A 144,179-nucleotide genomic window follows, 5' to 3' on the forward strand; every position below is an offset into this window, starting at 1 on the left:
TCGCGCTTTGCTCGACGCAACGTCAAACAAACCGCCCTCGCGCGGCGCAAGCCATTGAAATGAATGGGTTTCATAGCGCAGCGCACACCGCGTCCTAGCTTTAAAATGCCGCTTTACCATAATCACGTCGTAATGCTGTTAACGGTCTATAGCCACACTTCACATTTAAGCTTACGTAATTTAAAACAACGCTAACTTACCTTTAAAATAGCTGAAGACGGCGTGTACGAAAATTAAACTTCCCTAAAACAGTGTCCTGTAGATTTGTAAATTCCACCTCGACCTCTAATCTCTGAGTTTGAGCCAGTCTGTGTTTGCATGAAGTCAGATGAAGCAGGCAGTGCTGGTTCGTTCTAAATGTTCTAACATCCATATTTTACACAATCCATAAAATGCCGCGAAAAAACATGTTGCTAGTATCAAGTCACAAATATGCTAAAGACGTAAGACGGGTGAGATGCGGCAATACATCCAATCAGAGAAACTGGTCTGTTTTAATTAAAGAAAACATATATCAACTATATTTTCCTCATTTGATTACATTAAAAGTCATGAAACATTCAATGTTAAATTTATTTTAATTATTCTTGATATATATTAAATTAATAAAAAACTTTGTAGGGGGGGCACAACAACCTGTTTGGGGGGCACTGCCCGCGAATGCCCCCCCTTGACGCCGGCCCTGCCCATTTGGTCAATTGAAACCCTCCTGTTAAGCAAACCGCTGTGAGATCTTTGATCATCAAAATGGCCTCTTCCTCTGAAGCTACACTTTTCAGACAATCATCCATATAGAAGTTGGCGTGAATTGTGCCAATGACCCTGTCTGGAAAGTTGGTCTTATTGTCTTCAGCTGTCCTGTGTAGTGCAAAACAAGCACAACTTGGGGATGACACAGCTCCAAACAAATGCACGTTCATTCGGTATTCCACAGGTTCTAATTATAAATTATAATGAACTTAAACTTCACATATGTAATCTGGAGACACCAAAGATTTATTTTACATTTTTAAAAAAGTCATTTTAATGTACCCTTTAAAATTGGGTACATTTACAAGGTACAGGGGGAAAATTTAGTTAGATGGTTATTTGATTGGTGATATTAAAAATAACAATACACCTCAATATAAAATACCAAATATTATGTGGAAAAAGTATTTAAATAATGTATTTTATAAAAAAAATACTCCAAATAAATGTGAACCTACTGATAAAGTGGTTGGGATTAAAGGAACACACCACTTTTTTATTTAAAAAATCAGAATAATTTATTCACCCCCACGTCATCCAAAATGTTGATGTCTTTCTTTGTTCAGTGGAGAAGAAATTCATTTTTTTAAGAAAAACATTCCAGGTAATTTAATAGACTTTATTGGACCTCATCAGTTTACAGTTTCGATGCAGTTTAAAATTGCAGTTTCAACGCAGCGTAAGGGTCTTATTTAGCAAAATGATTGTTATTTTCGGCAAGAAAAATAAAAAATAAGCACTTTTAAACCACAACTTCTCGTTTTGCACAAGCCGTGTGACGCACCAGGGGGACAATAAGTATTACGTAATCACGTTGAAAGGTCACACATGATGTATGCTTTTTTGAAGTGAGCATGGAAATGTCATGTAGCGTGAAATGTCATGGAAAACCACTACACTGCAGTCTCTCGATCTCATTTCCAACAGTTTTTTCAAACTCTATTAAACACAATGGAAAACATGTTTCCTGATAAGGAACTATAAGGATGAATGTTTGTTGGCAATTGTGCCCATGTTCCATTGATTTTGAGATTCTTATGCGAGATGATGTTTAAAGTCCTGGACAATGTCTGTCCCATGTCGCAACTGCCTTTTTTAAGACACGTAAATCTTTAAAAATGACAAGTGAAGATGTTACTGGTGTGATTTATGTCATAGAAAAAAACAAGATCTTATTTAAGGCAATTAACCAAAACCCTATTCAAAAAATCTGCTGACTTCAGGACGATGTAAGCGGAAGTGCTAATATGTTAACTCTGTTCTGGGTTTTCCCAACAAAAATACGTAATCCCTCCAGCACTATATTATAAATGACCAGGGCCAGACCGTGGCATAAGCGAAATAGGCAGTTGCGGAGTGATTTGCACAACTCTGACCGAGCTCTCTGCTCCTCACCAGGGGCTTCTCGGCTGCTGCGAGCAAATCACTCCGCCCCAGTAGCAGTGCTTCGTCTTCAGAGAATATAGTTCCCGGTAGTATACTGTTTAAAGATGGCTGTGTCTCATATGAACTTGTTATTTGTACACGGTGTGACTATACAAATCACAACATATAAATACGAAAATGTTCGCGTTATTTTTTCACTTATTGGGAGAAGTTTGCTAGCTGGAGCCATTCACTTCCAGTCTTTGTGCTAAGCTAAGCGGGGGCTGCGTCAGACAGAGTTACAGCATGCACAGAGATGAGAAACGTATGTATGGACTTATCTAACTCTGGGGGATACATTGAATAAGCTAAATTCCCAAACTCTGGGCGTGTTCCTTTAAGATTGACAACATGTCATTTTGGACTAATATACTCTCTGCATCTTGATGTGATTATAATGCATCACCTTAATTATGCATGACTGTGTTTAATAGGATCTTTTTCATATTAAAATAATGTATGAAAATAGAAAATTACTGTATAAGGTGTTAAACACATCAAACAGAAATATACAGGTAATAATGAAGAGGACTGTTCTTGTCAGTCATTAAAGTTTATTTACTATTTTAAAAATAGCTTTGCAGATTTTAAGATTTTACAGTGTATTAAAATTAGACTTTACATTAGAATCTACAGTGTCCTAATATTCAAATACAGTTATACAGTTTTATTCCGAAAAAGTTAGTTCAAACTGTTAATATAGTTTTTAAACAATCAGAAGGTAATTAGAAACCTGTTTTGTAGTGGTGTTAATTTATTATTTTTTTATTATGTTTGTAATATTGATTACTTCCATTTTCTTATTATTTCTTATGGTTCGATTTTTTGTTAGTTTGTAAGGGGTAAGCAGCGCGACGGCCAATTTTTTGTTGACTGTATTGCATTGATATATTGATATGTTATGTATATCTGCATGTGCCTTATTGAATAAATGCAATGAAATTATATTAACAGTCTTTTTCTTGATGATTATGTTACGATTGCTGACGAGTAACATTTTCACGAAAGTATGTTTGACATTTCTTAATTGTTAGTGATTTACTTTACATTTATGTTAATGTTTTTCATTATTTATGTTATAGTATAAAACTTATAACAACAATTTCATAAATAGAGCAACACCCTCTGTCTTATCTGGTTGTCACTGTGGAGTGTCATATGTTTGATAATGCCTGTATTTCTCAGCAAATTTAAGACGTCAACATAATAACACGAAGCCCTCTAGATACATATTTGTTATTTCTTAGTTGTTATTGATTCATTCATTTTTGCTAAAGTTTAAAACTTTTTGCTTATAAAATTAGCATTTTCAGCAAACTGGATTTTACAATGCAGACACGAGCACTGGTTTATACCGCATCATTCCGGATTAAAGAAAGAAGACGACAAACGTTTAAAGTAACGCTATGTCACTTTTTAATCAGTTTTCTGTACTTATCATGGGTCTCACAAGTCGAGGGTAAGAATTTAAGCATTATTATTATTATTGTCATTATTGTTATAATTATGCCAAGTACACGATGAGAATATTTATATATATATATATATATATATATATATATATATATATATATATATATATATATATATATATATATATATATATATAAACTTTCAGAGAACAAAATGCATCAGAGGTATCAGTAAACTATTATCCCCTTGTTAAGTCATGACATAAGGAATAATGTTTCCCGATCCAAGCCTCCACCGATTCAATAAAGCAGTGGTTCTCAAACTGGGGTCCGCAAAATGATGCCAGGGGCCCCCAGTATGACATTTTATAAAAATACATTTATTTATTATACATTTTGTGTAAATAAACCTCAGCATACTAAGGCTACTAGCCAACAGCACTACATTGTATAATTTCATATGTTTTGTTAATTCAAAAGTTTTTGAATGTTTTATGTCATAAATTTTCTATGGGGGGGCACAAAGGAATGCACTGTACACAAAGGGAGGCGCATGCCGAAAAGTTTGAGAACCACTGCGATAGAGGATACTATTTAAACAGCCGTTATTCATATTACACTATTATTCAAATTACACATTTACATTGCAGTCTCCATGCTAATGACATCACAAACAACATATTAATAATTAGTAAAAAATATATGTCCATGAGTCCATGTCTGCTCATCTCGGATTTTGTTTTAAAAATTAGGATCTGGTATTTTTAGTGGTTTTGGATTTTGAAATGAGTGTATAAGTAGCATAATTTTTTTATTATTTCCCTATGGCATTTGAGATCGGTTGGACCCAGAAGCGTTGCAGCGTCAGACTTAACAAGCAAATAGAAAGCTTATTAATACACATTTGAGTGATTTTGAGAATGTAAAGTTGTTGAAAAATTATGAAAATATTTTTTTTATAGTTTATAACCTCCAATAAACTGTAAATGCTTTGAAGCTCTTGTCACCTCTTTACTGCAATATTGACCCATTTCCTGTTTGATAAAGCTTCAAGTATATTCTTTGGTTTTCACGTTACCTACCACTGCTTTCATTAAAGTCCACAAAATCTGAAGAACCAATGACTGATCCCTAAACCAAGTTTTAGTAGATTTAGATGTATACTTTATGATGGAAAGTCAATTGATCATCAAGCTTCAGTGTACCGAAATTACTTCATATAACATCCTTCCAGAACTCAACAGGTTTATATAAATAAATTTTAACATGTTCAAGTCAGTCTTTATGTTCTTCTTAGCCAAGAGTGGCATTTTGCAAGATGCCCCGGCCTGAAGGCCTGTTTGCGTATTTCTTCTACCCTCACTGTAAACAAATTCTGTATTCTGAATTACAGTATTACTGGTTATTACTGGCAACTAGCCGCCAGTAACTTACTGTAAATTTTACATTTAAGTTATTTACTGGCAACAGTTTGTTTAAAGTTAAATGAACATGAAACATTTTCAGTCTTTATCTTCTACAGTAAGTTACTGGCAACCAGCTGCATAATTACAGCAAATTGTTTACAGTGCTGCATTAAAATGTATTCCTCTTTTCAGCAGGTCATCTTGTATGTCTTTGGCAGTAAATTAAAGGCTTTTCTCAATTTCTCTGATTAAACATGAATTCCCCCTAATAATATTGTGCTTTGGTCAACATTCTTTACAGGTTTTCTACTGTAACAAATAAAAAACTTATAAATAAAGCAGCCAGTTGTGTCCCTAAAAACTCATAGTGTGAGGAACCTTTGTGTCTTTCTGTAGACATAATTAAAAAAAAATTGAGCTTTTTTGACCATTTTTGCTATCACGTGTATGGACTAAATGTATGTATGTGTGTAACAGAACAAGCTCATTAAATTGTGAGTGTTTTCAAAGGCTTAATTCTGTTTTAACACAATTTTTTTACCACACCATACAAATAGGGGTTAAATACTCTTCCTGTAATGCTTCCTTCAAAAAACGCACATTACAAATATATATATAATTTTTTTTACTGTAACTTAAAAAAGTGTACACTGTGAAATAATACATTATTACTATCTCTGGGGTGTTGAATAATTTTGATGATAATGTCTTAAGTGTAGTATTTGAGTACCGTTATTCTGTTGCCTTTGTGATGTAAGTTTTTTGAAGGAACATTATGAAGACGCATGTTAATACCAGATAAGGGTGCTGTAAGTAAGCAATAAGGTACGAGAGGATGTGCTTTATCGTGAATAAGTTACGACTGAAGGGCGTTGTTAGGCACCACCCGACGCGGAGTGCCTGCAACCCCTTCAGCTGTTACTAATACACGATACAGCACTTGCCTCGATTATCTTATTGCTTTTATAAAACGGTTACATTAGTGCAACTTTCATGAATTTAAATCAATAAAAGCATTCCTTCTCAAACCATTCTCAAACTGATTCGTGTGGTTGCTAAGGGTGTTGCTAAGGGCGCAGTGATTCGGACCATTGGGTGAAGCAGTCATAGCTGTGTTTTATCATGAATAAAGCACAGCTATTGACCAATCAGAATCAAGGATTGGAACTAACTGTTTTATAAAGTTATATACTGTATCATGACTACTTTATTTAACAGGTTTTGGCTGTCCTCTCAAGCTTAACCCATTGAAGGTTGTTGTGGAGTACGGCAGCTCTGTTTCAGTGGAATGTAGCACTAATGAAACACATAATGGGATTGGCTGGGAAGCCCCTGAAGGAAGAGTACCCATGACCAAAGCCAGACTGATCACCTGGAGAGTGTCCAACCTGAGACGATGGGACATACGGCCATTGTGCAATATAACCTACAATAGGGATCAATGTTCAACTTCACTCTCAGTCACAGTTTACAGTGAGTTTTCATGTGAGTTTTATCTGAAATACAGAATATAATATCTACAATCATTAATGTAATTTCAGGTTTTTTAAATCTTCTTTCACAGAGACTCCAGATAGTGTCTCCATCAGCACAGTGGATCATGCAGGACCAATGACTAACAGCACACAGTATGAGCTCCAGTGTGATATTGTGAATGTGGCTCCTGTTAAGAGTCTCGCTGTGAAATGGTTTAAAGGAGAGAAAGAGGTGAAAACTGAGACCTTCAATGACACCACCAAGGACACCATCAAGACCCCAGTGAATAAAACATCTACACTTCAGATCATTGCAAACAGAGATAATGATGGAGTTCAGTACAGATGTGAAGCAGAACTAAAACTGGGAGTATATGGACCTCAACCTCCTCCTAAAGTGACATCAGAACCTCTCAGCATCACCATAGGTGAGCGTGATTTCACCAAGTAAGATATGATCCTGGATCAACACAGTTGTTGCAGGATTAGAATTAGGGTATATGTTAGATTTAGGTTTACGATTGAAAAAAGCTAACAGAAAAAAGTTCTAAGAACGTTCCCTTAAAGTTCCCAGCGTTCCCAAAAACGTCCTGCCAACATAAAAAGTGTATATAAAAGCAGTGATTCAGCATTAAAGAATTAATCCATGTATAAAATCATTAATGCTTTTTTCTTCCACAGGTGGGCGCAATATATTCTGGGTTATTCTTATATTTGTCCTGGTGATACTTGTAATATGGTTTACATCTTGTGTAGTATACAGGAAATATAACTTAACCCAGAATTCTGTTTACTTGCTGACCTGAAACTGGAATCTTCTCATCAGGGAGTTCACATCAACACCAAATTACTTACAGCCATGTCCTAGTAAATGACATTTCTTAGTTTTAAAACCCCTTAAGTGGCACCGTCCTGTGAGCGGGACACCTGTGTTTGTTTACTTTAACATTTTGCATGTTAATTTTTATATATCATGAAAAACCATGTATCATTGGAAAGGTCTAAGCCTCTAGAATACTTTAACAGTGTTTTATAAAATAAATATGTAGGGAGAGTAATTGATTCGTTTATGAAGAGACTGTGCCTCAAAACATTTATATCCTGCTAAATGTCACTGTCCCGCCAAGTTTTGCATGTGAATTCTTATCCAATCATGACAAACTATAAAAACTTTCATTTTCACTTTCAATTTTCATTTGTCATCACCATTTTGGTAAAGGAATGTCATAGTGAAAGACATTTTCTAAAATGCCACGGGTCCACAGGTGGGCCCACTTTGTTATTATTATTATGTTTGTAACACTAATACCCGATCTTAAACCTAAAAATCCTGACAAACTATATCAATAATATATCCTATTATAAATCCTCAAAAATGTTGACAAATTATGTATAATATATCTCAGTTTCATATTTCAAAACCTTTTTGCATTAATAATAATGCAGTTACAGTAATTTATTAATTTGTGACAAGACCGTGGACACCTAGTGGCCATTGTTGGTAAAACCGCTAAAACTGTGACGCAAACTTTTTTGTGATGTTAACTTGATATTTGGAACTACTTTAGACTTATGGCTTCATGTTTGCATATTTACATTTTTTATAATTTTATTTATACAATTATTATGTTATTGAAATATTTTTTTTCTTAAAATAAATTTAAACTGCTATAACCATTTTTTTTATTTAAGATTTTATTAAAAATGTTTCTAGTCTGCAGTGTTTATTAGACCTGAAAGATGTTAAACGTTAGATGTCAACCAGCTTTCTTAAGTTAAAGAAAGCAAAAACTCAAGTTTTAATTTTAGGCCCCTGTGCTTCCACAGAGGTTGTTGCCATTAAACTTGGCTTGCTTATCTCCTTGGATTCCCTGTGGAACAAAGGGCCTCAATAAACTTGGACCTCTTCACACACATATTAAACTTGCTTTGACTTTTGATAAACACGTGGTTTTATTAGTAAAAGAATATAGCTAAAATGAAGTATTTAATTATTTAAAGATATGGAGTCTGTAATTCATGCTTTTATTTTATCCAGATTAGACTATTGTATTGTTTTGTACTTGTTTCTCCAACCCTGTTCCCGAACCTTTCTACATCCTTTAATACCAACCCTGCTCCAACACAACTGCCTGTTATTTTTAAGTAGCCCTTAACAATTTGATGATCTTGTATAGCTGTGTTTGATTGGGGCTGGTGCTTGTAGCTCTCCAGGAACAGGGTTGGAGACCTCTGATCTTATCTACGCTGACTGTCTGTGTTAATTTACTGGATGTGTTCATAAATGTTGCAATGCAAAGAAATTAATTAAATTAAACATTAATTAAACTTTTACTTCATGCTGACTGTGTTTGTGATCTTAATATAAAACTACCTACAATTGTTTTAAATTTAGCAAATGAAAATATTGTATTTCTCTTTTGGTTTTTGTACTATTTTGTAAGGGCTATGTTCAGAATAACACATTTTTGCTGAATGAGCTAAAAAAATGTAGTCATAGTTTTCTCCTTTTGGCTCACTGTTTAATTAATATAACTGAACAGCCAAACTGTAAAAAATCTAATTCAAATTCATGAGGCACAGTTTAGGTTATAGTTTCGGGCACGTTTGTAATATTTGCATAATGTCTGTCTAAACAAGAGGCTGTGCATCTGGATTACTAACATTACTAAAATATGCTTAAAAAACCCGCAATGTATTATTTGTGTCTTTTGTGCTCCACAGAGCTGTAATGTTGCTTTACAGAAGTCTATTTAAGCCATAAGCAATGCAACAATTTCAAACAAAAAATTGTAAGGAAGTGTGCAGTATTGCCATTGTGTATATACAGTCACGTTCCATGGTGTTTAATGATAAATGAATGAAAACTGCGACCCCAGCTGGTCAAGTAAGGTACTTCTTACATAATACATAAACAGAAAAGTACAATTAAAAAGCATACGACTGTAATATATGTTGTAATATATTGCAAGACTTCTCGAGCCATATGTTAGTGTGTGTAAGAAACAAACAAACAAATGTGTTTATGCGTGCCCAGTTGCACGTCCGTTCGATTTTACAGGATACCGAGTCAATGGTTTCTCAATTACAATTTCGTCGGTATGAACACATCATGTGAAATGTTCAAAGAAGTGACCACAAGAGGCCACTAACACACTTTTTTTTTTTTTACCTCAATTATCCACAACATTTGAGGCCCCCCACTCAAAATTTCAAGTAACAAATAAAATATAATAAATAAACATTACTTTTTAACTGTTTATCTTATTTTAGTTTATCTCATTTAAAATAATTTAAAATCATATTGAGGTCCTCAAGATGGCACTAGACCCCTGGCTTAGATGGATTTTAATAAATTTTTGTGAATTATATATATAACGTTCAAATACACAAACCTTTATTGCCAAGATTGGTATGAAGACAACATTAAGCTACCTCATATTTACAAACTATACCTTCTAGTTAACATTGCTTGCTCAAGTTAGTGATTATCTAAAACATCCATATCAGGAACCAAATGCAAAACCTGATACCAAGGTTAGATATATGCTGTGACTCAAATTAAACTAATCATCTCTTGGTTAAAACAACCACAAGAAAACTTTTTTCCAATATATATACAATATTTATTATAAACACATCAATTAGGAAATGATAAACCATGACATAATCCACAAATATTGTGGAGGCAGTATAAAGACAGTTAAACAGGGAGATGATCTGTGAGAAACAAGCAAAAAACATTGTTTCTGTATAATAAAATAGGGATTCATGATAAAACAAACAAATGTTTAAGTGCTGCTGACCATGTCTGAAACAAAATTCAGTATTCAGAGGTAAAGGCCACATGTAGAAATACTTCTGGACATAAAAATTCTTTCTGATCCTTAGCCAATTCATTTTTGGGCACTACTGAGACCAGTAAGAAATCAATCATTACAAAAATAGCCAGAAAATCATTGTAGTAATTCTCTCCATTAAGTTACTGTAGTATACGGTGCAACATGTTGTAAAAGATTAGCCATTAATCGACTGCTGAAAATATGATTCAGTAACACATTCTTTGGTCTGAGGTTATCCTTGAATATGCTACATAATTACATATCATCTTGCGCCCATGTTTTTGGTAATCTGCAGAAAATATAACCGTAAGAGTCTCTGATCTCCCGTATCTTCAGAAGAGCGAGCGTAAGCTGCTCCATCATCAGTGCTGCCATGAATCTCCCATTTTCACCCTGTGCTCTCAGCACAGCGTTTTACATCAACTGCCCAAAATCATCAAGAGGAAGGACCGTCCTTCCTGTTCCTGTAAGCTGTGATGGTTAGCAAACAGTTTTTATCTTTCGGCCTCCATGACAATGCTGGCATGCTCGGCGGAGGCTTGTTGAGTTACAGCTGCTGGCCAGCCGGGTGATGCCGTCTGTGCTGGGAGCTGACCTGAGGTCCACCGTCCCTGGTGTCCAGGCATCGCTGGAGGGCTCATAGCCCAGCTGACGTGAGGAGCCGGTGACGTGGCCATTGAAGCAATAGGACTACCGTTGCTGAAGCTTTCGGAGGCTTTTAGGCGGGAAAACATGGCTAAGGCGTCTGGGAAGTTGGGAGGCGTCGCCGGTGTGTTGGCTGGAGTGCACATCTGGAGTTGAAACAAAGAGGATCAAATGTAAACATTTGTTGGAATGCAAAAAGGTTGCAAAAACAGACGGTGCCTCCCAGAATTGAAAACTGTCTGAGGGGCTGTTTACACAACATGTTTAAAGGAATAGTCTACCCTTTTGCCATATTAAACTATGTTATTACCTCAACTTAGACGAATTAATACATACCCATCTTTTTTCAATGCGTGCACTGTACAGCGCGTTGTGAATGTGTTAGCATTTAGCCTAGCCCCATTCATTCCTATGTATATATATTGAGTGATTTGACCCGCCACTTTTGTCACTACTGTCGAGCTAGGCAGGCGTGGTTTCAGCAACCAGGCACCTCAGCTCCAACCACATCCCACCTCTTTTCCCCTTTTTTTTTGGTTATCCGTGAGCGATGCACAGTGACATGCTGCCAAGATGGCGCCGTCACGGACACTACGTCTCTATGTCATTTTTCACAGTCTATGGGTAAATCATTGTCATCGCTTGTCATTAATTGGACTAAAGTGTGTTTTGTGCCATTCACCACAACATTAAAGCAACATGCAACCCACTTTATCCCACTGTGCAATCCAAAAGTAGGTCCCTACCCACAGTTTGAAAACCACTGGTTTAAACAAACAAGCCATGCGTGTTGGTAGTGTCAAAGAGCCATTATTTATAGACCATTTCAAAAGATGTAAACAACACTGGTCCAGAAACACTTCCTGTTACAGTTTGTGACAGTATTTTTTTATTTCACATATATCATTATCTTTAAGATGTTTGTTTAACTTCAGTTAATTCAGTTCTATATGTTCTGTTGGTTTATTTTATCCCAACGTTTATCTAGGGTTAAAAAACTGAAACAAGAAGTGCTTCTGGACCAGTGTTGTTTACATCGTTTGAAATGGTAGTCTCAATGTAGTCTCTGCATATTCATAATGTAAATCTCCTACTCATCATGTTACATCCCCAAATAAGTAATACTGTCAAGTAAACACCAAAACAAGACACTGAGGAAGTAGCTGGAATGTTGATGGTGATAACTGTAGTTGTAGACCTTTGGACACACAGGATTGGCTACAATAATGATTGGCTACTTCTGCTGAATAAACTTCAGACCTGATGCACCGACATTAATGTTGCTATAGCAACGTTTAGCCTCTCAGAGTCTAGTGTCAAAAGATAGTCAGGGGAAAAACAACACCCTTGACGTCACGTTGTGCTTTTGTGCTCGTGTTAAAAACAAACTAGAATGTGAATGTTGCGTTTCTCTTATAACCAAAAAAATTTGTAATTTTGTACAAATAAGATGAAATAAGTATATATGTCATAAACTCAAATTATTATTATTGGGCTACACATTTATTTATTTGGAATGCAAAATAAAGTATACCTTAGAGCAGTGGTTCTCAAACTGGGGTCCGGGGCCCCCAGGGGGGCCGCGAGATGGTGCCAGGGGGGGCCCAGTTTTATGACATTTTTATAAAATACATTAATTTATTTAAAAAAAAAATTAGGCAGCACTACTGTGTATAATTTAATGTTTTGTTTAATTAAAATGTGAAGTTTTAGAACAGTTTTTTGTCATAAATTTTCTTTGGGGGGCCGTGAAGGAATGCACCGTACACAAAGTGGGCCGCATGCTGAAAAAGTTTGAGAAGCACTGCCTTAAAGTACTTAAATATACCAATTAAAGGTTTAGTTAACTTCTTAATCAGTTCTTCAGTGCACTTGAAAAAAAATGAAATACCAGTAATACACTAACACAGATTTTTAGTGTATTAAAATAAATAATGTCTCAAAATAGCACAAGACTAATTTGTTGTATATCAAGTATAAAATTAGTGCATAAAATATTACATATAAATAAAGTACATTTTAGTACACTTTTCACCTGGGTAATGTTACGTTATTCCTACAAACTGTTCAGTCAACAAATACTTTGGTAATCAAGTGTGTACTCAACTCCTTCCGGTAAGTTTTACACTAATTTACTTAAGTCAAATTCAAGGGTGCTTTCCACGGGTTAACAAAACTCACTTTGCACGTGACCGGTAGTTTTACTATTTCTAAGTAACCTCTTTAACTTTGGATATTATTTACGTAACCAAAATGTTTAAAAAAAACAACCAACTTAAAAGCATCGAGTATTTCTATTGGCTACACTGTGTTAAACTTGTGAATGTAAGGCAGTGTAATGTTTTAAGAGTCCGGTAAACAGCTCCGTGTCAAACTCGTGTTTCTCTTTTTCCTGGAATCACCCTCCCCCACAACTTTGGACACGTTTGCAAAAACGCAACTCTATGAGTCCAGTTTATACACGTATTAAAAATAAAAACATTTATTGAACCCCTAACGGGAGACCATATCCGCTTTATACTATAAAGTTGAGAATCTTAAAATACATAAATGTAGCACTCGCGATAAACATGACAGGCTGTGTTTATTTTTGTCTGACTCGTGGTTTCAACATGGCGGAAGTCATCATAACAGACATTGAAACTATTAATAAAACAATTAAAAAACAGGATTTAAAAAAATATACTCACCATCTGATGGCTGTAAGGAATATTGGCTTCTTGGAAAAATGTACTGAGCGCAGTCTGCAACATTATAAAAAAAGCCATCAGTTGTTTGATTAAAGATTAAATATGCAAGTATTTTTGAAGGGCATTAATCATTACTTAATAACCGTAATATTTTACTGAAAATATTGAAACCAACATTTTAAATCATAATATTTGGATGTTTCATTAAAACATTATGTTAAGGTTCCTGCCTTGCATGATTGTAAAGTAAGTTACACAATAGGTATCATCTAAACTAACAGTTAATTGTAATGATTTGTGTTTTTTCCCTCTTATTCTGCATCTAAATACTGAATTTTAGTTGTGTATGAATGAACGTGCTTTAACAAACATAACTTACCTCAAACTGCCAATGTGAAGCTTGTAAAAGTTGCTTTGCTTGATCTGCCGCACATCCGGCTGTAAGAACAAACTGATTTATCATAACCTGATGTCTTAATTCCTCCATAATCCGTCTAGAAAACAAAATAATTGCGTGAGTTCAAAGTTTCAGCTATCAGCCCTTAAACACGACGATCCAAACATCAACTTGTCGATTGAAACCCAAATAATGTTGTGGCTGAGTGAACTCGTTGACTTCTTCTTGGCGCCCCCTGTTGGACGACAATAGTGAGGACGAATCAGAATTCTCAGAATTCTGGGATTTGTAGGCATGTATGAGAGCATACTACCTCCTAGATAAAAAAATGCTGGTGTTTAAAATAGAGATTACTATTGCAAAACCTTAGACCTTAGATACTTCTGTATTTATTTATTTATTGCATTGTTCCAAACAGTTCCGTTTTTTGTCTTAATTTATTTACTCATTTATCTATTTTATTTATCTATTATTAGTGTAAATATTCTTATTCTGTATATATATATTTGCATTTGTTCTGTGAATTGTGTCACTTCATAAATATTAGGCTTGTTCGGCTTCATTTGGCGCTGCAAGAACCGACAGCCGGATGACGTCAAAGTACCGCGAGAATGATTCGAGAAATCATAAGATGTCTAATTTCTTCTAGCTCTCGCGGTACTTCGACGTCATGCGGCTGTCAATTCTTGCGGCGCAGCAAAGCGTGTTTGACTGGACCTGTCACGGCCGACTTAGCCAATGGCAAAAAGCTTGCGTTCACCTGATTGGATGAGAGCACGGCGAGCTTAGCCAATCGCGTCGCAATATTTTGCAACCATTAGGGGTCGCCTCGTAACAATAATTTACTTGTGTGTTTTGTTTTCATATTCATAAAGGGACTGTTGTTATTATTGTCGTTTTGTTGACGCGGAACGATACCATTGATCACGTGACGCCGAATACATGTTCTGCCCATCAGAATTTAGATTATGTGTTGATGTAACCGTTCACATTTTGTGTTATTTACTGGACGACATAACCATCTAGCAATTTGCTGCTAGCTAGCTAGCTAGCCAGTTAGGCAGCGATCGAGCTAAACGTCAAACAAGACGGGTGGACTGTAAAAATCTCATCTGAACTGACTCCGAAGGAAAGTCGGTAAAAGTAAACGCATGTCATGTTAAATTGAATAATCTATCGGATCGGGATCGTTGCTGTTGTGAAGCGGCGCGAGTTAGCTGACTTGGGACAGCCGCCGCCGCAGCTGGCCGTGTTGTCAGGTGTCATTTTCTAACAATTAGTTTGTTGTGATCGATCTGATTTTGAGAAAATGGGTTCAATACTTAGTCGAAGGATCGCAGGTGTTGAGGACATCGACATCCAGGCCAATTCTGCTTATAGATATCCTCCGAAATCAGGTATGATACAAGTGTGGTTAATTATCTTCCTGTATGGTGGTTTATGTTACTTTGACGTTTGGTTACAATGTACATCAATCATATTTCAAGTTAATTAATTTCATAGGCTTAAACGTACGTCCTGGTAAATGACACCAGACAGCCCACATGAAAAAATACTGTAGTAGGCTTTAGTATTATTTGCTGTAGTAAATTGTGAAACTCTTTAATACTGTATTGTTTGTAAATTATAAGTTACTACACTATAGTGTGCTCATTCACTTAATGGGCTAATGATGTATACATCAACAGTGTAGTAGTTACTATAATGTACAGCAGAGTGTAGTAAATATTAAAGTATACTACTAAAGTACCCATCTTATAAGGTAAACTAATGCCTTACAGTCAGTCTATTACAGGAAATATGTAGGCAACATGCAACTGTCTATTTTATGACAGATGTAGTTTCTAAATGAAAGATGATCAGTCTCTGAGATGATCGGTTTACTATCAAATTATAATGAATATAAGGTTTGATATAAGAGTCATTAATCAATGCAATGCATTTGTTTAAATTAGATATTTTCTTTTCCAAAGGAAACTATTTCGCCAGCCACTTTTTCATGGGGGGAGAGAAGTTTGACACCCCTCATCCAGAGGGATATCTCTTTGGGGAGAACATGGATCTCAACTTCCTTGGCAACCGTCCAGTGCAGGTATTTACAAGTACACCAATATATCTCTATCTGTATTTTATTCTATTGTCAGCTTTGGACTGCTGTATTGCAGCTCTTTTAATGTTAATGTTACCTTATGATACATGTGTCTGTTTATTTTGTACCTGCTGTAGTTTCCATATGTTACTCCAGCACCCCATGAGCCAGTCAAGACATTGAGAAGTCTTGTCAACATCAGAAAAGACTCATTACGACTGGTCAGGTACCGAATGCACACCTATCAAAATGCAGCATTAAACCAAATCACGTAGCACTCGATAACTTTAGTTTGGTTGTTGCTACATTCAGTCACTTGTTTTACATGATTCATTAATTCTTATTCATTTGAATATCGTGTGATTTTCTGTTTTTTTTAATTGTGTGATATGTAGATACAAAGATGACGCTGATAGTCCCACTGATGAAGGAGCAAAACCGAGGGCCATGTATGGAGTAGAGTTCACATTCGATTCAGATGCTCGAGTGGCCATAACCATCTACTGTCAGGCTTTTGAGGAGTTCTCTAATGGGATGGCAATGTAAGGATGTGTAACAATATTCTGTAGTTCTGTAAAATAGAAATCAATTAGTAGTGATAGCCTGATATTAGGGGTGGAACGGTACATGTATTCGTTTCGAACCGAATCGGTACGGGGGTCACGGTTCAGTGCGTGAATTTAAACGTAGAATACACGGTATGAAAATAAAAAAAACTTGCGTGCAAAATAATTAATGTAATGCGGAACTACTGTTAGATCCGCGGATTCTTTATGGACAGCTAATCTGTTGCCCCGCTTTAGCTATGAAGCTCTGATTGGCGCCGATGCAGCCGAGCTCCGCCTATGTATGTGCTCTATCAGAGCCCGTCTACATTCTGGCACTCTGCAGTTTTTTGTAGGGTCCGCCGGTCCAGTCAGTTAGTGAGCAGCGATAGCGAGGATGGCAAGTGGTGTTCCACAAGAGTTAGACACCAGGGGTGTGATTCTTCCGGATAAATCCGGAACTCCGGCTTTTCCGACCTGAAAATGAGGCTTTCGTGAATCATGCAAATCCAATTTTTTGTGTGTGTGTGTGTGGGTGGGGGGTTGCAAGGCACCGTTATAAATAACCGCATATCACTTCGCATTAGTCTATTTATTTGTCACGATGGAACTTCATTCAAAGCAGAACTCACCAAAGAGCTTGCAGTCAGATCTCCGGCATGTGTTGTTGGCTGCGAATTAAAAAAAAAACATGCGTTTGCCAACAAATAGTATGAGAGAAACACATCTTTCACTCTCAACCAAACTAACAAACTAGCCAATCAGAAGTAGAATAAGGAGGGGTCTTTGAGGTGCGGCTGAGGTCCAGCTACAGATGCCGCGCGGCCGGGGTGAAGTCGTAACAAGTTAACGTTGTCAGCAGGATGAAGAGTAAGTTTATGAAGCCTAGGTAAGACAACCTAATCGATAAAGGACCTAAATCAGTGGCGCTGGGCATGGATAGAAGGAATAGGCAGAGACAAACAGCATTTCAGTAGTAAGAAAATTAAGAGAACCCGCCAGGTGTTTGCTGCTTTGACAAAACTGTCCGTTTCAAATCAGGCTATGCCAGTAATGTAAATATCAGATTTCTCGTCGAGGTGAAATGCTGTCTCGCAATATCAATATAAAGTTGCGTTTGTGTCAAAACGTTTGCTTGCATGCATTATTATTTTGTAATCACTTACGTTAACGCATATAAGTTACGCGAATCAGATCCAACGTCATCCTGATGAACACACGCATACGTTTGCTCCTCTTAATGGTTTGTGAATCTGGCAGTAATGCTTGTGATTACAGAATAATATAATGACAAACACACACATTCATGGATCTGGTTTGCCTGTGTGTGTGCGTGTGCGTGTGCGTGCGTGCGTGTGTGTGTGCGTGCGTGTGTGTGTGTGTGTGTGAAACGCGTAGCTCGACTGTGCCAAAAGAACTATGCAAAAGACAAATGCACTTGACTGCCTTTCCAGAAAGTCATAACATTTGAATTAAGTAACAAATGTTGTAATCAATAATTAATCTGTATTAAATGCCCCCACTAATTATTCTATAAACATTAAACATGTTTTGACCAATAGCGAATCCCATTTATCAAATTGTGTATGTGGCTTTTGTGCCTTATTATTACCATATGCAACCAAAGATTTTACTAAAAGGGCATACATTTGCTTAGAAGAACATAAAAATCCTCATAGATCTAGTCACTTATTTTTACTCCCAAAATGCACCACATTGATGTATTTACTTTTAAATGCACAAAATGATTTTGTTCAGTCTGATGCAGTGGCAAGGCTACATAATGGTCAGGGTGGCACGTGAGTGCATGTGTGCATATGTATGTCGCCACGTCATGGTATGTGTGCCGTATATTTTCCTGCTTTTTTTGTCCTTTGCCAATCACACCTATGAGACACTCCGCCAGCCTCTTTAAGATCGCAAGTTTGGCAAAACTTCAGTTTTCCAGTCAGTTACAATAGTACAGGCGAGAGAGTGGTGGAAAAGACGCGGCGTTGTTCAGCAGTTGTTAGGTATGTGAGTGAAAATACATCTAATCAGGGCTCTCAAGTCTCACGCATTCACCTTGACACACACGCATTTCAGTCAGTTCACACGACTTTGTATTTCTCACACTGAGAAGTAGGAGATAAATTGTCCTGCTAATATACAATTAATGGACGAGGCGCAGTTCTGTCGAGTTCAGCTGCTTTTTTAAAGTGTGCTGTGCTCAACTTTACGCAGCGCCATCAGCGTCAGAGTACCGCAAGAAATCTTGCGGAAGAGGCTGATTTCAAATCGCTCTCGCGTTACTCTGACGTCATCCACTTGTCGTTTCTTGCAGCGCCTTGTGAAGTCGTACACACCTATTAATTCATCCTACAAGCCTATTTTTTTTTTGTTCTTTAGTACATTGATATGAAATAAGGCCAAAATGTAATTTTAAAATGTATTTAGGTAACACTTGTAATACATTTGAACCCATATTTGTATGAAAGATGAGTACAAGATTACTTAAAGTGGTATACATTTTTGAAATACAAGATAGTATGTTAAATGCATTTCAGTTCATATTCATGACATCTCAAAATAACACTGATAAGGACACCTATGTTTTTAAGATTATCTTAAGTACTAAAAAAATGCCTTCTTAATTTTTGTTTTGCTTTTCCCTCCATTGTACCGAAAGTGAATCGAACCGTGGCGCCTGAACCGAGGTACGAACCGAACCGGGACTTCTGTGTACCGTTCCACCCCTACCTGATATACAGTATAGGACGGTTTTTTATTATTGCTTTCTGTTCCTAAAATTAGCTTTTGCTAATTACAATGACACTCAGATGTAATGCCGACATCTGACAGACTGTAAAATGACCAATCATTATTCATAGTGCTGTTAGATTCATGTTTTATTTAAGCAGTACTGTGTGGTGTCAGATCTGCATTACATATGTACTTAAAACAGTATATTCATAAATATTCTGCACAACAAATAAACCAATATTTTTCCTATTTACTCTAATTACATTTGTGTTATATCAATATTGGTATCCACACTATTCCTGACGCAAATGCGGGCGACGCCATCTTGAGCTCAGATGGGTAAAAGTTCCGGTGAGCTACTACAGCTAATAGTAGTCCTATTGCGAGGGATACGAGTCTCTCGTTTTGACTGGCATTTTAATGCTTATTATGAAATCCAGGAAGACCGGCATAATTTGTGCAGTTAGGGGTTGCCATAATAGATTATACAAACGCAGTAAATCTCTACAAAACAGTTGTTTTAACTATAATACACGCACAAGAACTGAATGTTTATGTGGCGCATGTGCATCTATTAACTGTATCCACACATCCATCCAGTAAAACCTTTCATACAAACTGACAGTGAACAATAAATACAATAATTATTCCAAAACAACATATGCTGATAAAAATATGCTGATTTATTCTGCTACTATATATTATTACAAAAATGAGATTACAGTGCATAATATATAGCGTACGACATAAACTGCTTATTAATTAATGTTTATAATAGTTCGTGAAGTGTTTACGCATACAGTTACTTTTGTTATGTTTTAAATGATTTTAAGCAAATAATTTCATAAGCTCATGTCTTATTTAGGCTACTGTATAATATTTTCATAAAACGGAAACAATACTGAAAACATGTAATAGGAGTTTAATATGTTTATTATGGTTTGTTTAAATAACTTACATTGTGTTGAATGAGAAGCATAAGTTACTGCTGCTGTCGGATCGCATGAAGCTTGATGTGCAGCCATAAAAACTCGATAGCCTAAGTCGATTAAAAATTGTCGTTTAAAAAAACTCACACCAGGGACAGTTGTGACATTTTAAACCATCACCTGAAAAGGTTAAAAACAAGAAGTCTCTGTATATTCCATGTATTAAACACTCGACTGACTCTCCCATTGTAGAGATACGGCATGTCTCTGTGCTTTTATATTTGCACATTGAAGACTCGTCATCCCCGAGGAACAACATGAAACGATTGAATATATCTTGATGTATCAGGACACTTTTTAATTTCATCCTTACACTGGTTCATACATGAAATTATGACCGTAATCATCATGGAAATCGCCGGCTCTGGTTCAGTGACAGTACGCGCCAGAAGTCGCACCCATAATTCGCGCAAAGCGTCATGGGGCGTAGGAATAGTGTGGATAGGCTATTAAAAAAACAATATCTGTCGACCACTATCAAGTAGTTGTGTTATTTTATATCTTATTTGTGAAAACATTTGAGACTTAAACCAGATAAGCAAGTTTTTATGTAGACTAACAGTTGATATTTCATCTTAAGATACAGCCCTAAAAGCTCTGCATTGGTCTCTGAGACTGTATATTACAAGAGAGGAGTTAGCCAGCAGTTTACCCTCCCATCCTTCAAGATTGATTTCTCTGAATGGAAGGAAGAAGACGTGAGTATCATCAATCTAGTTTACTGCCATCACTCTTCCTCTCCCTGCAGGCTTCTAATGAATTATTGTATTGATTGATGTAGTGCTGCCTCACGATTAGTCGTGACTAATCGTTTGCAGAATAAAAGTTTTTCTTTACATAATATATGTGTGTACTGTGTATAATAATTATGTATATATAAATACACACACATACATGTATAATTTTAAGAAAAAATATATTTATATAATAAATATTTATATTTACATATAATATAATTTATATATAACTATAAACATGTATATACACATGCATATGTTTTAAATTATATACATTTGTGTATTTATGTATATGTGTAAACAAAAACTTTTATTCTGCAAATGTTTAGTTACGACTAATCGTGAGGCAGCACTAGAATCATGAAGGTGACTTCATGCAAAATATAAAAAATAAATACAGTCTGGCTTTGGTGTATGTAAATGATTCATGTGGCATGTTTTTTTTTTTTTGTTAGCTTAACTTTGATTTGGACAGAGGTGTTTTTCCTATGGTGATTCAGGCTGTAGTTGATGAAGGAGATGGTATGTATGTGTAATACATTCATTAAAAGAAAGTCACACATTTACACAGCATGTAAGACAAGATTTATTTTGCTGCCCATATTAAATATAAATGCATTCTGTGAGTGAATGTTATGACCCCAGTATCCCAAATGAGAAGCACCACATTTATAATTGTTATTGGTTTTTCAGATTGTTTGGGTCATGCACACGTGCTGTTGGCAGCGTTTGAAAGAGTAAGTTTAATTTGCTAAAATATATAGAAAGCGATTATTATATATTCAGATGTGTTAATGTGTAGAAATCGTTTGGATGCTTTGTAAATTTAATTTGATGTTTTCTTTTACAGCATGTTGATGGCAGTTTTTCTGTGAAACCTTTGAAACAGAAACAAATAGTAAGAGGATTTACGTGCTGTCTTGTTTCATTTTTAGCATTCCAAATGAATTTCAATATTATACATATATTTTTTTAAACATTTGCATTTATATTACAGGTGGATCGTGTTAGCTACTTGTTACAGGAGATTTATGGAATTGAGAACAAGAACAATCAGGAAACAAAGGTGAAGAGATGATTTTTGGTTTTATCAGATACTTCAGCTTAGGGGTGGGAGATAAAAACCAAAAGCTTAAAGGAAAACACCACCGTTTTTCAATATTTTACTATGTTCTTACGTAGTAGCTAAATGAATACATATCTATCTTTTTTCAATGCGTGCACTTAATCTTTGTACAGTGCGTCGTGAATGTGGTAGCATTTAGCCTAGCCCCATTCATTCCTTAGGATCCAAACAGGGATGAATTAAGAAGCAACCAAACACTTCCATGTTTTCACTATTTAAAGACTGTTACATGAGTAGTTACACGAGTAAGCATGGTGGCACAAAATAAAACGTGGCGATTTTTTATATGGATAAAAAATGAGAACTATATTGTATGGTGGAAGTGCACTTAGTTAGCAGTGGAAGTGTTTGGTGGCTTCTAAATTCATCCCTGTTTTGATCCTAAGGAATGAATGGAGCTAGGCTAAATGCTAACACATTCACGCCGCACTGTGCAAAGATAAAGTGCACACATTAAAATGTATGTATTAATTTGTCTAAGTTGAGGTAAGAACATAGTAAAATATTGAAAAACGGTGGTGTTTTCCTTTCATTTAAGTCCAAGAATTTTTTTTTTTTTTTTTAAATTTAACACCAAACTGTTTTATATATATTAAAGGGCACTTATGCAAAATCTTTTACAAGTTGTTTGGACATAAATGTGTGTTGGCATTGTATGAACACAACAACTCACCACCCACTCCTTTTATAATCCCCATTGAATCAAAAGTAGTCTCATTAGACATGCAGTTTTGATTCTCTTGTTAATGTGATTTCACACAAACAAAGCCCTGCCCATGCCATGGCCACTGACTGACAGTCCTGCATTACCATTGTTTCCACCATCAGCAAATTGTACACTTTCTACCATATCTAAATAGTGAGACACTATTGTCCTAGACTGTATTCACAAGAAACAGATCTATTTTAACTTAAAGCACTCATTGTCTTTTTTGCTAAAAAATAGGGGCATTTGGGGCATGCTATAATAAATGATCTGTGGGGTATTTTGAGCTGAAACTTCACAGACACATTCTGCACTCCTTCGCCATATATTACATGGGTGCACTTTAAAGGTGCAGTGTGTAATTTTTAGAATGATTTCTTGACAGAAATGCAAAATAATATACAAAACTATATTATCAGGGGTGTATAAATGTGTTTATTACCTTAGAATGAGATGTTTTTATCTACATACACAGAGGGTCCCCTTACATGGAAGCCGCCATTTTGTGGCGCCATGTTTCTACAGAAGGCCTTAACGGACAAACTTTTTTACTAAGTTGTCTCTGGCGATGACATGTTTGTCTGGTGCGGCTACAGTAGCTTCTCTATGTGTCAAAAGCGAGGGGTGAGCAGTGGATTGAGCCGTTGGTTGCAATTCACAACCTCACCACTAGATGCCGCTAAAATTTACACACTGCATTTTTAAGTAATAATGTAGTAAGGCTTAAATTTGATAATGCGGCTTAAATATTTGACTATTGGAAGTTACTTGTGACAATGCTTGGCAGTCGTAAACATGTTTACAGCTTTTACGCTTTTAATATTAGACATAACCTGATCGTTCTTAAAATAAACAATGCAGCTGTCTATACTGTAGTTACAATAAAAGTATCTAATAGTTATTTTCTCCACAGCCAGCCGATGATGAAAACAGCGACAACAGCAATGAGTGTGTAGTGTGTCTGTCAGATCTACGAGACACCCTGATTTTGCCCTGTAGGCACTTGTGTCTGTGTAACTCCTGTGCTGACACCTTACGCTACCAGGCTAACAACTGCCCGATTTGCCGACTACGTACGTTACGGTCTGATAATTTCAATGAGACTTGGAATTAAAAAACAAATGTAAAAATGACTTTTCTTTGTCTCCAGCGTTTCGGGCCCTTCTTCAGATCCGAGCTGTAAGGAAGAAACCCGGAGCACTTACCCCTGTTTCCTTCAGCCCAGTTTTGGCTCAGAGCATGGACCACGATGAGCATTCAGTACGTCACATCTGTCTGCTTTTCACACGAGACATTTTCCTGCTCTACACTGATTCACTATCTTCTTATTTTTTTTAGAGTACAGACTCCGTTCCCCCCGGCTATGAGCCAATCTCCCTTCTGGAGGCTCTGAACGGGCTCGGCGCAGTGTCCCCTGGCATCCCGTCCGCCCCCCTGTACGATGAGATCAACTTCTCTGGGAGTCTAAGTGGAGAGAGCAGACAGCTCAGTTCACCCGAGCACTCTGGAGACAGCGCTGGACAGAAGAGTAAAGTCAGCAAATCACCAGACAGGTAAATACCAATCAGTCTATTTAACAGCACCCCTAGTGGTGTACTGCAGAAGCTCTGCAAAAAATGAAACTTTTCATTTAAATAACTCATGTCTACTAAAATCCATCTTGTCGACTCCTGCAGCCTGTCAGACTCGTATCTCAGGATGTGGGCTTGCATTGAGTCATACTTCAGTTTCCTGTTTTGACAGTCTCTCTTCTGATTGCAGCACACTGCGCTCTCCATCGTCTCCCATTCAGGAAGAAGATGAAGAAAAACTGTCCGAGATGTCTGACGCACAGGCTCACATGCTGTTGTCTAGCAGTCCCGCCCCCACCGAGGTCAACATCTTTCACATCATGTAACAGTGTCTACCTGTTTGACTGCATCTTTCTGACATTTCTCTGTTTAGGGCACTGCAGGGGATTATGGCCCTTACTCACTTTCTCCTGAAGATGGTGAGTACAACCTCCACAATCATCACTGTGTGTTCCCATGTGTCTTATTGGAGGCCTATTATGAATTATTCATTACATTATAAAGGGACAAAAACTACTGGTTATTCAACAAGGTGGGAACACATTTTTTGAGTTATTAAAACCTTCAGCTGTTGTCGTTGTCATTTGCAGAAGATCCACTGGATGAAGAAGCCATGAACGACTGCAGCAGCGAGCACAGCAGCTTTACCAAAACTGAAAGTGAACTTCCTGGTGATCTGTCCCTCCCGGGTGAGCATGTTACACACAAGAGCCCTCTGTGCATGGTTTCATTGTTGTTTACAAAGGTGCTATTGTCTTGATCGTGCTTGCGTCTTTCTCCTTCACCAGTTTCTACACTGGTGCAGTTTAACGCGTGTGTTTCTAACAAACGCTCTGTTTCTGGCTCCTGGTAATTGAGCTTCTCTAACCTGTGTGCCATTTTATTCTTCAACTTCCTTCTCCTGGCTTCCTGTCTTCTCTCATGGTCTTGCTCTGGGCAGCTCTAGGTCCTGATTCCTGCTCTATTGGTTTGGAAGAGTAACTGGTACGTAGGCATCTGTGTCCCCCTCTCTGCTTTTCTCGTCTGTTTTTGTTCTCAGTGCCATGCAGACGTGTGCGACAGGTGTGTTTGCCAAATTCAAGGTCAGACAGATCAGATCTGATATATATATATAACTATGTAGTTGATAGTTTATACAGCGTGGAAGATAAGTGTTTGACACGTTAGCATTTTTGTCGGTGAGGGGATTTCTGGGTGGGCTGTTGACACGGGATTTCCACCAGATGTAGCCATCAATCCAAGTGTTGAATTCATACAGAGAAATCGGAGAGTTTGGGTATACAAGTTGAGTCATAATGGATTAAGTGAAATGACATGGTATGAACACACTTAATTTAATATTTTGTAAAAAAGCCTTTGTTGGTGATTACAACTTCTAGACGCCTCTTGTATGGAGAGACCAGTCGTCTGCATTGCTCATGAGCGATTCTGGCCCGTTCTTCCACACAAATGGTCTTTAAATCTTGAAGGTTCCTTGGGCCTCTTTTATGAACTTTGATCTTCAGTTCTCCATAGATTTTCTATGGTATTTAGGTCAGGTGATTGACTGGGCCATTCAAGCAACTTATTTTCTATCTTTGAAACCACTTCATTGTTTCCTTGGCCTTGTGTTTTCATTTTCACAGGGTTCTCACGGGTCCTTGAAAATGTTTGAATCTGGGGTAAATTCCAGGCCCTGGGAAGTTTTGAAAATATACATACTTAGATACAGGTCATTGAATCTATTTTATGCAAGAAGTTTTTTGGAAAAAAATTCCATATTATTCCCTGTGTACTGTAGGATAATATCATAAAAATTCTAGACTTTTTAAGCACACGTTCTTAACTGTTCGCTTTACATGCTTAATCTTCTGTATGCGAATGTTGATTCATACCAAAATGCTTTTTTGCATAGTTGTGTTTGACACTTGAAAACGTCTCAGGTTACGTATGTAACTGTTGTTCCCTGAGAAAGGAATGAGATGCTGCGTCTACCTTACCATACTTCCTGCTTCCCTGTAATGCCATCTTTGGCAATATTTCAGATAGCAATATACTTCCTGGCTCCCGCGTCACCCTGTCCTTGTTGTTAAGCCTCATCATTGGTTGAATTTGATATACACATTCAGAAGCACTTACCCCTAGAGGGTCCACAAAGTGTCACTGCAGTGAGGCAGCGCGAGTTCCCTCGAAAGGGAACTGTAACAATGTATCTTGAAAGGTAACACGATGTAATCTTGCTCTCACTTAAAATGTGTCCCCCCACTTAGTCGTTGAATTTGAGGGTATTGGACCTGGAAAGTCCTTGAATTTCAAGTTAACTAAGGTGTGGAAACCCTGCTTTCAGCTTTCTGGTAGATGGCAGCAGATTTTTATCCAGAATGTACATTTCTCCATTCATCCTGCCTTTAATAATATGAAGTCTGCCTTGCTGAAAAGCAGCCCCAAACAATAATTCTTCCACCCCCAAACTTAACTGTTGGTATGGTGTTCTTGGTGGGGTGGTGGGCAGTGCCATTTCTTCTCCAAACATGCTGTGTAAAATGACTGCCAAAAAGTTCAATTTTGCTTTCATTTGACCATACTAATAGTCTCCCAATAATCCACAGGCTTCTCCAAATGCTCGCGCAAACTTTAACTGAGCATCAACATGCTCTCTCAATACTGACAGATTTCATATGACATGTGTTCAATACTTATTTCCTGTGTCATTTCACTTTATTTATTGTGACTCAACTTGTATACTTGAGTGTTCTGATTTCTTTTTATGAATTCGGTGTTTGCCTTGATGGCTGCATCTGGTGGAAGTTTTGTGTCAGTGGCCCACTTGGAAAATCCCCTTGCTGATAGAAATGCTGATGTGACGAAGACGTATTTTCCCCGCTGTATTACATCACCATATACATATCTAGGTACTATGTAAGACACACTTAATATAAAGTGGAACCCCTTTACTCCCAGTATGTTTCAGTGGTTTTGTGAGAATGACCCATAAAAAATTTAAGGAACTACTGAATTTGATTACATACACCAATCAGCCATAACATTATGACCACCTGCCTAATATTGTGTAGTTCCCACTTTTGCCACCAAAAAGGCCCTGACCCGTAGAGGCACTAGACCTTTCTGTCAGAACCAGCATTCACTTTTTCAGCAATTGATTGAATGATATGCGGCTTGTTTTTAACTGGAGTATGTGTCACGTCCTCAGGATTGTCTGGCTCGAGAGAAAGCCTGAACACTCAGAGCACCTGCTGCTCCAGTCAACCGCTTCTGGGTGCTTCAAGCCATTTGCACATTGAGGACGAAGAACTGGATCTTTAACCAACTGCTTCTTTGAAGCATCTGTAAACCGCTCAACATCAACCTCCCCTCCTCTGTATCAGACGTTGGACATAACCTATTCTAATCCCAATCATTTCACTTAACCTAACGTGTGGCTTGGGCTTTTGTTCTTGTATGACTTTTTTTCTGATGATCTATCATATTTATTAGACTTGTTTATACATGATTTTAGTGATTTGTTTCATCAGGTTGCCCAGTTAAAGGGACCGTTCACCCAAAAGCGAACCTTTTGTTCACCCTCATATCATTCAAAACCTGTATTGTTGATGTTACACTAACTGGCAAGTAAAAGTACCATTAAACTTCACTATTTGTGGCTATAACGCTGTTTAAGAGTTTGGAACAGCACAGTGACGATTTTCATTTTTGGGTGAACTATTGAAGCGAGAAGTGGTTTGTGTGATTGTTGTGTTTGAAAGCAGGTTCATTTTTAAATGTATTATGAGGCTAAGCTGTAATATAAAGCTTTGATCGTGCAGCAATATACAACCAGCTGAGGTTAATAGACAAAGCACATTCAAAAAAGTGAAATGATAATTTATTTAATAAGTAAACTGCAAATGTTTGTAATAAGTGATGCTTTCAGATAAACAGTCAGTATATATTAATTATTTGAAATGTATTAATAGTTCTCAAATACTGTTGGTTGACTTCTTGTCAGTTTTATGACCAAATATCGTGTGGTCGGTCTAACAGTGCTTTAAACGTGCCCGCCTGTCCAGCTATTTATGCTCTTTAGTCCTCAAAGTCCTGAAAAGCCATGGTGGATTCTTTTTACCTCTTTATTGCGTATATATGTATATTGTAATAACTACGAGTGAAGGCATTTATGCGTCAGTTCAGGTATTATTTAATAACTTCAGTGTAAGTAAGACTTTGTGAACACTTGACAGAGGTTGAGTGTTGCTTTGCAGCAGGACTCTGGATACGAGAAAGCAAAGATCAGCTTACCAAGTCACAATATGCATGAAAGTTGTCTTTAAACATGCAGTGTATTGTAGCATTATGCATAGAGGTTTATGTGCCTTTAAAGAACAAAGCAAGTGATGCTACAGCTTTCGCTTATAGCTGTGCTGTTCATTGGCTGTTTATCCTTAAACCTGTAACCTTTGGCCTTGACCACACATAGGCATCGGGTGTGAGATTAATGTTTCTTAATTGTAATGCCCATTTTGAGTGTAAATCATTTTAATGTAACACCAAGTAGCTCACAATTCTGCTGCTTCTATTGAACGTTAATATAAATAAACTTTGTAATGCTATTTCACATGATTTAAGTAAAACATTGAATTTTTCTCTTTTTTTCCAATAATTTATCTCTGTTTATACTTATGCTGCTTTCTAAATGTGTAGTAAAAATATGTACCGGTATTACTGGTGGTTTGTTCATAGTTTGGTAAAAGCTTGCATGATCAAATGTAATACTTACAATGTGCATATTATTTCATATAGGTGACCCTGTTTGTGAAATCCAGGCTGAATTCAAATTGATTTCAATCTTGCACATGACCTTTATCAGTCAATATAAGGATAACCAAGGTTATATTTTCACAGAATGTTCTTTGTAGGAAGAACTTATAAAAAGTGAATCACACAAAAATGACATTTGTGACCCAGTTTGTAAAAACAGAAAATGTATCTTATTTTTTTCTTAATGTTAAAAATTATTAATTATGTCTGGTTGATGTACATTGTGTGCTATAAGCCAGTGTTTCCCAACCAGGGGGTCGGGGCCCACGGGGGGCCTCAAGATGACTTAAAATTATAAAAAAATTTGACAAAACAAGCAAAAATCTAAATGTTTCTTTTTTTTGACATTTTTTAGGGCAACTATACATCTATCTAGTCATTCCAAGTTCATTTTAAATTTATGTGGAAAAAATTGAGTGAGTGGGGGGGGGGGGCCTAGGGGGCCTTGAAGTGAAAAAGTTTGGGAACCACTGCTATAGGCTATATCAAAACCAGTCATAAGGGTACATTTTTTGAAGTGAGATCTATACATTATCTAAAAGCTGAATAATACGCTTTCCATTGATGTCTGCAGGATAGGGGATTATTTGGCCGAGATAAAACTATTTCAAAAGCTGGAATCTGAGGGTGCAAAAAACGAAATATTGAGCAAAATCGCCTTTAAATTTCTCCAAATTAAGTCCTTACAAGAATAAAGTTTTGATATATTTACGGTAGAAAATTTACAAAATATCTTCATAGAACTTTACTTAATATTCAAATGATTTTTGGCACGAAAGAAAAATCGTTAATTTTGACCCATACAATGTATTGTTGGCTATTGCTACAAATATACCCGTGCTATTTTAAGACTGGTTTTGTGGTCCTGGGTCACATATAGGCTACACTGTAAAAAAAAATCTGTAGAAATTACAGTGTTATTGCAGCTGGGTTGCTGGTATCTTACCGTAGATTAAAATTTATGTTATTTACTGGCCACATTTTGTTCAAAGTTAAATGAACATTAAACATTTACAAGTCTTTGTCTTTACAGAGTAAAACAGCATCACACAAAACATTCTGGGAAACAAAATCTAAAGCAAAAAACAGAAAAAGGTTGATGATGAAGAATGCTTTGCATGAGGCTGTTATTGTATAGTTTTATTCTGTAAAGATAAAGACTTGTTAATATTTAAAATTTATTTAACTTTGAACAAACTCTTGCCAGTAAATAACATAAATTTAAATCTACGGTAAATTACCGGCAACCCAGCTGCAATAACATTGTAATATCTACGGATTTTTTTTACAGTGTAAGTATAAGTAAAAAAAGATGATGGGCTGTTGAATTGTCCAAAATAAAATTCACAATCAAGTTGCTAATGCGGCCGTGAAGCGAAGTGAAAAACACTCTGAAATAAAAAAAGTTATTTCTAAAAAAAAATATTTTTTCTGTTATAAATCTGTTATGATTAAAATAAATCCCTTATTTTAGTTAAATTTGGCATATTGATATGAAACTGTAATGCAGTCAACAGACCTTAAGCGACTTCATAAGTGTGCAAGTGTGAAAAATAATGCACACCCTTACAATGTTTGTCAACCAATCAGAATCAACAGTCCTGTATAAATGGACTCTTAAGTAGTTAAGATGCACTGCCAAGTAACTTAACTCAGGACATTGAGATGCTGTTAAAGCTGAAGTCATCTTCATCAAAAGACACATTATGGAGGTCCATCAACACAGAGCTTTTCCTCATAGAGCTTCAAGAGCTAGACTCAACAGGATAATGACAGAACAAAAAGCCACTAGGCTAGATATATTAAGGTTGTCTGACGTCAATTTTAAAACCTTAATGCCTGACACTACGACATCTGAAAAACCATTTAACCTATTTAATCTCCACCACCTTCCACCTGTAATTATTTTTCGTACAGTAAGATAAAGAGCTCTTGAACACTTCTGGATAATGTGTCATGTGGTAATGATTCATTCCTGCTGGGTGGTTCTCAAAAATCCACCTGACAACTTCAGTGATTGGTGGACAACACACATTGTGTCACATCTTTGCGTTTCGTTTTGCATAGAGTTATGTGCTTACTGGTAACCAAAGATGCACAATAATACAAAGAGATAAAGACTAAATCACAATAATGATCAATTTGTTTCCAAAATAAGCACTTGATATTGTAAAAAACACAAATCCACACTTTCTATGGTAAATGTTAAGAGGTTTGTTAAGGACAAAAGTCAAGTCCCAAAGCATTTCTCATTTAATTAAATGTCTGGTTAACTCTCTTTTTGGTGTGAAAATCTACTTTAGAGCTGCACACACACAAATCTTTGCCAACCTACTTCTCCATTTCACATTTTAACATCCATTTAACAACAAAAACACTCAAAATGTCAAAAAATGTCATAATTTTTTATCTAATTTCTGAACTTAGCATTGCATAATTACACAAGAAATAGTTAGATAGTGTTTAATACTATAAAATCTGATACCATGAGGGCTAATGTTGATACAAAGAACAATAAAACTTTTTATCATAGCAAGTAGATTAACACAAAATGTATTTATTTAAGTTTATTTGTATAGGGACAGATACAATAAACATAGACAAACCGAAGAGACAGTCATCCAATGCGTGCATCATAGTGCTTGTAGCTTAAGCTAATTTGCAACACTTGTCCCTAGAAGGGCTTTTTAACTATATTAATAATAATGATGATACAACAATTAAGAGTAATTTAAAAAGAACAAGAAAAGAAAAATAGTTTAATTAAACATGAAGTTTGTTGCTGGATTAACCATAATCTGGTTGCTTTTTTTAAAATATATATATATTAATATATCTATTTTAAAAAATAGATTAGATGAATATACAAAAATTTCAATACCAATTATTACACCAAGATTTGAATATTGATTTTATTTTTAATGTCAAATCAGCACTAAACACTATGGCAAAATGAGTATCATTACACCATAGTACAAAACTTGAAAAACCAAAATCCTTACACAATAATTCATATTGATGACATTTATAAAAGTTAATTCATTTTAATACTTGATAAAAAGCTAAGATCCTGCATGGAGAAGTCTGAGTCTGAAAAATGTCTGTTAACCCTTTGTAGGTCACACAAAGAAAATTGTATTTAAAAATCATTTTTGCCTTGGCCCTCTTATAGGTGGCCTCCAAGGTGTTACAGGGGCCCCATTACATTTTATAAAATATTTGAATTAATCATAATTTTTTTGTAATCAAACTTAAGAAAAAATAGATTATTACATTTTTTTATAAAAACAAATTCTATGTTTGTTTTGATTGTTTTACCTTTTAAAGGGGACATATGAAAATCAGACTTTTCCATGTTTAAGTGCTATAATTGGGTCCCCAGTGCTATCAACCTAGAAAATGTGAAAAAGATCAACACTGAAAAAAATGATTCATTGAATTTAATCAATTTTTTTAAGGTAAGTGGTTGCAATCAATTTCTTTAAGCTACATTTAAACAAAAGTTTTATATTTTATTTTAGGTTACTAATCTTTTTTGTTTAAATGTAGCTTAAATAAATTGATTGCAACCACTTACCTTAAAATTTTTTATTAAATTCAATGAATACTTTTTTTCAGTGAACCCAGTAACTTAGTTTACTCTGCAAGTATGTGAACAAATAGGTAATTGAAATTTGACTCCCCTTGTGATGTCAGAAGGAGATAATACTCTGAAAAAAATGATTCATTGAATTTAATCAATTTTTTAAGGTAAGTGGTTGCAATCAATTTATTTAAGATACATTTAAAGAAAAAATATTAGTAAAGTAAAATAAAATATAAAAATTTTGTTTAAATGTAGCATAATTAAATTGATTGCAACCACTTACCATAAAAAATTTTATTAAATTCAATGAATAATTTTTTTCAGTGTACCGCTCCTTAATCTGCACTATCCATTTTAAAGGACACACCCAAAACGGCACATTTTTGCTCACACCTACAAAGTGTCAATTTTAACATGTTATAATAAATTATCTATATGGTATTTTGAGCTAAAACTTAAAAATATGTACTCTGGGGATACCAAAGATTTATTTGACATCTTAAAAAAGTTTTGTGAAATGTCCCCTTTAAATTTTCTATTGTGGGGCACAAAGATGATAGACATCTTATTAGTCATACAGATGGCCCAAAAGGTTTTCACCATAAATCTGCTTGCTTAAAACTAGCTCTACCAAATGGTTACGCAGACCTTTATTAAATCTCTAAAGTAAAAAAACTCATCTAAAGCAGGACATATAAATGCATTATTAATTTCCCAAGATAGCAATAGTCTAAAGATTTTCGTGGCTGTTATGTGTGTGATATATCATTGTTGATGTTGAGATAGTCATGTCAATAATCTCCGAATCAGCTAATTTTGTCAATTATTATCTCTAGTTCTCAATGTCCTTATTGCCATGTTCATGGTTTACTTAATGTGAAAACGTACGTAATGGAGCAACTCGATTAAGCTGACAAACACTGAGGGTTTTGAACAGGTTGTATAGTTGCAGTGTGAGTAGTGAGTTTCTGGGAATTGAGTCAGCTTCACCTGGCACGTGCGTACAGCTCAATCCCTCTAAATATAAGATGCTCTGAGAGATTAGGGGAGGGCCAGTAAAGGGCTGAGGGGGGGGGGTTCAATAGGAGGTGAGGTTACTTGGCTGTAAAGATTGGATTTAAACAGATCAGACAGCTTGGAGACAGCAGGTAGACACATCTGTTAATGGGAAGATAAAGTTTAAAGTGACAAATTTTTTCAGTCAGAAGGGACACACAGCAGTGAAGAGATAGAGAGGCTTTGTTATATTCAATAAGAACCATAAAGTATTTTGTTATCCAGAGCAGAAGTTCGAAGGAGCTTGTGTGTGTGCCAGATGATGCCACCGCAGGTTGCCAGTTCACCGTTCCTGAAGCCTTTCTTTCTGAAGACCCCACTGAACGTCGACAGCCATCGGCGTCAGAGGCGACACACATTACCTGCCAGTGAATTTCGTAATCTCACCCCGCAGGATGCCATCAGTGTGTTTGAAATAGAGAGAGAAGGTAAGTTATTTCTCAGACATCAAGGTTTATAAGTGCAAGAGTGAGTTTATGGAAATGAAATGCTTTTAGATAAACATGTTTTGTAATATTCATGTCTCTTCTGATTTGTTTGATAGAGTATGAAGTTTAGGAAACTTTTGTATTAGAAACTAAGTGCTAAATTTAGGTTAAGCAGCGCTTAACTGCTGAACTTGAGCCATCATGGCACTGCTTTTTGGTTCTTCAATTACCCTTTTGAGCTAAAGGTTTTCTTTCACATCTTTAGTACAGCAAACCTTGTGTGGATGTTAAAAATCATTTAGGAAAACATACAGCCAAACAAACAACTTTTTAGAAACCAATTTTTAAGATAGTAGGAAATCTGAGGGTTCCACTTTGTGAACTTTGTATTGATGCTATCCAGAGGCTTTATTTAATACTTAAATAATTGTTAAATATAATAATTATTTAACATATATATTTTATTTACATTTAATAATGTGTAAATCTGCTAAATCTGTTTAATTTGGGCATTTATGTTACATTTATTTTATGCATGCCAACACATCTGAGAATAAAATACTTTGCACTCTTTCACTGGGGCAGTACAATTTATAAAGTGTCTAACGTACTATTTAGATACAAATTTGTATACATTTGGTGCCAACATGTACCTCTGAATTACTAATATGTACCTTTGAGGTAATAATATGAACACTTGTGTACTTTTGTGGCAGTTGGGGACCATTTAAAAAAAATTCAGACGATGTAATAATATCAAGCTACAGGAGCAGTGTAGTTTATTACGTTATTTTGTTTATATAATAGTTGGTAAAAACAACAAAATGCTTCATAAACTCTATAAGCACTTCCTAAGTTTTATATATAGAGAACCAGATGAGTCAAGAGGCTGATTGTTGTAAAACAGTTAAACCCTTTCCTGATCAGCTGATAATCTTGTTTGTGCTGATATGACTCATGCTCTATTTCCATCTCTCTTCCTGTCTAGCTTTCATCTCTGTTTCGGGAGAATGTCCACTCACCCTCGATGAGGTGCTTAGTTTCCTGAGCCAGTGTCCTGAGCTCTCGATGGGATGGTTTGAAGAGGGTCAGTTGATGGCTTTCATCATCGGATCAGGCTGGGATAAAGAGAAATTAGAACAAGTGAGAAATGTTTAATATATATCAACATACATCAGTGATACTTACAGTGAAGAAAATAAGTATTTGAACACCCTGCTATTTTGCAAGTTCTCTCACTTGGAAATCATGGAGGGGTCTGAAATTGTCATTGTAGGTGCATGTCCACTGTGAGAGACATAATCTAAAAAACAAAAATCCAGAAATCACAATATATATATTTTTTTAACTATTTATTTGTATGATACATAAGTATTTGAACACCTGTCTATCAGCTACAATTCTGACCCTCAAAGACCTGTTAGTCTGCCTTTAAAACATCCACCTCCAGTCCATTTATTATCCTAAATTGGATGCACCTGTTTGAGGTCATAAGCTGCATAAAGACACCTGTCCACCCCATAAAATCAGTAAGAATTCAACTACTAACATGGCCAAGACCAAAGAGCTGTCCAAAGACACAAAATTGTACACCTCCACAAGGCTGGAAAGGGTTACGGGGAAATTGCCAAGCAGCTTGGTGAAAAAAGGTCCACTCTTGGAGCAATCATTAGAAAATGGAAGAAGCTAAACATGACTGTCAATCTCCCTCGGACTGGGGCTCCATGCAAGATCTCACTTTGTGGGGTCTCAATGATCCTAAGAAAAGTGAGAAATCAGCCCAGAACTACATGGGAGGAGCTGGTCAATGACCTGAAAAGAGCTAGGACCACCGTTTCCAAGGTTACTGCTGGTAATACAATAAGACATCATGGTTTTAAATCAAGCATGGCACGGAAGGTTCCCCTGCTTAAACCAGCACATATCCAGGCCCGTCTGAAGTTTGCCAATGACCATTTGGATGATCCAGAGGAGTCATGGGAGAAAGTCATGTGGTCAGATAAGACCAAAATAGAACTTTTTGGTCATAATTCCACTAAACGTATTTGGAGGAAGAAGAATGATGAGTACCATCCCAAGAACACCATCCCTACTGTGAAGCATGAGAGTGGTAGCATCATGCTTTGGGGGTGTTTTTCTGCACATGGGACAGGGCGGCTGCACTGTATTAAGGAGAGGATGATCGGGGCCATGTATTGCGAGATTTTGGGGAACAACCTCCTTCCCTCAGTTCGAGCATTGAAGATGGGTCGAGGCTGGGTCTTCCAACATGACAATGACCCGAAGCACACAGCATGGATAACCAAGGAGTGGCTCTGTAAGAAGCATATCAAGGTTCTGGCGTGACCTAGCCAGTGTCCAGACCTAAACCCAATAGAGAATCTTTGGAGGGAGCTCAAACTCTGTGTTTCTCAGCGACAGGCTGATCTAGAGAAGATCTGTGTGGAGGAGTGGGCCAAAGTGGGAGAACTTGTAAAATAGCAGGATGTTCAAATACTTATTTTCCTCACTGTATAGGAAATAAATACCTACAATCATCACAATATTTAGACATCCTAAATAAAACCTCATACAAAAACTGTCACTGGGACAGTACCCTTCAGATCCTAATATGTACCATTTAGGTACAGATATCTATACATTAGGTACCTTTCAGGTAATAATATGCAGTCTTTAGGTACAAATGTGTACTTTTCGAAAGGGTACCGCCCCAGTGACAGTTTTTGTACTTTTATTTCTAAGAGTGTATACTGCTGTAACATCTTGCAGTTCAGTGATCCTTTAAAGACTCAAACTTTCTTTTGACTTGATCTTTTCTAGGAGGCTTTGACTAAACACGTCCCTAATAGTCCAACGATACACATCCATGTTCTGTCTGTGCACCGCCACTGTCGGCAGCAGGGCAAGGGCTCCATCTTGCTTTGGAGATATCTGCAGTACCTGCGCTGTCTCCCGGGTCTGCGCAGGGCCCTGCTGGTCTGCGAAGAGTTCCTGGTGCCTTTCTACAGGAAAGCGGGCTTTAAGGAGAAGGGTCGTTCTGCCATCACTGTAGGGGCTTTAACATTTACAGAGATGGAGCATCAACTTGGAGGCCAAGCATACGCACGACGAAACAGCGGGTGTTAGTTTCTATAGCCAAAATTTGAAAAAGGACACTATGCTCTCAGCAGTCACGGGCTTGGAGGTTTACGAGCAAAGAACACTTACCTACCTATGCACATTTTAAAGGATTGCGGCATTTTCTGGCTACACAAACGTAACGTTATTGTCTGGAGAATACTGTTTGTACACATATCTGTTTGTGTGATTTACTTTATTGAAGTAAAATAAAATAAAATAACTATTATAGTTATTAAAAAGCTTTTGCTCAATGTTTACAAAATAAAAGTTCTACTACTGTACTATGAGTGACGCAGGGATGACGTATTTTTGTAGGCTAACCCGCAAGTTAGCGGGACGCTGGTTCTCTCACATTCAAAGCCACAGACTTTAAGATTATCTAAAAAATAATAATAATAATAATAAGATCTGTGTTCAACAAAGGCTTATGACACTTACACGTTCTGTCCAACAAGTTCGTTTTCACCGATGAACGCAATGTTTATGATTTTTGAAGTCAAAAATCGGCTTTTTATATTTCTGGTAAGCATATATACTTCAAAATTAATCACATTTGGATTCGTGTGTAATGATTAAGCTATTAGGAAAAACGTTTAAGTGTCATAAACTTTTGTTAAACACAGAGCTTATTTTTTTGCTTTAATACAAACGTCTATGGGGAAAATGACTGAAGTTCATTGAAACCTTCCGGGTTAGCCTACAAAAACACGTCATCCATGCGGCACTTTATTTAAAGCAATTTGTATCTTTCTTTAGAAATTGTAATGTAAAAAACGAAATGGATATATCAACAAACAATTTTATTTTTTTACTTAATAAACCCTTAGTGAGTAAAATCAGTGGACAGTGAAATATTTAATGTTATATATTCATAATACATTACTGCATATGTGACAGTGTGTTTTGGAATGCAAACTATGTATACACAGCATAAATTGTTTCATGTAAAGTTCAAGTAGAATATCCATAGACTTTCTTTGTGGTATGTCATATAATTGTGTATATTTAATTAATAAAAATATGATTACAAAGCTAGAGTCTTTTATTATGTATTTAGTAGTGAGAAGACCTCTCTTCATAAATCATCATTTGTACAAATACTTCTATGATGTTTTTATGGTTTAGATCAGAAAGGAGTGTTGGAAAAGAAAAAAAACACAAACATCCAGGGTGCAGGTTGTTTTTGGCTGTATTTTGTAACAAGTGAGTAAATTGGGTAGCTAAAACACTACCCGTACATAAACATCCATTACTCCATTTGAAGTAACACACAAATAAAAGAATATCATTTGAGTGCTCAACATGTAACGAAAATATGGCAGTAGTAGGTACATTTATCAAGGCACCGAAGGTACGGGTTTTACGTCCCTGGATTCTGAGGTCGACTAAACAACGACACACCTACCCCTGACATGCTAAAACATATAAAGTATCAACAATAATCAAATTGCAGATCATATGTTCTCTATTTGGTGTACCAGTGCTTATATTTGACACCGTCTTATGAGACTGTAGTGTGAAGAACGTTTTTTTTTTGAGGGGCGAGTGTGACCCTGCTTTTGTACGATTATCATCAGACACCCCTTTTCAACACCGACTACATAAAACTTTGGGGTGCATTAAAAAGCATTCTTCATTCTCAAAATAATGGTCAAAAGGGCATCCCGACTTGCACTGAGTAAAAAAGAAAACTGTCCAAGTTCACAGAAACGGCTTCGTTCGGAAGAGACGAACTGCAGGGGATTGGCAGACGCTATAACCAAATCTATCAGTCCCTGAAGCTCCGCCCCTCCTCCGTGCATCTCTCTCAATGGAGGTGCGCGTTGAGGTCGTACTTTTCGCAGAACTTGTCGGTGAAAGGAATGCAGGTGAGCAGCTCGCACCACTCGCACTTGATGGGGTACACGTAGAAGAGCACTACGAGTCCGGCGAACAGGCCCACAAACACCACCAGGAACATGATGATCTGACAGCGCTTGCGGTACATGTCCATGCGGCCGAAGCTGATGTAGGGCAGGAAGGCGAACGAGAGGAAAAAGCCCGAGACAAATCCGCAGATGTGGGCGAAATTATCGATCCAGGGCAGCAGGCCAAAGGCGAACAGAAAGAGCACCACACACAGTAGCTTAGTGAAGGCTCGCCAGGGCTGAGCCAGGATCTGCCAGCTCTGAATCAACTCCACGAACAGACACGCTAGGATGCCAAACTGAGATCCAGCTGGACCCACCTTAACACAGAGAAAAAGAGAGAGAAAACACAATGAGGGTTGGGGTATGAATTTGCAACGAAGACCTGATCAATAATTTGATATGCGAGTTTAACATTTTTTAAATAATTAACGGGAAACATAAGTTATAACTACGAACTAACTTTGGCCCAAATTTAGTTAAAATGGTTGCAAAAAATAGCAAAATTCATTTAAAATGAAGAACAATGTCCAAAGGTTAAGCACCTCGGCTCTGTAAGGAAGAAAGATGGCACTGGCCAGGTTTCCTGTGATGCCACTCAGAATGTAGATGATGGATATTCGAAGCCACCCAGCCAACTTCTCTAGGTCTCGAAGAATGGTCATCTGAAAACATACTGACACCAGGCAATGCAGAATCCTGTTTATAAAACAGATGGGGAAAGAGACATGGTATTTATAAGCTGCTATGGCATCTTTTGTGATCCAAATGCATATTTTTTATTCCACACACCACAACTTTCTGACATGGTTACAGCAAACCCTCAAAGATATAATTTCATCCTGCCACAGATTTTAAACTGTCCAACCAAACCACCATCTATGTAATGATTATAATTACCTCATGACATGACCAAAATATATATTACATTAGGAATCTCCACAAATATTATTCTTGAAGACATTTGTGGTTAACACAGCGGCTAAAAGACCACAAAACATTAACAAGCTTGAATCGGCAACCACAGCTAGAGTTTTAAATAATAAAGCAAAACCAAAGACTATAGATTGTAACAAGGTAGCCCAGTGTCTTGCTGTGTATAAAAAAACAATGCTTAATAGAGTGGCACAGGGATGACGTATTTTTGTAGGCTAAACCAAAAGTTAGCAGGACACTGGTACTACTCTCGCAAAGAAGCCATTCATTCATTTTTCCCATAGACTTTTGGATTGCACGTTTTGTCCAACAAGATCATCTTCACAGATGAACACAACTTTATGATTTTTGAGGTTTGCATTTACTAGAAGTAAAAAAACAAATATAGTCATTAAAATTAATAAAAGCTGTGTTTATCTCTGAAGATGATCTTCTTGGATAAAATGTGTAAGTGACATAAACCTTTTGTTAAACACTTATTTTTGCAATAATCCACAAAAATACGTCATCCCTGCGGCACTCTATAAGGTTGCTTTATCAAAGGAAGTCCCATAAATCCGCGGTAGAGGCGTCAGGCACGAGCGATTTCAATATTAAGTCATTGTGAAGGTGCGTTGACACGCGTCAGGAGGTCTCGCTGCGCGAATGAGGCGTCTAGCGCGGCATGATAGACGCGATTCCGCCTCATTCGCACGTCTACTTCGCGCGAATTGAGTGTTGCCGCGGAAAAACACACCGGGCCCTATTTTAACGATCTAAGTGCATTGTCTAAAGCGCACAGCGCAACGTGTAAATGGGCGTGTCCGAATCCACTTTTGCTAATTTAACGACGGAAAAAATGGTTTGCGCGCCGAGCGCATGGTCGAAAAGGGTTGGTCCTATTGTATTGGGAGTATTTTGGGCGTAACGTGCAATAAACCAATGAGAGTCTCAGCTCTCATTCCCTTTAAAAGCAAGTTGCGCTGGCGCTATGTCTAATCCCTATTTAGATGACGAACTTTGTAAACTGAAAAACTAAGCGGAGGAAGAAGATCCCCAGTTTAAGATTAATGTTAAATAATTGTGTTGTTTTTCACTTGTATTGAAATTGTTATTTTTTATTAAAACCTTTAAAACCCGTTTTCTTTTTGTCATGGAAGTAAAAAAGCAGGCTTTTAATTGCTTTAAATGTATGGCTATCCAATATCATCAACAAATAATTTACAAGTATGTTTACAAGGTTTGTACTCTAAAAATACTTTTTTTGTAACAAACTGGAGATAAATATTTTACAAACGGCTCTATGCGCGTTTCAGCACTTTGGACAGCGTTTTTTTTAGCAGAGTTTTTTTTAAGCATTACTTAAAAATGTTTCTCATCTCACCATATCCACAGGTACAGAGTCATCATATGCAATAAATCCGTGAGGTAGCATTTAAAAAAACATTTAAAAACAGACGCATTTGTTTAGAGCAAAGCATTTATTTACTTACCAGGCTACAGGTGAAGCAGCTCTTTGCGCCTTCTAATGTCTCATAATTAGTCCTCATTTATGTCCAAGAGACTCAATAATAATCTTTTACATTCAATCCTTTAATCTTTCATATTAAAAGCATTTTTGTGCTGCTGCGCATTCATGTACTTTGTGATAAGCAAACCCGCGTTGTCCTCTCGTTTATAGGCGCATATTACTAATGCGCTCTTTAAATAACATAAAACACATTGCGCCATTGACTTTAGACTTTAGACCAGGTTTTTGTTGGTCAATGGCGTAGTCTAGTTTAGTTGCGCACTTTCACGTGCGAATGAAGCAAGTAAACTCAAAATGTTCAAGCGGCAAACTAGACGCGGTAGACGCGAATTTTACGCCACAAACGCTTCTACTACGAATGTCTATTAAATGCGTCTGTACATAGCTCATAGCCAATCGGTGTGTCGCATAGACGTCATCATCGTCTTGCTGCCTCCTCCCTGTTCTGTGATTGGTTCCTTATTTCAGGCGAAAATTTGGGCCATGGTTTCCATGCTAGACTTGCAGTGTGAATAAATTTGCAGCATGGGGAAACCAGGCTAAAAATCAAGCATTTTAAACTGTTAACATTAATGAATGCACCATGAACTAACATGAATAATTGTATTAACATTAACAAAGAATTAATACATGTTGAAAAACTACCGTTCATTGTTTGTTTATGTTAGTTAATGCATTTAAGTGTTACCGGAAAACCTTTCCACTATGATGATGTTAAGAGTTTACTTGACAATTTGTAAAGATGTTATGAATATGAATTCAGTTTAAATATGTTGTTAGTGTGTCCTAACGGTTACAAGGGTGTTGGTATACCAATAAATAAGGGTGTTGTTAAATGGTTAAATACCTGTATATATGTGACCCTGTCTTTCATTTCAATCTTTGACATGACCTTACTCAGTCAATATTAAATATATCAAGGTTATATTTCCGCATAATGTTCTTAACCTTACGTAAGATGATTTTATGTAAAAAAACAGTAAATTGCAAATAAAACGCTGGGTTTTCACAGACTGGGTCACATATGATGACCCCAAAAGTCCCTGCTGATTCCACCCATGGCGGTGCAGAAAGAGTTAAAGTAGGTGGCAAAGTTACTTTGGTTGAAAAACGGTAAGAAGTGATGCTTGTCTAACGGCACTTAGAATCCACGGTCAAGGACGTTTCGAAAACGTGACACTAAGGCGTTAAGAACTTGTTGAACGCGTGACAGAGACATGTGCCGGAGCATTAATCTACTGAGCCTTCTTAAGAAAGACCCAAGGTGTGACTCTGAAGAACTGTTTAGGACAGCACTATCTTTAATTACTACTGCTGATCACAGCAGAAAAAAGTGTCAGGTGTTTTGAAAGCAGATAATCTGATCGTTCGCGTCATCTTTTCAAGCCTCTAAAATAATGCAATGCAGCTCTGAATACTTGCATGCATACCAAACTTGTACAGTGAAAAGAAAGTCTTGACAGATTGCTCTTTTATCTGTTATGTTTCATGAAGAATTTTAACTTTCTCCTTAAATTTCTCAAAGGAAATAAACAGAATAGGAGTACAACGCTGAGGTATGTAAGATAATGAGTTGTCATCGCAGACTTTACTATCATGGCTTGGCAAATCAAAAATAAAGAAACCTTATCTAGTAGAAAACTTTTAGTTTTGTACTTGATGTGAATACCCATTTAACCTGCAGTTCAATCATGTTTTGTTTGATTCTTTGTAAGAAGAAGCCTTAGGGTTCTCTAAACCTTTCAGTCACTCACCCAGCATGTAGGAACAAAGAGAGCCAGAGGCGATAAAACTGATCTGGGATCTCTGGGTTCAGGAACGGAAGAAGTCCACAAACATCATCCATACAGTGCACCTGACAGAGACAGTTCTTTACATTAGATCACCATCAAAACATCTCTGGGAATCATTTTGACATATTGTCAGTATTGCTCAGGACTTTAGACACACTGTAAACCCAAACAATGTACACATTTAAAATGAGTGAACTGTCCTCAAACCTGTGAAAAAAGTTTTTAGTTCCAAAAACTCAAGACTCAGACAACTTTGCTAACTCAAAAATGTAATTTATAAAGCCTAATTTTAACAAACACTACAAATAATTACACACTTTTGGTCGTTGTGATGAGTTTTATGGCATTCAATGTGCAAGCTAAGCTAAGAAAGAGTCTGGCACCAAAAATTTACTTTAGTTTAATATTAAATCAGCACGATAGGTTGAGGAGGCTTTCCAATTCCCAGCATGCGCTTTAAATGAGCATGCATTACGAGATACGTGATATCTTATGTGGTTTTAAATAAAGAGAAAGACTCAGTAGTGTTAAACTTTCATTTATTTTGGAAATTTAGAAGAATTTGCTATTTTAGTTTAGTTTTGTGGTTACCATTGTTCAGAAGTGCAGTCCCTGTGCTTAGGCTGTAGGTTGGATACGTGTTATATTATCATGTAAACAATAACTGTGTGACGTCAATGCCAGCACTGAGTAAAGTCACTTCACACTTAGTCACACTGGGTCTCATTCACTAATAATATACGCACACTTGACTTCTCATGAAAACACCTAATTCACAACACCTGCGTACGCACACGAGTGGCCGCTTGCACGAGATTGGTAATTTGCATAAAACACAACCAAACCAGCTCCATATAAGGGCCTTCCGCAGCGCAGGAAGCAAAACAGCTCGAAAAGAAATCCATGATCATATTTATTATTTGGAAATTTCAGTTTTGCTTTGCATTTTTTATTTGAAAGGTTTTGCTGTTGCACGAGGAAGCCAGTGCTGTCCACTGAACGGAGTAACATTAAAAAAGTATTGGATGCGTTAACAAATCTGACATTTAATTAATATGACAAAGACGCGCATCTGTATCTAAAATAAAACGGACAGGAGATCAAGTGATTGACGTTTGGACTTCTCATTACATTTACATGATGTTTACATTAGGCCTTAAGCAGATGCTTTCAAATAGAGATTTAAAACGTGAGAAAAGAAAGCATGAAGATTTGACATAACGTGCATCTTCTTTATATGTGTAGAAAAAATAAGTAGGCTATAATAATGTATAATATAATGTTTATAATAATAATAATATAGATCATGACATCATGGACAAAGATTAAGTGACTTGAAAGTTTGTACTGTGTGCAATTATTATGTATATTATGATGTATATTTAAAGTGACACCATGTAATTTTTCAACCTTCATAATAAATTTTCAAGACCCTTGTGATAGTACCTCGACTTTAAATAGGTTGAATGACATGTCTACCATAGCCTGACGGGGTCTGTATCACTTTTACTCGTATTTTAAAACTTAGGGTTTCTGGTAGTAACCAGAGCACAAAAAAAACTAAAAAATTCGACTGCTTTACGGCATACGTCACTTCCTCCACACAATTTGTTTTTAACGTGAATTTTGCTGGAGGCTTACTTAAGGAATGTAGAGAGCAGCTATTATTGTGTGACTCTGTGACGCAGTCTTTAGTGTCACGGACCTATGACACGGGCGACCCGGGTTCGATTCCCCTTTAAGGCAATTTTTTTATATAAACTCTTGATTCATACATAAATGCGATCTTCTTTATAAATGACGGCGATTATCTTGCATATAGTTCCCTGTATTCACATGCGGTGTTCGTGTATTTACCTTTCTTTTACTGTCCAATCCAGGATGCAATAGCAGTCAAACTTGCTCAAACTCACACAGTGTAAAACCAAACCCTATTCATTCACCAATCAGATCCGAGCGTTTCTCTCTTCTCTCTTCCTCATTTGCTGCGTTCCGCTGTCACTCGCGTGACGTATTACAAAGCGGCAGCCTTTAGGTCTGCTTGGACCACATCGGTTTACTTGGATTTGGAGCGACAATTTTCACACAAAAGAGAGGAAAAACGAGCGCCATTGCGGAAAATCCTGGTGGCGAGGGAGAGAGAGAGACGATGCAACAATATTTGTTTGGGAAAAGGCAAGGAAATACTTCTGGTCGTTTTTCAATTGGAAGGCTGCAGCCTCCGGAGGTCAAATATGCAGGCTGCATACGTCATGAAGCCTGGTTTATTAAGGTAAACTGAGCATTACATTCGCAAGTCATAAGCATACTGCAACAATTTACGATTAACTAAGTATAATAGTCAACTTTGTAATTGTTAATATTGTGAAATAAGACAGTCTTGATGACGTATACAGCTTAGAAATACGACATCCGGAGGCTGCAACCTTCAGATTGAGACATGGCTTCTGCCAGGACGAGTTCCTCATCAGAAAGTTGTAACATGACTGCGTTTCTCCCTGTTGTCTCAAAATGTTGATCATTTAGCGTTTTAAATGTTTAGTTTTTAGTTTAGTTTTAAGGTTGGCCAGTTCCTTTCCTTTGCGACAGTGCTGCGGCGCTTGTGAGCTCTAGGGGCGCTAGAAGTGAAAAATACATGTCTAGCACCCCCTAGTGGCCAAAAAGTTTCATGGTGTCCCTTTAACCACACACAATTTTTTATATATATACATTTAAAAAATAAAATAAAAAAAATTCTTAAATACATACATGAATATGTGTGTATTTATATATACATAATAATTACACACAGCACACACTCATATATTATGCCAAAAATAACTTTGATTTTGTATGCGATTAATCTTTGACCAGTGCTAATAATAATATATAATACAGACAATATTATAATATAAAATAAATAATAAATTTTATATATCAACATTATTATACACATTATAATTATAGCCTATTTAATTATAGTGTACTTGATTAATGCGTACAAGTGGTTTTAGGTTTCTTGAATTTTTACGTACATTTAGAAGAAATTTTGATATAAAAGTTTTTGTTGAATCACGATTTGTTCGTGAAAACATCCGTACACACATCTCACGCACAAATGAATGAGACCCAATGTCTGTTTCTGTGACTATAATAAATGGTAAACACCACTTATGGGAAAACAGTATATACATAAATGTACATTATGAAATTCAATGAAATATAAAATCAGACTTTAATATTAATAGTTGTCAAAACTTTAAACTTTCAGTTGTAGTAATTAAAATATAAAAAAAAATACTTTTTAATTTAAGTGAATTTTTATTTATTTATAGTTATTAAAAAAATTTGTTATTAAAACTGACAGTCTTTAAGTTTATAAACTTTAAAAAACAGAGGCAATCAGTTGGCCCAAATTTTTTGAGTTGGTAGAACTTATCTGGGTTTACAGTGGAGTATTTAACACACTTAAAGCACAACATCTTAAGTTAAACCCTGTGGCTGGCACACAGTTCAAATCCAGGCAGAAGTGTGCCCGCTCAGACCAAAACAGATTTTGCCAATGCGGTGAAGATTAACGTGGCAACCTTCATGGTGATTATAAAGCACTAAATGGAGAATTATGTCTATTCCTGTCCATGAAGCCTTATTAGCCTAGTGAGGGATGAGTGTTAAAGGGGTGAAATATTGTGTCCTCAACTGATCTCTCTATCTTTATAAAACCCTGGCTAAGAATAGATTTGCTTTAATAACTATGTAATAATGATTTAATATACAGAAGATCAGTGATTCCCAACCTGAAATCCAGGGAGAGGGATACCTGTATGCTTCGATGTCAAATAAAAATAAAATGTCCACTAATAATTTTATATAAAATATGTTTTTGTTTTTAAATAATGTGGTTACAATGCCAAGATATGATAGTTAAAATCATCTCTATATATGCAAATCATTTTGACAGATAAAGTTTAATATTACACAAAAAATAAATATAAATATGTCTTTTAATAACATATATGACAGTATATTTACAAATGATTAAACCAAATAATAAGTTTGTGACATTTCAACTTCTTGTCTTATCTTAAACCTAAAATAAACGGGTTTTGGTTGCAAAAGGTCTGGATTCATTAAAAATGAGCTAATTAAATATTTTAAAACAATATTTAATGTTCCTTACCTTACTTATGAGGTAAATAGTCATATAATAAGCCGGATAATGTAAAGGCAGCAGGTTGTTATCGCAGAAATAAGCCCCTTCAGTCTGATACAAGACTGACCTGATCACACTGTCGGGGCTTATTTCTGCGATAACAACCAGCTGCCTACCTATACATAATCCCTTACTTAAAATTCATTGCCCTCATAAACATTTAACCAGAAAATGTACTTCCGCCCTCTTGTGGCGATTCTCCTCTTATGACATCTTTAATTTTAAGTTCAAACTATGATCAAATCATCCAAAATACACTGTTAAAAATTTGCTGTAATTATGCAGCTGGTTGCCAGTAACTTACTGTAGAAGATAAAGACTGAACATTTTTCATGTTCATTTAACTTTAAACAAACTGTTGCTAGTAAATAACATAAATGTAAAATCTACAGTAAGTTACTGGCAGCTAGTTGCCAGTAATACTGTAATTTCTACAGATTTTTTTTTACAGTGTATTTCATAAACAACCATGCAGCCAATCAGATTCTGCAGATTCAATGCAATTAATTACAATGGCTATTGATCACCATTAATCTCTAGTACTTACTTGAGAGCAAAGTGTTGCCTCCTCATGGAAGTATCCTTTCATGAAGTCACAATACTCTCTCGATGTGATTTCGCATCTGTGAAGCAGCACACGAGACAATTAAAAACCAATAAGAAACTGTATTTTCATGTCATGTGATCATTTACAGTGTGGGATGTAGTAGTCCTCATCTTCCTTTAGTACCGATGCAGCAGGGTCGGCCGGTGATTGTACAGTCGATATGAGGCAGATTGGTGTGGTTTCCCGAATTGTATTTGGTACAGATCTGTAATTATATCTAGGTTAGGATAGTGTACTGTATAGCAAACACTGTTGTGGTAAAATGATGGCATCAGATGCTTTTTTGATAAGTAACATGGTACTGAATGATCAACATTTTCATATATACACTCACCTAAAGGATTATTAGGAACACCATACTAATACTGTGTTTGACCCCCTTTCTATGTGACATTGATTCAAAAAGGTGCTGAAAGCATGCATTAAACACCTGTCCCTTGTGGTTAAATTGCGCCTGTTTAACGTCATTCCAGTTAACAACTAACCTGATGATGTATGTGTCGTGAGATAATTTTGACATACTATATAATACCTACTGTTTTAATGGTTGGTGAGTAGGTACTTCATCTAATTTAGTACCTATGCGATTTCGGACGCAGCGTATGATTTGCCCCCTTTGATACTTACTGGCCATTTGGTGATGTCATCAGGCCACTCGTGAGGCGAGACCGATGCCGGCTCTATACACGTCCTACCAAAACAAAGCAAGCATTGTATCAGAAACGCTTAAAATACTGTGAACTGAGTGATGTTTAGTGTCTCCTCACCTGGGATCCTGATGACACACAGAGCCGTATTGTCGGTTCTTTCCCTTCAACTGAGGAGTGCTGGGATGGTTGGGCCATTTTACCCATACAGCCAAAGTGCTCTAATAGAAAGAAAGCGACAAAGAGTTGGATATAGTCTAACAGATGTGTAGTTTGTGGTGCTTGCATTTACACATTTTATCATACACCCATGAAAGAGGGCTCAAACCGACCGACTTATTGAGGAGAGGTGTGCTATGACTTTTATAAACGATCGGGTGCAGAATTTTTAACAGGGGGGTGAAAAACCACCCAAAAAAATCCCATAGACTTAACATTGCGCCAACTTTGATGGGTCATAGGTTCGCTCAAGGATTTTGTAGAAACATGTGGGTTGCAATTTTTGAAGAGGGTGATAGGCTCTGTAAGAACATACATCATATTGGGTTGTACACTGTACCCCTGAGGCACCAAAAATTCCCCATTTATTTATAATGGGGCAGGGAACATGCCCATATAAGGGAAAAAAGTTCCAGATGGGATATATTTGCTTTATACAGTGTCGTAGAGACAAGTGGGTGGGCTCATTTTACTTGGAGTGTAGTCACTAGTGGGTGCAAAATTTCTCCCTAGTAACCAAAAACATTACCCTAGCAACGGAATAAACAACAAAGCCTTATATCTCTGCATCAGAACATCGTAGAGACACGGGGGTTGGACTGTTTTACTTGTGGCTCGGAGTATAATCACTAGTCGCCGGTGTCCTGCAGAGTTTAGCTCCAACTTGCCTCAGCACACCTGCCTAAAAGTTTCATGTATGCCTAGTAAGACCTTAATTGGCTGCTTCAGGTGTGTTTAATTATGGTTGGAGCTAAACTCTGCAGGACACCGGCCCTCCAGGACCGAAGTTGCCCATCTCTGAACTAGTGGATGCAAATTCTCTCCCTAGCAACCAAATACAGTACCCTAGCAACAGAATAAACAAAGCCTTATATCTCCACATCAGAACATTGTAGAGATATCGGGGTGGGTCTCTTTTGAATCATTTTCACATTAATGCAACATTTTGTCCTCCAAAATTTGCCACACCAAGCACCACTTCACATTTTCATCAGAAATCTCGTTTTTGTTGCTATTGTACTCACCGAACACTCCTCCTCTGAGGACTGCAGACAACCAGAGCGATCGTTCCTCACACAGCACGCTGAATTTCGCTCCAGATCTTGTTTTTTCTTGATCAGCTCGTGTACTTCATGGTCCCTTCGCATACAAGGCGAGAATTTGGCTCCTAGGTGAATTAGTGCCTCCTGAAAAAAAATATCGAAACATTTAGCTCTCAACCCTTTCGCTTTTTTGTCTAAATCGGCACCGAAGCACCATATATTGCGAAAAGGCGCTTTAAATAAGACTTGGCACAGAAACGCATGAATGCTTACCGAACTTGGTCCAATCCAGAAGTTCTCTTGCTGCACGAATTTGACATTTTCATAAACGCCTTTATTTCTTAGAACCTTGATATAGAAAGAAAATAGCAAATCGAATGTGTTGACAAACACCAGATGGATCCGAACAGGAACAGAATGTAAAAAAAAGTAAAGTATGAAAGCACTCACAGAATCGACAGTCTCATGCTGGGAGAAGCCCACTGGTGCAATGCCATAAATACACACCGCCAAAATAGTGATCAGTATGTGAACAAACGTTATCCAATATGTAAAAAAAGGCCTGTGGAAACAACACAGAAAACATCATCACCACTTGCGTTTCCAACAGTACATAGCAGATGGTCATTTAGTAGAGTTTCATACCTGTGGTTATCCATGTCCTCTATTTGTTGTTTCACGTAGCTGTCGATACGCTTGCGATACGTACGATTTGTCAGCTTTCCCACCATTCCTAATCCGTACGGTCGTTTTTCTCTTGCGAAGAGCTTCTTGACCGGCACGGCTATGCGCTGACCTCTCCGCTGGCCGTCCACACTCACCACCTCCTGCTTCAGTCGGACTTTCGGTGGCACCGGTGTTCCCTCTTTCACTTTTCGCCAGCCGCGCTCCAAAGGCCTGTGTGATAGCGTGGACGGCGTTATAGACATATTCTTTAATAGATATTGTGTAATGCTTGATTTTGATAAATGTGAGACTCACAGCATTAAGTGACTCTTCTCTAACTCGCTCTTGTCCAGCGCGCTGCCCGTCAGCTCCGACTCATCCAGCTGTTTGCTGTCCACATCCTTCATGGTGGAGTCCGATGGAGACTCAAACACCTCATCGTGGAAAGTGGACATCTCCTCGTGCATGGCGTCCTAAAAACACAAAAAACAATCACATTAAAAAAGGATTTCCAAAACCAAACACACATACATGTGTATGTTCAGGAGCGTTTTCTTACCCTAGCGAAGAAAGATGTATCGAGTTCATCTGGAAAGTCCACAACGTCTTCCTCGATGAAGCTAGCCGGTGTGAAGCTGCGTCTGTGAGCTCGCCTTAGTGTGCCTTCTCGAAGCGATCGACCCTAAAGATACAAATAAATCTACATTTAATGAGGAGCTAAGCAGAAAGTTAACTAGATATAAAGTTAACTAGAGCTGAATAAGATACATCACAGAACAGGTGGTAAGAGGTAACGCTGTGAGTGCTCACCTTCACGAGAGCCGCTGCTGCTCTAAAGCTCATCTTGGCCACAGACTCGCGCTTGCGTCTCCGTGGGATGCGGTTCAGACCCGATCGCGAGCTGTTGAAGGAGCAGAGGGACGCACCACCGGGGGTGATGGGAGTTTGGGGCACGCTGTAGCCATCTACTTCCTCAACCATCCGAAACGCGCGACCTCGTGCAAGCGGGTCCACAATCTGATCAAATAACAACAAGAAGTCAGAAAGCGTGATTGAATGAGAACAGGTGCACAAAAAAGCATCAACGTACCTTCTGCATGCCATGCTGAGATGAGGGTACGTATAGAGGTGGGGGTGTCTCTGTGCTGGTCAATGATATGTTGTCCTGGCTGGGCAGCTCCATCTCACGGATCACCTGAGGTTTCAGTTTGCCGTAACGCAGGCTGCAATGTCGCAGGCTCTTCCTCTGCCATTTCTGCGTGGCGTCGCCGTCCTTACTCACCCCGAACCAGTCCGCCGTACCCCTGAGAATGAATAACAGAGTCCAGTTGGCTTTGGGATAATGATCCGGAGTCAGAAGTGCTGCTGTGTACCAACATGTTTTGGCAAAGTAACTATACACATGAACACAGCGGAAGATTTCAGAGATGTTGATAACACGGTCTCTTACTCTGTTGCTTACAGATGATATTTACAAAACTGTGAAAGTGAGCAAACTGTGGCAAACTTCTGAGGAAATAGTGAAGGGGCTTGCCCGGACATGCTTCAGAGAAAAGGGACCGGCATTGGGTAAAGTCCTGTCCCATACACATACAAAAATGAAACCAAATGCACACACACACACAGAATTATGAGATAGATATTTGAACCCTCAGCACAGCTGTTCGGACAAAAATGAAATGATGCTATTAACTGAATACTTTTGGTACGATATATATATAACATGATGAAACCGGATCCTTACCTAATATCCTAATTATAATGCATTAATGCAAATTGATAATTTTGACCCATGCAATGTGTTGTTGGCTATTGCAACAACCTGTAAATACTTATGACTTATGTCCAGGGTCACATATGTATTTATAGTGTTTCATGATTCATGTTCCAGTAAAACAGATCAAGAGTTTGACATTTTAAAGTCCTGTGAGTTATGCATTTACAAGTCATATCAGCAGTGCACTGAAAGTTTCAACAAGCTCCTTACAGGCTGCGTTGGTATGAAGTAAATGATTAACAGTGTATAGTCAAGCCAAAAGTGATGACAGGGGGGAATATTTGCTTTAATGAGGAGGAGTATGACGCGAAACATAAAAAAGACAGTAAACTTGGTTAAGGGTATTTATTTTACAAATGGATCACCTGATGCTGTACCATATTGTCGGGGCACGCTCACAAAAACCCATATAAAAATCAAGCTCACAGGAAATATTGCATAAAATTACTACATACAATGTAATCAGATATTAATATTTTATTGGTCCTCCTTTGTTTTTGATTACAGTGTATTGACTCACTGTAAATTCTCTCTGAAGCTGAGTTTTTATATTTATATGAAGTTATTTATAACTTCACAACAATATCTTCAAATAAAGGGCAAAGTTGTCTATTACCCCGGGGCTGACATCACTTTAGGCCATACTGTACATGTATAAATAAAAAGTTTGGTTCCAAAATGCGATAAACGCCATTAAAAAAAAAATAGTTACAGCCATAATCAGTATTGTATCTGGTCAGTATTAAAAAGTAAATTCTTCATTTTACGCAAAATCTGATATCCAGCGTGTTATTCTGTCATCTTTTCTCCCTTTTTTCCAAACGGTGACAAACGCCAGTCCTTCTTTTCTGCAGAATGCAATAAATCCGATCAACCAATCACAGGGCACCATTCCACACATTGTAAACAATAATGTTGGCGCTTTAAATACACAGAATCGTAGTTTTCCTCATCTACTTTGTACTCCGTGATCAACAAACAAAAATAAAATAGTAATTTTGATAGCATTGATAAACCTGTGGTGGTTTTCTGTGGCAGGGAAGAAACGTAAGCCATCAAAATTGAATAATTTACGTGAGAGGCACTTGAGCGAAGGAAAAATGCCGGCTGTTGTTTGTTCTCACACGACAGCATCAAGCTTCTGTCATGCTAACACATTGACCCAAAGGGATCTTATGGAAAACTTTCCATTATTTTACGCAAAGTCAACAAAAATCAAGAAGGACCAAAACATTTTACAGCTGATCGCTGTCAAAAAAGTTCATCGACGACGTCCCAACTGCAGCAATGACAGTGTTCTTAATATGACAAAGTAAATGTTTTGATTAATGCCATTAATGTTTATTTCTTTTTTTATCAGTGTATACCACTAGTCAACTAAATGAATATAACATGGCAAAGATGAATGCACATTTATATATTGATTTAATAAATGTATAGCATTATTTTAAAAAACAAACTGTTCATGGATTTATTGCATTTTGCAGAAAAATGATCCGTTTTTATAATAAATCAAATTAAGGATTTGAATTTTTTTAATGTTTTTATAACCTAAAGATGCTATGTGAACGTTTGTAACAGAAAATAGTGGTTTTCATTTTGTCACTTTCTTGGTATAGAAAACATGTTTTTATCGGAATTACTCAAAATGGATTTATTGCGTTTTGGAACCAAACTCTTCATATAACCATAAATGCTAGAAAGGCGTTCAGAAATTAACAAACAAACATACTATGTACATACACACATAATATAGTAAACATGTATACAGTAATGTTGTGTATGTGATTATGTCCATAATGCAATTGTATGGCTCTGATACCCAGTTGGTTTCCAGCAGACCACACATAAATGACTATAAATAGCCCATAACTCAATAGCACACCTGGATCAGCTTTTGCACTGAGAGCAATCTAATATCTCTCTATCTGACTCACTGCTGTTTTGCTGGCCAGCCAACAAACACAATTCAAATTGCATCTCGCATCTAGAGAAAAACAAATAAAGTCTGCCAGTCTGGGCATGATGTCAACGAGTGTAAGGATGAATGTGCAATGTAATTTAAAGTATGTTGGTTTTATAGAGATGCTCTAAATGTTTCTGTGATAACAAGCTCGGCTCAGTATACAAATATGGCAACAATGAGCCGCATAAAATGAGTGAAAGCATGGCAGTCATTAAAAGAATCTTTATTTGCCGTAAACAAGACTAAATAGTGAGGTCTTTTTGCATTGCAGTGTTGCTGAGAATGAAAACTATGTGAACAAGGCTCCAATGAAACTCATTCAGTCACAAATCTATGTGTGTCCTGTGTGTGCTGTGCGAGCTCCCTCGCCCGGCCTCTCGTGGTACCTGAGAAGAGTTCTGGAAAGGGACTGATGCCTTCTGAAACTGTGGCGCCCCGCCCGGTGACCCTTAATGGGCACAGTGTTAATCCTCTCAAAGTGCACTCTCCTGCTGCTGCTGTGGGCGTGACCAAGAGTGCGGGACGAGAGGAGGAGGATGTGCGGGACGAAGCAAGAAAGGATGAGAGAACAAGAGAGAAGAACAGAGAAGGAGGGTGAAAACGGCTGGAGATCTGGAGAGTCAGACAGCAAGATTAGCAAAAGGAAGGAAAGGTTATCACTCAACTATGGGGTTGAAAGTGAAAAATGCATGAGACACATGCTAGTCAAACACACAAACGCATGTGCATACACTGAGTGAAGCTGAATAATGTGCACAGAAACCATACAAACAGATGAACAGACGCTTATTGGTTTATCATGAAAAATGAAGCAATGAAATGAGGCATTTCAAACCCTCAAGCAAAAGAAATCACATGCACATTTCTGTCTCGGCACACAAATCATACTACAGGCTGGTAATATCAGCTGCTAATATGCCCTCCATTATAATGAAATTGCATCACAGACACACGTAAATCACACATGTAACAAAGCATTTCATATGGGATACATCTATGCACATTTCATGTAATTAAAATTCTTACAACAGCATTTGGCAATATGGATGTTGATGACATAGACATTGGCTCTGTTATAACCTAGCTGCACATGGCCCTGCTGACAGACTGCTGCCTACTTAGGTGGCATCCTAAATGGATACTCAGAAGTGACTGATTTGGAAACTCAACTCGCAATTGACTTAGGTTGGTTGGTTAACAATCTGTTTATCTAATAAATAAATAAATAAATAATATATTAATATATAGACGTTTCAGCAGTAACTACATAAAAGCAAGCGGCTGTCGTGGTCCGCACGTAACTTTCGGCAAAATCCGCTAAGAATAAATAACAACAAAGTTCTTCAAACGTATTTTATTTATATAACAAGCAAAAAAACAACACCTAGGAAACCAAAACATTTGTTATTTTCGACGAGGCATTTGTTCAAGAGATCCGTTTAGCAACTAGTCAGCCCATTAAAAAAACGAAACCGGAAGTAAAGTTCAGATCCAGACGTGTATCGCGTCAGCGCACGTGCGTCCGATTAAACCGTTTCAACGCTGAATAAATTATAGTACAATTATAGATTTCTCCCACTAAGCTTTTTGCAATGCATTATGGGATTGCCTCTATTGTAAATGATACATGCAGTTCTGCTTTTATTAACTTTTAATTTAGATTTAGCAGTATAATTGTGCCTTTGCATTTGAAGTGCACCTAAATGTGTGCACCTCACTAGGTTTACAGCAGAGCCATACTCCCATTTAGCACACACGGTTAAAAAATGGTCCCTAGCTGGGATTTGGGTGGTACCCTTACAAAAAAAAAAACTTTGCACATAAAGTGCATATTAATACCTCAGAGGTACGTATTGGCAACAAACGTACACATATCAATACCTAATGGTTCATATTAGGACCTTAATAAAGGGCACTGCCCCAGAGACAGATTGGGACCATTTCTTGACTTTTTTTGACAGTGTAGATATAAAATCTATCCTCTGATTTACTGGTCAAAGAGTACATTTACATAACAAGTACATGCAATACCTTTTGATGGTTTGAGTGATCGAAGACTGACGCTGGAACGTGGGTCGACGGTGGTCGAAGATGGAGTCGCGTGGAGGTGAGGTGAGATGGGACGTTTCCACGGGCATGCTGACGCTTCGGTGGAAACCTTGCCTCTTTACCGGCTGAAACACAGAGACACGTCAGAGCTCCAGACGGACAGCATGAAGTGATGGATATAAAGAAGAGAAGGTAAACAACACCTGTCGTACCTGGATGAAAGTGGGAGGTTCGTCCAGGGAAGCCTGCGCAGGGGGAATGTCCAGTTTGAGCCATGGTGGCTTCTTGCGCTGCAGGCTGCTGTTGCTGTCTCGTCTGGGTTCAGCCATGCTAACTGCCTCTCCCCAGACCTGCCAGCTACATAAGAGAAAGAGAGAGAGAGGTCAATTCTCAACATCGAATCCTACAGTAAGTTTTAACTGTATATTCTTAAATTGGTAGGCAGTATTGTGAATAGAATGGAATAGCCACATGAACAGTACTGTAGTATACTTTAGTATATTATAGTAATTACTTGTTATTGCATACTTCAGTAGTATTCTATAGAATTAATTATAGTGAATTGTAGTACTAGTAAATGGGTCATTGACAAAAATCTTTAAAAAATACTTGTTTAAAAAGAACACATCAGGTTTATTTCAATGCACATATTGTATTTATGTTAATTTTATGCAATAAAAAATTACATTTGCACAATTTTTACGAAAGTTAAGACTGAATGGACCTGAAAATGTCAAATGGTGTAACAGCCAACTGAATGAGAATTAAAGATTTTATCCACCTTGATGGCATGTAAGCGTAATCATTAAAATTTTTTGTAAATATAATTTTATTACTTATTTCTGTGCTGGGCAATGATTAATCGCATACAAAATTTTTTTTTACTTTTGCATAATATATGTGTGTGTAATTATTATATATATTTTAACACACATACATGTGTACATTTCAGAATTTATATATATATATATATATAAAATATAAAATAAATATATATAAAATAAATAAATATATATACACAAACACACATGTAAATGCTTCTTAAATACATACATGAAAGTGTGTGTATTTATATATACATAATAAATACACACAGAACACACTTGTATATTAATGTTACAAATCACCTTTATTTCGTATGCGATTAATCGCGATTAATCTTTGCCTATATCTAATTTTTTCTGCGTTTTTGTAATAATTGTCCTGACATATGCTGAAAACAGCTGTTTTCTAAATAATCTTTGACAAATTATGTAAAAATGTATATAAAAAAATCATATTACATTAAACTTAATTATTATATTTTATTCCAATTTTTTAATGACTATATTTATATTTGCATAAAAAAACTAGTTACACCACATTGACGTTTTTGCAATTATCCCCCAAATATTCTGTCAAAATGAAATAAAACCAGAAATTTAAGACTCGGTCCTCAAAAAAGAGAATGTATGCAAGTAATCTGCAAATTTATTTTGGAATTTTAACCCTTTTAGATTTTAATTGAACCATACGGACACAAAATAATTAACGTCACGTCATTGACCCAAATACTAAAAGTAATCATAAAGTACTAATGGTATATATACACTAATAATATATATAAATACCACGGTAAGATTCAAATATACCATAGTGTCTAGGATTAATACTAAAATACCACTGCCATGTTTTTTTTTACATGGATGTTTATTTAATTTTTAAAACATTGCTACACTGTCAAAAATAAAGGTACGAAGCTGTCACTGGGGCAGTACCCTTTAAAAAAGGTCCTAATATGTACCATTTAGGTACAAATATGTACCTTTAAAGTACTAATATGTACTCTTTGGGTACAAAGGTCTACCTTTTTGAAAGGGTACTGCCCCAGTGACAACTTTTGTACCTTTCTTTCTGAGAGTGTAGAAATCATACAGCTACAAATCCATGAACACACTTGCTGAAAAACAAGGGCATATGGTGCTTAAAAATATTTGGATATAACCGATGATTTGTTGCTTTACAGACCATTTTAACGGATGCTTTCAAGACAAATCATTCCCGCAGCTCCATCAAAAATCTCATTATATAAGCCAGCTGGATAATATTGCCTTGATGACATACTTAAATCAGCAAATAAACACAACACTGTAGTTCAAAACATCACAGTTTATATTCGAGAGGCAAAGAAATATGAAAGGATACAACTGATCCGAAACTCACATTTTTCCTTGGCCATCCTTGGCCATTAAGCCCATTTTATTTTAAAATACTAATAAAGTATTAAAGTAATAACGTAAAACACTTTATTGTTCTAATGTGACCTTATTACATTACATTTAGCAGAGAGGCATCCACTTAAATGGTTAAATTGCACTTTATGAAAAAATTCAACTAAACCACATTTGAAAATGTTAAATAAAATGATATTTGTCACTATTGGAAAGTCAAATCGAGCACAGTGCACTGTGGGATACATGTATGTTTGTTATGCCAACAAATGAAATGTCATTTGGGTATTCCATGTACAGAAAAAAATTGCACACTACATTCAGTAATATACATACTTAATACTGTAGTACAGTATAATATGATTATGCCATGCATAATAAACAGTCCATGCTATGCCACAAGGTGGCAGTGTTAAATCCACTTAACCTTACAGCTGTTTGAAGAGGAAGCCACAAAATGTAAATAAAGAACAGTTTCACATCCAACACATGCTCAACACATTCGCATACAGTCACTAGCTCAGTAAATATTTCTACTGTGGGGGTGGAAAAGTTTATTGTAAATAATTTAAGCTTAAGCACCACTGACTTTAAACCACCCTCTCATTATATTGCTGCTTTGTGGCTGAGCAGGAATTTACTGAGGGGCCACTGCATCCTCCAGCCATATATCCCATCATGCTCCACAAAACAGTGCACACTATGTACAGAAAGCAAAGAAACACTCCCTGCGTGTTATATGACCAATCATAAGTACAATTTAGTTATAGGAAACTGTTTGTTGATGTGTGACTGTTAATGATTACAATGTTGAATAAAGCAAAAACGTCACCTCCGTTAGAAAAATTAAAATAATGGATATATAAAAATTAAGCAGGTTTAATTGTTGGTCAGAAATATGTTGTTTAATTGTGATTTTAGTGGTCACACTACACTTTTCATTCCACTGACATCCATTCATACGCATGCAAATGCATCAGACACAAGCTCGTGCAAAGATATTTCATTGCATACCAAAGTTCAAATCTGTTGAACTTTAACCCGCAAATGCATATCATCTGGAGATATATGTGACCAGTAGAAAAGGATTTTGGCTAGATGAGATACACATACACCCTAAATCCCATGAAATGTTGGGTTTAGGCCGGGTAAGGTTTTTGGCCGTTGCTGTATCCCTTCTAGCCACAACTGTAGAAAACGAGTATGTCAAGGCATGACGGCCTTTACATTTTCATTTAGCAGATGCTTTTACTCAAAGCAACTACCAAAAAGCAAAAATGAATAAAGCCAGAGAACTTGTGACGAACCGCTTTCCACCCATATTCGCAGTAACATTTGAAAAATATTCGCATGGTCAACGTCTATTAGTGACCGCCTCTTAACTATGATTTTTTAAAATCTTTTTTTATATTTTTTGAGATAACTGTATTTCCCACTTACATATGTAGGACTGCGTCCCTTGAAATAAACATTGCACACTTTCAGAAAGGGACTGTGGTGTTATACTAGTACTTACACACTCCTTTTATCTATGCACTAGTGTCAGGGTTTCCCGTAGCACTTTGCAGTTCGGGCGGCCCGCCTAAACTGGGAAACCCTACCGCCTTAACTAGGTCTTTCGCTGCACAAAAGGCCGTCAAGTGCATCTCAGAGAATAGCGCAGACGCGCTTCACACCGCGAGCGTGCACGGCCAAAATGAGAGAAAGCTGTGGTCCGTCACTGTCTGGAGAATAACAAGCCAAATGATAAAACATCTCGGAGAATAGCGTGGACACGCTTCACACCGCAAGCGTGCACGCGCGCCACACGGCCGAAATGAGAGCCGTTGTCCCTCAATGTCTGAAGGATAGCCAATTGAACAATAATAATGTAATTAATAATGGAAAATAATCCGTTTTTACAATCTTCGCATACCATCGTTTAGTTTGTGTTTATTAACCCTTTAGTTTCACTTCATCACGCAGCTTTTCCCGTTAGAGGTATCTGTGAAAAACATTTAATTATTAATAATCTAGTATGTGTTTTCTGTCATAGTTTCTTCATAGTTTTGAGTGTTTTAAAAAATATATTTTCATCATGAAGCATATGCCCCGCACCCAACCACCCGCCCAACCCTACCTCCTTAACTAACACATTTTCTGTGGGAAACCCTTAGTGTATATACTTTCCATAAGAAAAACAGTACATACTTTTAGTGCAAGTATGCAAATTGGACACAGCAGTTTACAAGAGCAGGGGTTTTCAAACTGGAATCCAGGAACCCCCAGGGATCTCCAGTAAGGGGTCCTCATAAAATTTCAAACGAAAATAGACAACGCAAAAACTGTGTAGCTAATTATTTAAGTCTATAAACAATTGACTGTCTTTATAATACCACACTAACTACTCATCTAACACAGTTTACATAATTCTTAATACAAAATACAGCTATAAAGTCTTTTTTAAGAAAGGGGGCCCCTCTCCTAAAGGTTTGTCATATGTGTGTATCCCTGCCATAGTAAAGTTTGAAAACCCCTGGTCTTTAGCAGCTGGATTTAGATCAGTTCTTCATAGTACAAATTTTAGTCTGTGTTGGACTCGGGTGTATTTCATACCTATTTTAGGATCTTGTTTACAGGTCGGGCTGCAGTTTAATGACCCGGCAGACCTCTACTACACACTTAATCAACTCTATTCTCTATTGTCTAGAGGGAACCATTTGCAGGGCAGCATGACTGCAAATTATAGATATAATTGCCATATAATTTAAAGACGTAGCAAATGACTTGCCACAATGTTACAACCATTAAATTACCCATTCAATTACATCTCCATAATTACAAAACTATAACTGATAAAAGAGTCATTTGTTTGCAGCAAAAAGTTTTGTTTGTTTATTGTCTATTTATTGTCTTCACATTTATGACTCAGGAAAAATATATTTTCTTGAGTTTATATCATTTAGATAAAATTTTACATTATTTCAATGCCACTGCTGAATGTACAACACTGGTCAAAAAATACACAATTCTTCAGCGACCCATTTTTATTCCCAAAGCCATTTACTATATTTATAGAGTGATCTGGAAGCAAAGGTTGTCATTCTGGGCTATATATTGACCTCGTGGGAAGGCATCTAAATCTGTTCTTGGTTATACTTAACAAAACACAGATTTAACAACACACACTTCTCTTTTAAGCCCACGTGATGGAGTGATGATGGAAGCCATTTAGGAACATATAAATCACAAAAGTTCAGTAGCAGAACATCAAGTGCAACCATAGTCAACATTTCAAGTATAAATTCATAAAATTCATTGCTTATCAACAGACCCCGGGCATACAAAAATCACCCCGTGCTTAAAGCGTGAAAGCCTGACGCTCGTGACGGATAGTGTCCGTGAGAAAGTGTCTGTCTGCTGAAAAGGAATGTGGTTCGATATCATCGCCGACCTTTTAGTCTGGTGCGCTGTGATGACTGAGAATACACAGCAGACAGGAGAGAAGCCCCCGCTTTGAAGAGACCCCGCTGGGTCGTGCCAATGGTTTTCCACCACAGACCACCGAGGAAAACACAAAGGAACCACATGGCAGGTTTAATATCTCAACACAACCATTACAATAATCTAACTGTGACATTCAAGTTTATAAGAACTCACGATGCCTCATTCTGAATACTAGCGAATACGTTTGACATAAAGGCTTTATACACGTACGCAAGGGTCCACATACAATTTTTACCATCAGGAGAGTGCGCTGGATTTTTGTAACCCAGCGTAAGTTTTGTGCCTAGGTCTCCCATGCGTGCAAAGGAGAATGTACATGCCAGGAGATGCATTGCATTTTGTTGCAATGCATATGCGTTGAACGTTTTTGTGCACATGAAATAAACTATGGTTTGCAATGCTATGCGGTCCACCAGGCTTTAAAGGATGTGTTTGGGCTACTAGAAAGGCTTGGGTGTAACATGAAAGCTTCAGGATTCCCACACGTCAGTTAACTTCATATTCAAGGACCTTTCAAGGACTTTCCCAGTCCAATACCATCAAATTCAAGGACTAAATGTGGGGACACATTTCAAGTGAGAGCAAGGTTACATCGTATTACGTTTTAAGATACATTGTTACAGTTCCCTTTCGAGGGAACTCGCGCTGCGTCACTGTGGTGTCAATTTGGGGATGCTTTCAAGGGTAAGGGCTGAATGTGTATATCAAATTCAACCAATGGTGAGGCTTAATGACAAAGACACGAGGGACATGGGAGCCAGGAAGTATATCGCCATCTGAAATATTGCCAAAGACGGTGTTACAGGGATCCAGGAAGTATGGCAAGGGAGACGCAGCGTCTCATTCCCTTCTCAAGGAACAACAGTTACATACGTAACCCGAGACGTTTTCATGTGTCAAACACAACTATGCAAAAAATCATTTTGGTATGAATCAACATTCACATAAAGAAGATATAAGCATTTAAAGAGAAAAGTTTAGCACGTGTGCTTAAAAGGCTAGAAATTTGTATGATATTATCCTACACTACACAGGGAATAATGTGGATTTTTTTCCCCAGAAAACCCATAAAATGGATTCAAGCACTTTCAATGACCTGTATATCTACGCATATATATTTTCAAAAACTTGAATTATTTCCCCCAGCTTCACAAACTTTCAAGGATTTCAAGGACCCGTGGGAACCCTGAAGCTTCCTGGAGTAGAAACAGACCACCATGACTGTTTAATGTCTATATCAGTATCCTCGTTCATCTCATTAATCTCCCCACTTAATCAAACCACTGAGCTCCCGCATGCACAAGACCAATCAGCCCCAGGTCTGCACATTGCATTGTGGGATTGCAGTAATTATCCTCTACAGCAATGTCATTTGACTCCAACCCCTGCAGCAGCGGTTCATGAGAAACTAATATGTAGCATGTGCCTCAGTCTCTCCCACCGGCTGGATTTATGTTGCAGATGCCATAGGTTCGTTTGGAAAAGAGCTGATGTTACATTCCCAGCAATCAAGTCAAATCTTAAACATTACAGCATCCATCTACCACACAAGCATGCTTTTAGGCTAAACGTCATGTTGGTTTTTCTTGCCTGTGCATGCACTGATACTATGGAATTCATTGCAAGGCTGCACATGTCTGAAATCCCCAAGAGAATCTCACAAGGCCAGCTGCGAGCGGAGCTGTGGGTTTTGAAAAGCTCCCTAACGATCACCTGCTCTGTCATAAGCATTCACTTTCGGGTTGTGTGTAAACAGCTAGCCTTATGTAAACAGCTTAACAATGTATCATGACATGTTTACCTTTATGAAATTGTCTGGTGACACTTGAGCAATAACGAAAAGAGTGTATTTACCGAAATGTACAGTCATTTTATCAAAAGTGAAAGCAGATAGGGACCGGTGACTGTCATGCTGCAAAAATGACTAAACAATGTAATTAAATTACTCATAATATGACTCATAGTTCAAATCTTCTAAAGCCACACAATGCATTGTGTTAAGATAGAGCCACACCAAAAGATTTTTAAAAATCTTTTCAGATTTTCAAAATGCGAGAGACCACAAACATACTGAAAAAAAATCTATGATTTAACAGTTTTGTTTCTACAGTGTGTGGACTGCCAATATGTGCACTGAAAAAATTATTCATTCAATTTACTCAAAATTTTTAAGGTAAGTTGTTGCAATCAATTTATTTAAGCTACATTTAAACAAAAAAACAAAAAAACCTTTGTTTAAATGTAGCTTAAATAAATTGATTGCAACCACTTACCTTAAAAAAAATGAGTAAATTGAATGAATAATTTTTTTCAATGTGGTCATCACATCTTTAAATTCCCTTCACACAAGTTCCCAAACAACGTCTTAACGGAGAACACAGAAAATCTTGCAGAAATCTTGTGAGTAAATAAACATGACGGACGCCGGGTATGAAGAAATGTCGTTAATCAGTCCTTCCAGAAAAACACTGAGTTTTTTTGTGATTGTTGCGGGCAAAAATCCTCGATTTTGCGGCACGTTTTCTTAAAAAATGCGATGGAATATGCGGGATATTTATGCAATGGAAGTACGGGAATTTGCGAAAATTGCTGAACTTGCAAAAACGGCGGAAACTTGCAAAAGCTGCAATGATGTTCACGTCACATAATCACGTCACTTCATAACGTTCCCATGGCAACAGAGGACACGGCTGCGCTTGTGTAAAGTAAATGCAACATTTTTCAACTTTCTGCTAATATATATGTGACTTTTTGCTACGAAAATGCGGGGATTATGAAATCATGCAAGCCCCGCATATTTTGTGCGCGGAAATTTGTAATTAATGCGGCGAAAGTGCGTCGTATTTGGAAAAAAATGCAGCCCTGCATAAATATGCGGCCTTTGGCTGATTATGCAATAAATCGTGCGATCGCACAATCGCGTTTTTCTGGAGGGACTGGTGGACTGCTTTTTACATCTCTGATGTCCATCTCACTTTGGACTGTGCCACTTTGGTTTCATCTTTCATCAGTTTGCTTTCTTATTGGGTATCGTTTTGTTTCACGTGATAATCTACAGCGGGCATGTGCATTTGTCCTCGAGGTTCCCCACACAAACAGGATTTCTGATCGTAGATATTCAACATGATGAATCAGGCCCGGATTGGCCATAGGGAGGACCGGGAGAAATCATGCCCAAGTTGATTTTGTCCCGAGTCTCGACCACTTATTGAAAGAGTTCTTGCATTAGGGTCCAACATCTAAAACACATAAAAACACAGGACTCGCCGTTTTCTTCTGCTTTTTGAAGCGATTGCCTGTAAACACGAGTTTTGTTTCACACGTGTTTATATTTGAGTGCGCTTGCCGGACGTCTAAATTTAAGATAAACTTGAGCTTGACTTGATACGAACAGCCTCTAAAAGAAAAAGATCTACAAATCGTATTTTTTTAATATACAGTAAGTCATAGATGTAAAAATAAATTGGCTAGAAATAGTCAGAATAAATAAATAGTCATTATTTATTGTCTATTGCAAGAGGAACAAAATCTATTTGATGTATAAATCATGATGTTATTGGAAAAAAGTAAGTTTCATATGATGAATATGATGTTTACTAAAGTAAACATTTTTTTGACACAATGTAGGCTTACCTTACAGTATTTGGCAATATACATGATCTAAGTACTCCATCTGTTTCCCCTGCATACTTGATAAATCTTGCTTTTGTATTTTATATCAAAGGTTTCCTGACTTTTTTTACCCAACAGGTACTCTCAAGAACCACCTTTTTTTTTTTTAAATAGGAATATAGGGAAAACACAAACACATTTGTTCCCTTTCAGTAGTTTTTAATAAGTTTAATTGAATAATATTAAAATATCTTATAGTACAGATGCACGATTATGGTAAAAATCATAATTATTTAGGCTACTGTATTTGCACTGAATTGAAAATGATATATTTAAAAAATACAAGGCTTCAGAGAACAATGCACTATTGCAGACTTATGTAGGCTATTAAGGATTTAATTATATAATTTTAATTTAGTCAGTCATGAACAAAAGTGGGCTGGCCTAAGGCATAAATCTCCAGGGCTGAAAATGAGTCCCACTCCTCCGGACCCGTGTTGAATATTTCGATTTGCGATCGGAGCGCCTCTGATGTGAAAATCTGATACAAAGACGATTGGGATTTTATCTAGGATTGTTGTAAAAGGGAAAATCATCCCAAAATCAGCCTGATTTTCTTGTGGTGGGCTTTAGGAACAAACAAAGGTTAATTTAAATAAAAAGTGATTTTTGGGTAAACTATCACAGGCCAAGTGATAGTTGAGACGAGTAAGGCTGCATGATAAATCACATGCGATTGTCACACTCATCTCATCAGTAAAGCCAGTTGTCAGTGAACTACGGCTTTGTGTAGTAAGTGCCACTCCATCTGAAAAAAGGTGATGGCGATTTACTACTAATCAGGGAACCGGCTTTACTGATAAGATGCGCAAGCGCTGAGATGCAAAAAACGTTAAATGCCACATTTATCAAAAATTTGATAATAATATTAACAGAATGCTCTCTGCACATAATATATGTCCATTGAATAGTTTCGCTTCAAATCTGCTAAATCCTGGCCTTAGGCCATTCAAAAATACCGGTTTGTTGTTAAACTCTGCTAAACGCTGTGTTGACTTGTCCTTGAGCTGCTTTTTTACCTGGTTAAGGGAGCTTTACCAAATATATTATAATATTAACCGAATTTATGATCCTTTTACCTTTATTCAGAAAGGACAGTGAAGAACGACTATAAAAGTTTTTTAGAAGTAGAAGTGATTGGTTTTGCGGTGAGAGACAGTCAAATTTGTTAAATACCATGACTAAAGTGACATTTGTTAAAATAAGGAATTTCAATTAGTAACTAATAACCATTAAAGTGACATTACTGAATCTAAACATATAAACCTAATGCTCATTCACAGGAAAACATGTCAGACATATTTAACAGAAGAAACACTGACAGGCCTAGTACAACATGAGGGTAAGTAAATGTTGAGTTTTGGGTAAACTATACATTTAACCCACATATTAAACTATTACACCACACCACCCACATTATGCATAATGCTATGTATTGTTAATTCCGGAGTGATTATTAAAGGTAATAAAGGATTTTTTTAATATCCTCTAAAGTCTAAGGAGATGGTTTGGTAGGTCATGGGACGGATATTCTTACAATAAACGACAGTGATATCCTTGTGGAGGGATTCCATGAATTCACATGGCTGCCATCCAAAGGATATGAGACTTCTTTGAAGGTTTTCACAGATTTATGCTTCCACACATAAAAGGAAATTGCCACAGTTAAGAGCTTCAAAAAGGTCACTTGTATCAAAGAAAGTGGAGACTGTTACAATGTTGAGATGTCAAACATATTTTAGGAAAGCTGTAATCGAACACTATAGTCGACAGAAAACTCATATTTCACCTGCTTGGGTAGAGTTGGTTTCTTTCTTTTTGATTGCACAATTAAGCTTATTATTAACGGATTTGCTATGATTGTCCAATTCCATTAAGAAAAAGATAATAAGTGACGCTACATAAAACATCCTGCATACTGTAAGGATGCATATATTGGGTAAATATAACCTTGATATATTTAATATTAAATGAGTAAGATCATGTGAAAATCAATGACTGATATCAAACTTCAGCCTTTCACAGACAGGGTCACGTACTGGTTTTATCTCAGCCATCACTATTTAAGCTAAAACATCCTCCTGTCTCATGACATAAACCATTAACAAAACAACAGCAGATGCTTTCTAATTAAGACTGAAGATCTACGTCAAGTATTTAACCAGAGAAATGCCGTTAAACAGAGTGCCTGTCTTATTAAAATGGGAATTAGGTTATAGGTTAACATGCGAAAAACTGTTCCAGCTTTTGAGGTTTTTGTCACGGCAGTCTTTTATATACAGGCTTTATGCTTTATTTATAATTTCTAAGATCTGTTCATGGGATAAATTATTACAATAACTTGCTGAATGAGAGGTAGTTATGCATGACAGGTCGTGTAGTAACAGATTAGAGAGGGTGAGGCTGTATAGTAGCTAATAGTAGCATGCCGAGTGGTGTTTACATTGTATGTGTGTTAAATAAGTGTAGTTTGTTTTTGGGGTTGAAAGCTTGCACATTATGCTTTTTTTAGCAGGCCGTCTGTTTTTACGAAGCCGACCAGGACCCTCACCAACTGCGGGCCTAATGGAAACTTCCTTTTTGAGATTTTCCACAATTTGAGCTGAATATAGAACAGCCTGGCAACCAGATACAATTGTTCTTGAGAAATTTATCTGATTAGACCAAGGGATCAAAATTTGGCTTGTTTTCATAGCCCATTTTGCTACTGCTGGAAAATGAACTTACAATACGTTTCCTGCAGTATGGATGCTGTTCTGCATGCAAATACTTTTTTTTAGGTTTGCTGAAGGAGCCCCAGGGCTGAAGAAAGAGGTTTAATGAGTTAGGCCAAGAAAACAGTGATGGATGACCTCATTTATTTGTGTGTTTGAAACACTGGACACATCCTTTCCAAACACAGCACATCCTGGCTGAGGGTCTCTCTCGCTCTCGCTCGCTCTCTCACACAGCCTATTCCTGCTCAATTTCTTGCTCTGCGCTCTGGTTTTGTAATGTAACGCCTTTTTTCACCTCCCACTTTTGCACACAAAGCACACAACAGCCAGCAGTGTTTCCTCCCATGGCAGGCTGACTCCTCTTGTTTCCTCTTACACACTATCAGCAGTGTGTCCAGAGGATCTGCCCTGTCTCAACAAGTCAGGCTGAAAGAAATTTCCCTTTTACATCTAAACATGGAAAGACTGACAGAGTTGGACTTTAAACTCTAGTATTTCGAAACTTTGCACATCAGTCGCCCTCAAGGCAAAAGCCACATGGAAGTGTGTGCAATCTGTGAGATCATGATCTGCCCCGAGAATTTTCGGGTGTTTGTTGTTTCACCTCCACCTCTATAATGGGTTTATAGGTGCACTGGAACAATCCTTTCTAAAATGCATTAAACTTTCATTTACAAAGACGTGAAACTCACCGAGTGGTCAGGGGTGTTCACTGATATGCTCACACAAAAATCGCTGCAAAAGATGCTTTCCAACAGCTGTTTTAGCATTAGTTGTTAACTTGTGGACCTATTTTTCCAAACGCCTCACACCCGTATATTCTTCCGCTGAGTGCTTGAATAATAGACACTCCAGCCCAGGTGGTGGCGCTAATCCGCCATTGCAAGAATAGAAACAAAGTTCCCGGCGCGGAGTAATACCGTACCTCACAGCACATCTAATACAAGTCAATGGAGTTGGCAAAAACTACGATAAAACAGCTGTTGGAATGCGTAATTTGCAGCGATTTTTTTGTGAGCATACCAGTGAACACCCCTGACCACTCGGTGAGTTTCACGTCTTTGTAAACGAAAGTTTAATGCATTTTAGGAAGGATTGTTCCAGTGCACCATTGTAGATGTGGGAGGTGAAACACAAACACCCGAAAATTCTCGGGGCAGCCGCATATGTCGAAATTTCAGTCAAAACTGTTCTATTTCATCATAAACAATCTGAAAACAGGGCTTTAAGTGTAAAATACCGAACTTGTCCTTTAACTTTTCAAAATGCCAAAGTGCACCACAGGTCATGTGATAAGAACCAACCAACGGTCATATTTTCCGTGCAGTTTTAGACGCGAAATGTGAACTGCCCCCTAATTAGGAAGCTTAAATTTTACAAACAACAACACAGTTCTTTGGTGACGCTGATTTCGTGTCAAACCCTGGTGATGTGCACTCATCACAAAAATACTCATACATACAACTGCTTTTTTGACACTATGTTTAGCATGAAGAATCCAACTCTTGAACAGTGTTAATAAGTCAGAATGCATGAAATTGCTTTAAAAGTCTGATAAAAAATGCTCTTTTTCAAGACAACTGGACAGACGCACTTAGAGGGTTTTGCATCTGAGCTCTTCATACATTAACCCACAAAAGTTATTTGAACAACTTTAATGATGGTTGGATGTAGGGCTGTCAAAAGATTAATCGCGATTAATCACATACCAAGTAAAGTTTGTGTTTGCATAATATATGTGTGTGTGTACTGTGTGTAAATATTATGTATATATAAATACACAGATACATGTATGAATTTAAGAAAATAAGAAAAATCTATTCATGTATAATTTTTTAAAATTATATTCAATATGTCCCCACAATATGTCCCAAAAAATACTGGTCACAAAAATACTGGTATTCCTATCTTTGTGGGGACAATTGGTCCCCACAACGTGATAATTACCAGGTACACACACACACACATTTCTTACACGAATGTGTGTGTATTTATACATTTCAAATAATTAAATACAGTGCACACACATAAATTATACATAAACTTTTATTTTGTATGCAATTAATCACGATTAATCTTTTGACAGCCCTAGATGGAGCTTCGCCATGTTGACTCACATATAAGAAGATAAAATTACAACATTTTATTATAAAACTATAAGTTTGTGTTCAACTGAAAACATGAAGTAATATACATGAGACGGCATAAAGGTAAGTAAATTGAGAGAATTTTCATATTTTGGTGAACTATTCCCTGAACATAAAAATAAATAAACAAATCGGCTTTAAATTTAACGATAATACTATAAAACTATGATCAATCCCTGAGCAACAAAATGTTTCATGCGAGGTCATCCTGTAAACTTAGCCCGTTTTGAGTCTGTCTGTCTGTCTGTGCATATAAAGTGTCGAATCAGGCTTTTTCATCTTTTTATAGCTCACCGATTATAAGGCTGGCAAGAGCTGCTCAAGCGTGCTGGAGAATACTGGACAACTTTTGAAACAAATTAACAGTCTAAAAATAGTCCATCTTTACAGCTGACGAGCTGAGCAGAGCCAGGTGACTGCACTGCAGACCACTGCCAGAATGACATAACCGGGTGGATAGTCATGCTGAGCTCACGCTTGCTTTAGGTCATGCTCTTAATGAAGAAACCAGTATGACATTCACATTGTGCATTTACAGTACATAATAGTTTCAGTAAAATGTACAGTAACAATATGTTCTGCTTTTGTAAGAATTTTCCTGGTGGATAAAACGAAGTCCCGCCCACATTATTTTTATTGGTATAATCTGTATTCATCCTAATACTAGTTTATTGCACACTTAATCGTTTTTTTAAAAAGGACAATTGTTTCTCTGTTTATGATCTGCACACAGCAAGCCTCACATTCAAAGCTCCACAACAGACTGAAATTCTATGCATAGTTGCCCGTCAGGGCTGCACACCCAAAGAGTCCACTGCGATTCTCAGTGCATCCACAACGGGCGGACACTGTGACATGTGACAGTCTATCACTTCCAACCATTTCATCTGGCATTAAAAAACAAACTTAAACACACAGGAATACCCTAAGCAGCTGACTCTCTGATCAAGTATCAGGCCAGCTGTGGGCGTGACCGTCTTAATCCTGGTGGTGGGCGGAGCTTCTGCTTTGCCCATATTTTCTCAGCATGCCCCAACAGCACCCTGGTGTTTTTACAGGGGAAAGTATACACTTCAAAGTGACCGATTGCAATCTATGAAGAGCATGTGAGAGCGCAATACGTGCTGCATGCTTAACATACTTCAGTGTCAGCAGGCTGCACATTCGAAGTGAGCGACGCGATACAAATTCAAATCATTCAGATCAAACGAAACTTTGAGGAATACAAAGTGCTCAGTTCATTGCATAAACATCTGCATTTTAACACCTGATTCGCAACATAGTTTTCGTTCTGTAATAAACAATTCCTGCTTTATGAATTTTTTGTCAAAACTCAAAACAATTTCTCAGTATTTATTACCAATATATTGAACCATGTGTTTATATTTTCCTAAATCCCCGAAGATAGAATCGAGACTATCCGTAATCACTATGTTAAGTTGTTTAAATGTATTTGTAGAAATTTATGTCACTTGTGAAAGGCATAGGACTGAAAAAAGTTCAACCAATCATAGATCTCGGTCCGAAATGACGTTGCCTCATCCATAAGCATAATTTGAATGCCACCGCGCAGCTTGTTCACGCAGACACCATACTTCATCGGCGCGTTCACGTGCCCTCACCTCCCGTCTGTAAACAGAGGGAGAAAGGCAACCGTTCCTGCTGACAACCTGCACAGGAGCCACAAAACGGAAGACATCTTTTAAAACCACAACAGCAAAAACTGCCTGGATCAGCAAAGAGCAAAAACCCAAATTAACATCGATAACTTTACTGCTTTACCACGAGATGCAAACAGCTGCAGGAGGCAAAGGGTCTGAAAGGGTCGTTGCACTGTTTATTTTGGTAAGTACACGATATGTTTGTATTAAGATTCAGATATTCTACTTTGATGAAATATTGTGTTGCTTATGAAATTTGTGTTCGTTTGCGGATTAGCGTAATGATATAGTTACTACTTCTACACAACCGAAAGTTTGCTTTAACTAATTCTGATGTAAACCAGTTGTTTATGTTGGTTAATTTGGTAATGTTATTCACTTTGTACTGCAATGTTTTCTCACTGGAGAATGAGACATGAGATGTGACCGTCTGATCTGTGCGTGTTCATGTGTTTTGAAAACGGCGTGCGTGACTTTGGATGGCGATTGGAATGGAGGGTGGGATCGTATTGTTAGTCGGCTACCGTTAACATTTTTTAAAAATGTGATAACCTACCTTAAATCAAAGTAAGATGTTTACATTATAACTGGAGCTAACCTCTTCACTCCTGTTTAAATGCAGTTTTTATTTTCAGATTATTCAGAAAATCGCCTATACTAACTCACATATACTGTCCACTGTTTTAATTTACTTACATTAAAGCAACACTAAAGAGCTTTTTTTACCTTAAAATAATGTTTTCAAAAAAGTTTCAGTCGTCCATCCACTCGAAACAGGGTGAACGGCACTTTCACATTCGCTTTGCAGCCCTCTATCGGCCTAAACCTCACTAAAGAAGTTTCCAACCGTCGGGTCGCGGTCCTGTAGTTCGAGTGAAAACTACAAAAACTTGCTTTACGGCAGACCTACAATCCAATCGGAGCCAGCTTTGCTGCAGTAGGCTAAATTATTTACAACAGTGGTAATGGACAATTCCGCTTCCAACCTGTAGAGGGAGCAAAGAGCAAAAACTCTTTAGTGTTGCTTTAAATGACAAATGCGTTCTTTTGGATGCATTTTGTTTTTCTGTGTCTTGATGAAGATAAAAATATTATGACAGTGCCTGCTGCTGTCGCGTTATTTCAGCCTTTCTGGATGAAGGCAGACTGCTGACAGCTAGTCGGTTTGACAGAGTTCAGGGAAAACTTCCTTATGTCAAGTTTAAAGGGGAATTTGCGCTTAAGGTTCGTGACAAAAACATATAGCACACTTCAATTAGTGCGATTAAAGTGTTTACATAGGCATATACTGTGATTAAAAAATGGGTACGCCAGCTGTTTTAATATGATTTCATCGGACACATGTGCGTTGTCGCGGGTACACGTCTAGTCGGAACTTTAGTTCCAGTTTTTGTTTGGTTAATGGTCTGACTAGTGGCTTAAATGAACTCTGAAACAAATACCTTGTCGAAAATAACAAATGTTTTAGTTTCCTAAAGACAGGGGGAGACGGCGATCATGAATCATCGCAATGTGAAGGGAGGTTTGGCAGCTGGTTTGTAGTTAACATTGTATACATTATATTACACATTTTAAACAGCAACATTAGATCAGTGTCGTTTTTTATACGCTTAAAGGAATATTCCATTTTCTTAAAAGAAAAATCCAGATAATTTACTCATCACCATGTCATCCAAAATGTTGATGTCTTTCTTTGTTCAGTCGAGAAGAAATTATGTTTTTTGAGGAAAACATTGCAGGATTTTTCTCATTTTAATGGACTTTAATAGAGCCCAACATTTAATACTTAACTCAACACTTAACAGTTTTTTTCAACGGAGCTTCAAAGGTCCACAAACGACCCCAAACGAGGCATTAGGGTCTTATCTAGCGAAACGATTGTCATTTTTGACAAGAAAAATTAAAAATACGCTCTTTTAAACCACAACTTTTCGTCTAGGTCCGGTCCAGCGCGACCTAACGTAAATGCGTAGTGACGTAGGGAGGTCACGTGTTAAATATATAAAACGCAAATTTGCGGAGCATTGTAAACAATGAACTGACACAAAGACATTAATTAGCATCAATTGACATACAACAACGTAGGAACGGTCCTCTTTCAACACACTTGTAAACACTGGGGCGGAGTTTCGCGTTCGTCTCCTGTGACCTCTTGACGTCATGACGTATTGCGTGGAGTCACGCTGGCGCATCACGACCGGATCTAGACGAGAAGTTGTGGTTTAAAAGTGGATATTCCTCATTTTTATTGTCAAAAATGACAATCGTTTCGCTAGATAAGACCCTTATGCCTCGTTTGGGATCGTTTATAGTCCTTTGAAACTCCGATGAAAAAAACTGTTACGTGTTGAGTTAAGTATTAAATGTTGGGTTCTATTAAAGTCCATTAAAATGAGAAAAATCCTGCAATGTTTTCCTTAAAAAACATAATTTCTTCTTGACTGAACAAAGAAAGACATCAACATTTTGGATGACATGGTGGTGAGTAAATTATCTGCTATGAAATATGAATAATCTACTTGTTTCCCTTGTTATCAGAAAAAACTACTCTAAAAGAACTTTGTCGTTATTGATTCTTAGCGGAGTTTACCGGAAGCTATGCGTGTTCCACAAAAGCCGTTTGTTTATGTTGTTGTTACTGCTGAAACCATCTAGACTCTATTCTTATTGAGAAAAGAATTTGAACTTTTTTTTCTCTGCAGTATTGAAGATCAGAAAACACTATCGTTTTATTACTATCCATTGAGAATTTGAAAAAAAAGGAATACTAAAATGGGAGTCATCATACCTGAATTATAGTTTGCTTGAACAATGCCTAAATAGCTTCTTGACTGTTGTTTAACATCATTGCACACAGCTCCACCGCAGTGCTGCCTCTTTAGCTATGCATAGGACAGATTTAATTAACACAGACAACTGACTAAGATAGTCAGCTCAGTATCATCAGCTGTTCCTCACTATGGTCCAATCCAGAGACAGAGGAATCAAGCCAGCACTGAGTCACTATTGAATCGAACCCCTCAAGTCCTCCAGCACCATATTGTTCAGTGACCTTTCACTGTTTGCAGTATTGTGCAGACATACAGATCTTAACACTCCCTTCCAGAAATAGCCTCATATATATTTAACAATCACTCGTTTGGGGGGGGGGGTTTTAAACGGCGATAACAGGCATTGCTTTCTACAGTATGTGTCACATAAAAATGTCACAACATGTCGGTATTTCACGTAAGACTCCAGAGAACAGTAAGAATTAATGTAAATAACAAAGCAATGATCATGATTCAAAGGTGGCAGATAATGAAGAGAGATTAATATTCTTCATGAAAGTTTAATATTGTTTAAAAAAGAGATTTTTGTAATCTGGTCCTAGTAAGTTGCTCTGAAGAACTGCAAGGCGAATTAAATCGATCAATTATTCAATGACTCAACAAGCATGAATAATTCACCACCCCTTTTTATTTCAGAGCATCATAAGTCTCTCATGTGGTGACTAAGCTACAGCTCTGAGTCCATTGAGGTCGAGTGGGGAGAGTGTTTTCACTTGAAACCTACAGGACAACTGTTCGCCAAATGGAAAAACAAGATGTTGTCTGGATCACTGCCAGTGTTTATATCAACCTCAGAAATTCAAGTGCAGCTGATACAACGGTGTGCCAAAGTCCCGTTATTTTGATTTACAAAATTTGTATAAGCATAACTATTTTTTTAAAGTACCTCAATAGTTTTTGGTACTGTATGTTTTTCTTTTGCTGTTCAGTTTTTTTATTAAATTAATGTAGATGAAGAGAAAGCCTCAACGTAACAAATTAAACTTTTTCAATTCTACTCACCCAGCCAATAGCTCTGTAAGAGCCAATAACTTACAGCAAAAGCAAGATGTTAAATGGTAAAACTTCTCAAGATGACAGTAAGGGAATTCAAGATTGTTATTGTCAAAGCCTCCACTTTTTTCCTATAAAGATTGTGTGTAAAAATAAGCTCCACCCATGAGCTGCTGTATACAGTACAGCTGCCAGCTCAATGTGTCAATGTGTTGGAGTAGTATAAACAGGACATGAGATGTCCATTGTAGTAAGACTCAAATCACATGACACACACAGTTCACAGACTGATACATAATAAATGAATTGCGCATTTGTGATGCACACTGTGGTTAAACAATTCACCCAGAAATTAATATTCTCCCATAATTTACTGGCATGACAGACAATAATTTTTAACTTAACATTTAAATGCATTTTGTTATGTGCTCCTTAAGTTTCAGAATTTACCTAAATATTAGCCTGGGTTTCCCCATGCTGCCTTGCGCATAAATTTATTTACGCTGCAAGTCTAGCATGGAAACTATGGACCAATTTTGGCCCCTGAAATAGGGAACCAATCACAGAATGGGGAAGCAAGACGATGACGACGTCTATGCGACACACCGAAGCAGTTTTGTTCATCCAACACGGCAGATGCAAAGTTACTTTTCAATGCAACTACTTTTCAAAGGAGTTTTGAATGCAAGTTTATTTAAAAAAAGAGCAACTTTTGGCATTAAACAATTTTATATCCAAGAAGGATGTTTGGATATGGCAAGACATGATAGTCACAGAGTTTTATAGGACCAACCTGCTAGGCATAGTCGTCGATGAGGTACAATAAGCTTTAAATCGTTGCTGTTCTTCCGAAACCTTGTATGTCCATATTTTGTGAATTTCATTTTTTTGTCATAACTCATTATTATTAGTCACTCTTTATGTTTGTCAGTGGGTTTTGCAAATATTACATCAATAAAAAAGTATTAAAAGTGCTTGTCAACTTAGACACCACAGTGTGTAATCAATAAAAAAAAATACAGTGTTTATTCTGTTTCTTGAAAACTAGTGAATTTGGACATACAAGCTTTTGGAAGGACAGCAACGAACTGGTAAGTGGTATTTATTAATATCATATTGTCATTATGCCTGTATTGTGGTTGTCACAGTGCTACTAAATTGTGTTGCTTTTTCAATATCAATATACAGCTACCGGTTTAGTTGCATAGCTTTCAGCTGTGTGCACACTTACCCGATAAAAGTCGTTTATGTTTGAATTGATGTTGCTCTACATACGTCATCTGGTATAATTGAAACGATTGGCTATGAGCTACGTACAGACGCATTTGATAGACATTCGTAGCACCCAATAAACAGCTCTAAACCACGCCTTAAATACGAGAAAATGAGCATGTGGTTCCCAGACCACGTCTCTATGAGACTGGTCTGGTGTTAGCCAGGCTACCTAAATATAATCTAAAAAAATAAAATAATTGTCAGCACATATTGCAGTGACTGTAAGACTTCCCGATCTCACAGGAATTTGTATGTATTTTACATGATGGCTAATTCATATGAATTTGTACAAAGTAAATCATACGATTGTCGTAAAAAACAATAATGAAAGCCCACCCCTAACCTCAATGTCACAGGGTAAAAGCAAATCATACAAAAAAGTAAGAGTTTGGTCGAATTAGCCACTTCAGAAAATACGAATTGCCATGAGATTGTGTTGAATATATGTAGCTGGTCTACACTTGGAACCACAGAGAGCCAAGACTGTTGTATAATTTATGCACATAAATTAAAGGGGAAAAAACATTGATAAAATCTCATTCAAATGACCACGACTAAAGAACCATGTAGGCGGTATATATAAAATGTCAACCTTAACAGATTTTACTATTCGGTGTATATTGCGAAATGTAAATAAGTAGGCGTGGCTAACTCAGCACTCTTGCATGTGAGACTGAGCAATGTGAAATAATCCACACATAAAAAACAAGTAATTTCATAATAAGTGCAAGTGGCACGTATTAAAATGAAACCTCAAAAACAACTCATACTGTATCAAACTTGTAACGTTACAATGAATCGATGAACACGCTTACACATCAATGACACCTATTAGCTGTTCAAAACCAAATGGTCTTTAAAAACGAAAATTTTACATGTACAAAACAACTATAATATAAAACAACTTGACTACAATTATAAGTAGAGCTCAAACTTTGACAGGACAAGTGACCTATTCCAATTTCCCAGCCTCTCTGAGTTTCCTCTCGGGAGAGCAGCTTGCTTTACAAACAGGGAAACCGGCCATATTTTCAGCAGATCACTGACAGAGAGGCTCCAAACTGCATCTGCAATGTGCTAAACAAGTGCCTGATTGTCTGTTGGAGGTCAGTCATTTTCCTGTTAAGTGAGCTAAGAGAGGACTCTCAGTCACAGCGTGCCCAAAAACATGTGATGTTCATCTAAATAGTTTCCAGCATGATATCAGCCTGAATCAGCCACAGAAACGCTTATTGTGCTCTATAGATGATCCTGATGAGCATCATGCAGAACAAAATGTCAGCAGATGGACCATCTTTGTACTAGAAAGCAGAAAACAGCCGGGGATTGATAAGAATTACAAATCAGTTAGCCTGAGACCGATATACAGTGTTGGGACATTTTGAAACTGAAGTTACGAGCTACTCTTTAAACTAAACTCAAGTAACTCATTCAGAATGCGTTTATGATGTGCAACAAGTTAAACATTATATTAAATGGTTTAGTAACACTTACAATAAGGTTCCAATCATTATAAAATAGTAAATGCAGAGCTCAACGCAAGCCCTGAGATGTGGCTTTGGATGTGCACACACACAAATCCTCAAACAAAAAAATTAATAATCTCTTTCACGGCAAAGCCTCGAAACACGTGCAAATGAGAAACTTTTGTTATGGTGCCACAATGACCCGAGCAGTCAAGTGACAGTTCTGTCAACTGGCTCAAGAAGCTTGATCGAGCCCTGAAATCAATTAGCTAAGATAACAATACGCAATATGTTACAGTGTAATCTTTGTTAATGATCAACACAAATGTTCACTTTTTGTTAATGTTAGTTCATTGTGCAAAAAAAATCCAGATAATTTACTCACTCTCATTTCTTCCAAAATGTTGACGTCTTTCTTGTTCAGCCGAGAAGAAAAAACATACTTTATTGGACCCCAATAAAAAATAAAAATATGTACTCTTAAAACACAACTTCTCGTCTTGCATAGCCGTATTACAAGCCAGCGCGACCTCATGTAATGCGTCAGCACGTCGAAAGGTCACGGCTGACGTATGCAAACTAACGCACCAGTGTGGAGAAAGAGGACCGTTCCGACGTTGTTGTATGTGGAATGATACTAATTAATGTCTTTGTGTCAGTTTTAGGGGTGTCACGATTCCAAATCCTCGATTCTATTACATTTTCGCTTCTAATGTCACGATTCGATTAGATCTCTCGCATCTGTCCGAAGTCTAAACATAAACTAAAGTAGTAATCCTTACATATTTGTTCAGTTTTATGCGGTTCATGGGAGCTGAGGCAAACTATCCCTTTTGTTTAAAATATAACCTACTGCATCGATGATCCCATTTTTTTATTTGAAGTTCGAGGTTGTGACTTAATTTCGATCGATTTCAATTTAAAGATCTAAATCGTGACAGTCAGTTTATTATTTAAAATAGTCCGCAAGTGTGCGTTTCATATAGACCGTTTCATCGGACACATGTGCGGTGACGCGATACGCGTCTGGTCCGACCTTTACTTCTGGTTTCAGTTTTTTAATGGTCTGACTATTTGCTTACCTGAACTCTTGAACAAATGCCTCATTGAAAATAACATATGTTTTGGTTTCCTAGGTAACCTACGTGTTGTTTTTTTGCTTTTGTTATTTAAATAAACTACGTTTAAAGCACTTTGTTGTATTTATTCTTAGCAGAGTTTACCGGAAGTTACGTGTTGACCATAGACGCCACTTGTTTATGTTGTTACTGCTGAAACCGTCTATATGTAACGCATGACCTTTTGACGTGCTTACGCAATTACCTGAGGTCGCGCTGGCGCATCACACGACTGGTGCAAGACGAGAAGTTGTGGTCTAAAAGTGCATATTTTTTACTTTTCTTGCCAAAAATGACAATCGTTTCAGTAGATAAGACCCTTATTTGAGATAGTTTAGAGCCCTTTGAAGCTGCGTTGAAACTGCACTGAACAAAGAAAGACATCAACATTTTGAATGACATGGGGGAGTAACTTATCTGGATTATTTTTAAAGAAAACGGAGTATTCTGTTAACAGATACATTTCATTTTAAACTGTACTGTAACTAATACTTTAAAAATGTATTGGATAACGACGTTTAAATTAGCATTAATAATTACAATATATTATTTTACATTTCATTACATAACATTATTTAGATATAAAAGTATAACAAACATTTTGAAAACTTGTATCACTGTGCTAAAAATATAAGGAAGATTCTGGACTGTGTCAGCTTCTGAACTTCAAAGTTTATCTTATCTGCCTCCAAAAAAGCAACAATAGTACACAAAGGACAGCAAAGACTCCATCACATCCGGCTCAAGTGAGCCGAGGGTCAGAGGTCAGAGTTTTGCTTATTTGAGGAGTCAGGGAAGGAAGTGCGTAGCGGAGGAACTGATGAGATCCAAATGGCAGAAGGAAATGCACTCATGTCTGAAACTCTTCTCTACTTCCTTCAGTCAAATCCACGGAAAAAACACGGCCGTTTTTAATATAAAGCACTGATAAGCTCGTGACACGCCTGTCCGTGATAAACCGAACGTGTCCGTCACACACTGTCTACGCACAGAACACAACATATTTTCTTATCGGCTTTTTTACGGCACTAATGCAAACACTTTTACATCACTTCCTGTAATATTACACAATTTTCCGGCCTTCACAAAAAATGATTATTTCATCACTAAAAAAATCCAAGATTTCACAATTTCCTTAGAAAGTTTCTCTTAGTCTTTACTGAACGGTTGGTTATTCCACATCAGCAATAGAGACTTCCTCTAAAATGTGGGGCCACATTATCTGGTTTAACAGAATATAGCATGTGTCTGATGTTTAACAGCACACAGATTGCTGTATTTTACCCCGCCAAAAATTACGCTCAGTTTTAGGGAAGTTTAAGGACACCGTATGACTTTAGCCTCGTGGCCCCTCACATGACACAGATGAAGCAATTCTCAAAACACAGAGCAGAAGCAAATATCTGCCCACACTTTAAACCATTATTATTATTTTACATATCTCTAATGTATATAAAAAGCCTAAAGAAATCAGCTATTAGCGGGGACATCCAGCTACTCATCTTGTTTCAACATCTGATCTTCTGTAATCCCACGCAGCTTCTGATGGCAAAGATAATGAGAAAGGAAATAGTCTTATCGTAAACCTGGTTCTTCCCTTTCATGTGTGCAGTGCAAATGCACATATGCATGGCGATAAGCGCATAGCAGCTGCGCATGTGCAGCTGATCATCATGAAACAATGGGGGAAGCAAACTGCGAGCTTGTGGTTTAGACTGGTGGTCTTACCTGGAGGATATGCATCTGGGTTTTTGCTAAAGTTTCACTATCGGTCAAAATTTTACCACAGAGAGAATGTAAGAAGAAGTTTGCTTTGTGTAAGACTGTAAGACAGAAGCTTGCTATTGATACCATCTGCACGATTTCTAACCCACATAACCACAGGGTCTCGGTTAAAAGGCTTTGAAATGAAAAGCGTCAACTGTTTTTTAACCCATGCTCACCTCAAGTTTCTTCAGAAAAGATATCTTTGAAAATACATATCAAAAAAGTTTGCAATTAAATAACCATATGTGGGCGATTCAATTTTCTTTTAACCATTTCAAATCTGCAATACTTTTCAAAGATGCGGTTAGACTGTCAAAACCTGTTGTCTTGTAAAGCAATACCAGATTTCAATCTATGACTTCAGTAATTGGGTGATTTTCTCAAGCATCAGACCATAACCATTTCTCGAATACAACAGGAGCCAAGTGGGCCACATTAATAAAGCCTGTCATCTCTGTTATAGTCATACGGTTCTGATGGTAGCTTGGCTGGGTTGTTCATTTTCAGTCAACCGTATAAATGTTGTTTTTAGGGATCTGGGCGAGCGGTTTACTATGATGTCCATAAAATTTCTGCGGCTTTTGGGTGCACTTAGGCTGGAGAGATGACCTTGAACGTGTTGACAACACACAGTTAGGGTAGGGAAATAGTGGGGACAGAATGAAGAAGAAAACAGCAGGGAGAAAGGGTGGGTGAGGTATTAACTCTTAACTCCTCGCAAACAGGGAAAACAACAGCTCCATGCAGTCAGGCTCAGTTTTCTTCCTTCAAACCCTAGATAAGAGCAGGCCAGGTGAAGGCCAACATTTAATCGATAACTAATCAGGCCTCATGAATTGTTATGAATCAATATTTCACATAACAGTTGCATCAAATCTATATAAACTGTGTGCAGATGCATTGCATAAAAGGATGAATTTATCACGCGTTTAAATATTAACTATTGATTTGTGATGTTGTGCACAGACTGAATGGCTAGCCAACGATGCCAGTCCAATTGTTTTCATTTATTGTTTATACAGTAATCTAAAGTTCAGCACAAAACCAGCTTCCCATCAGATTTACATCTTAAAGAAACTAAAAATATTTTCAGCGCTGGCAAAATAAATGGAAAAGTATTTAAGGGAGTGCTACTAAAACAGTCTACGTCTTCATCAGCGGTATGATTTCACGCCAGTAAATGTCACAACTTGTGGGTAGGGCCTCATTGCTTATGTGTGGTATCAATATTTGCACTATACACCACTATGCGGCTATGGACAGAAAAGCTGTGAACAGACTGAAAGTGCTTTTGTCAGCACTGTAAATGAAAGTGTAAGGTGCTGTGATGAGTCTGCAGTTGTGCATGGTATGCATGTGCGAACCTGGGCTGCATTCCAGAGCAGCGATTTAAAAACCTTGATCATTCATTTATTTTTATTGTGGATCCTAATTCTTACCTAGACATGAGAACTTTGTTCCCTTTTTTCCTGTTTTTGTTTCCTGAAAGGAAAAGCCTCTTAAGCTGGATTTAAACTGCAAAATCTAAATGACCAATTCTGATTTGTTGCCTGTATCAGATTTTTTAGTTGTTGACCTGCTTACATCTTCTTTTAAAAGCCACTTGTATATCTGATATCAACATTTACTCTAAACACTTGGCAAACAATTCAAGGTAGACATACTGACCCAGAACAGCTTAAACCACCGAAGAAGTAAAACATTGCAATATGCAACAGTCACAGAGAAAATGATTATACAATGTTTACATTACGGATGCACCGATAAATGCCGATATTAGGGGTGGGCATTAAACCAGTAGACAATGATGAACCGGTAGAGATTTTGGATTATCGTCTCTATCAAGGTTACGCGCCCACGTCACACTCCTGTGCGCAAGGTCACGGAAACATAAAGTTTGTAAGCGTTAGGGCTATGCAAAAATAACGATACAGCTAACTATCGTGATACATTTTTCCACGTTAGTGTATTGGTATTTCAATCTCTACTATCGATATTAAACAAACAAACAAAAAAATCTAATCCCTCTGTGTGTGTTAAACGACCTCATCCGCTGCTGCTGTAGTTGTCGCTGTCCAGTTGTCTGTCAAATACGGCCAGTTAGCGGGAGTGAGAAAATAGCAGAAAATTTAAAAACACCTGCTGCTTTCAAAGCCGACGCATGGTTCAGCTCTATTTTTTTACATTTTTGATTAAAAAAAAGAAAAAGCATTGCAATGTATTGTAACATGCAACGTATTGTATCGTATCGTGATACATTGTATCACGACATATGACATCGTGATTAGAGCTGCACGATTAATCGACCCCCCCAGACGATCTTCTTAATCCAGCATTTCGATTCAGGTAATTATATTTTCAAGGAGGAAAGACGCAGTCTCGTCAGTTCTCTTGACAACACGCAATCACAGCGGCCGCGATGACGTCTTGACGTCACATTTATTACTGCGGAAGCCAGATGTGCCCGTGTTTGCTCCGCTGGTACAGTGGATGCTTTCGCCGAGAAGGTAGACAGAAAGAAACAGAAACTAAAGAGAATGAGTGAGGCAGAGCAATGTGCAGGACAGGTACGTCCGACAAGAACCTTGACGTTGTTTTAGTACCAAAAATCGCCTTGCGATCGGTTGCCGCCGAACGACGTCATAGCTCATTACCATAAAATGTTAATCCATGTCTACTTAAAATGTATATTTAAAAATGTTTTCTTTAAATAAAATGAATACATAATCACTCTACAGTTAACATTACCTGAATTTAAAGATTATGTACACTTATCTGAAACTTTCAGAAGCATAATTCTTTGCACCTGTAAAAACTAATGTTAAACTAATGTTTAGGGGTTGTACATCTTAAAAATTAACAAAGTTCTTGAGAATCGTGATCTTAATTTTAAGCAAAAGAATCGTGATTCTCATTTTATACAGAATCGTGCAGCTCTAATCGTGATACGTATTGTATCATGAGGTCCTTGCCAATACCCAGCCCTAGTACACGCATTTAAGCACCGCAGTTTTAAAACAAGTTAGGAGCTGCGTGTCATAGCTGCGTGTGTATGGTTCTTCGTCTGCAGCGCATATTGAGTTTCAGCATGAGAGCGCCCCCTGGCTTTTGGATGTAGCGTCATTTCACCATAATTCATTGAGAAGCATAGCAAGCATCATCGGTCGATATATGGGTGCACCCATAGTTTACATGCAAAATTTAGTTCAATTTAATCATCGGAATTGAGTCACTTCAAACATTCAATGTACCGTACTTAAAACTGCACCAGAGTATAAGCAGCATCATTCAAAAATGCGTCATTAAGATGAAATAACTATATGTCACAGTGGACTATAAGTTGCTTTTATCTAGAAAATTATTTCACAAAATCTAAGCCAAAGAACAGACATTTAATCTGGAAAAGCCAGTTTTTTAACAAAAAAATAGCAGGCAGAGCAGCAGGCTGAATAGATGTATGTACGTTAAAGTAATATTATTAGTAGGGATGCACCGAATCCAGATTTTTTAGGTTCGGCCGAATCCCGAATCCACCGTTTAAGATTCGGCCGAATCCGAAACCGAATACCGAATCCTACTCGAATCCTTATTCCAACACAGTAAAACACATTAATGAAGTAAAAACCGTCCACAGCAGTGTATTTTTCATTTTATTTAATTTTAACTGTACATTATGCCAGGATGACAAGTTGGAAAAACTATTTTGACAATTACCATAAGCCTATGCATAATGAAAGCGATGCGTTGCGACACGCTCGTTTTTCCAATCAGCAAGCAGCTCCGCGTTGAAAACTATATTTAACTTTGAGTGAGAAGCTCCGCTCGTCAATGTCAGTCTTCACACGGCCGTCCAATTACAGTGGAGGAGGGGCGGGACATTACCACAGCAACCAACCGGCTCAGAGCTGAAGCATCACAGCTACCAAGCGCTCGGCTGAAAAACAGCTGGCATTTGGGTCCTCAAGGCGTTTTCAGCCGTGTTTAAAAGTTTTGGTGTGTCCAGCTGACCGAAAGAAAAAGCTCATCTCCATGTCAGCACCCGATGTGTGTAATCAACGGCTGCGTGACGTCGAGCAGCGTAGCGCAAGCCTAGGGTTCGGTTCGGTGGAAAAAAAATCTAGGATTCGGCCGAACCCGAACCCCGCCAAAAAGCCCACTATTCGGCCGAATCCGAAACCGAATCCTGGATTCGGTGCATCCCTAATTATTAGTTATTTTAACGATAAACCATAGCATACAGAACTTACCTGGAAGGTTGAATAGACTAAATTAACTGAACAAGCCAACTAGCGTAAAGTTCGCATACTCGTCATTCCACATTACAGAATCCATTGAATTACATAAATACAGAAGCAACATATGGTGGACTCTTGCGGCTGTAGACGGTAATGTTGTCACTTGCATCATAAATGTCAAAATTAATTCATACTGACTTACAAGGCGCACCTAACTATAAGACGCAGCACCAGTCAAGTTATGAAAAAAAACCCTGCAGCTTATAGACCGAAAAATACGATAAAACCAGCCTTATACTCTATGGCAGTGGTTCTCAAACTGGGGGCCGGGGCCCCCAGGGGGGCCGCGAGATGGTGCCAGGGGGGCCCCAGTTTTATGACATTTTATCAAATAAATTTATTTCTCATGAATTCTGTGCAATTAAACCTATAGAAATTAGGCTACTAACCAACAGCACTACTTTCTATCATTTAATATGTTTTGTTTAATTAAAAGTTGAGTTTTAGAACAGTTTTTTGTCATAAATTTTCTTTGGGGGGCCACGAAGGAATGCGCCGTACACAAGGGGGGCCGCACGCTAAAAAAGTTTGAGAACCACTGCTCTATGGTGTGCATTTCAAATATTGCATGATCCACCAACTGCACATTTAAAGAACTTTACATCATTTGGCAAGCAGACTACAATGCCAGGGAATGACTAATGGAAGAGAAAGTTTTGGCTGGTTGCTGCCCTGTGGCATCAGGAAAGTTTTTTTATCCAAAGCGACTTACAGTGCATTACAAAAAATATTTTTTATCATTGTGTGTGTTCCCTGAGAATGAACCCACGACCTTTTGCGCTGCTAACACTGAGCCAAAGGAACACATGTGCAACTCACATGATAGTGACATCATGAGTTACATGTTGTTTTGGTTTACACTTATTGGGAAACCACCTTAAATTCCACAAAAACAAAACATGGAAAATTATATTGTTGTGCAATATATTCACACTAACCTTACAAGAATCTTCTTGAAAGTTATAATTTGTCATCATGGATCCACCTACTCCCAAAAGGCCACTGAAGGCCAAGTCACCCAGCAGCACAAAGCACAGCCTCTGTCTGCTGGTTTAAAATCTAGACTGGTTTGATTTTCCCCCTAGACTTCATGTGACTTCAAGTTTCTGCTGAGGACAGACAAACAGCCTCATCCCACTGATGCCACACACTGTATGTTAAAGATAGAGACGGAGGATCCGGACGACCTATTTAAAAGAGATACTTCAACCTCGCTGTAATAATATTAGCAGACAGGCCTAACCAGGAATGAACTGGGTTTAAAAAACAGCCCAAGACGATTATCCGCTGTATTACATACAGCAAAGGCAATTCCTAAAAAGTTGTCCAATTTATTTTCAATGAGCGAGGTTGTGGGACCTTCGGTACAATGCTGACCTAAATGGGCCGAAATGTCTAAACTTTTTCTCTCCATACAAATCCAAGTTTGTATAAATTTACTTTGTCTTCTTTAATCGGCCCACGAGTCGAACAATCCACCAAAAAAGTCCCAGTGGTCTCTATGGCCCCTCTATCCTTGGGCCTAACTGTATTCTGCCAGATGTTCTCTACAGGCCTCAAAAGCAAAGAGATTATTTTGCAAGTGGGGATACTTTTAGCAAATATCTAAGTCCATCTAAACCAATAGTCTAAATCAACAGGCTAAGGCGGGCGTGTCAACTAAAGACATGGGTCTGGTTTCCTCAACAAGAGCGGCTTTTAACGAAGCATTTTGCAATTTTATTACAATGCAAACCTTACCCAATGCAAGTCTGCAGTGATCAAAGCCCTTCCTGTGCAAACACCCACAACATTCTCACAGCCTTCCAAATTACCCACGCCCCACACTTCATCATTTTATACCACCACACAGCTTCTGGACTTAATAAAAGTCTGCACCGACTGATCGCCCAGTTTGTTTTTGTAGCGTACCTTCCAACGACAGACACTATGGAAAAACTAAAAACAGCTCCACATGTGAAATTCCACAACCCTGTATGCTCACTGGTGTTGGATACAGTTATTTAATTATGGCAGCAATTTGCATAGGGCACGGTTGTTGGCAGAATGAGTTTTAGTCTGATCTATAGGCGCTAGTGGTTCAGTTAAAATAGCTCTGCAGCAAAGCATTATATTTGTACTAACAGTGTAACATTTAACAACATGCCCTCTCAAAAATGCTGTGGACGCAGTGACGTATAATCTGTTCTCTCTGTGGAGAGTGACAAGACACTGAAGTTACATTATTGCTGCGTCCGAAATCGCCTACTACATACTATATAGTACGCGAAAAGCAGTAGGCGAGGCGAGTAGTATGTCCGAATACATAGTATTCGAAAAACAGTATGCGAAAAGTACCCGGATGACCTACTACTTCCGGTTAGATTTTGCAGTGTGCATACGATGGACGCTTCACTATCCCATGATGCCCCGGACGAGGAGTTATCCAACGAAGAAGAAGAGGCACGCGGCTGTTTTCGCGCTGAAATGACATGACGTGATGACGACGTACGTCACGTGATGTAGCAACATGGCGGATGTAGTACGTCCGAATCTCATTCATACTATACAGTACCTACTGTTTTAATGCCAAGTAAGTAGGTACTTCATCTAATTCAGTACCTACTATACAGTATGCGGTTTCGGACGCAGCCTATATATTTCGACTCGCACACACAACACAAGCAATCAATATGTGAAAAACCACAATTTGTTCCCTCTCACCACAAGCACCTCACTATCAATTATAGCATTTGTGCCTTAAAAATATAGATCTTGATTGGTCAATGATGATAACATGAACATTACAGTAACAGGAAATATATATTATAAATAAACAATTATTACTGTGTGTATCCTGCCTGACCTTACAGGAATTCTTAAGTATGTTATGAGGTGGCTAATTCTGATGCCTTCATACAATAATAATATAACATATATTATATAATTATATCATATATGTTATATTATTATTGTATTTTCCAGCAAATAGCAACCAGCGCAGAGTGAGAGGCGCGCACGCTTCATAAATGCAGCAAGCATACAGCATAAGTTTTATTTATCATTTAAAATTAAGACATCCTGACAACATGCAGCATATGAGAAAGACACGGTGGCGATTTTGGGAACTGGTTTGCTGAATGCTCATGCTTGGAAAGCCTGCATGTTTATAGATTCCTAGAACGAGTAACGTCCTACAACGACAAACACGCTTATATTAAACGAGAAACAAAACATTTATTAACAAAAGCATTTTGTTAGACAGAAGCACTAGTTGAGCGCTTTTTCGTCTGTCATCTCCTGTCATCGCGCCATCTCTCACTTTCCCTCTGCTGGTGCTCGATTTTACATTTCTTTTGGCGTGTAAGTGTGTATTAGTACATGTTAACGATATGCAAAAGGTACATACCCCATAGTAAACGATGACGCGAGGTGGACTACAACAAACACACGGATTGAAGGCAAAAGTTTACTTCCTGGGATTGGTGACGTAGTAAAGACCGACATTATCATAATTGCTCCCGTTTGGACTCACAACCTCTTAATTAACTCCTCTTACTGTTAGCATTGCATTGTAAGCGAATCTTTCAAACATGGTACAGATTAGCTGGCCAATCAGGGACAACTCGCTTTTCAGATCGATGAGTTTTGTACAAAATCGTTTGAGGAAAGCAGTATATCTGGAGGTACAAAAATGTATGGTATGTGGAGAAGAATGTGTTTATTTAAACAAAGAACCATGTGAACACATTGTATTATACAAAATACTCAAAATAATGTGTTTTTAGCAATGAAATAGCTGCACTTTAATATCAGTTTAGCCAAGACTCTTTAATTTGGTCGAATGTAAATTGTAAGTCTGGACAAATCAGACAGATATCCAATTAGAGAAGTGACCAGGTGTGTAAAGGCCCTCCAATGTCTGCTGGAATGTAAAAAAAAAAGTTCATTGTTAAAAAATGTAAATAAATATAGTAAAATTGACATTCGAAAAATGTTACTGTGCTTATGCAGTGTTTAAGAAAATTGACAAAAACATTTTTGAAAAAAAAAAACCACGTTCGGTTGGTCAGTATTCGGCTGAGTGTTTCATTTTATTTGGCTTCGGCAAAGACATTTTCTCTCGGTGCTTGCCTAATATAAATCATACAAAAACGTATGATTATTAGGAAAAAGCAATAATGAAGTTCCACCACTAAACAGAATATCACCGGGGCGAAAGCAGATCATACTAAAACGTACAAAAGACATTGCTAATTTCTATGAATTTGTACAATGTAGTAGAATAGTTACAAATTGCCGTGCGTTGGTATATCGCTGCGCAGACCTCATAGAGGTCAAATATTAACCTTAGTTTACATGTCAGGGAATATATCTTCTTGGCCTTTCGAACCTTATTGCTAAAGCATTGGTGGCTGTCTTAACGGTTAATATAATGACACATTCCAATCAAAGTGCAACTACAGATAACCAAATGTTGTCTAAAGCCCTATTCAGATGGGATTATTTTTACAGGGGTAGATGGCGTAATGTAATTTTACCACAAGACGTATGTAATATTAATGGTCAATTCGGACGGGATTAGAAATCTCAGTAAAACATTCAGAAGTGGGAGGGGTAACTCGATTGTGCAGCACTTCACCTCTTGTCGTCACGTGCACATTACCTTGCTTTCTGATATCACATGTGCAAACAACATGACACAGACGAGGAAAACGCGAAACACTGTGTAATTTCAGTTTGGGTTGAACGTCAGTTTCAGTTCCGTGCCTCTGAGAAGTACATTTGACTTTTTTTTTAAGTTTGTGTCGGGTTATTCAGGAACTGACTTGTTTTTCCCCCTAGAATGCAAGTAAATGCTTTTATAAATGCTTTTAAGTAAAGTGCTTTTATTTTTAAAAGAAACCCGCAAGTTAACAGGAATTTGACCGGATTGCTTTGGATGATGAAAACAACATCTCCCATCATTCCACTCTCCTTCACAACGTCATTAAGCTTCAAATTTGTTATAGTTCTTAAATTGCGACCGCTAGTGCTTAAATTCTACATTAAATGATACGCTATATTTATATTAGAACTGACAGGCAATATATTGACCCACTTTAAGATACTTTTGGCGACAAGAGATCCCTTTGTATCAAAAGCTGTCAAACTAGTTAGATAACATCTCTCACTTCAAGCGATACTGTTGCACCAACTTTTCAATGTAATGTGTTGATTTTACACGTTACAGGAAGAACTCAATTGCATCACAGGGCGCCTTTTTTGAATATCAGCATTCAATTCAGTTCCATTCCCATTCAAACCTTTCTAGTTGCTGCTCTGGGACACTCAGCTCTTTTATAATAAACCTTGAGACCGTAATTAACTTACACAGAAGTGCTTTTATGGTCTACTAGGTTTTTTATGTGCTGATTTCATGACATGGGTTAAATCTGCATGGGAACTCAGGCTTATGTATAACATTTTATATATCACAAACGCCGCCTCCCTGTCTGAACTCCCACTGGTACTCACATTCACTGCTCATTTACCAATGACTGCTGTCGATCATGCTGCTGGAACTGATAACTTTTATTGCAAATGAACAATTTAACACATGAATCAGTGTAATAATACAAAAACTATATAGAGTTACAAAGTTTCAGCAATTGCTAAAAAGCATACCTGCCAAAACAAGGAGATAATTGTAATGAAAGCGATCCATTCTTGGCTAGACAGGCAGACATTCAGTCAGACAGACAAACACACACTACCTTGTGACTCATTAACACATGACAACTCGTCTCCATTTCTTCTAGCCACCTGCAGCACCTGTCCACTTGAGAACCAACCGTACCTCTGTACAGTGTCGACCTAAAGCCCAGTTGGAGCGCACCTGCGACGCATAATGCTAACAGTCAATTGAAGCCGTTCTTTATCTGGCTTGTTACATCATCTTGAATGATGATCCCCTGAATGGGATAATGTTTCGAAGCACCACAAACACAAGCTGGAGTGGGACGTGGAGATGGGCCAGGGCCGCTTCATAACTGCGTTCAACGCAAACTCAATTTATCACTAGTTAGAATAGAAACTGTCACTCTCCGAATAAAATAAGACTGTTTGTATTTTTGACAACTCTTGTATACGTGCATGTAAAACACAGATTAGGTTTCACAGTGGTACTGATTTAGGCCAGTTAATGCCTCTTCAAAATAAATAAGCATGGCCTCACTGAAGCCACACAAAATGCCTACATGACAAACAAGGCGGCTGAAGTTTTTAAAGGCCGCATAAATGTGAACTGATAAAAAATTTTTGGCCAAGGAATTCACCATCTGCATTAAGTAATAAAAATTGTGCAATAAAAGTAGATAAACACATACTGTGTATTTTCCGAAACCTTAAGGAAGTACGTAAACAAAAATCCCGACTGAAAAACTCAATGACTGACTGAACAGCAAGACATCAATATGGTGTAATATTGCAATGGACAGTGCAAAAATGAATTGAGTATTGCATTACCCAAGGCTGCTCAATACAGTATGGGTGTAAATAGGCTAATAAATGTAATATGCAAGGCACTATAAATATTCAAGACAAAATTGGGCTCTCTGAATACATATGCAAGCATAGCGGCATTTGAACACACACACACTATACCTGTAAAACGCAATAGGTTTGCAATATACCATACCACGATTAAGCTAATTTCACTGTGTTAAATGCAATGAGTGTATGCAGTCGTAAACACGGAACGGCGCGCGCCTCTACGAGACACTAACGTCTCGTGATTTAAAAAAAAAACATCGCTACGATCAAGTTAAAGTTCGGCTATGTATGGTATGCCTTAAGAACCATAAAATAATTTGGAGTTAGTACGGACACAGTTATATGCTACTAACGTTACATATCAAATGACCAGGAAACCGTATATTTTCGTACGTTACATACGATACATATGTATGACAGATGGGTGCATAGTTTCATTCTCGCGAAGCTCTGCGGTAAATTACACCGGTATGTTCGCAGCATTGTCATACATTAATAACCCACAGAACGAAAACTAAAAATGAAACCTTACGAAAGAGTACATACCCTTATACAAGTCACGAGCACTTTCGCAGTCGACGGGAAAAGGTTGATATCTCCAGATCCGTGCTGATAACCGATGCTGTATATATTTATTGCATTTCGTCCAGGAGGGCAGTGTACGCAAGCAAACGAATGTACAGCTGCAGATGTCAAACTATCTCAGGCTTTGGGCTTTCGATGATAAAATCCAACGTTAAGACATTACACAGCAGACCGATGTGTGTTTCCCACGCAGCGGCGAGTACATTCCCACGCACTCACGACACAGAGAGCTACCAGCTCGGGTAACTTTAGTTTTGGTCTGCCGGTAATACAGTTTCACAGACTGCGAGCCCCGCCCGTAACGACCGAGAGTCGGTCAAGTGCGTGGCCGATTGGTGCGCGCACACACACGTTGGGAGGCGCGGAGACTCTGCGCGCGTGTGTGCGCGTAGACGTGACTAAGCAGGGAAGTCGAGTATGGTTTGTTAAAGACACAGTCGCCTTTTTAAATTTTTCACATTACACTTTGTGAGTTTATCCAAACTACGAATAAAGTCGTGAGATATTGTTTATGACCATTTTTATTTGGTTGCTTAATAGGGGCGCAATATAATCTCACAAGTAAGTATAGTAAACGATAATCGTAATATACTGTAGTATATAGTAAGTATAATACATTAATATATAATAATAATTTATAGTACAGTATTCTGTAGTATTAACTAGTGCATTGATTATTTGTAGCCAATACTGTAGTACACTTTACTGTAAGGTTCAAAAGACTAGCTATTTTACCACAAGTTAAATACTAATATATTTTTTCATGTGAGATAAACTAATGTTTTCATAAACAGTAACAAAGAAAGTCATTTAGTTAAGGCGTGTTTGTCAGGCTTTTAGGGGGTGTAGATGAGCTCATGATAAGAAGTTTATAAACCACATGATATGACACAATTGCAGGACAATGTGGTAAGTTTCTTCCTTTTTCTATGAATAACATACTAGCAGTTAGTACTGTTCTACTAATAAGGAATAACTGATGACAGGCCATTGGATTATAAGAAAATAACGCACACACAAGGTGGCAATGCGCAGAGGGCCGTTACATCGTGGGTGTGCATTATTTCCAAATAATTCAAAGGACCGGAGTCAATTATTCCTCTTATACCACAGTTACCAAAAATATGGCTCTGGTGCCCATTTTTAAAACAAGTAAGGTGTGTGGTTTACTGAAAAATAATATCATTATAATATAAATAATATAATCATAATACAGCATTCAACAGGACCGTGGTATAAGTATGTTTATACCACGGGGCTGTTGAATGCTTGATTCTGATTGGCTGAGAAATGTTCCATGAGCGTTGATTATTTTTCAATAATTGCACACCTAACCCTTAAAATGTCTTAAAAATAGGCACCAGGGGGCGTATTACAGAAACTTTCTATCTTAGGTCTTAACTTAAGATATGATGTGTTAAGTTAAGATTTTACACAAATTCATATTACAGAAGCAAATCTTAAGTTGATTTAGGATTCTTATCTTATTTCACCAAATCTTATCTCATCTCTAGTTAGGAAATCCTAAATCGCTTAATCATGTTCGGCTATCAATTGTCATGTCTGTTACAAGCAACCAGCAATGCGTGAGCTGCTGCTACAGTAAACAAAAGAATTGTCCTTTTAATTTCAATGGGACAGAAAAATACATTTTATTAAATTCATTGTAATTATAGTCTGTGTTTTTTGTATTAGTGTTTTAGCACATCATCTATCAGTTACCATTCAATTTAAACATTTAGCAAATGTGATTTACAAAAATGAGAAAACTATTCTTCCTAAGTGCTAGGATACTATTGTACATTTCAACACTTGATTGACATGAGAAGAAGTAGATGCTGAGTGAAGTGTGTACTGTATTCACGGATAAGATAACTTAACTGTTGTTTAATAATGAGGGATGACAGAAATTGAAAGATCGCTCCACTAGTGAGAAACATTGTGATTATTTAAATGTGTGAAGGTAAAAAACATTCAAAGAGTAATCCAAAAACAAACATTGCTGTTTTTCATCCTGCACTTTGTTATAAATGTAATGTCATTCTCCCGCAGCTCTATCATAATGTGATTGTTTCAGCTGGCTATCATTAAAGTTTTAAGTTAGGACAGCTGTGAGGCTACCCTAAAGTTAAGACCGTTTTTAGGATGTTTTGTCAAGTTAGGATGCTTCTGTAATACCACTTTCCTATCTGCAGTTAAGAAAAGATAATGCATTTAGGAACGTCATTCTGTAATAGCTTTTGTCTTAAATGAGGTCCTAACTGAAATGACCATGGTTACCAAACAGTTAAGATAAGATTTTAAAGTTAGGACTTTTCTGTAATATGCCCCCAGAGCCATATTTTTGGTAACCGTGGTATAAGCGGAATAATTGACTCTGGTCCTTTGAATTATTTGAAAATAATGCACACCCGCAGTGCATTACCACCTTGGGTGTGCATTATTTTCTAATAATTCAACAGCCCTTCGTCAATTATTCCTTACATAACATACTGTGCTCAGCATACACAATGTCTGCATGAACACAGCACATATTCTGAGCGCACTTACCAAAATTTCCCCAGCACCTTGAATTCAAGTAAATACATACTTTGGTGACTACTAGGTAATAATGGACTGTCAGGTAGGAGTGCCCATAGATATATATATAGACCGTTTCAGCAGTAACAACAAGCGGCTGCATGTAGCTTCCGGTAAACTCCGCTAAGAATAAATAACAACAAAGTTCTTTAAACGTAGTTTATTTATATAACAATCAAAAAAACAACACTTAGATTACCTAGGAAACCAAAACATTTGTTATTTTCGACGAGGCATTTGTTCAAGAGATCAGTTTAGCAACTAGTCAGAGCATTAAAAAAACGTATCACCTGCTTCCAATAAAACCGTATATATAAAGGCTAAATGTATCGCCTGCGCTGCTGGCCAATTGAGTGGAACGTCCGCATTTGGCGGCCATCTTACTACAGGGTGCTCGCTCACTTGTAGCATTGTGTTTTAATGATGCATGTACTTTTAAATGACCAACTTGCTTAATTTTCTACAGATTTTCAAACGGTTTGGTTTGTTATAAACATCAAAGATGTACCTATGACACTGCTTACTTAAACTAAAAAAAAATAATTCATGAAACATGTTAAAGCATCCAGAATTATAGCCACGTTAATAACGTTTGTAAGAAACCAAACCGTTTGAAAATTGGTAGCAAGTTATGGTCAATTTAAAGTACATGCATCATTAAAACACATGCTATGAGTAAGCGAGCGCCCTGTGGTAAGATGGCCGACAGGTGATGACGTTAGAGACTCCGCTGTATCACATCTAGCCTTTATACATGGGAGTGCCTATCAGAGGGCCCTATCCAAAAATAACACCCTCTGACCTCGTGGCCCTACTTTACCATGTGCAGTAAAGGATGAATTGACCGTGCACAGCAGCCTCCTTAAACATACAATGACAAATAGTACACACTATTGCTGTCAGGAGAAGACTAGAATTTTGGAAAAGGGCCATACTGTATCCCACAATCCAGTGCCTTTCATTTCCAGTGTGATGAATGAACCGGTAATATCAGCCATGCTGGTTTTTAACATCTCCTACTAAGCTCATTATTTGATCCGACTTCCAGGAGCTGTAGGAAATGACAGAAAATGGGATTTTCTTTAAAACAAAACTGATCACTGGAAGGCAATAAAGATTGTTTATGTTTGTTGTTGCATTCTATGGATTCATATGTTATTTATTTTTTAAATAGTAAGCACTGTACAGTGTGTACTACACAGTATGCTCTTCCTTTCTGAAGATAGCCTATAGCCACAACTGCTATTTTCTGCTTTAGTTTTATTTCAGGCATCCATCCAAACTCATTTACAAGTCTAATACATTGTTTGTGCAGTTTAATGGTGCTGTATGTTACGTTGTTACTAACATAACTTCACTAAGAGTTTTTCATAAAGTCTTAAAGCATTGTAAAACTGTAACTGTAATGTACAGTAACAACTGTACATTTCAAAAACAAAATTAAAAAGAAAAACAAAACAAAAGTCTAGAAACGTACTGTTCCCACTTTCATGTTAAAATGCACCATGCACTGGCAGCATTATTACTGTAGTTTTATTGAAGTGATGTTATTATTATTTTAAATGATTAAAGCTATCTTTTTCCTCTTTATCAGCCTTAGAAACATAAAATTGCAAACTGCTTTACATGCATATCTTTAGGCATGCTAAAGTCACATGAGTCAAATTTACATTTCCTTTGAAATCAGACCGAAGCAGAACTTATTTATCATTATTATAAGCTTACCGTTAAAGGTGCAATATGGGACATTTAGAAAGATATCTTGAAAGAAATGCAATATAATATACATCACTATATTATCAGTGGTGTATAAAGACCTTACATAATAAACTGTTATATTTTTATTACCTAAGAATTAGACGTTTTTATCTACATACACCGTGGGTCTCCTTACATGGAAGTCGCCGTCATGTTTCTACAGTAGCCCTAAACGGACAAACTGCTTTACAGTTTTTTGTCACTACGTTGTCTCAGACGATGACATGTTTGTCCTGCATGTGGCAGCTACCGTAGCTTCTCTTTGCGTTTTGAAATTGAGATTGGATGCAATTTGCGATCTTACTACTAGATGTACCTTTATAACATTGTACCTTTAAAGTAAGGTGACAGTTTTGAACCCTGATTTTGCTCAATAACTGAATTTTGTTATTTTTTTACTCAAAAGCGTTATGGATTGCAGCTTTAAAGTAATCAAGGATGTATTCAATAGGGTAAAGATTTGCTTTTAAATGTAAGGGCTGTATTTAAAAAAAAATCCAATGATATGAAACAAACATTTACAAAGCAACACCCTATCCTCACTGCTGTTGTAAAATGTTAAGTAAATGATTAATCAGAGATGCATTAATGAAATTCACAGACTCACCCCTGTTACTTTAAATTCCTCACAACCGCTGTGAATACTCAAACACAAACAAATGACAAAGAGCAAGACGACTAAGTAAAAGGAGTGTTTGTATTGATGTTCACATTTATTTGTAGCTTGATAAAGACGATCTATTGTGATATCAGTTACCTGATGTTGTGTTCCTGAGGAGCACAATGAGGCAGAGATGTTTTTAATTCTGGACATCAGGTTCAAACCCAAGACAAAGAGGTTGCATTGACATGCATAGCATTCCATTTTCTCATACATTGTTGAGATTCTTTCTGTATTTGCTTTTGGGGACTTTCCAGAGTAGCTGTAAAGGTGGTGTGTTCATTTATTCACATGGCTTCAGGACCTGATTGCCCATGCACATAAAAAAATAAAAGGGAGCATCATTGTACACTCCTAAATATAAACCTTTACATCCAAAGAACCTTTCTGTTTAAAAAAAAAGGTTTCTTTAGATTAAGTATAAAATAAATGTTTTTTAGAAGAACCTTTGTTGTTTGTAACCAAAAATAAAAACAAAAAAAATTATTTTTAAAGTGTTAATTCTTTTTTAAACCTGTATCTTATTATGATCATTGCTTGGGTGAGTACTGTGCAAACTTTAAGTTCTCATAAGTTTATGGTGACGTCATTTACGTAATAAAAGCCACACATTCAAAACAACAACAACAACAACAACAAGAAAACCTCCTGAATGTTATCTTAGATTTGATCTTAGAATTGGCTCCAAAAGGTGGATAATTTAGGAATAATTTATTTTTTTGTTTTCCAGCACAAAAAAAGTGTATTTAGGAAGGATAAATTCATATTCACAGAAGGGCCTGCACTCTCAGAAAAAAAGTATGAGGTACAAAAGTTGGGCCTGTACCCAAAAGGTGCATATTGGTACCTCAAAGGTACACAAATGGCACCTTATGGCGCTTTTCCATTGCATAGTACCCCATGGGCAGGTCGTGTTAGCTCACCTTACTTTGGCTTGGTTAGCTTTTCCACTGAGTTTAGTACCACTTCAAAGTGGGAGGGATTATAGACATGTCATTTGCGTTGCCTGCTGCTGTGATATTATACAAAAAGTGGGCGCGAGCATCGTTGGAATTAGAGCTGTCACGCTTATGAATGTGGCTGACAGTTAATTGTCTAATAAATTGTGATGGTGAGTAATTGCCTGTTTTAGGGCTTTGACGTTTAATTCTCATTGATTTTTTTGTTTGTTTATGAAATAATTTTTTACACATTGTTGTGATTATTTAAATTAAATCTTTTGCAAGATTTAACTAGCAGTAAATATTAAGACACATATTTAAAAGTAATTAATTAATAAATGTATTTCAAAAACTTTCAAAATCTTCATAAGAAATACAAAAGTCTCGAAAATGAAATAAAAATATAAATTCCATTAAAAATAAACTGAGTATACCAGAACAGGCCTTAAATAGTAGCCAAGCCTGCTAAGGTCATTAGTACTGGACCACATGTCTGTAGTGGCGCTGCAGCTCCCCCTTGTGTTTTTTAAAGAGATGTGCAATCATTGCGGTGATCTGAAATCATCGCAATGAGGTCAAACAATCGCAATGAGACGATTATTTAATTATCGTGACAGCCCTAGTTGGAATGCAGTGTTTCCCATACATTCATTTATTTGTCATTCCACCACAAAATCAAAATTGACCACCACAAATAGACTCACGTGGCAGTTTCTGTACAAACAGCCATTGCGTCAGTCGACACGCTCTGCTGAGCCTCATTTAAGTTGCAAAAATGCCATGCCACAAACTGCAAGGAAAACACTGGTATGGTGTTTCTGAATCTCAGCCTGTGGGTGTTTTTCACCACTAAAAGGGAGTTTGGGAACTTATAACAAAACACAGATGACAACAGGTATGCTCAAGACAGCGCAAGCATGAAGGTAAAGCTAATCTTGTGATGATGCTGGTTGTGACGATTCTTTCAGACCAATCAGAAATCCACTTTTCATGTCACATTTTAGTATCAGCTCAGCTCGCTTGGAACCCCAACCAAGTTGGCACTAAAAAAAGTGTTGGGTACTACGTACTGTAACCGTAAAGGCCACAAAAGTAAGTGGAGCTGACCCGACCCGTGGGTACTATGTAATGAAAAAGTGCCATACAGGTATACCTCAAACAAAACTTTACCAAAATGGTACATATAAGGACCTTTTTAAAGGTACCATCTCAATGACAATTATTATACCTTTATTTCCTGAGAGTGTAGGAATGGAAAGGTTTGGTTAATGAAAGGCCCTGGATTTAAATGGTGTGTGATCCAAAAAGATTTCTCAGGATATTGTACTTTGGTATAAGTTTATATTTCTCTCCTTGCTTAAGATCCTTTTCAACATAAGGGGCCCTCTCCTGATTGTTCCATTCTTCATCCAAACTTTGGTTCTAACCGAGACCACGGGGACCACAGGATTTTTCCTTGTCATTGAAGGGACAGCCATTCAATGTCACAAGCAGGTTAATTCACCAAAAGCGTGAATATCGGACATTCATCTTTTGTTGTACCATCAGATACAGATCATGCACTATTTCTACATTACAGGATGTGGCTATGTTTATAGCGGGATGGTTGGTTTCAAAGTCAGAAGAGGGGGATGCACTGGCAAGTGTGTGGCCGGAGAGCTTGAGCTGAAAAATATACTGCCCATTACTAAAAGCCTCAGGCTGGAGACCACGCTTATCAATGCTTTTTAGAATATGCCAAAAGTATATCAACCTGATCGACAATGCGACTGTAGTATTAAAGGAATAAAAATGTATGCTTTTCTTATATTAAGCACAATATCTGAACTGTCATTCACACTTAGGCTGCAAGATTTGTGAAAAAATATTACCAAGCGTGCTGCTGTAGTCAATATCAGCACAGCTTTGAGCGAATTATGATAATTTTATTCTTGAGTTAAATCTCCATTTAATGCTAAATGAACACAAAATCAATCAAAATGTTTTGTAACGCTTATAGTGAAGATCTAATTGCTCTAGCATGGGCCAGCTGTAATGAATACAATTTAAAAGGAGCAGAGGGAGGGCCGAGGTCGGGGCACAGGCTGGGGATCAGACTGCAGGAGTAAAGCTGGAAGAGCACTCAAGCTCTTCTGAAACATCATCAATCAGATAAAAGGCTCAGAAGCATAGTCTAAAGAGCCATAAAGGATTTCCTCTAATGTTAACCACCCTGAATACTACAACAGCCGTGCTCAGTGCTGATGTGCTCATTGAGGATATGGTCCGATACGGTTATAGATGGAGAAAAGTTACATAACCACTCAATGTTCTTCAGACGAGTTCATATCATGTGAGGTTAAAGAAAATTGATAAAAAAATTAAAACATAATTTGAGAAATGTTTGAAGCCAGACCGTTCACTTCCATAGTATTCTTATTTCCTACTATGGAAGTAAATGGGGATTATGATCAGTTTGGTTACAATCATTCCTCAAAATATCTTCCTTCGTGTTAATCAGAAAAAAAATTATACAGGTTTGTAACAATTTTCATTTTGGGTGAACTATTCCTTTAAAGTCTCAATTAAACGGAAGTGATTGTCTTATTTTTCCAATCCTGACGTATATCCGAATGAAACGACTTCTGAAAGTAAAAAAAAAGGTAGGACTTGACTTGAATTGATCAATTGAGAATTGATTGGATCATTTGGAAGTTAATCGCTGCAGTCCTTTACTGGGCCCCGCCTACTTGTCATACCCATGATCGGAAGTAAGGGGGGGGGGGGTGATTAAAGATTATAATGCACATGACATTTTAAAAAAATAATGAAGCTCAAATAAGTCATTTGGAAAAAAAAAGGACTATAATATTTCAAAAAAGTTTTTAATTAAAATATCATTGTGACCTTAAAGGGACAATAATTAGGATTTTCCCCATCTAGTGGTGAAATTGTATTATGCATTCAAACGAATAGTGCTCTCTAGCGCCTCACTTTTCCAAATGCGTGTTGCAACTACGGTAGTCGTTAAGGCCGGGGTATACCTTTATTCCGCGTCCGGCTCGCACGCGTCCGCGCAGCTTTCCAAGTATACTCCCCACGGCTACACGCGAGAGGCAGCGTTCGACACTATACGCAATGCCAATGATTTCTTATTCAAATTATTACTCTACCAGGCCGTCAGGGCAGCACTGATTTGGCGAAAATTACAGTACATTAAAACATTAGGATAGGTGAAGAAAAGTTGCCGATCCACCATTGCAAACACAGTTTAGAACAAACAACAAGACAACAGGTAATGAACATGCTCCACAGCTTTCTGTTCTTGGAAGAAGGAAAAATTTAAGAAGAAAAATGATAGCGTGTGTGCGCACAAAAGCTGTCTATTTTCTTTCTATAATTGTTTGTAGTGGAGTGTCCTGTCTAAATATTTTCATGTGGATGCACTGTTGTAACGCGGACTGTACGCGCGGTCTCAAATTTTGGGCTGCACGCGGACGGTCTGCGCGGATGACCGCGGACCCTCCTGATGACCAAAATGATGTCATGCGGATGACCACGTCCCTAGTACCCCGGCTTTATGTACTCACTGATCTCCTTGTCCGTTTCAGATGGTTCATGTGTTCTGAACGAAAATGCATTATGGAAATGCGTTGGTAGGCTATTGCTTTTTGTCCCTCTCTGCTATTTTAGTTTTTCAATATGGCAAAATGACATGGAAACCTTCTTGGACTTACCCGTTCAATGTAAATAAAGAGAAGAAATTCTAAGCTTACAAAGAAAAGTCAGATCATCGGCAGAGGTTATTTGACACCAATGAGGACATGTTTATGAATAAAGACATTGATGACTAATAAAATACTTAAGAAACTACACATTGTCCCTTTAAAGTGGAAAAATCGAGAGGGAGGCCAAGTTTGAGTGTAATGTACGCACAAAATGCGTTTTTTACTTTACTGTCAAATTGAAAACATGGAGTTGAGTATCTCAGCAATCAGCAAACATATTATTTAAATGAAAATAAAAATTAAATATAGACTTACTTTTTATCATTAAAATGTCATTTTATAGAAATCCCATAATTGTTTCCACCAGAACATCTGCTCGGTTTTCATGTAAAAACGTTTAACAGAAAATAAGATGCATGTAGTTACTTCAGTACGGCTCTTTAACTTAAGAAGTGATTAATGTAAGTGTATTCATTAAACCATTTATTAAATGAATATTCCGCTATATTCAGTTTCCCATACAAATGTTTAAACAGCTAAGTCACACATGAATGTCATTGCATTTATACAGTATCCAAAAGATTTTGGCCTGTGACTTGCTGAGGGAAACTCTGCAATGGCCTCGGATTGGCCAACATGGCTTTACGGTTTGGGATATATCGCCATCTGTTGGTTTGGCATGCTATTGACAGCGCTTCATACTTGGTTTTTGCATGTTCATGCGGACGCAGACTTTTTTTTGGAAAAACTCAGTTTATACACTGCAAAAAGGATTTTCAAGCAAATTTTTCTTGAATTTTTTTTAAATTTGGGGTTTAAGAAAAATGTTGAAGATTTTTTGCTTACCCCATTGGCAGATTCTTTTGCTTATTTTATGCACAAAATCACTTAAATTTGATATTTTTGGTCTAAAAACTAGACTTATTGTCTTGTGTCGTTTTGCTCATCAAGAAAAAGCATTTTAATTTAAGAATTTTAGATATTTTTACTGAAAACAAGACAAAATGCTAAGAATTTGTTTTCTTGAAAGTGTAAAAATACTCGTGTACGTGTGGGTGAAATAGTGGCTCAGTGGGTTGCACCACACAATGTGAAGGTCGCTTATTCGAGCCTCAGATGGTCTTTTTTGGGCATGTTCTCCGTGTAAATATGGGTTTACTCTGGGTACTCCCATAGTCCAAAAACATGCAGGTTAGGTGAATCGGAGATGCCAAATTGTCCTTTGCCAACTTGTTTGTAGATTAACTAGTCCTCGTCATGAATATAGCCATAGTTGCTGTTAAAGTGTCAAGAAACAAAAATATGATGTAGGGTCATAGCTATTGATGGTTAAAGGTGGTCACAGATCTAGGGGCGCAAAACTGAAAAGGGGACCACAACATTCATGTTAGGGCCCCAGACCAACATAAAGTCAGAGGCCCAGCCCGGTGGAATGGCATAGGAAGATAAAGTCACGGTCGATGATTATCTATTCTGATCCATTGGAGTTCAGACACAAAGCCCTTATCAGCTCTCAACTGGCATAATGCCATGGCATTGTAATAAGGATGTCATGCTGAAATCAAAAGCAAGATCACTAACTTACATTCCACACTCACTATTTTGTCTCCCCAAACCCCCTCCACATTATGAACACATAAATATGAAAGAGAATGATAAAATTTCTGTCAGCATTTACTCATCATCATGTTGTTTTAAACCTGTATGTGTTTGTCTTCTGTTGAAAAGAAGATATTTTGATAAACGATGGTAACCAGACAGCTCATGCACCCATTAACTTTCATAGTAGAAAATTTTTTTTATGGAAGTTAGGTACCGTCATCATTTACCAAAATATCTTCTTATGTGTTCAACAGAATAAAGAAACTAATCAGGGTGAGTAATGATGACAGAATTTTCATTTTTAGGTGAACTATCCCTTGAACAAATAGACATTGAATGTTGTATTATAAATCTATTTTTAAAGCTTGCATTTGTATCTTAGGAGAAGTGACCCTAATTTGTAAGGACAGAAAAAAACAAACAGCTGGAAAATGCACAGTGAGTGTAATTCAGGACAAACAGTAAGTTAATGATTAAGGTATTATGGTTAGAGAGCGTTAAACTGACACCTTCCTCTACTGAGATAGGAAACTCAGTAAAGACTGCTCTGTTTTCTTAAAGGCGGGGTGCATGATCTCTGAAAGCCAATATAAACACGCCCCTACCTCAATAGAATCTGGACCTTCTTTTGATAGACCCGCCCCACACATACGCAACCCAGGCAACGATGTCGGTTTGTAGACACGCCCCTTACTGCTGATTGGCTACAAGTGTGTTTTGGTTCGACTCCCTTTTCAAAACTGTTTTTCAAAAATCATGCACCCCGCCTTTAATTGAATGTGTTTAATGGCACAGATTCAGATGTGATTCTAATCAATGAAGCTGTTAGTAAAAACATAACTCACCAAATCAGATAGAAGGCTTGCGTTAATGCTGTAAACCAGTTTAATGTCAAGCTCCTGAAGAGAACAAACAATGCCTTCCCAATGTTTTTTATCTCCTTTTCAATAAGAGACCCTACAGATTAATAATTAAGCATAAGCGTGTATACCAGCTGTTTTGGGTTCAGACAGGATGTCACATGAACCACAGATCCCACCCTCAAAGAGAATCCTGAATAATCCCATCTCTCCCTACCGCAGAGCTGACCAGCACCTGGCACCTCCCACACATCTCCGCCAGGGTCCCTTCAAACATTAATGAGCTTTAAATTAGGATAAGTTTAATGGAAGAGACTGAGTTGACTGTGGACAGATATTTCCCTCCACGGGACCTCTTATCCTGCTTAACTTAACTGGCTTTCATTAGACAGTGTTTGCCAAGTACAATTATCCAACAATGCCAGGTGGAGAGAGTGAGAAAGAATAAACACTTTCTTTTGGCGGATGGCGGTGGTGGACTGAAGGGGATTGTGCAACCATCAATAGAGGTCCTAAATCTGCTTCCACTTTATAACAGCTCAACAAAAATGTGTGCAGTGTTGTGATAAGAGTCTGAGAGCAAAGAAGAAAATAATTCAATGCTCACCAAAGTAACACAAATGCTGAAGTTTTCACATTGGCTAAATTCACTGCACTTTAATCTCCACAGGATCCAAAATTCAAGTCGACCATTCAACAACACAAAGGGCCCTATCATACAATGGACGACGCAAGTGTTTTTTACAATGTTTGAATTTAGTAATTTAAAATATGTAATTATTACGGACAAGATTACGGCGACTTTTATCTTCTGTAAAAAGGTCCGGAGAAATTACCTCAGGTAATACTAATCCAGAGCGAATAGACCAGCTGTAAATATACACGTAAATTTTGTCATTTCCTTTAATTTTGCGGGTTTCTTCCAAAAATATAAAAGCACTTAAAGAAGCATTTAATTACGTAGGTGGAAAAACAAGTCAGTGGCAAGTCAGTTCCTGAATAACATGACAATAAAAAAAAGTTTTCCTCATCTGTGTCATGTTGTTTGCACATGTGATATCAGGAAGCAAGGCAATGTGCAAGTGACGACGAGAGAGGCGAATCGAATTACCTCTCCCACTTCATTATGTTATATTAAAACTTCATTATGTTATCTATGAACATGATTTGTGAGTCCTGGCGGATCAATTTCTATCGACAGTAAAGGTGAAAGCTAAAACTTTCCTCTACAATCCTTCACAGGGTCATCAAGCTACGTCTTTGCTGTTTTAAGTGAACTCTAGTGATGAAAATGACATATTGTGCCTTTAAAAAGGAAAATATGGTGGCACAATGTGTAGCATTGGTGCTGTGCCTTAAAGGTCCCATTCTTTCTGTGTTTTTTAAGCTTTCATTGTGTTTGCAGTGCACAATATAAAGTGTTCATGTTTCATGTGTAAAAAAACGCAGTATTTTTTCACACAATTTACTTATCTGTATAGCGCTGTTTTCACTGTCCTCAAAACGGGCTGATGTCTTTCTTGTTCTATGAAGTCCCTCATTCAGAAATACGTTTGAAATAAGCTTGCTTTTGGTTTTAGTGTGTTGTGATTCGATAGCCGCTTAGCTTGCCGTTAGCTTAGCTTGCCGTTAGCTTAGCTGGCGACTGGCGTATTCCTGTGGAGTTTAGTCAAAAAACTGTTCTACTGACGTCATTAAAGCAGGAAGTAGAGCGCTGTAGTCCTAACTATCCGTTCGCTGTAGGCTTTGAAAGGTAAATTCTGTTAAAAAAACATATCGCCTGGCAGTAAACTTTGAGCTTTATCATTTTACAGCTATTATTTATGCAATTATAGCAACATTACACACTAACCAAAGTTTGAAATATGGGATCATTTACCTTTAAAGGTGCAATGTTGAACTTTCAGTGGCATCTAGTGGTGAGGCCGTGAATTGCAACCAAGGGCTCAGTCCAGAGCTCAACCCTCCCTTTCGAAACGCATTGTGAAGCTACATAGCCACCACAGGAATAACATGCTGTCGTCTGAGACAGCGTAGTGACAAAACACCCCCTGTGGGGCAGTTTGTCCATTCAGGGCTACTGTAGAAACATGACTGTCTAAAATGGCGACTTACATGTAGGGGGGGCCGCGTCTATGTAGATAAAAATGGCTCATTCTAAGGTAATAAAACAATACAGTTAATTTTGTAAGGTGTACTTCACTGATAATATAGTTTTGTATATTATATTGCACTTATGTCAAGAGATCCTTCTAAAAGTCCCACATTGCACCTTTAACAGTTCTTTTCATATATGAACAAGCACTTTCAGATCTTGCAAATAGCGGCTTATCTAATATAGTTTTCCTTCAACACATTTGTGACACAACCGTTTGCATGTTCAACAGAAACTGCATAGCTATGTCTGTAATGATCAAGGATCTTGTTAAAAATAAACTTCAGATGGTAGAAGGAGAGAGAGAAGAAACGTCTGTCAAGAAAAAGAGCCAAAGACTGAGGCTCTGATTAGTAACGCCTGAATCCACATGTCAGCTGACAAAGATACCAGGTTAAATATAGCCCATGTTTGGTATGACAAACAGCGCGGAGTATGCCAGAAAAACAACAACACACCCGCCTATTATTTGACCTCATATTTTGTCCAGAATGTGTCTGATTATTGTTAACCCGAGGTATCTTTTCTACACTGCTTAATGTTTAAAACCATTGGACACAAAGGAAGACGTTTGCTCAAAATGAATAACATCTGGTGAATATGCCGGCAGCAGCACTCATTCATTCATTGCAGTTCACTAGTTTGATTCATTTATTAATGTTGCTTTAAGTGCTATTCGATGGCCATAGGAACAATGAGGCTGACATATGTGGATGCAAGCTATGCATGATTTAAGACTAACACATTCTTGCCCACTGTCCTGCTGTGAACCGCTGTGCTAAACAGGTGCTGCTCTGAAATTAGAGAGAGGAACAATCTGCCTGTTTAAATATTTAGGTGGGAAATCGTTACATTTAACCACCACATGAATGTTATAAACAGACACCTGAACCTTCAAGTCCAAGTCTTTCTTCCCAAATCGGTCAGTCTTTACGTCCTAAAGTGTGGGGACACATGAAGAGCTCAGATGCAAAAGCCACTAAACGACACCTCTGTCAAAAATAATATAGGCCTAATGATATTGACAGAATGCTCTCAGCACGCATTATATGTTCATCAAATACTTTCACTACAAACCCGCTTAATCCCGGCCCTTAAGCCATTTAGCAATACCACTTTGTTGACAGAATCTGCTAAATGCCATGACAATTTGTGCTCAAAGTGCATGGAAGATAAATGTAAAATGACTGTGAATCACATTCATCACAGTGCCCCCTAATGTGTGGTTCAGTTTCTTCATTTTTACTTTTTATAAATCTGACTTTCATAATTTGCAATTAGAGCTGCAGCGATATTAAAAATTTCCACCGATATGATAGCTGATTATTCAGACTGATATCAGTGAATACCGATAGTTTGTTGGTTATACTGTATTAACTTGCATTTACTACATTCTGAAGATTACATTTTCTAAATAAGTACACCATAAGTACCTGTCATTAACCCACACTTGCCTGTAAACACCTAATACTTAAATTGCACAAACAATTTGTAAGTACAGTAGTGTTTGTTATTAGTTATCATATATGTACACCATAAGTACCTGTCATTAACCCACACTTGCCTGTAAACACCCAGTACTTAAATTGCACAAACAATTTGTAAGTACAGTAGTGTTTGTTATTAGTTATCATATATGTACACCATAAGTACCTGTCATTAACCCACACTTGCCTGTAAACACCCAATACTTTAATTGCACAAACAATTTGTAAGTACAGTAGTGTTTGTTATAGTTTTCATATATGTACACCATAAGTACCTGTCATTATCCCACACTTGCCTGTAAATACTCAATAATTAAATTGCACATATAATTTGTAATTACAGTACTGTTTGTTATTAGTTTTCATATATGTACACTATACTGTAAGTACCTGTCATTAACCCACACTTGCCTGTAAATACTCAATACTTAAATTGTACATACAATTAATAAGTACAGTAGTGTTTGTTATTAGTTATCATATATGTACACTATAAGTACCTGTCATTAACCCACACTTGCCTGTAAATACTTAATACTTAAATTGAACATACAATTTGTAAGTACAGTAGTGTTTATGTTAGTTATCATATATGTACACTATAAATACCCGTCATTAACACACACTTGCCTGTAAATACTCAATACTTAAATTGTACATACAATTAATAAGTACAGTAGTGTTTGTTATTAGTTTTCATATATGTACACTGTAAGTACCTGTTATTAACCCACACTTGCCTGTAAATACTCAATACTTAAATTGCACATACAATTTGTAAGTACAGTAGTGTTTGTTATTAGTTTTCATATATGTACACTATATGTACCTGTCATTAACCCACACTTGCCTGTAAACACCCAATACTTTAATTGCACAAACAATTTGCAAGTACAGTAGTGTTTGTTATAGTTTTCATATATGTACACCATAAGTACCTGTCATTATCCCACACTTGCCTGTAAATACTCAATAATTAAATTGCACATATAATTTGTAATTACAGTACTGTTTGTTATTAGTTTTCATATATGTACACTATACTGTAAGTACCTGTCATTAACCCACACTTGCCTGTAAATACTCAATATTTAAATTGTACATACAATTTGTAAGTACAGTAGTGTTTGTTATTAGTTATCATATATGTACAGTACACTATAAGTACCTGTCATTAACCCACTATTGCCTGTAAATACTCAATACTTAAATTGTACATACAATTTGTAAGTACAGTAGTGTTTGTTATTAGTTAACATATATGTACAGTACACTATAAGTACCTGTCATTAACCCACTATTGCCTGTAAATACTCAATACTTAAAGGGATACTTCACCGATTTAGCATTCAGCTTTGTATCTGTAGAAACCCGGCAGTATTACTGAATGACCATGTTCCCCCCCCCCATTTCCCCCTGAGAGGAGAGATATCTGCATTTTGGTTCTGCAAAAAAGTCCTCCGATGATGTAATATGACGATTTTTGCATCATCGGAGGACTTTTTTGCAGAACCAAAATGCAGATATCTCTCCTCTCAGGGGGAAATGATGGAGAGAAACATGGTCATTCAGTAATATTGCCGGGTTTCTACAGATACAAAGCTGAATGCTAAATCGGTGAAGTATCCCTTTAAATTGCACAAACAATTTGTAAGTACAGTAGTGTTTGTTATTAGTTATCATATATGTACACCATAAGTACCTGTCATTAACCCACACTTGCCTGTAAACACCCAATACTTTAATTGCACAAACAATTTGTAAGTACAGTAGTGTTTGTTATAGTTTTCATATATGTACACCATAAGTACCTGTCATTATCCCACACTTGCCTGTAAATACTCAATAATTAAATTGCACATATAATTTGCAATTACAGTACTGTTTGTTATTAGTTTTCATATATGTACACTATACTGTAAGTACCTGTCATTAACCCACACTTGCCTGTAAATACTCAATACTTTAATTGTACATACAATTTGTAAGTACAGTAGTGTTTGTTATCAGTTATCATATATGTACAGTACACTATAAGTACCTGTCATTAACCCACTATTGCCTGTAAATACTCAATACTTAAAGTGTACATACAATTTGTAAGTACAGTAGTGTTTGTTATTAGTTATCATATATGTACAGTACACTATAAGTACCTGTCATTAACCCACTATTGCCTGTAAATACTCAATACCTAAATTGTACATACAATTAATAAGTACAGTAGTGTTTGTTATTAGTTATCATATATGTACACTATAAGTACCTGTCATTATCCCACACTTGCCTGTAAATACTTAATACTTAAATTGAACATACAATTTGTAAGTACAGTAGTGTTTATGTTAGTTATCATATATGTACACTATAAATACCCGTCATTAACACACACTTGCCTGTAAATACTCAATACTTAAATTGTACATTCATTTGTAAGTACAGTAGTGTTTCTTGTTAGTTACAGTATACATACACTATAAGTATGTATCTGGTACTACGCAGTACTTATCTTAACTACTAGTTACATAATAACTACCAAGTATGTACCACTGGTAAGTACAGCAATGATACCATTTAATTACCATAGATACTCAAAAGTAAGTACCACACATTTGTCTGTAAGTACAACATATTTACCATATATGTACAAGCTAGGTACACGTACTGTAAAATAAAGTGCTATCATTGCGGTAATCAACCAATACCGGTGATTGGCCAATGTATCGGTGCAACTCTATTTGCAACGTTTCTATTTGCATCTTTATTACTGATTTTGCCAATGCATACTATGGCTTTGCCTGCACTGAAAGGGTTTTGCAGTGAAATACTTTTTACTTAAATACCACTGAAAAGACTAAAGTGACATTTGTGAAAATAAGGCAGAATTTTCAATTACTGACTAATAACCTTTCATTGAAATGAAAGTGAAATTACTGAACCTAACATAAGAGCCTTATACAAATGCTCATTTACAAGAAAAAATGTTAGATGCACTTAAGTTTTGCATCTTAAGTCACATACTGTATCGCTACAGTATGTTTTTAGTCCATTCACTTAGCTCTGATTCCAGACAATTTTAGCTTTGTCCACACATTCTTAAATCTGCATTCTTCAGCACAGATTTTTTCTGTGTATACCTGTAAGTGATGCCATATAGGAGATGCTCAATCGTGAACATCAGATGTTTGTGCCTGTTCATACAACACTTCTGTGATCAGGCCAATCTTTCTATTTAGGGCAACTAAAAAAAACAAACATAAGGAGAGTAGAAGCTGTCTACAATACCTGCATCTCAAAGTGACAGCTCAGTGATGTGGGGCTGATGACTCATACTGCAGTAACAGTTTCACTAAAGCCATAAGAGATGCACAGTCTGAGTCTAGGACATCCATTTGTGTCACATGCATGTCTCGCTGCTATAGCTGAAGCCTTTGCCAGATCTTCTCCTGTCTGCTGACATCCACAGAAACCAAATCAAAGCACTCTAACAATAGTTCCAGCAAAACCAGCAGATATACAATATGACACAACCATCAAACCATCTCTGGCCTTTACTACCGGTCAAGCTTGGCCAGTTTGTATATCGGGCTCATCAGGCAGATGCGATCCTGATGCCAGTTGGCTCCCTGTGCACATACTCTGTGATCCACAGCAGACAGCATGCAACCCAGTGCAATACTTTAGCACACACTGGCATACTGTATTATACATATTCTTCTCATTGCTCCCAAAATAGATGTGCAATGTGTTATATAATAACATTTGGGATAAATTATACCCTCTTGTATAGGTAAATCTATTATTTTATTAAAAGTGGACACATAACTTGAGCTTGATTTTAATGTATGGTAAATATATTTCTATTTTTATGAGTCCATGACATCAGTCTGTTTTTAAATAATAGGCTACCTAATGATGTTGATATGTGACTCTATCTGTGATATGCAGGCATCATCTGGATCCAAAAGTGCATCGACATTTGATTTCAATCAAGTATTTCACTTTAATTTGAATCTTTAATATTGAATCTTTAATATAAGGTTATATTTTTACAAAATGTTCTTCACACTAAGCTATGTAGGATGATTTCATTTTAAAAAGCTGCAAATCACACAAAACTATTGTTATTGGGCCTTTATCTGGTATTTTTTTATTGGTACATATTAAACTGTCAAGTTCATTTTTGGCAGCGTCGTGTAATGGTCACGTGACATTTTTAGTAAATGTTTGTTGGTAAGGGTTTTATATATATATATATATATATATATATATATATATAAATTTTTTAAAATTTTAAAATTATTTATTTACATTTTATGATTTAATTGATAAATTTTTCATCAAATCACGAAAGCCCTGCAATTCCGCCATGAACCACCAGGGGTTCGCGAACCCCAATTACGCCATGACAGAGAAAGCTAAGGAATCTCCGTTAGTTTGTTTCTGTTAAAATATTATTAAAGATCACGTATATAAAATTAGTTCAACTTCGAGACTAAATCTGGGTGGTAAACAAGACAATAATAGCGGAAAATAATAGGGAAAGGATGAACGAAAACCGCCAAGACATGAAAACTACAGTTAAAACAAAAACAAAACAAAAAACATACTGTAGTAAAACCATGGATGTCTCTTAAAGGTGATTAGAAATAACAGTAAAATATAAAACACAAATTTACCTGAGGAGAAAAAGGCAGAAATCAGACGAGGCTTGCCTGTGAAACAATAATGCGACACCAGAGGGCGCTAAAGTATTTAAAACAATGTCTCTCATATATGTTGAGGTATGTCAATAGCAGTAGGTTTTTAAATTAGCTCAAATATGCATTTTAGCCTGGGACCAGGATAAGCCCTGTCCGGGAAACTGCACCAATGTTTTCCCATATCAGATGTAGGTTGCTTCAGGTTGAGTTGTGTAGTTTTTAAAGATTTTTACACGATTTTAAAGTGTAGTTGTGGTCAGAGACGAATGGATCCTCCCATTGTGTTTCTGCATCACAGTTTAGGAACATGTTGATTGTATCATCCTCATAGTTGTCCACTGCATAACTGACATGCATCAATGTATCTGTGAAAATAATATAGCCTAACCCTAAACATTTATGTTAGCTTTTAAAATAAACTTGCATCATGAGAATTAACATATGGCACCCATACTTAAACAGAACAGTGTGTAAGAGAGAGATGCAATAAAAAGAGACAGTAACATTATACACACAACCTCTAACTTCAGTGTTAAATAATATGTCGTTTAATAGGTCATTATCAATATCTGAATGAGAAATTAGCTAACCTCCTATCATCTGAAATTTTGGTAACTTGTAGGAATCACGTGAACTACTGTAAGAATGTAATGTACTTTAACATCTCGTTGTACTATTGTAAATATAAAAAAATACATGGGAAATAAAAATCATTAAAAATAGTTGCATTTTGAGCAGTTCTCCATGTCCTTTAAAATGAATAAGTTTCTATGGGCATCTGTTGGTCAAAATTATTTAATTCCTAAACAGTAATTCTTTTATGTTTTTTTTTAAAAACCGATGGCTGATTTCAACACCTAACACCTATATCAATATCTAAAAACAATTTAAATCAAATTCATATCATAATTTATGTGAATTTTCATACAATTTGATATTATTCAGTAGGCCTGGCAAACTCGATTCCTTTTAAGGATCCAGTTTATTGTGAGTCACTCACTAAAGTGATCCGGGTTGTGTGAGTCACTTGAGACACTCGAGTCAGTATTGCTAAAGGAAACTCAGTACAGACCTACTTGTAACCGGCTGATCCGCGCGACTCGAGATTCTCAGAGCCGGAAACATTGCAGACCATGGGATTCATGAAACACTGCAGAAAACGTCTCGTTACGTATGTAACCCACGTTCCCTGAAGGAAGGGAACGGAGACGTCACGTCGTGACCGACGAATTGGGAACTCGCTTAGAGAGACCAATCTGCTTCGTACTCTACTAAAACGCCAATCAACTTGGCATTGAGATATTTGCATAATGCTGGCGCCGCCCCGCCAGGTGCGTATATAAGCCACAGGTGCAAATATGGAAATTAGCTTCATTTCGCTGAGAAAGCCGGAAAGTGTGACTGGCTGATAAACAGCAGGGAGCAGCCCTGTGGCGACGGGACGTGACGTCTCCGTTACCTTCCATCAGGGAACGTGGGTTACATCCGTAACCGAGACGTTCCCTTTCAGTCGGTCACTACGACGTCACGTCGTGACCGACGAATTGGGAATCCCTACCAAAACGCCACTAGGGGCTGACCTCTTCCAGTATCTGCATAAAGCCCTCCGGTTCCACTTAAGGATAAGGAGAATTAGGTTTTAAGGCAGAAGGCCGGGCACTAGATGTTCCTTTAACCCCACAGTAGTGCCAGCGACTGGGAAGCGCCCTATCTGAGCGGTATAGGGACACTGCGGAAGCCACCGCCCTGTTAAGGGCTATTGATGGGTGAAAGTCAACCGTAGTTGAGGTAAAAATGACAGCCGTGGCTGTGTAAGCAAAGCAGTGCTCTGCTGAGGGAAACGTGGGCTAGTAGGATTAACCCCACGGAAAAATACTCACAAAGGAACCCGGTGGGACGCAATGTGGATGCCCGAGCCAAACACAGGTTCACGAGGATGCAGCTAGTGAGTGGCTGGCAACGGATGCTCCGCAACATCAGGCTGCCAAGGCAGCAGAGGAAGGCAAAACAAATTATTACGCATTTTTGCCTTGATGGCCTTCCATACTGAGCTCAGTTTGGAGCAGCAGTCGGAGGCTGCAAGCCGACCTGCGAGCCTGTTCTCTGTGCTTCCCCTAACGAGGAAAGGACACAAGAGGAGACAGGCTCGACACGAACACTGTAAAATCTAATGAACGTATAGACTGCAAAGGCTCGAACGCGGGATCTGTAGGGCTTCAGCACCATGGACAGGTCTCAGGGAGGAATAGAGGGAGGGCGCGAGGGGTTTAGCCTGCGAGCGCCTCTTAAAATCGAATAACCAAATCATGCTGGCCAACTGATCTGCTGTTAATAAGTGAGTGATGAGCAGAAATAGCGGCGATATCAACTTTAATGGTGGAGGGTGACAGCCTACCATCTAACCTATGTTGAAGATATAAAAGCACAATGTTAAGCATTCTCTGGGGTCCTCGCGTTGCGAAGAGCACCAGGTGACGAAAAGGGTTTCATTTAAGCGCGTAAGCCCGTCTTGTGGACGGTGCTCGTACCGCGTCGATGGTGTTAGATACCGCTTGCAATAAATCACCTAAACCTTGCGCGTGCTCAACGACCATACATGGAAATACCACAGGTCGGAGCGGGGGTGCCATAATGTGCCCCTTCCTTGAGAAAGAAAGTCCTTCCTCAGGGGAATTCGCCAGGGAGGGGCTGTCGCGAGGAGCATTAATTCTGAAAACCAATTCCTGGTCGTCCAGTACGGGGCGACTAATAAAAGGCTCTCCTCGTCCTGCCTGACTTTGCACAGTGTCTGTTCGATTAAGCTCACTGGAGTGAATGTGTATTTGCGCGTCCCCCGCGGCCAGCTGTGTGCCAACGCATCCACGCCGAGGCTGCCCTCAGTTAGTGAATAAAACAGGCGACAGTGGGTATCGTCCGGTGACGCAAATAGATCTCTGCGCATGACCGAACTTCTTCCAAATTAGCTGGACCGTCTGGGGGTGGAGTCACCATTCGCCGGGGCGCACAGCTCGGGAAAGCGCGTCTGCCGCTGTATTGAGCGAACACGGGATGTAAATGGCACAAAGGGACCTCAGATGCTTCTGCCTCCAAAGGAGGAGATGACGAGCGAGATGCGACAGGTGACGAGAGCGCAAAAACCACCTTAACGGTAAATAACGCAACAGTCGCAATGTTGTTGGTGTCGGCTAATACATCCTTCCCTCGCATCTCCATAGCGGAGCGTACAAGTCCCAGATATACAGCGCACCGCTCGCGGCAGTTGGGGTGCTATGCACACCCCTGAGACTGCAAGCCCGTCATACGTGGCTGCTCATCCCGTGCTGGGGGCATCGTATGTGCTACAGAATGCCAGGAGACCCGACTCAGGGGCATATCTTGCTATCAGAAATGCTGGGTCTGACCACGGGGTAAAATAGAAATGACACGCAGGTGTAATGGTTACACGGTGTATGCCGTTGCGCCACGCTCTCCTCGAGACTCGATCGTAAAACCAATGCTGAAGCAGTCTCATATGAAGCAGCTCGAGCAGTGTCACAGCCGCAGCTGAATCCATATGTCCAGGAGCTTCTGAAATTGTTTCAGAGGGACTGCGTTCTTCCCTCGAACTAAACCGAGGCAAGTCAGAATAGACTGGGTGTGCGCTCTTATAAAACACGCCAATAAATCGATTGAGTCTATTTCCATACTGAGAAAAGGATCCTCTGCGTGGGGCAAAGTTGCTCTCTTCCCAGTTGACCTGATGACTTAAACGAGCAAGATGCCGAAGTATTAAATCTCTGTGTTCGTGCACGTCTGCCAAGAACGAGCTATTATAAGTTGACGTAAATATAAGCAGAATGCAAACAACGCTCTCTCTCTCGGAGATTTTAATGCCGTGACTAGCACTTTCATGGAGACACGGGGAGAGAGAGACAGCTCGAATGGTGTACTTAGTATTAATATGCCCACCCCACGAACGCAGAGCGAAAAACGGTCTAAGGCGAGAAGAGATGGACACATGAAGTACACGTCTACAGGTCTAAGGCTGCAAACCGATCTGAATATAGAAATACGAGCCTCGGCGTATCATCCTAAAGGATCACATTTGTAGAGTCGGTGCGTAAATAAATCTGTCGTAACCCACCACGTATTTTGGGTACTATGAGATAAAGGCTGGAAAAACCTTCTCATCATTCTCGGTAAGAGGGACCGGCTCGAAATGTCCTTCGCCAGCAGGACATCGACTTTTGCACACAGTACATGTGCATCGGACACTTTCACTATAGTGAAACGAATGCCCGAGAATTTGGGGGAGTGCCGGTAATTGTATTTCGTAACCGAGGCGGATAATGCGTAAAACCCAACGAGACGGGCTGGGAACTGAAGCGAAGCATCCAGGCACCGTACGAGGAGAATTAACGACACTACCGAAGTACCCGCAGTGGGGCAGCGAAGCGAGACAGGTAGGACTGCCGGTGCGTCTGCTTTGACAGCATAAACATCTACAGTATGTGTGTGTGTGACACTGACCTGAGCCCGCTGAGGGTGACGGTCGTCTGGTCTCCTGCGCGGAGAGCGCAGACTCCGGAAAAACACCCGCTAGCGATAGAGGAGAGGTAGGGTGAGCTGGTGTGTGCCCGCTCACGGCTCTCTCGATCCTCCGGAGACCTAGAGAGGGAAGAGGAATGCACTCTTATGTGTGGTTAAGTGGGTACTGGCTGGACAGCCGGTGGAACAGATGCAAGCCAAGGATTTTCCACCCGACCCTCTACCGGGGGAAGGAGCGAATCACCGTCTCCTGAAGAGTGATCCTCTGCCACTCTGGGTCGCCTGTCTCTGGCCACAAACTTCCGATTTTCACGGGAAGCGGCTAAGCGGGCGGGGCGATCTGCTGACGACCGGTTCCCATGCGCTGCCGAGATGGGGTCCGAGGAGGGGAACAGAGGTGGCCGCCAAAGGACGCCGACGGCGAGAGGCAGACTGAGGAGCCGGCGTGGTGGACCAAGGGCAGCTCTCTTTCGCCGGGGCATGACCTAGGAGATGGCCTCAGTCTGCGCAGCAGAGCTGTACGACTCCACGGGCTCGCCGAAGAGGCCGGACTGTGAGACAGGAGGATTCAAGAAGTTGTTCTCATCTGCGTCTGTCATGTAAGCCAGACATAGCCAAAGGTGGCGATCTTGAACACTGTGGTGGACATCGCACGACTGAAGGTCGCGGCTTCCCTCGTAAATCTTCGCTTGGTGAACCTGCAGTAACGTTATTGCGTGCAGGGCTGAAGCCGCGTCTCCGCATGCCTGATGGGCAGCGCCCGTAACCGGACGACTGTCTATACAAACATGGGAGGGAAGGTTCGGGTGGTCCCTCCAGGAACGCAGCTGCATCGCAACCCCCCGCTCCACTGAAGGGATCCCCCCCTTAGCGGCTTTGTTGGTGAGGGAGGTGAGGGGTAAAAGCTGAACGGCCGAGACGGCCGCAAATCACGTCAGCTCTTCGTGCCGTCGGGAAAGGCAGGCACAGGAGGTGAGGACCGTAGAGGCCCGGGCAGCTCCGAAGTACCAATCATGTGGGCGGGACGGTTCGTGCGGAGAGGGGTTAACCCCTCCAACTCTATCGTTTCCGCCACTCGAGCGGGCACGGCCGCCATCTCCGGGACGACTCCGCCTCGGAGGGAAAAAATGGGCACCCATCTGATGCTGCAGAAGTGACGGGACCAGAAGGAGGTCCAATGGATTCGGCAGAAATCGCAGAACACGACTCTGCAGTCTCCACCGGAGCATCAACCGGCTGAGAATGAGAAGGCCGGTAGGTGAAGGACGCATCCTCCGTCCTACTCAGCGTAGTGATGCGAAGAGCGTCCTGCGAGCGCTTGACAGCCACACCATGGCGGCGTTCAGCACTGCAAAGGCGCGGACGTCGTTCCCGTAGTCGTCTCCGCAGTCCAAGAGGGTTATGCTCTCACAGAGAGAACAAAAGCTCTCCACGAACGCAGCCTCGGAGTGCTCGATGCGCAAGCACGAAGACAGCGCTCGTGACCGTCACTGAAATCCCTGTACTTCTCGCACCCAAGATCGCACGGAGGAAAAGCTATCCTGAAAAGGACGCTGATCTCCGAATATACGAGAGAGTGGCTGTCTTTAAAAAGACACAGAGCTCTCACGTATCACTCTATTAGGGAAATCACTCTTTAGGTGCTCAGCTGATGATGCGCACAGGGAGAGACAACGCACACACTAAACTCAAAACAAAAAATATGCAGAGCAGTGGAATACTGCGAGCGTCCGCTGTGTTAGTACTGCTTGTCAATTAACTTCAGCAACCGTTCCCAGAAGAGCAGAGAGTAGCTTCTCAGTAGCAAATAATGCCGGCTTTCGAAGCGAAAAAGCTAATTTCCATATTTGCCCCTGTGGCTTATATAAGCACCTGGCGGGGCGGCGCCAGCATTATGCAAATATCTCAATGCCAAGTTCATTGGCGTTTTAGTAGAGTACGAAGCAGATTGGTCTCTCTAAGTGAGTTCCCAATTCGTCGGTCACGACGTGACGTCATAGTGACCGACTGAAAGGGAACTGCTGTTATAGTAAAGCTGGCAACATGGCAGACTAAAAAATACCACATCTGAAGTATATATATTTCTTATTTTTATTTATCAGTTAAATCAGTTAAGTATTGCATACATTTTGATTCTGATTTACCCTTTAATCCAGAAATACAATCTATAGAATATTTTATGCTCGCGCGGATCAGCAAGTCTCTTGAGTTTGCAATGATTCCGGTTCTGAGTGAGAATCCTGGGTCAGTTCTCACACAGATCAGACGGTTACGAGTGGATCTGTAGAGCAAGCGAAGTCTCATTAATAATGTTGAAAGAGGTTTGTGTGTGTGGTGGCGCTGTTTATGGTTTTACATTGAATTGTAGTAGGACTCAACTGATCCGGGTTAATGATACTAGAGACTCGCGACTCATGAGTTAATTTAAAGATCCGGGTGAAAGATCCGAGTGAGTCACGACTCAAACAGGTCTATTATTCAGGCAAGTCAATGGTGTAGTTGATAGGGGTGGGAGAAAAAATCGATTCACCAAACTATCGCGATTCTTTAAAAAACGATTTTGAGATCGATTTGTTTACCTCAGAATCAATATATATTTAATTATTTTACTTTTCCAGAGAGGTGGTGGGAAGACGTTACCGCTTTTATTCCAACAGAGGGCGAAAGTAACGTGTTCTCTGTAGATGACGTCGTATCCGTTTTTTCATTGTCCAATCGAATGAGAGGAGAGGTGGACCTTACGTTGTGGCGAGGGAAGTTTACAGTTGTTTTGAAGAACCGGACTCCATTCGCTCACTCATTTCTGTGTTTGTGCACCTCTCACCCTCAAACAAGGTCAGAGCAAATGCCCTCTTTTTAAAGTTTCTGCTAATATGAAAGTTAACAGCAAAAGAGTGCTCACGCTTGATTGACAAGACAGCTGACTCGGTGGTTTTTAAAAGGCAGTGCGTCGCGCCTTGCGTTTCCAAGCGTTTAAAGCGCTTTTGGTGTGATTAGCCCCTAATTGTGAAACACTCAAGACTTTTTGAGTTGCTGTGCCTTTCTTCTCAAATGTCTTTTTATAAATCTTATGCCTGCCCGCTGCAGCTCAGTGGTCTAATTTTCTAAATTTACCAGGATGTGCATTCTTGCCTTCATCAGGAGCGTATCGATGCGCACTGTGTGTGTGTCTGTGCGCGTGCGCACGCGAGAGAGATAGATACGCTTCTGATACTGTTGTCTTTTTCTAGTTTGCTTCACTAAACTGCATCTCCGCTATTTTAAGCAGACATGTACCCAAGGACTTTTTTAACTCTTCAAAAAGAATGGAGTAGCTTAATGGGGACAGCCTTAAATTCAATTTAGAGATATGCAGTATAGTCCTAATACGCTATTAAATTGTCATAAAAAATTTACCTGTGTTTTTTAGCAGGTAGATCTTGTCGGCTTTATCATTTTAAAAGTAGATCACCACACAAAAAAGTCTGGACAACCCTGGTCTAGACTTTATTAAGCAAACAAAAATCACAATTTAAACAATGAATTGCAATAGCTACAGAATTGGGATATGTATTGAATCGGCACAAAATAATCGGGATAGTATTGAATCACCAGATTAGTGAATCGTCCCAGCCCTAGTAGTTGAGGAATTTAGTGGTAAACAGGTACAAAAGTACTTCAAATCTCTCAAAACACAACTTTATTGTATAGAGGAGAAGTAAACAAACAACAAAAAAAGATATATTATGTGTTTTATTGAAAATGTATATTTTTCTAACAATTGTGCTTGCAATTTTAGGGTCCTATAGACCCCAAGGGCCAGAAGTGTAAACAGAAAACGAGGAGCGTTTGAGGGTTAAGTTGGCTGAGGCTCTGCTTCAAAATTACCCAACTGTAATGAGGTTGCTTAAGCAAGCAGTCAAAGGCAGAGGATCCATGTGCAGTATTTTAATAACATAAAAGTATATAAATATCTTTATATACTGGCGAAAAATATCTTTACGCACCTTCTCCCCGAATTCCACTTGGTTGGCGAGGTCAATAAACACATCTACATACTGTCAGGCAAAGAACACAGAAGATTTAAGTGCAGATAACAGAAAACTTTATTTAAATAATAATGCGTGTAAAACAGACAGTAGCACGTCTGGGCACAAAGGCCACACCGAGGCAGACGGCTGGAGGCAGGGAGCACACACAGGCACTGGGGCGATGAACCACACGCGTTCAGGCTCCGGCCAGACAATCGAACGGTGGGAGAGAGTATCTTACAACAATGGTAATAATCCACAACAACACAAGGAAATCCGTAGTCAGCCCAGCAAGGTTTTTCTTTGATTTTCTTTTTTCGAATGGGAGCAACGGCATCCAGTGTGTTAGAACAGACATTGTTCAGGTTTTCTATTACAGTATCTAGATCGTCACAGTTATCTGCTACATGTTTCATTTGGGACAGGTCTGGAAGAGTGCTAATAAAGCTATCTTTATTGGTGGAAATTATTGTTCTGGCTAGTCGGTAGCATGTTGTGGATTGAGTGATCCTATCTAGAAGTACCCCAGCTAGAAATAAAAAGTTCTAAGAACGTTCCCTGAAAGTTCCCGAATGTTCCCAAAAACATTCTGCCAACGTTAAAAGCGGCCAGTTTTTTTTAAGTTCTAGGAACGTTTCTGTTGTCTGAACGTTAGAGTAATGTTACATTTTACCATTTTTAAACGTTATGACAATGTCATGTTTTAATGTTCAAACAATGTTTAAAACAACAGCTGTTTATTATATTGACTTGTTTAATTGTTATATAAATGATAGAGAAACATTGCATTTTATTATTTTATAAAACATTATTTTTGTATGCAGCAAATACATTGCTGCAGAAAACCCAATCCACTCACCAGGTCTAGATGTCGATGCTTGTTTCACTTCAAGTCACCCCCATTGTGATTAGTGTTTGCTTCAGTTGGTCTCCTGACACCCGACTTTTTGCTTGCTAGTTTTTTCCTGGTTGTTAACTTTGTGTTAATGCACCACATTTGTTATGAACATGCCAAGTTAATAGTGTTATTCTGCGGTTGTTGGTACATAATGGTAAAGATCACCACCTAATTAATTTACTAATCAAAACTTTATTTTCTGTCAAAAATGTAAATGAGATCCAGTGCTTTCACAGCAGTTTGTCATTAAGGAGTCTTAGAAACTTTGGACAAAAAATATCTGCTGTATAACTGGGATGCACAAACATCAAGAATCAGACTATGAATCTCAATCATGGTGACAATTAAATGATAAACTTCATGCTGCAATGCATGCTGGGTATTAACAAATTACAAACCTCATTCAGGACTCCCAGCATGCACTGCAGCATGGATAAATAAGGATTTTTTTTAACAATTTTAATTGTCACCATAGTTGAGATTCATAGTCTGATTCTTGATGTTTGTGCATCCCAACTATACAGCGGATATTTTTTGTCCAAAGTTTCTAAAACTCCTTAATGACAAACTGCTGTGAAAGAGTTGGATCTAATATACATTATTGGCAGAAAATAAACTTTTGATTAGTAAATGAATTAGGTGATGATCTTTACCATTATGTACTAACAACCACAGAAATACACTAATAACCATTCATAACAAATGTGGTGCATTACCATAAAGTTAACACAACCAGGAAAAAACTAGTAGGCAAAAAATCAAGTGTCAAGAGACCAACTAAAACAAACACGAATCACAATAAGGGTGACTTAAAATGAAACAAAACATCAACATCTAAACCTAGGAAGTGAATTGAGTTTTCTACAGCAATATATTTACTGAACATTCAGAAATAATGTTTTCTAAAATAATAAAATGCAATGTTTCTATATCATTTACATAACAATCAAACAAGTCAATATAATAAACAGCTGTTGTTTTAAACATTGTGTGAACATTAAAACATGACATTGTCATAACGTTTAAAAATGGTAAAATGTAACATCCCAGCTAGAAATAAAAAGTTCTAAGAACGTTCCCTGAAAGTTCCCGAATGTTCCCAAAAACATTCTGCCAACGTTAAAAGCGGCTAGTTTTTTTTAAGTTCTAGGAACGTTTCTGTTGTCTGAACGTTAGAGTAATGTTACATTTTACCATTTTAAAACGTTATGACAATGTCATGTTTTAATGTTCACACAATGTTTAAAACAACAGCTGTTTATTATATTGACTTGTTTAATTGTTATGTAAATGATAGAGAAACATTGCTCCCTATTATTTTACAAAACATTATTTCTGAATGTTCAGCAAATACACTGCTGTAGAAAACTCAATTCACTTACTAGGTTTAGATGTTGATGTTTGTTTCATTTTAAGTCACCCCTATTGTGATTAGTGTCTGCCCCAGTTGGTATCTTGACACCCGACTTCCTGCTTGCCAGTTCTTTCCTGGTTGTGCCAACCCCGTGCCAATGCACCACACCTGCTATGAACATGCCAAGTTAATAGTGTTACTCTGCAGTTGTTGGCACATAATGGCAAAGATCATCACCCAATTCATCCACCAATCAAAACTTTATTTTCTGTCAACAATGTAAACGAGATCCAGCACCCTCACAGCACTTTGTCACCAAGGAGCCTTAGAAACTTTGGACAAAAATATCCGCTGTATAACCGGGATGCACAAACACCAAGAACCAGACCACGAATCCCAACCATGGTGACAACCAAATGAAAAACTTCATGCTGCAATGCATGCTGGGTATTAACAAATTACAAACCTCATTCAGGACTCCCAGCATGCACTGCAGCATGGATAAATAAGGATTTTTTAAACAATTTTGATTGTCGCCATGGTTGAGATTCGTGGTCTGGTTCTTGATGTTTGGGCATCCCAGCTGTGCAGCGGATGTTTTTTGTCCAAAGTTTCTGGGACTCCTTGGTGACAGACTGCTGTGAAAGAGTTGGATCTAATGTACAATATTGGCAGAGAATAGACTTTTGATTGGTGGGTGAACTGGGTGATGATCTTTGCCATTGTGTACCAACAGCCACAGAAATACACTGATAACTTTTCATGGCAAATGTGGTGCATTACCACAAAGTTAACACAACCAGGAAAAAACTAGTAGGCAAAAAGTCAAGTGTCAAGAGACCAACTAAAACAAACACGAATCACAATAAGGGTGACTTAAAATGAAACATCAACATCTAAACCTAGTAAGTGAATTGAGTTTTCTACAGCAATATATTTAGTGAACATTCAGAAATAATGTTTTATAAAATAATAAAATGCAATGTTTCTCTGTCCTTTGCATGACAATTAAACAGGTCAATGTAGTGGGCAGTTGTTGTTTTGGACATTGTGTGAACGTTGAAACATGACATTGTCATAACAATTAAAAATGGTAAAATGTAACATTACTCTAACGTTCAGACAACAGAAACGTTCCTAGAACTTAAAAAAAACTAGCCGCTTTTAACGTTGGCAGAATGTTTTTGGGAACATTCGGGAACTTTCAGGGAACGTTCTTAGAACTTTTTATTTCTAGCTGGGATTACTCTAACGTTCAGACAACAGAAACGTTCCTAGAACTTAAAAAGACTAGCCGCTTTTGGCGTTGGCGGGGTGTTTTTGGGAGCATTCGGGAGCTTTCAGGGAGCGTTCTTGGAACTTTTTATTTCTAGCTGGGACAGTGTATGACACAAGGTAATGGTCAGAAACTGCATCACTCTGAGGTGATATTTCGAAGTCATTAATATTGAGTCCGAGTGACAGAATTAAGTCTAATGTGTGCTTACGAGTATGCGTGGGCCCTGACACGTTTTGTTTAATACCGAGAGAATTTAGAACACCCATAAACGCACGTCCTAATGCATCTTTTGACTTATCCACATGAATATTAAAATCACCAACGATAAGAGCTTTATCTACAGTGACTACAAGCTTAGACAGGAAATTTGCTATTTCTTTAAGGAAATCTGCATGGTGGCCCGGAGGTCTATAGATTGTAGCTAAGACAAAAGAAAGCTGTTTGTTGTTACGATCAGTTATTTCCATATTTAATAACATTAGTTCAAATGAATTAAATTTTAGTTCAGATTTTTGGTTAACTTTAAAAATGTTGTTGTATATTGTAGCTACACCACCCCCTCTCCCCTTTAATCGAGGTTCGTGTTTATAATAATAGTCTTGTGGGGTGGATTCGTTTAAACTAATGTAGTCATCTGCTTTAAGCCAGGTTTCTGTTAAACAGAGTGCATCTAAGTTTTGGTCATTAATTATTTAATTAACAATAGGTTCTTTATTGGTAAGCGATCTAATGTTAAGAAGGCCGAATTTTAACATTCGAGGTTCATCTGGTAATGTATTGTTTTCTAATTTTATGTTAATCAAATTTGTACATGATGTGGCAAGCGGTGCTCTGTATTTGCTTGTTCGGGGAACAGATACAGTTGAAATGTGTTGATATTCTGGTAAGATCGACTCGAAGTGCTGGGATATATGTGATCTTGACATATCATGCCAGCTAACAGACGGACGGTTAAGCTGATCCGTCTGTTTCCTGACCTGGGCCCTGGATAGTCAGACTATATCAGAATTAAGACTATTAATCAGATTTCTGGTGAGTATAGCACTTCCTTCTGATGTCGGATGAAGGCCATCTCGGGTTAGGAGGAATGGTCTCCTCCAGAAATGCTTCCAATTGTCTATAAACCCTACATTTTGCTGAGTGCACCACTTTGACATCCAGTCATTGAGAGACACTAATCTACTATGTGTTTCATCTCCCCGGTAGGCGGGGAGGGGACCAGAGCATATTACATTGTCTGACATTGTTTTTGCAATTTCACACATCTTCTTTATAGTATCTTTGGTGATTTCCGACTGTCGGAGTCTGGTGTCATTTGTGCCGGCGTGAATAACAATCTTAGAAAACTTCCGCTTAGCTTTAGCCAGCACTTTAAGCCTCCACCCTCAACGCTAGCTCGATGATGCCGTCAAGAGAGTGGGGCAGGTCGTGGGTAGCAATCTCATCTTGAATGCTGTCAGATAGGCCATCAATAAACTGTGTCCGGAGTGCTGCTTCGTTCCAACTGCATGCCGCTGCCAAGGTCTTAAACTGGATCGAATAATCCGTCACCGAACTCGTTCCCCGAGCAAGGCGAGCCAGACGGGCAGAAGCGGCATCCCCACGAAAAAGCTTGATCATCTCCTCCCGGAATTCCTCAAAAGACTGACAACACTGATCCTGGGCGTCCCAAACAGCAGTGCCCCACTGAAGGCTCTTTCCACCAGCAGTGTGATGACATAGGCGACTCAGTCGCATAGCGGCGAGGCTGAAGGGCAAACACCAGCGAGCACTGGGACAGAAACGCCCGATAAGATGTGGGATCGCCATCATATGGTGGAGGGTTGGCAGCATGAGGCTCTGCATTGGGAGGGTGACGCGTCCGATCGAGGCGTGAAGAGAGTTCGTTCATACGAGCAGATAAATCCTCCACTTCCTGAGCTGTAGTGGTGAGCTGAGCGGTGTGTTGACCCAGCCAGGCTCCCTGCTGAGCGAGTGCCGAACGAACAGAATCTGCATCTGCGGGATCCATGGTGGCAAGTTCGTTCTGTCAGGCAAAGAACACAGAAGATCCCAGTGCGGATAACAGAAAAGTTTATTTAAATAATAATGCGTGTAGCACGTCTGGGCACAAAGACCACACCGAGGCAGACGGCTGGAGGCGGGGAGCACACACAGGCACTGGGGCGAAGAACCACACGCGTTCAGGCTCCGGCCAGACAATCGAATGGTGGGAGAGAGTATCTTACAAAGATGGTAATAATCCACAACAACACAAGGAAATCCATAGTCAGCCTGGCAACCAGGCACCCGGAACAGATGAGGAGGGGAAATCCTGCGGCGGGCAGAGAGAGAGAGAGCGTTAGTGGTGCTGACAGGAGAAGCTGGACAGCTCCAGAGGCGAAGGACTGCCCTGCTGGACAGCGGCAATGCCGCGGTGAGCGTCCGCTGCTGCAGATGATAATAGCAGTCCTTAAAGGGGACAGAGAATGATAAACCACTTTTACCTTGTCTTTATTGAATAATGGTAGTCTACCCGCATTCACAAACATACAAAAAGTTCTAGACATGCTAAACATCTCAGTCTCATAGAAATTCCTCTTTTAGTAATGTCAGCCAGAAAACGGCCCAATCCGAAAAACTAATGCTTATGACATCACAGGCATCTCCCTGCCCCTCCACTTTAAAATAATTGGCTACATCTTTTGAGTGGCAGCAAAGTCAGCCAATCAATAATGAGATTGCAAGTTAAGCCAGTAGGGGGAGCCAAATAGGTGCAAAACCACTTGTTTAAAATCTCCCACCCTAATAGAGCTATCTGAGAGAGGTTTTTAGGTAGCTTCTAAGGCATTACAGACCCAAACAAATTTTTTTTGTCTACATGTCACATCACAGAACAAGGATAAATACCCCGTTCAATCAGTCACCTTTAAAGCAGGCAGAAGGTGATAGCAGTCCTTAATACAGTCAGATGACAAACAGTCCTAGGAGCCGTCGGCAATCACAGAGTCTCAGAAATAAATACTGGGCAGCAGAGGGCACAGATAAAGGGTGGGAAATAATTAAATGATCAGACTAGAATAATCACAAGCACACGTCAAGACAGGACTAGAAACTAGCAACGCTAGTAGATGGCGAGAACATACACTGACGAACTTGCAATGAACCAAAAACACACAGGGATTAAATACTAGACCGATTGGCCATCAAATGAATTGCAGGTGTGTGACGCAGGTGAAGAAGATGACACTGATGACACCCGTGTGAAACTGTCAACACAAAAACACAAAACACAGAGAAACCAAAACACAGCAGTCTATAAAACCACAGTCAGGACACATACTCTTTGATTGGAGAATCTTCTTGGTGCAGACAAAACAAGATTTCTGCTGGATCCATGTTGGTCGGTCGTTCTGTAATGAGGTTGCTTAAGCAAGCAGTCAAAGGCAGAGGATCCATGTGCAGTATTTTAATAACATAAAAGTATATCCAGAAACAGGCAGGTACAAAACAATCCAGAACGATACAGACAGAAAGAACATTACATTCAATAACGACCGACATCAGACTTCGTCTTCTTCTTCTTTGGTGTTTATTGGCGGTTGGCAAACCAACTAGTAGGTGCATTACCGCCACTAATTGGACTGGAGTGTGAAACAAGATACATGCTTATGAGATACGTGAATTAATTAAAAAAGAAAAAGAACAAAAAAAATCTAAATTCTTTTGCTTAACTTTTTTCTCTTATAAATTTAATGATGTAGTCATATATTTTCCCTTCCCCTAGAATACCTGCTATAGAAAAGTCTTGTTGATCAACATTCTTTAATGACTGAATAAACTGACATCTTTCTTTATTATATTTCCTACAGTGAAGCAGAACATGTTCAACAGTTTCTTGTTGACAATCTTTGCATTCCCCAGTTGGGTGTTTACTATTTTTAAATAAAGTATTATTTAAGTCCTGTGTGACCTATTCTCAAACAAGTTATTATATTCCCTTTCTTTCGATTCCTGCTTTCCTTCCTCCAAGCACCAACTTGTTTTTGTATATTATATAAATATCTACCTTTTTCAGTGTCATCCCAATATTCCTGCCATACTGATTTGCAATTCCGGATGTGTACTTTAGCTTCGGCTTTACTTAATGGAACTTGTAGATCTACTTGTTTTAATTTCAAAGTTTCTTAAGCCATTTTATCCACTTTCTCATTCCCTTCTACGCCAACATGAGCAGGAACCCAAATGAATTGAACTGATATGCCTATAATCTTTAAATTCTATAACTTATTAAATATTTCATTGATTATATCCATCCTATAAGAAGATCTGCCAGATCTTATGCTTTCCAGTGCAGAGTAACTATCTGATGCAATGACTGCGTTATTTATTCCTTTCTCCTCTATCCACTGCAGGGCCATTAATATCGGCAATAGTTCCATAGCATACACAGAAATATGATTAGTAACTTTTAGTAATAAAATGACTAAACCTTGGAAATTTATCTCAAAATAATTCTGCACTACATACCACACTGGAATTTGTTGAGGTTTTCCATATTTCCTGTTGTATATTGAGGTCAACATTTGGCAAGGGAAATAACCAGAGAGGAATTAAGGATATTGATAATATACTGCTGTACTGTATTTGATTTAAACCTATATTCTTAGCCTCAACTTTTGATTAGTAAATTAATTAGGTGATGATCTTTACCATTATCACATAATCACAATAAGGGTGACTTAAAATGAAACAAAACATCAACATCTAAAGCTAATGAGTGAATTGTGTTTTCTACAGCAATACATTTACTGAACATTTAGAAATAATGTTTTCTAAAATAATAAAATGCAATGTTTCTCTATCATTTACATAACAGTCAAACAAGTCAATATAATAAACACTTGTTGTTTTAAACATTGTGTGAACATTAAAACATGACATTGTCATAACGTTTAAAAATGGTAAAATGTAACATTCCTCTAACATTCAGACAACACAGAAACGTTCTTAGAACTTAAAAAAAACGAGTCACTTTTAACGTTGGCAGAATGTTTTTGGGAACATTGGGAACTTTCAGAGAACGTTCTTAGAACTTTTAATTTCTAGCTGGGGCTTCAGTGTTACTTTTTAACACTCTGTAAGATTGGAACAATATTTACATTCAGCAGTGTTCATTTAACTCTGGGGATTTTGCTGTATGAGGATTTCCTGGGGGCTAATTGAGGGCTGCCCATGCAAGGGCCATCGTAGGCTTGTTTGTAGGGCCTGTTCTGGCCCAGTTGTGGGCTGTTGTCTGTGGTCCGGGGCTGGGCCGGTGTGGGGCCGTCGTTCTTCGTTGTGTCTGGGCCGAGGAGGACTGGTTGTGTGGGCCGGAGCTGGGCCGGAACAAAATTGCTACGTGGGTAATAACTCCTTTTGTGATTTCTTGAATGCCAAAGAACATCCCAGCTAGAAATAAAAAGTTCCAAGAACGTTCCCCGAAAGCTCCCGAATGTTCCCAAAAACACCCTGCCAACGCCAAAAGCGGCCAGTCTCCTTCAAGTTCTAGGAACGTTTCTGTTGTCTGAACGTTAGAGTAATGTTACATTTTACCATTTTTAAACGTTATGACAATGTCATGTTTTAATGTTCAAACAATGTTTAAAACAACAGCTGTTTATTATATTGACTTGTTTAATTGTTATATAAATGATAGAGAAACATTGCATTTTATTATTTTATAAAACATTATTTCTGTATGCAGCAAATACATTGCTGTAGAAAACTCAATTCACTTACTAGGTTTAGATGTTGATGTTTGTTTCATTTTAAGTCACCCTTATTGTGAATAGTGTTAGTTTTAGTTCGACTCATGACACTTGACAATTTGCTAGATAGTTTATTCCTGGTAGTGATAAAGTTGTGTAAATGAACCACATTTGTTATGAACATGACAAGTTAATAGTGTTATTCTGCGGTTGTTGGTACATAATGGTAAAGATCATCACCTAATTCATTTACTAATCAAAACTTTATTTTCTGTCAAAAATCTAAATGAGATCCAGTGCTTTCACAGCAGTTTGTCATTAAGGAGTTCCAGAAACCCTGGACAAAAAACATCCGCCGTATAACTGGGACGCACAAACATCAAGAATCAGACTATGAATCTCAATCATGGTGTCAATTAAATGATAAACTTCATGCTGCAATGCATGCTGAGTATTAACAAATTACAAACCTCATTCAGGACTCCCAGCATGCACTGCAGCATGGATAAATAAGGATTTTTTAAACAATTTTAATTGTCACCATGGTTGAGATTCATAGTCTGATTCTTGATGTTTGGGCATCCCAACTATACAGCAGATATTTTTTGTCCAAAGTTTCTATAACTCCTTAATGACAAACTGCTGTGAAAGAGTTGGATCTAATATACATTATTGGCAGAAAATAAACTTTTGATTAGTAAATGACTTAGGTGATGATGTTTACCATTATGTACCAACAACCACAGAAATACACTAATAACTTTTCATAACAAATGTGGTGCATTACCACAAAGTTAACACAACCAGGAAAAAACTAGTAGGCAAAAAGTCAAGTGTCAAGAGGCCAACTAAAACAAACACGAATCACAATAAGGGTGACTTAAAATGAAACAAAACATCAACATCTAAACCTAGGAAGTAAATTGAGTTTTCTACAGCAGTGTATTTGCTGAACATTCAGAAATAGTGTTTTCTAGAATAGTGGGATGCAGTGTTTCTCTATCATTTACATAACAATCAAACAAGTCAATATAATAAACAGCTGTTGTTTTAAACATTGTGTGAACATTAAAACATGACATTGTCATAACGTTTAAAAATGGTAAAATGTAACATTACTCTAACGTTCAGACAACAGAAACGTTCCTAGAACTTAAAAAAAACTGGCCGCTTTTGGCGTTGGCGGAGTGTTTTTGGGGGCGTTCGGGAGCTTTCAGGGAACGTTCTTGGAACTTTTTATTTCTAGCTGGGATTCTACTTTCTTCCCATTTATTATGTTCACTTTGATTGCTTTTGCTTGCTGTCTGTCATCTTTACAAACAATCAACAGGGCACCATTTCTTAATATCTTTGCACTCTTTATTTCTCCAATATCTTTATTTAACGATTTTGTTAACTGTTTTGGATTTATACCTCCAAATGAGTCTCTTTCATCCAAAAGCTTAGCAAATACCACATACTCCTCTCGTCATTTCCCCCCCTGTAATCAATCGCCTTTCTGAGTCACTTTCATCCGTTTTCTTTTTTCTTTTTTTTCCGTTTGTTATTTTTAGTTATCTCCCATTTTTCATACACCACGCCACCTACTTCCATACTTCCTAGATCACTTCCTGATCCGTCACTTCCCTCCACACTCTCCTGTCCATTCACAGTCCAGCTTTTGCCAACCGCCTTCGCCATTCAAAACAACCCAACGTTTTTTTGAGTGAACATTAGCTGTGTCTGAAACCGCTTCCTCGTTCACTATTCCCTATACAAGATATGGCAGTTGAGTCAACTATTTGGGGAAGAAGCAAAGGAAAATAAGTGAGCAATTTCGGACACTGACGTAAATACCATGCATCAGAGAGCTATCGCAGAGGTTCGTCATATGTGGTATTGGTTGTACTGTGAAATGGTAAAGTTTACTTTCTTATTGTTTGTCACATTTATCATGTTTATTGTATTAGTTGATAATGAAGAGAACAAAACAACTGCTTATCATATTTATTTACTGTTGTTTATGTATTATTTCATAAAAATGTGTATTAGATTTTAAATAAAAGATGTCGCAGTTATTTTTATTTGTTTATTTTCAAAAAGTAGAAAATAACTGACAACAATAACTAACAAAAGTGTATAAACGTAAATTGTTGGGGTTTACTGTCAGTATCCTTCAGCTGATTCCACTTATGCGTTCGTCTCCTGTTGCATCATGGGAAATCTGAGTGACCAAGTGTACTGTACATCGAATGTACCCTCAAAATCAGAGTGCATTGTGGGTAAAAAGTAGTGAATGAATGTAGGGAATGAAGTTATTCACTCAGGCTGCGTCTGAAACCACATACTGTATAGTAGGTACTGAATGAGATGAAGTACCTACTTAATTGCCGTTAAAACAGTAGGTACTGTATAGTATGAATCCTGGTAGTATGAATGAGATTCGGACGTACTACATCCGCCATGTTGCTACATCACGTGAAATACGTCGTCATCACGTCATGTCATTACAGCGCGAAAACAGCCGCATGCCTCTTCTTCTTCATTAGATAACTCCTCTCCCGGGGCATCATGGGATAGTGAAGTGTCCATCGTATGCACACTGCAAAATCTAAACGGAAGTAGTAGGTCATCCGGGTACTTTTCGCATACTGTTTTTTGAATACTACGTATTCGGACATACTACTCGCCTCGACGCCTACTGCTTTTCGCGTACAATATAGTATGAAGTAGGCGGTTTCGGACGCAGCATCAGGTTTCGGACATCACTACAAAGTGGCCGACACCTGATATAGTGCACTATATACGGTTTCATTGGAAGCACGTGATACACGTCTGGATCCGAACCTTACTTCCGGTTTCGTTTTTTTTAATGCTCTAACTAGTTGCTAAACTGATCTCTTGAACAGATGCCTCGTCAAAAATAACAAATGTTTTGGTTTCCTAGGTAATCTATGTTTTGTTTTTTTGCTTGTTATATAAATAAACTACGTTTAAAGAACTTTGTTGTTATTTATTCTTAGCGGAGTTTACTGGAAGCTACGTGCAGCTGCTTGTTTATGTTGTTACTGCTGAAACGGTCTATAGTGGATAGGGAGCGGTTTCAGACACAGCTCTTGTCTTTTTTCCTGACCCCGCCCCCTTGTCTTTTTGTTAATCACCTTGTTGTTGTTTAATTCATGTCACCTGAGGGCTGTTTCATAAAACTCGATTAATTGTTAAATCTGGCTTATTGCCAGTGGATTTCGTTTCATAAAACAAACTTGAACTAGTTCAACCCCGGTTACGAAACTTATGCTTGGAAACTAGCCTGGTCTGGGGCAGGCTAACTGTCAGGCTAAGCCTCAACTGTTACTTAACTAGACTTCCACTAACACTGAACTGTAAATGCAATGATATTACAGTTGACTCTTTGACATTTTATTTGACTTTATTAACCACTATTAATCTAACAATTAAAGAAAATGAACTTATATATTAAATTGGATAAATTTTGTTACAATAATACTTAATAAAATATAGACATGTGTTTCATAATATGGTATGTTATAGGCCTATCAAATGTTGAATATAAATGATAATCTTAACTACCCCAATATAAGGATAATAGCCACAGCAGTAAAATTTGTATCTAAATTTAAGATAGTATCTAAATCCATATTGCAATGTATTGATGAAATGCTTGGTGTGCATAAAAATGCACATTATTTTAAACATCTACAGTATTTGTATCTTTCTCTAGTTGTTACATTTTTCTTGAAATGTAAAAAATTATTTATGGTGTCTGCATGTCTGAAGGAACACAATATAATTATGTGATGGTATGCTCTTGGCATTTTGTTGTAATGAGTTAAAAACTCTTTTTTTTGCCTGTGATCCCTTGAGAAAATTGTTAGTGTCCTGCAGACAATAATTGTTCACAACACAAGTAGGCTTCAGACTTACAGTACACTCTAAAACAATAATCCGTAAAAAACGGATAATGTATTGGCAGAAAATTACCGGTTCTTTTCCCGTTATGTTTACAAACATTTCCGTTTATTCAAAAACTGAACTGTGTTTATAGATCAGCATAGAGCAGGGGTGGGCAACAGTTTTAGCCTGAGGGCCACAGTGACTTTTATTTTTGCTAGGCCTGTCTGACCTAGGCTAACATTAGAATAACTGGATTTACTTTCAAGGATTCATTTTCTACCCTGCATATTGTTCAACTGTCATTCATACTACAGCGATATGCCCACGTGCAAACAATCATAACACACACACCATACGAACACACAAGACATGAGAAGATAATTTATTATTATTATTTCTTTTTTATTTTATTTTGTATTAACCACCAGGCAGTGTTTCCCACAGGATTTTGAGAGACTGTGGCGGTGATGACGTCACACGCCAATTAGCATATATGTGACGTCATTCGGTCGTGTTTTACTCTTTCGTCTGTCACATTATATTGCATTTTAACACAACCGAATGGTATTTTACATGTTATCTGTTCTGTTGTCTATAAAATAGTGACCAAACAGGACCCAGTAATGACCCACGACCCAGTAACTCTTTGTTTAATCCAACCAGCTCTTTGCGGCCCGCCACAGATAAATCAATGTATGGGAAACACTGCAACCATGACAGTTTCATACAAATTGTGAGTGCATCGCGGGGGCCGGATTGAAGCACTTTGCGGCCGGATCCGGCCCCGGGCCTTATATTGCCCATGTATGGCATAGAGTGTCACTCTTACTCATTTCAGTTCTTAATTCTTATTTTTTCATTTCATATTTAAATGTTAGGCAGCAAAAACAATCGAGCTTAGATGACATCATAGACAATTCTCCTTCCTCAAGCAACAAACAAGTTGCAATTGCTACAAGCAAGAACACTGTTGTAATGATAAAAGAGCAGAGTTAGTTCTGGAAGGTCAAGGGACAAAAGCCTAACTAAAGGGAACACTAATCACCATAGTGGTGACTTCAAATGAATCTAAAACAAACACAAACTGTAGATTTAATGTGATAAATGTTATGGTAAATATGAAGAGTTTGGTTCCAAAACGCAATAAATGCCATTTTTGAAAAAAATGAGTTACTGCCAGAATCAGTATTATATCAGGTCAGTATTTAAAAGTAAATTCTTAATTTTACGCAAAATCAAATATCCGCTGTGTTATTCTGTCATCTTGTCTCCCTTTTTTTCCAAAACGCAATAAACGCCACTCCTCCTTTTCCACAGAATGCAATACATCCGCTCCACAAATTACAGCCCACAATTCCACGCAATGTAAACAAACAATGGCGGCGCTTTGAGTACACAGAATCCTAGTTTTCCTCATCTACTTTGTACTTCTTGATCAACAAATAAACAAAAACAAAATATTACTTTAATGGCATTGATTAACCTTTGATGGTTTTTGTAATGGGAAAGAAAACGTAAGCCATCAACATCTAATAATTCACGCGAGAGGCACTCGGATCTTATGAAAAAATTTCCATAATTTTACTCAAAGTCAACGAAAATCGAGCAGGACCAAAACATTTTACAGCTGATCGCTGTGAAAAATGTTAAGCAATGACGTCAAGTATAACCGCAGCAATGACAGTGTTCTTAATATGACAAAGTAAGTGTTTTGACTAATGCCATTAATGTTTATTTTTTTTATCAGTGTATAACACTAGTCAAATAAATGAATATAAAATGGCAAAGATGAATGCACATTTATATAGGCTATTGATTCAATAGATTTATAGCATTTTGAAAAAAACTTGTCAAGGATTTATTGCATTTTGTGGAAAAAATAATCCGTTTTTATAATAAATCTTTGAAAATCAAGTTATGGATTTGAATTTTTAATGTTGTTATAACCTAAAGATGCTATGTAAAAGTTTGTAACAGAAAATAGTGGTTTTCATCTCGTCACTTTCTTGGTATAGAAAACATGTTTTTACCGAAATTTGTCAAAATGGATTTATTTCGTTTTGGAACCAAACTCTTCATATCCATTTGACTTACACGTCACGTCAGAAAGAAGATTTGTTTACTAAATCACATGTGTTGATGCTGGAACACTCTAAAAAAATCCGTAAAAAACGGACAAAGTACTGTGTAAATATGAAGGAATTTTCCGTATTTATGTTTTACCTTTATGTTTTACCTGCATTTCACCTGTTTTTTTAATAACATGTTGCATTATGGGTACAATAACCCCTGCTGCAATCTTTCACTTTTGCCTCTCTATCACCATCTCTGTTTGAAACCTAAAATTACAACTTGCTTTCAGAGTTATTTTCTAACATGGATGATGTTTAACTCCTAAACAAATGCTGTCAGAACAAGATACAAGTGTTCAACTATGTTATTTACCGGCAACAGTTTGTTCAAAGTTAAATGAACATTAAACATTAACAAGTCTTTTTATTTATAGAATAAAACTATAAAAAAGCAGCCTCATGCAAAGCATTCTGGGAACCAAAATATGAAGGAAACAACAGAAAAAGGTTCATGAGGATTTCTGGTTGCCAAAATGCTTTGCATGAGGCTGTTATTTTATACTTATATGCTGTAAAATCATAGACTTTTTAATATTTAATGTTGATTTAACTTTGAACAAACTGTTGCCAGTAAATAACATACATTTAAATCTACATAAGTTACTGGCAAACAGCTGCATAACTACAGCTTATTTTTAACAGTGTAATAATAAACCAGTGGTTTAAAATCTCTCATCCTCCCAGGGTTTAACATGATGACTTGTGACTCTATAAAGCACACATAATTTGTCATCAAAAATGTTTTGAGTAACATGTCATGTAATAATGTCAACATATATTATTTTACACAATCATTCCTTGTACTACTGTAAATTCAGAAATGCAGATGCTGTTCACCCACCATGCTCTCAGTGACCCCATGCAGCAGGCTTGTGCACAATTCAGAATTTCAGAATTGGCCTCCATTCAATTCATGAATTGGAATTTGAATTGAATTGACTCCGCCCTACAGGAAGTTGAATTTGAATTGGAATGAGAGGAAGTGGAATTAAATTCATGGCAATTCAAAGAAATTCCAAAGTCACACAACAGAAAGAATCTCACATAAGCCGTTTCTCAATGTCAAGGATACTTCCTTGGCAGGACTAGTCCTTACAAGTCACTTCCTTCAGAGGCTAGGCGAGGCTCCTTTTAAGCATTCGGAGAACACGATAAATGGAACAGGGTAACAAGTGCACGTCATTACGTCATTGCGTGATTGAAAGGTGTGCTTTCAGTGCTGCGCGCATAGGATTGGGGGTGATTTCAGCTCGTGAAGAGAGCGAAGGATACAAATATGCATCCTTTTCTGTATATGGGATATTTCTCGAACGAAGGACTCAGTCCTTGGCTGAAATTTCGAGGATCCTCGACATTGGAACAGTCCTTCGACGGACGTCGATGACGTAGCATCCTCGAAATTCTAGCTTCCGAGGATCCTTCCTTGACATTGAGAAACGGCTATACATTCAGTGTTAGGAAAGTTACTTTGGAAAATTGTTTGGCAACCATTTTAAATACTTGGTAAAATTAAAGCGTTCTGGGAAATGAAGTCAAGATGTTACATCGTGTTCCATAAAATTACAATTGCAAAAAATCAAACTTAATTATTTGTTATGTGACTAGAGTTTTTAAAATTAATTGCTGGGGGAAAACATTTCCTGTTAATATCATCTGTACAAACGAATATAGTTATAGAATATGTAATGCAATCATATATGACATATACTGAAAGCTTCATTTTTAACACTTCACTTCCTGTATAATATGTATAAGAATTTCTTTGAATTTCTATTGAATTGCAATTCTGCTTCCTTTAATTCAAATTCAAATTGTAATTCTAGATCCTGTTTTTGACATAAATTCAAATTCAATTCAAATTCAAGAATTGAATTGGAATTTAGGAGTCATTCTCAATTCAATTCTGAATTCTGCACAAGCCTGCCATGCAGGAGTAAAGCCGTGCTGCTGATAGATGCCAGTGCTCATTACCAGTCAACATCTTTGGCAGCTAACATTATGAGATAAGACACTTCTATGATTATGATTAAATCAACTACACTTCTTATGAACAATATATTTATGTTTTTTCACCTGTTACTTTATTCTCCACTCAAGTTTCTGCTTTTGAAATGTACCCCCATTTAAAAAAAGTACATTTAAGTTACATTTAAAGTTAAATGTATTAAAATCATTCATCTGCTAAATATTTATTACATAGGTTACTTAGTAACCTACATATTGTCTTTTAAAGGTTAAGATCTGTGTTATATTTAAAAAGTACAGTATATAAAAAATATAGAAAAAGTGAAAGCAAAATAGAACCACATGAGCATTGACCCCGGATCACTGAATGCGCTCGTAAGAGCACTGACCACTAGGCCATCAATTCTTACGTTGTTTCAAGCTTTCATGTGATCGTTTTAAAATATGACAATAGATTTTAATTTAGTTGCTGCATGAAAGGATTTAATCAATAAGGTCTTTCCAGCTATTTAATGGGTTTGTTAATTGCAGCAGTATTATAATTTTCAGTCATTAGTAAATTCTTCATACATTTTTATCACAAATTACCGCTTTCTCTTTAACTTTGATCGATTTGATCCACGCTCGACCTCTAGGGATGCTCAAGAACAGCGTGCCCGCGCAATTATCTTGACTAGGGAAATCTGGATCATATTAGTTGGATTGCAACTTCATTTACCTTTTTTGAAACCGCTCAAGCCTCGCCTCATTTGTTAGGTTAATTCAAGTCAGGTTTGTAACTTTAATCCTCGCTTTTCCAAATGAGTTTTATGAAATAGCCCTCTGTTCCCCTCTTGATTTGCTCCCCTATTTAATGCCCTCGTGTTTGCTGTCCTGTGCTTAATCGTCTGTTTATCTGGAGTGTTTGTTTCCATGTGAGTCTTTGTATAAAGTTAAATCAAGTCACATCAAGTCTAGTTAGTTTATTCAAGTTGGTGTTGTCTAGTTTAGTGTTACCCTGTAAGTCTGTCTGTTTATTATGCATGCCCACACAGTGGCTTTAGTGAGTTTTCAGGTTGAATTTATGACTCACTAATTAGCTATTTGTTAATTTTTTATATTTTATAATTTCAGCACGCCTTCATCGTCATCATATGAGAATGCCAAGTATATGGTGTTTGAAGAGTGCCTCTTAAGCCTATTTGAAATCTGCCCTGTATTCACGAGCGTTTGCAAGGTACAACAACACAGACGAGGGAGGGACCTTCATTTGTTACGCAATGCTGTCCTCATTGCAAATTCTACAGGCAGTGGAGTAGTCAACCAGTTATCGGCTTTTGTCCATCCTCCATAGAAAGATGTTTTCATTGTGGCAGCTAATGACTGTTATGACTTCACGTTTTGAAAATCTGTTTACATATGTTTGAAATACTAAAGCTCACAACACATACTTATGACGCATTCAGACGGCATGCCAGAACATACCTTGAACCTGCCATAATCCTTACGTGGAATAAGTGGCAAGAGGAGGCATTCAACTGCCTGATCCAGAATGGTGAAGTCATACTCTGTGGCGATATGCGTGCAGACTCACCGGGTTAGTTTGATCAGTCCATCAAATGTTGTTTCTATGATGAATCATTCTATTGAATTGCTTAGTAAATATATTACTTATTTCAGGTAGTTTGCAGGTAGTTACATTTTCATCAACTTTTTTTTCATCATCATATATGTGTGTGTAGTGTGTTTTATAATTATGTATAAATAAATTCACACACATGTAGATATTTAAGAAGTATTTACATGTGTATATACTTTTTTATATTATTATTTAATTTATATTATATATATTTAATGTATAATTTGTATTTTTTAAATTATACATGCATGTATGTGTATTTATATATACACAATTATTATACATAGTACACAGACATCTATGATGTAAACAAAAACTTTTATTCTGCAAACGATTAGTCGCGATTAATCATTATGCCAAATGGACCTCAGTAGTCAATCACATGCAAAATATCCATAAACACTTCAACCCAGCTTTCCCTCGATGTTTACATCCTCGATAGGTTTCAAGGGCCGTTCGAAAGTGGTTCACACCAGGTATATAATTCGAACAGTGTTTTTCTCAAGTGATAGAAATATATTTGACATGATGTGAATGTAGAATTATAAAAATAAATGAGCAAAAATGCTTGTGTTGCATATAAACTGCATTATTACATGACTTTTCAAAAGGCTTACCAGCATTCAACCGAATTCATCGAGAAGTTGAGCCCAAGGTGTACGGTAGGTGTAACAACAAGAGTTCACGGTGAAGGTGGGACTGCATCAAGGATCGGCTTTGAGCCCCTTCTTGTTTGCGCTGCCCTTACGAAAAAGAAGTATACTTCAAGTTCATTTTATTAAGTATACTTAAGTAATGTTGGAGTAAAGTTTTAAGTATACTTTATGTAGTAAGTGTACTAACATTTATGTTCTAGTAGTATACTTGTAAGTGTACTGCTTGAATACCGCTTGGGACTAAATTGGCCCACTTTTAGTATATAAAAGTATACTTCTAAGTGTACTATAAGTGTAAGAGTAGTCAACTTTAAGTGTACAACTAGTGCACAATTAGTTCTTCATTTGTACTGCAAGTCAACTCATTAGTATACTAGTAGTTTTCTAGACTTATACTTCAAGTGTACATGCGAATGTTCTGTTAGTGTACTCTTAGTAAACTAGTAGGTTACTAATTTTGTGCTGCAGGTATACTTCCAAGTGTTCTTTTAATTTATTTTTAGTTAACTAGTAGTTTACTAGTCATATACTTCAAGTGTACATGCAAGTGTTCTGTTAGTGTACTCTTAGTAAACTAGTAGGTTACTAATTTTGTGCTGCAGGTATACTTCCAAGTGTTCTTTTAATTTATTTTTAGTTAACTAGTAGTTTACTAGTCATATACTGAAAGTGTACATGCAAGTTGTCTGTTAGTGTACTCTTAGTAAACTAGTAGGTTACTTATTGTATGCTGCATGTGTAACAAAGCACTTTGACACTGAGAATACATCTGCAGGTTTTTATTAAACACTCATATTCCAACAGGCAAAGTCAAACAACAGCAATGTCAGGCAGGCAAACCGCTCAGCAATGACAGCCAGTACAAATCAAGACTTTGCACTAACTGAATGTTTCCAGAGAGTTTATATAGGCTGTCCAATGAGCTTCAGGTGGCAGAGTAATCAGTCCAGGTATGAGGGATTGTGGGAAATGGAGTCCAGAACGAAAGTTAATTTTCAGGGGATTCAGCCATATATATAGATACATATACAACCTCAAATCAGAAAAAGTTGGGACACTGTAGAAATTTTGAATAAAAAAGGAATGGAATAATTTATAAATCTCATAAACTTATATTTTATTCACAATAAAATATAGATAACATATCAAATGTTGAAAGTGAGACATTTTGAAATGTCATGCCAAACATTGGCTCAATTTGGATTTTATGAGAGCTACACATTCCAAAAAAGTTGGGACAGGTAGCAATAAGAGGCCGGAAAAGTTAAATGTACATATAAGGAACAGCTGGAGGAGGACCAATGTTTAGGAATAGGAATGGTGTCCCATTCTTCTCTAATACAGGCTTCTAGTTGCTCCACTGTCTTAGGTCTTCTTTGTCGCATCTTCCTCTTTATGATGCACCAAATCTTTTCTATGGGTGAAAGATCTGGACTGCAGGCTGGCCATTTCAGTACTCAGATACTTCTTCTACGCAGTCTTGATGTTGTAATTAATGCAGTATGTGGTCTGGCATTGTCATGTTGGAAAATGCAAGGTCTTCCCCGAAAGAGACAACGTCTGAATGGGAGCATATGTGGTTATAGAACTTGGATAAACCTTTCAGCATTGATGGTGCCTTTCCAGATGTGTAAGCTGCCCATGCCACACGCACTCATGCAACCCCAAACCATCAGAGATGCAGGCTTCTGAACTGAGCGCTAATGACAACTTGGATTGTCATTGTCCTCTTTAGTCCGGATGAAATGGCGTCCCAGTTTTCCAAAAAGAACTTCAGATTTTGATTCGTTGGACCACAGAACAGTTTTCCACTTTGCCAAAGTCCATTTTAAATGACCCTTGCCCAGGGAAAATGCCTGTCCTTCTGGATCATGTATAGATATGGCTTCTTTTTTGACCTATAGAGTTTTAGCTGGCAACGGCGAATGGCACAGTGGATTGTGTCCACTGACAATGTTTTCTGGAGCCCATGTTATGATTTCCATTACAGTAGCATTCCTGTATGTGATGCAGTGCCGTCCCAAAGATCCAAAATGATCCAATATTTGGCATTTTTTTATTTATTATTTTTGTTTGATTAGCTC

The 144,179-nt window shown here is 37.8% G+C and overlaps 5 protein-coding genes across 8 annotated transcripts; 3 read left to right on the plus strand and 2 right to left on the minus strand.

Annotated features, from left to right (window-relative positions):
* Positions 1-3,332: 3,332 nt before the first annotated feature.
* Positions 3,333-8,962, plus strand: LOC129431110 (intercellular adhesion molecule 1-like). The gene is made up of 4 exons (XM_055188851.2): positions 3,333-3,634; positions 6,212-6,466; positions 6,558-6,896; positions 7,150-8,962. Exons 1-4 carry the CDS (start codon positions 3,505-3,507, stop codon positions 7,272-7,274), a joined length of 849 nt encoding a protein of 282 aa, XP_055044826.2. The 5' UTR covers positions 3,333-3,504; the 3' UTR covers positions 7,275-8,962.
* A 1,108-nt stretch (positions 8,963-10,070) lies between these two features.
* ubald1b (UBA-like domain containing 1b) lies at positions 10,071-14,284 on the minus strand. The gene is made up of 3 exons (XM_055188858.2): positions 14,025-14,284; positions 13,646-13,699; positions 10,071-11,101 (listed from the first exon to the last, which is right to left on the minus strand). Exons 1-3 carry the CDS (start codon positions 14,130-14,132, stop codon positions 10,805-10,807), a joined length of 459 nt encoding a protein of 152 aa, XP_055044833.1. The 5' UTR covers positions 14,133-14,284; the 3' UTR covers positions 10,071-10,804.
* A 540-nt stretch (positions 14,285-14,824) lies between these two features.
* On the plus strand, positions 14,825-29,165 carry mgrn1b (mahogunin, ring finger 1b). Of its 2 annotated transcripts, XM_055188793.2 has the most exons (17): positions 14,826-15,439; positions 16,016-16,134; positions 16,269-16,357; positions 16,527-16,673; positions 20,988-21,105; positions 21,600-21,666; positions 21,838-21,881; positions 21,995-22,042; positions 22,142-22,210; positions 23,890-24,049; positions 24,127-24,236; positions 24,315-24,529; positions 24,738-24,849; positions 24,921-24,966; positions 25,138-25,236; positions 25,488-25,531; positions 27,738-29,165. In XM_055188793.2, the coding sequence occupies exons 1-16, from the start codon at positions 15,352-15,354 to the stop codon at positions 25,526-25,528; spliced, it is 1,572 nt and encodes a 523-aa protein (XP_055044768.2). In that variant the 5' UTR covers positions 14,826-15,351; the 3' UTR covers positions 25,529-25,531; positions 27,738-29,165. The 2 variants fall into 2 exon arrangements, with proteins under 2 accessions (XP_055044759.2, XP_055044768.2); XM_055188784.2 differs by lacking the exon at positions 25,488-25,531 and having other exon boundaries at positions 14,825-15,439.
* A 4,810-nt stretch (positions 29,166-33,975) lies between these two features.
* On the plus strand, positions 33,976-38,562 carry aanat2 (arylalkylamine N-acetyltransferase 2). Its single transcript, XM_055188888.2, has 3 exons — positions 33,976-34,411; positions 35,400-35,554; positions 37,232-38,562. The coding sequence occupies exons 1-3, from the start codon at positions 34,243-34,245 to the stop codon at positions 37,535-37,537; spliced, it is 630 nt and encodes a 209-aa protein (XP_055044863.1). The 5' UTR covers positions 33,976-34,242; the 3' UTR covers positions 37,538-38,562.
* Positions 38,563-38,697: 135 nt separating this feature from the next.
* rhbdf1a (rhomboid 5 homolog 1a (Drosophila)) lies at positions 38,698-93,957 on the minus strand. Of its 3 annotated transcripts, none has more exons than XM_073856998.1 (19): positions 93,541-93,957; positions 57,056-57,200; positions 56,826-56,968; positions 55,181-55,288; positions 52,142-52,355; positions 51,862-52,068; positions 51,611-51,733; positions 51,367-51,524; positions 51,031-51,282; positions 50,836-50,947; positions 50,659-50,733; positions 50,368-50,529; positions 49,244-49,344; positions 49,104-49,167; positions 48,584-48,681; positions 48,417-48,489; positions 43,639-43,739; positions 39,984-40,137; positions 38,698-39,758 (listed from the first exon to the last, which is right to left on the minus strand). In XM_073856998.1, exons 2-19 carry the CDS (start codon positions 57,170-57,172, stop codon positions 39,339-39,341), a joined length of 2,682 nt encoding a protein of 893 aa, XP_073713099.1. In that variant the 5' UTR covers positions 57,173-57,200; positions 93,541-93,957; the 3' UTR covers positions 38,698-39,338. The 3 variants fall into 3 exon arrangements, with proteins under 3 accessions (XP_073713099.1, XP_073713098.1, XP_073713101.1); XM_073856997.1 differs by having other exon boundaries at positions 55,181-55,291; XM_073857000.1 differs by lacking the exon at positions 55,181-55,288 and having other exon boundaries at positions 93,541-93,956.
* Positions 93,958-144,179: the final 50,222 nt, after the last annotated feature.

This window comes from Misgurnus anguillicaudatus, chromosome 19 (assembly GCF_027580225.2).
Source record: "Misgurnus anguillicaudatus chromosome 19, ASM2758022v2, whole genome shotgun sequence".
NCBI lineage: Eukaryota > Metazoa > Chordata > Actinopteri > Cypriniformes > Cobitidae > Misgurnus > Misgurnus anguillicaudatus.

Excerpts from the sequence above, each read along its gene's own strand:
- LOC129431110 (XM_055188851.2), top strand. The coding sequence starts at position 3,505 with ATGCAGACACGAGCACTGGTTTATACCGCATCATTCCGGATTAAAGAA. Across the intron at positions 6,467-6,557 it reads ACTCTCAGTCACAGTTTACA|AGACTCCAGATAGTGTCTCC; the intron begins GTGAGTTTTCAT and ends CTTCTTTCACAG. Across the intron at positions 6,897-7,149 it reads ACCTCTCAGCATCACCATAG|GTGGGCGCAATATATTCTGG; the intron begins GTGAGCGTGATT and ends TTTCTTCCACAG.
- ubald1b (XM_055188858.2), bottom strand. The coding sequence starts at position 14,132 with ATGGAGGAATTAAGACATCAGGTTATGATAAATCAGTTTGTTCTTACA. Across the intron at positions 13,700-14,024 it reads CTTCACATTGGCAGTTTGAG|ACTGCGCTCAGTACATTTTT; the intron begins GTAAGTTATGTT and ends ATAATGTTGCAG. Across the intron at positions 11,102-13,645 it reads TTCCTTACAGCCATCAGATG|ATGTGCACTCCAGCCAACAC; the intron begins GTGAGTATATTT and ends TTTCAACTCCAG.
- mgrn1b (XM_055188784.2), top strand. The coding sequence starts at position 15,352 with ATGGGTTCAATACTTAGTCGAAGGATCGCAGGTGTTGAGGACATCGAC. Across the intron at positions 21,667-21,837 it reads TGTAGTTGATGAAGGAGATG|ATTGTTTGGGTCATGCACAC; the intron begins GTATGTATGTGT and ends TTGGTTTTTCAG. Across the intron at positions 24,050-24,126 it reads CTGCCCGATTTGCCGACTAC|CGTTTCGGGCCCTTCTTCAG; the intron begins GTACGTTACGGT and ends CTTTGTCTCCAG.
- aanat2 (XM_055188888.2), top strand. The coding sequence starts at position 34,243 with ATGATGCCACCGCAGGTTGCCAGTTCACCGTTCCTGAAGCCTTTCTTT. Across the intron at positions 34,412-35,399 it reads GTTTGAAATAGAGAGAGAAG|CTTTCATCTCTGTTTCGGGA; the intron begins GTAAGTTATTTC and ends CTTCCTGTCTAG. Across the intron at positions 35,555-37,231 it reads ATAAAGAGAAATTAGAACAA|GAGGCTTTGACTAAACACGT; the intron begins GTGAGAAATGTT and ends GATCTTTTCTAG.
- rhbdf1a (XM_073856997.1), bottom strand. The coding sequence starts at position 57,172 with ATGGCTGAACCCAGACGAGACAGCAACAGCAGCCTGCAGCGCAAGAAG. Across the intron at positions 55,292-56,825 it reads ATCACTCAAACCATCAAAAG|CAGCAGCAGGAGAGTGCACT; the intron begins GTATTGCATGTA and ends TCACGCCCACAG. Across the intron at positions 49,345-50,367 it reads CCTCAGAGGAGGAGTGTTCG|AGCACTTTGGCTGTATGGGT; the intron begins GTGAGTACAATA and ends TCTTTCTATTAG.